The sequence below is a fragment of the Lytechinus pictus genome, chromosome 2 (assembly GCF_037042905.1).
Source record: "Lytechinus pictus isolate F3 Inbred chromosome 2, Lp3.0, whole genome shotgun sequence".
Lineage (NCBI taxonomy): Eukaryota > Metazoa > Echinodermata > Echinoidea > Temnopleuroida > Toxopneustidae > Lytechinus > Lytechinus pictus.
Genome location: NC_087246.1, coordinates 4,681,396 through 4,825,574, shown reverse-complemented (window position 1 = coordinate 4,825,574; position 144,179 = coordinate 4,681,396). Strand labels below are relative to the sequence as shown.

Sequence of the window (144,179 nt, the reverse complement as noted above, 5' to 3'; positions counted from 1 at the left end):
GGATCCTGCATGATCTCCCGTTTAACCAAAAGATTGCACAAACGGAGAGCATGTAAATATATAAAACACATTACTACTGGCAGGCCTAATACTGTAGTAATTTCGATATAGGCCTACATAATTTTCAAGAAAAAAATAAACAATTTGCAGTGCACTGCAGAAGGTTTCCAAAATAACGTTATATTTACTACAATAGGCCTACGCTGTTCTACGTTTGTTTACAGTATTGACTCTGTCAATCTACATAGAAGTACAAGGTCAAAGTGACGTATACAATAATGGCATGGTAAATTTGACCCCTAGGCCTATATACTTCCTGATTGATAATCATCATGGACATTAAAGAATTGTTCGGCCTACTCTGTGTGCAGAGTCAAAGCTGAAACTGGCTGAAATATGATATTGACCTCTTCGCAAATATTATTATGCTGAAAATTATTAAATTTTGTCAAACAAAAAGTGTTGATCCTTGTTGGTGGATTTGAGGGATACTCGGAAGAGAAAAGGAGAGACAGAAAGACAGCTAATTCGACAGAGAGAGCAGACTGAGAGAGAGTGGGGATGTCTGGCCGCTTCTACTATCGCAGAATAAAATACTAGTGCTATGATTACTTCATTAATTCCCTGGTGATACTTACTGTCTGCATGTCCTGCGACCTAATACATGTAATAGCCAACATCTTCCGAAAGGTACATGCAGCCCCCAAACAGTGTTTGGTAAATCTCTCCAGTCCTCCTCTCTCCCCTCCCAATCCACTGTTTTCTTCACTCCTGACTCACCCGTTAGCCTACATATTAATAATATTTTTTGTTATAATATTATCTTCTTTTTCTAACTCATCTTCATCACCATTACCCTTTTCATCTTAACTTTTTCTTCTTTCTCGTCATTTCTTATTAATATTCTTCTTTCCTTTAAATGGAAACAAGAGTTTAAAAAAGGTGACAGACAGCTGAGTTGAAACTGAAAACCTAAATCTAAATAATGAAATCATAGACTGAAGCAACTATATACAAATTGAACGTATTTTTAAAAAGATATAAAAGATATAAACAGTCCACACCCATTTTCGCAATAGCCAAATTAGTATTGTAAAGTATATATCTCAGAGTTTAGTTCAGGTTGGTTATCATAATACATACCAGCTGTATAAATGAACAACATTTCTATCTTTACTCTTCCTGATTACTCTTAACTGTTGGGCAATTAAGTTATATCCCAAAATATTGTGTCAAGTGCGATTATTGTAATCTGTGTCAATTTGCGAAGGGGTTTCATTTATATGGTATTTCTATAAAATTCTAGGAATTATAGATAAAGAATACTCATATATACTGGCAAAATAATAAAGATGCATGAACATCAAACGAACATTCATAAATTTCATTAATGCTCTTTGTTATTTTTTTATGAGCCATCCAGAAGAATACGCCCACTGATTGACACATCAAGGGGGAAAACATAATAAATGATGGAAAAATTTCTGAAAAGTCTCGTGCGAGCCAAGCAAGCGAGTCTTTATGTCATTTATTCATTTTTTATCTTTTCCTTTTCGATTATCTTTTTCCCATTTCCCCCCTTTCCGTTGTTTTATTTCTCTTTCCCTTTCTTACTTTCCCGTATATGTTTGGTTTTTATTTTCCTGGCGAAATCCTCCCGGGGCAGGCTGCTTCCCTACCCCTCCCCCCCCCCCCCGCTTCCGCGGCCCCTGTAATCATCATCAATTTATTCTCCCCTTAAACTACCAACACCATCACAATCAACACCAGCACCATCATTATCATCATCAATAAAAGATGCACGAAGTGTCAGATGGAGAAAAGAAAAATCACGCGTGGGCAGTAGTGCGCATATTAGAGGACACAGTAAGCTTCACGTGGGCCGATCCATTTGCCATCTCCAGAGTAACACAACCGCCATTTATCCCTGTGATTGTGAATTGCCTACATCTTGCTTTCACGTATAAAAAGAGGACATCATGTACATCAGACGGGCTCTGCTTTCTAACAGGTCGTCGTCAGCATGGTAATTCACTCTTATTTTTATGTCGAGCATAACATATCAACTATATATAGCGTCAAGTAATTGTGCTTTTGGTTGTTCAACTTATCTGTTAATATTGTGGTTGGACTGGGGATGTTTCGTAACTCGCCATTAATGCAAGTAATTAATAATGTGGACAGTTTTGACGTACATTTTTTTTTTTTTTTTACTATGCAGGATACCTAAAAATAATTCCATTTTCAATCATTGGATGAGGATCAATCAATAAAGCATTTATAAATTGTGTTCATCTGGATAAACATCGCAATGAAATTAGAATAAAAATTTATATGTCAATTTTGTCGGGATAACTGAAAATCGTTGCTTACTAATAGGCCATTCTATAACGTCTGTACTATTTCAGTCTTTGAAATCCTTCATATTTTTGTCTACATGGTGAAGAACCTGATGATGGGTTTTAATGTGCGTTTCCCTGAGTTGTGCATTCTTTTCATACTGTTCATAATTTTCATGTAAATTGAAGAAAATAAAAAAACAAAGTTCCTTCCTTCTTAGCAGTTCTGACGAATGCAATCATGATTTCATTTTAACATGTCTTTAATTTGCGACATAATGATATGTACATTCTGAAAGAAATTCAAATGGATGAAAATGCAATGATATCCAACATAATTATGCATGAAGTTTTTTTTCTTAATACTTTTCTAAAGTAATAAGAATAAGTATTGTTAAAAGACAAGTCTAACCCCAAAAAATATGGATTTGAATAAATTGGTAAGTCATGCAAAATGTATGCAAATGAGACAGTGATATCACACGCTCACTATTTCATAAGTATTTTTTTATATGAAATATTTAATATTTAATTTTCTTGAAGATTTCTCACTAGGGAAACATCTTCATTGAAATGTGATGTCATCGTTTCCCTCATTTGCATACCGACATGATTTGAAAAGCGATTGTTTTTTATGCCATTATTTCACGTATAGGCCTCTTTTTCCTTTACTATTGTAATACCATTCTTGTAATCAGGATATAATTCAGTATGACCGAACCAGTACTCTTATTCGAATCATAAGTACTCTAATCTAGTCAATCATTTCTCTAGATTCTACTTTAGAATTGCTTCCCGTTCGATTTTTTTTGGGGGGTAAGAGGTTTTCTGTTTCTAGTTATCATCAATATGATCAATATATAGAGGAGGCGCGATAGCTCAGTCGGTATAATAGAGCGGGTGTTTCTGATTCCGGTGACCCGGGTTCGATTCCCACTTGGTGCGCTATAGTGCCCTTCGGTAAGGCATTAGGCTTCATTACAAGGTCTTTCGTAGAGGACCTTAAACCGTCGATCATCTAGTTGCTTACTTACAGGCATTCATGCTTTCTTAGCAATCAGGTAAAAAAAATCACTACCAGATCACAATCATTAATCAAAGAGAGGGAGAGAGAGAGAGAGAGAAAACAACCTTTAGAATGAAACATTCTCAGTGCTTATCATGTGATTAAGTGCGTTTTGCAAATGATTGAGAGCTATAGCAATTTTCTATTTGCTGTTTCATTCTAGATTTGTGATAACATACTCAATCTATACAAGGAAGAATGAAGAGATGACAATAAAGAACGGAACAATGTTGCAGGAGCAAGATGGCTGAATATGTTGATCGACATTAATTATGAATACATCATGGTCACCACCACCCCCATATAAAGCGTAGGAAGTGTGCTGGTAAGTAATATATTCAAACTCTAAACCAAGCATAATTTATAATTTATCAAACAAGATTGCTTAGAGAAGATGTTTTAGAAAAAGCAGGGGCCTGGGAACATTTTTTAAAGAGATGGTGAGAGTTTGTTTATAACCAAATCCCCAAAAAAGTTTCCCTAAAATTTTTAGGAGATTTGGGACAAATCTACATTTTTCACACTCACTTAATTTCCGTGGATGTTGCCTATGGGGAATAACATAATGCAGCAGCACTTCAAGAGGGTGCTTCTGCACCCCTGGTCCCCAGGCTTGGCTATGAGGAAAATCGTCGAGCCGAGCGAAGGGGTTATGAAACAAACTTGAAATTGATGTTCAAATTGAAAATGAGATTTAATACACATGAATTTAATGATTTTTACTACAAAGTAATATGTGGAAGAAAAACTCAAATGTAACAATCTCTAACGCCCCTGAGTCCGGATAAAGAACAGCTGTAGAGCTGTTTTCAGTTCATAATATTTCATAATTCGAAGAATGTAAAACTGTATTATGGTAGACCTGTCCAATAAATAATAATTAAAAAGATGCATTTACTGATATATAACACGACTTCACATGAACACCGATTTATACCTTGTTAACTTTTAGGTGTTGTATAAGGTTTGTATAATGTTTATTTGCTCCTTTTTGGTATCAGCACGATGCCAGCACTAATAAGGCGATCTGCCTTTCAAGCTCATTTCCCGTTCATGAATTATTTTTATTTTTGTGTCTTTATATCACTATGTTTGTAAATGTATTTTGAATCTATGAATGAAATAAATGCATACAAAACTGTTCAGATTTGGTGAATAGTGATGATGGGCTGTAAAGACAATTAGATTAATACCAATGGCCCCCTGAAAACTGAAAGCAATACCCAACATGCATAAAGTGGCTGGACATCGACCAGAACGTCGGTATAGTCAGGTGTGCATCAGCGCAATATAAAATAGGAGACTTGAACTCAAGAGTAGCTGACATTGTCGTGTAGAAGGGGGCTTGGGGCGTTTGCTCCCCCCCCCAAAAAAAAAAGAAGTCACGACCAAGGAAAAAAAGGAAACGGAAAAAAGGAAGCCAGAAGGGTGAAATATAATAGTATTTTCTGATAATTATGTCAAAATCTATCACAAAATTTGATATTTGTAATAAAAATGTCAACATTTTTGCTCGCTCGCTTCGCTTTCTCGCAACATTTTAGAGATTTTTTCCCCAATACGCCATATATATATATATATATATATATGGGTTGGCTCTTTTCCCCACTGGCAGCTGACTAATTATCAAATAGTTGGTTAGGATGGCTATAAAGTTAAATCATTAGACAGACTCGGAAACTTATCCTGCAGAACCCTCATGAATTTTCTTTTATAAATGTGCACATTAATTTCCGTCATTGTCTTCTACAATACAGTGTTTATGGAATCGTATGCATGTATTTATGTATTTTAAAATCATGTTCTCATGCAAAGATTGAATCTAAATGATTATTGGATTGAATTGAAATGAAATATTTCCAAACTAGACTGTATTGAGTAGGCGCAAGATAGCATCAAGAAATGTAAAGCAGTAATCTCATTCTACTTGTAAATTTGTTATGTATTTATTTTTATTTCATTATTTTATACACCCACTATTTTCGGTGTTTCCCCCTATCCTTCCAAATTTCCGTATTAAAAAATCCCTATTGTTCCCCAGCGCTGATATCCATATCCTCGGGGTATAGAGAGTGAACAGAATGAGGGTATTAAACCCCGCATTAGCAACATACTTCAAAGAAAATAATGGATAGATCATCTTCACAGAATATCTGAGAAAAAAATAGCATGATGACCTAATTGAATGATTAATGAACTTTTATATACAGCTCAAAGCTTGAGATAAAAGGCATTTTTCTAATATTCTTCTTATCTACGGAAGATATGAACATGATGATCTCACATTTATTTTACTACTATTTACTACTATTTTACTACCATTTTACTACTACAACTACTACTACTACTACTACGGGCGTTTCTAAGCGCACTGTTGTTATTTTTTATGGTTAATACTTGATAAAATGACATGAGCATTCAAAAAGGCCTCATTGGTTACAATATGTACATTCTCCCCCCCCCCTCCTCTCTCTCAAAATAAATAAAACAAGCATATTGGCTGGTTGATACACGTATTGTTTTACCAATGAAAATGCATATAGCGTTCTTAACTTGAATGATTAAGTATCATAAGATAATTACTCTCAATATCTTAAAAAGGAAAAAAAAAAAGAAGAACATGAACAAGAAAACAAGAAACACAACATTAAAAGCAATTTTTTTTTAATTTCTACATTTTATCATTTATTTTTAATTTATTTTACTTGCATATTGCTATATAATGTACATTTTCACTTCAAAGAATCTATAGAAAAATCTAATCTATCAAATTTGAAGAATAAACAATTTAATAATGCGAAGTAAGGATTTTTTAATTATTCATAATAAAAACTGTGTGATTGTTATTTCATCAAGAGGATTCAAAGAGGATTCAAAGGAGATTCTTAGAAATTCTCGTTATACTTCATTCATTTCTAAAAATCATACAGAAAATGGTAGGCGCCGAGAAACAATACAAATGGTACACGATTCAAGAGTACTTTAAGGAATATAGTGGTTCAAGTACATTTCGACGTAAACACTTGATCAGAAGAGACTCAGAAATGTTTTATTCTTCATTGATTAATTTCTCAAATACCTTCTTAAGATTTCTTAAATATCATTTGAAGAAGATGAAATCAAATTATATTTCGAACCCATTCTGTCGTATCTGCGTCATCTGATCGTAACAGGCCCAACCAGTGTTCGCCCGAATAATCATGAAAATATTTACAAGAAAAAACTGCAAACAATTATTATGTGCCATGTGAAAATTATCATAATTGTATTGTCTTTTTCTTGTAAAACAAATAAATGTGAAAAAAAAGAATGCATACTCGTTTAGTCATGTCAGTGAAATATATTGGATTTTTCTTACAATCTTGAAAACTAATTCAAGTAATCTCCTATTGCTATGCTTCTTTTGTTTTGTTTTGTTAATGAATATTCCTTCATTGATTCATCTTTTTTCTATTCATTAATTCATATTGTTAAACATATCTATTATTTATCATTGTTTTAATTGTTTATTGACCGATCAATTTATTCGATACATTCATTATTTTCTTTTAAGAATAAGGTAGATTTTACAATACAAACTACACTGTAGTAAAACAAAATCTGACTTATGATTTTCATTAAAGATCGAGCATGCGATCTTGAACAAATAGGATTAATGCCGAAAATTTGATGATTCTGTAAATTATTTAAGATTTTTTTACAATTTTTCTACAATATTACAGAAGTGGTCTGTTTTTTTTTAAGAAGGGGGAACCAGTTTTATTACAGTAAAATTGTAAGGTTACATACACCAAATATCATTTTTCTGTAATTTTACACAAATGCATGTAAGATTACACAGTGCAATATAAGATAACAGGTGTTCTCGAGTCTCTGCTGCAGGAATTTTGGGGGTTTTTTTAAGTAGAAATTTTCTAACAGTGTATTCATGATAATTTTATTATTTAGTATTATCTGTGAAGTTAAATAATGAAATCAATAACAGTAACATATAACATTATAGTAAATGAGTGTGGTATAAGTAACTTTGGTTTTGTGATAGCATTGTGCAGTTCATGCTGTGTACATAACCTAATTTGAACAAATTTGTTCTCATCGTCGAAAAAGTATTGTGTCAAGTTACGTAATCAAAGCAATCACGCCATGGAATAATTATGAGGAGCATTTGTATTTTCTCCCTCCCCAGTACCCCATCTCAATTAACTTCCGGTACGATGTTTCATTAAATAAGAACCTTGGTTTACATATTGATTATTTTGTATGTCATCCAGGGTCCTTTGTTGAGAATATTCAAACTATATACTGGTATGATAACTTCTTCTTCTCCCTTTTCTTCTGCTTTTTCTTCTTTTTAATCTTCTTCTCCTTCTCCCTCTTCTTCTCCTTCTTCTTCTTCTCCTCCTCCTCCTTCTTCTTCTTCTCTTCCTTCTTCTTTTTACTTTTTTGTTCGCCCTTTATCCCTTTTCGTCGTCTTCTTCACATAATATTTTATTGTTACTTCATAATTGATGTCATTATTGATATGAATATAGTCATTATCTTTTTTTTAAATTATAAATGCATGTTGTGATGTGTTACAATGACGTCCCCTGTCCACGGGAACCGAAATGCAAACGGATTTGCAGGGTACATGATCATGCTACGCATGTTCGTAATTACTTTCAAAGAGATTTTCATTAATTCTTGAGAAATAAAGAATTGAACATTTATTTATTATTATTATTATTTATTATTATTATTATTATCATTATTATTAGTAGTAGTAGTAGCATTAATTTTATATTTATCACTAATATTATTATTAGTAGTATCATTATTGTTTTTACTATTGTTATTGTCATCAGTACTATCATTTCAACTTGTTCTTGCTTCCTTCTTAGCTGCACAGGGGAGGCGGAACGTATTTTCGTTTGGGGGAGGGGCAAAGCCAAAAAGGGCACTTATATGTCAAAACCGGCATTTGGATGCAAACGGATATTTTCACCATGAGATTATCATCTAAGTGAAGGAGTTGTGTATTTTGTAGTAATCAAGTTTGATTAAACCATTTTGAAGTGATTTCGGATTGATAAGATATATATTTAGGCTCATCCGCGAGCGAGCGGTTTGGAAAAAAAATCAAATCTGAGGTTGTAAAACTCGCTTTTGGTGAATTAGGGCGTTAATTTCTGTTAAAAGGGCATGCTTGCGAGATGTTGCAAGAGCGAACGAGAGCTCAAACCTTTGGACATTTGATGTAATAAGACATGAAAATTAAACATTCCGAGGACTTTTTTAATCATGAAAAAGATATGTAGCTGCTAAAGAATTAAAGCAAGCGCGAAGCGCGAGCTGAAAATTTCAATATACTAACCAGAAAAGTAACCTGTAAGGACTGCATTTAGTGACTCATGAATAGGATACATATCGCACCAAATGGACCAGTTCGTAGTTACTTCAGGGACAATTTTTGCTCAACTGACCTTTCATTTCTTTCATTGTGATAGACAGATTTCAAAGCAAGATATTACGTAAGCATGCCTTGCATAGCAGGATGAAGAAATTGAATAGACCATAGGTGACTAGAACAGCACACCAATGGACACTATTTGTTGCTTTTCTACTTTGAATGCATATTATAGCATGTTGTACAATGTACTGGCAAACTGTGAAATACCAGTCGTTCGTGATGCATTGTTGTTTTTGTGGATGTAAATGAAAAACACAATTAAAAATATACATGAATAATCAAGACATCAAAGTTGGTGCTTATCTCATTAAATTTTAAACTACCATGTCACTTTAGTACGAATGACCTTCCTCTGATCATGAGCAGAGTGGAACTACAAACTGGCTTATTTTGTGATATTTCAACCTAAAATATATCATTTTGAAAAAAGGGCAATTTCCATAATAAGTGCCTTATTAAACAATTGATTGATGAGAGCGCGAAGCGCGAGCCCAAAATTTTGAGATTCTCTAACCTAAAATGTATTGTCTTACTTTAAAAAGAGTATTTCATTTTGAAAAAGGGCACATTTCACTTTGAAAGAGGGGCATTTTCCATTTTGAAAAAAGGCACTTTTTTCCTACGCTGAATTCTTTTTTGGGGCAACTGCCCCCCGCCCCCCCGGTTCCGTCGCCCCTGTAGCTACATGTAATAGTTAGTCCTCTGTCTTTGTCAGATATTAATTTGTGAAATTATCTGTTTCTTTGTCATTTTAATGCTCCAGTGACAGACCTTACCCGCTAAGTCCCATTATGTAGCATTTGGTGTATGTTAGCTATTGTTATACCAGTAGTTTACATGTATTTCAACGCTGTGCAATATTCATCAGGAAGAGTCATTTCTGTAATGTTGGTATGATCGATAAAATATGGACATCAACAGTTCATAACAGGCAGAAAAAATTATTTTTCAGAACACAGACTGCCACATCAATAGACAATTGTTTATAATTACAAGTAATTTTCGATGTTTTCGTGACCCTATACCGTTATTGCGTGGCCCTTAAATAAATAATTTTAGTATCATTTATCTTGAGATGGGAGAGTATGCTTTTGAGAAATCTAACAAACGGAAGATTTCATTTTAAAATTGTGAATAAATAGATTTTACAACTATGAAAGAGAGGGGTGGGGTGATCTAAAAAGTTATTTTCATGTTCAGTCTTTTACGAGCAGATCTTCTTTTTTTTTCTTAAATTCACCTGCTTCGTGAAATACTGTCAGAAGAGATTGTAAGGGGCACCTTTATGTTGGATGACGAAATACTATGTTAGCTTGTGTTTTTGTAGTTTTTTTGTCTGTTATTTGCCGGAACCCCCCCCCCCCCCCTCATCCCCCGGGGCGTGCTTCACCTATCAGCATGATAAGTATATTATTCCCTAGGGCAGTGGGCATAGAAGCAGGGCAATATGAAAGGGTTTGTGTTGTGTTTTCGCTTCCTTAGGTTTGATCACACTCTTGGGGATCATTGAATCATTGGTCTGTCACAATGAGGGGGTCAATCAAAATGAGAATTGTTAAAGGGGAATCCAATCCAAATCAAAACTTGAAAAATCAGATAAGTTGATAGGTGAAAGTTTGAACAATATTGGACAAACAACAAGAAAGTTATGAATTTTTAAAAGTTGTAACTATTGGTAATCACTATACCCATGGAGACTTCAAATTGACCACATATAGGATGTCATAGTGATGTAAGGCAAGGACTACTGTTCCATGTACTCCAATACATATTTTGGCTCAAATGTCATTTTTCCCAAAGGTTTTATTTCAAATTATATTTTTCTTTCATGAGGACATGAAACAGTATACTGCCTGGGTTATATTTACATTACTTGCCCAGGGGAATGGGTACTAAGGAGAAAATCACAAATCCCTGATAATTAAGTACATGGCCTATGGGAAAGTTGTCCTTGCCCCTTGTCATAATTTACTTACCCAGTTGCAAATTTGAAATCTACATAATATTAGTGATCTCAATTTAAAGCAGCTATAATTTTCTTATTGCTTGTCCGATTTCTTTCAAACTTTCACCATTCTGTTAAATTTATTTTTCTCCTTCCCATCACAACATTTTATGGCCAAGGCTGGATTCCCCTTTAAGAATAAAACGTTCAACAGAAGAAAAATAAAGCTACAAAAATATCGGTCTCTCAGTCGTAGTAAAACTCCACTGTTTTGGGGGTAGCAATTCGATGTTCGATGTTGAAAAATATTTTTCAAATTATACTAAACTCAGAGTTACAAACGGCAATGTTTATTGAAAATTCAAATTTTAAAGACTGTCGTTAAATCTTCATTGTAAGTTTGAATATGCATAAATAAGTTACCCTTTAAAGTTAGTCATAGGTTAGGGTAAGATCATAAAAAATAACCTAAATAACCTAAAAAGGATGCTCTTCTAAATTTAGTCATCTAGAAAATGCACTGTACAAAAATAGATGAATACCAGTATTAAATCTTGATACAGGAATTTGTCGATATACTAACTTTAAATCTTTTACGATTAAGTGATATTACGCAGCTATCATGGCTTTATTAATGTTTTTATTTTGATACTTTGTGGTGTTTGCTAATGGGAAATATATTGCAACTGAAACCTCAATTATTAAACCCGTAGGAATTTGATATTTTCTAATATTTTACAGTATTATAAGAGCCTGTGGCTTTGGGTAATTTATACGTCTCTTTTTAGAAAAGTGTAACAATGTGAACAAATTAAGAAAAAAAATCCGAAAACGACTAATGTCAAATGTCAAAAGGGCATATTTTTCTTTGAATTAGGAATTTTTAAGGTGTCAAGTTTTTGTTGACTCACGCGGTATATGTATATATATATATATATATATATATATATACATATCTGGTGTTTGTACAACACCAATTAGTATTGAAACAGCATCGATTTGATTCCAAACTGGTGTTGTTTCAATACTTCTCTGGTGTGGACATATATAGATTCTGGGCTGGTGTTAAATCAACACCAGAGTTTTTGCAGTGTATGTTTGTATATATATATATATATATATATATATATATATAAACATATACTTTCCGTATGTGATCACATTTTATTTCTGACACAATCTGATTTTTAAAAAAATGTTGAACATTGTTTGCATTAGGCTGCAAAAAAATATTTTAAAACCGTAATCAATACATTGAGGGTTGTGGGTGCGTGGGTGTGTGTGTGTGTGTGTGTGTGTGTATGTATAAATTCTGTCCCACTATATTAAAAAAAATATATATATATTCATTCATTTGCACCTCTGATTGACAAGATAATTCTCTTATGCGCTTGGGGCTAACACTTATTTGTAGCGGTTAAATTCAAAGATTGTTACTTCAGGATTAGAGTTGTTTTGATATGTTATCCTAAAAGAAATTCGTAATATATTTTTTAAAGAAAAGGGGAGAATAAAAAGCAAAGGCTTATCACATCCTGTGCAAAACGCCCTTTTTTATTATGAATAACTGGGCGTATCACACTAATCTACTATATACCTTGAAATCGAGCCAACCTTTTACCTAAATCTTTCACTTACTTTGACTTTCAAAACTGGAAATAGAATTCAATTCTCCATTAATCATGAAACCACTAGTGAACTCACCCAAAGTTGGAAAAGAAATAATTCAATATTAATATTCCAAGAGACAAGTTTATTCCAAACATGGATATTATGCAGCTTATAGATGACCAACTAAAATCCATCAGTTCAGTTTCATTTCATAATGACAGTAGATTATTTACTCATCAATCTTGCCTTTTCTTCTCCGTTCACAATTTTGTTGTTGTTATTCATTTACCTTTTTCTCCCTTTTTTGATGTCCAGCGTGAAAGAGGGTACGAAAGAAATTACCTATATAAATAGTTATAAGTATCGTGTTATCTCAGGTATATCTTATAAAGCTGACATGAGTCAATCGGTGTTTGTATCTAGTTTGTCAAAGTCTGTAAGTACAGTATGTCATTTTTCATTTCATTTAAATTTCAGTAAAATTCAATTTCATTCCACTAAATTACCTTGATATCATCAATAGGACTCGGATTTTAAAGATCCATTCATACTTACTACTCGTCACAAAATTTTCTTAATAGGCAAAACACTTCAGATGAATTTCAACGTCATAACTAAGGATTCCTATCTGACTCTAGTATAATCTAAGAATTTTAATATTCATTCGAGATGTTCTAAGGAGCAATTTCAATTTCCCCTTTTTCTTTCATTACTTTGCGTTTTAAACCTAACCACAAATTTGCTTGATTAAATTTATGTTTCAATTGATTATGTTTTATCATTTCGAAATTATCAAAGGAGAAACAATTATAAAAGAAAGTTCTGTATCCTACGTTCATCTTTGCAATAGACTTGAATATCATTCTTAAGAATCTATAGTTAACCAATACACTCTCTTCATTGACATAATATCTTCGTACAGAGAAAATGTTAGTTTTATTACTAGAAGAAAAGACCAATAACTTACATGACTGAGGTGCATTTATTGGGATCCTACGCTTTGAAAAACCTATAACGAAAATAATAATCAATTCACAATATACTTTCTCTTATTAACCCCGAGTTGCGACTTCAGTTGTTATTAGCTCTTCTTTCAGTGGGCCCTGTTTAACATAATATTCTTCATTCTATTCGAAACACCAGACGGGAAAGCAGGGGATCATATCTGGTATTCTACGACCTATCGTTCACGATTCCAGTGTTTTAAATCTTAGACCGACATATCTGTGACCTGAGAGTTCAAATCCAGCCACGATAAGTATTTGACGAAGCATAATTTCGGATTTGCCCTCCTCTAACCCATGAGATTAGTGGCAGATTAGTAGACACGCGGAGCAGGAGGTAATGTTACATAATCGAGTACCTCTCCTGTCGGTGGACATTAACAAAATAATATCTTTAATGTCAAATCGTTAGATCATTAATTTGATCAATCCTCTTCATTTCAGGTACGCTATAGAACTCCCGTTTGGTGATCAGAAAGAAGCTTTCGCTAATATATCGAAGACTACTGTATCGTCTTAAACAAATAGTTAATGACAGATGAACAGCCATGCCATCCTGGGCACCACAGATCGTGATCGGTAAGTTATTTCATATCATGCATTTTTCTGAGTACGACAACCATTTGTAGAGCGTTCAGTATCCAAAGAGACGAAGGCCTTTTGAAAAGATATGATGCAAAGTATGTTTATTTTTTCATTTCAATCAACTTTCAGCTTCTTGTTTTCCCCCTGTCCACTGACTACTCAGGGACCGCGGAACGGTTTTCAAAGTGGGGGGCTGAGCCAAAAGTGGGGGGGGGGGGGGGACTGACCATGCATAAAATCACAATCATATGGTCATTTTTACGTTTTTGTACACGGTTTTGGAAAAAAAGTGGAGGGGGCTGAAGCCCCCCAACCCCCCCCCCCCCCCGCTTCCGCGGCCCCTGTGTACTACTACTACTACTACTACTACTACTACTACTACTACTACTACTACTACTACTACTGCTACTACTACTACTACTACTACTACTACTACTACTACTACCACTACTACTACTACTACTACTACTACTACTACTACTACCACTACTACTACTTCTACTACTACTACTACTACTACTACTACTACTACTACTACTACTACTGCTACTACTGCCGCTGCTGCTGCTGCTACTACTACTTATACTACTACTTCTACTACTAAAACTTCTATCATTAATATAACTGGTAGTCTACTACAACCACTTCTCCTAAACTACTTAGACTACTACTACTACTACTACTACACTTAAACTTCCTTGTACCATTAATTCTACTAGACACCTACTACATTTCTTTAAAGGTCAAGTCCACCTCAGAAAAATTTTGATTTGTATCAATAGAGAAAAATCAGACAAGCACAATGCTGAAAATTTCATCAAAATCGGATGTAAAATAAGAAAGTTATGACATTTCAAAGTTTCGCTTATTTTTAACAAAATAGTTATATGAACGAGCCAGTTACATCCAAATGAGAGAGTCGATGATGTCACTCACTCACTATTTCTTTTGTTTTTTATTGTTTTAATTATACAATATTTCAATTTTTACGAATTTGATGATTAGGACCTCCTTGCCTGAAGCACAAAATGTTAAAATAATGGAATTCCACGTGTTCAGGGAGGAATGAAACTTTATTTCACATGACAATGACGAGAAAATCAAAATATTTCATATTTCATATAATAAAATACAAAAGAAATAGTGAGTGAGTGATGTCATCAGTTCCCTCATTTGCATACCGACCGAGATGTGCATATAACTGTCATAACTTTCTTATTTTACATCCGATTTTGATGAAATTTTCAGTGTTATGCTTGTTGAATTTTTCTCTTTTTATTAAAATCAAGTTTTTGTTGGGGTGGACTTGTCCTTTAAATACTTCTTCTACTACTACCACCACCACCACCAATACTTCTCCTACGTCTACTCTCACTATTATATACTACTACCATGATCACTATTTCGACACTACTGTAGTACTATTTCTACCACTACAACGATTTCTGCTGCAGCAGTAGAAATGGTGGTATAGTACAAGTACAAGCAACAGTAGTAGCAACAGCAGCTGTTGCCGCTACTGTTGCTACTACCAATAATAGTAACAAAGATGCTGCTTGCATTTAGTACAGTTTCTTTTTTCATCACATTACAGGCTTATCTTTATGATATAATAATTCTCTATTAAAAAAAATATATATATACAATTTCTTGTAAGATTTACGACCGTAATAATGATTAAAATATTAAGATTTATATAGTATTATTTTCATTTAATACTGATTTTATTATCATCATCATTACTATTATTATTACATTTATTTCTATTTAGTCATTATCATTATAATTATCAATTTTTTTTTACTATTTTAATAGCATTATCATTATTATCCTTAGCATTATTATTATTGTTGATGTTTTTATTAAATGAAAATTATCATTATTGATTATGATGATTTATCGTCGTCATCATTATTCATTTGGGCTCTACACCATCATGTCTGAAAGAAATAACGAAAAGGTAATTAAAACAAGCCAGCTCTAACATTTAATATTGCACTATAATACATTCACATCTTCGTTAGATTTCAATTCAATTTCATTCTACCTATTTATTTCAACATGGCAATACCTATTCAATAGAAGCTATTTTGTGTTTTTTATAGGTCCGTTCATAAAAAAATCACGAAAAATGAGACATATATACAATCCTGTAAAACATGAGGACATAAAACATAGTTAAGTTATAACGATAAGTATAAAATGCACAAACTCCACAAATCAATAGTTAAAAGGGGCAAGGCAACATGATTTAATGCACATTCAAATTGCAAACAAGTAGCAATAAAAGAGTGCTAAATATCTGATCTTTAAGAAAAAACGTACGGGTAAGGAAAGAGACAGTATCAATTGAAAGCGCAATTAAAAAATATATAAGGTATATCTGAAAATGAAGATTAACACAAGATATAATATATGTATAAGATATGGAAGTGTAAAGGAATTAAAAGATCGAAAGCCCAGATTCTGAAAAAGATACATACGGTTTGATAATAAGTAAAATTTGTTTAGAAATAGGAAAAGAAGGATATAACAATAAATCATTTACTAATGTTTTAGTATGTGCTTAACGTTTTGAATATTTTTATCTTTATCGGATATGGTGGTATAGACTGGTGTACTATAATATTCAGATACTTCATGCTGATATTGATAATATTAGTAGTTGTAGAATAAAATTTATAAAATATATATATAGTCGCTCGTAGTAAAGACTAGCGCGTACGTAGATAGTAGAAGTACAAATAGAAGTAGTAATTAAAGTAGTAGTAGTAAAATTTATAAAGTATATATATAGTCGATCGTAATAAAGACTAGCGCGTACGTAGATAGTAGAAGTAAAAGTAGAAGTAGACTTGGTAATTAAAGTAGTAGTAGTAGTAGTAGTAGTAATAGTAGTAGTAGTAGAAGTAGTAGTAATAGTAGCAGCAGCAGCAGCAGCAGCAGCAGTAGTAGTAGTAGTAGTAGTAGTAGTAGTAGTAGTAGTAGTAGTAGTAGTAGTAGTAGTAAACTAGTAGTAGTGAAAATTATGCGTGAAATATTCCATCATGATACTTGTCATATTATCCAAGGGAGAACCAGCTTTTTAATGTTAATGTTGAGGTAGGTCGAATACTGGGCAATTCCATAAAATGATCAACCTTTTTGTACATCCGGCCCCTCATTTTTCTCAAGTCTTACTTCACTTCATAACCTGACCAAGACATGGTCCTTTAAAAATCATTACAGACTGTCAAAAGAACAAGAAATCAGACACAGAAATTTCATGAAGGTCCCACAAATAGGGGTTCAGACGTACATATTTTATGGAATTTCCCTACTGTAACTTTCACTGAGAAGCTCTTTTCCGAGGAGCAACGAATAGAAGTTTCAGACGCCTTGTTTGCCAAATACTTGATGGTAATGGCGGTTTTTGTGCGATGTAAATAATGTGAAGTGGTGATGCCGTGCATGAACCACCTATTGTATAGTTTTCCTTTCCGAATGAGATATTACTTCGTGACCTCGTGACTGCCATTTCTATCTCTCAATTTCTCTCCCTCTCTATATATCACTCTTGATATCATTTTCTCTCCTTATATCTCACTCCCTGTATATCGCGCTCCCCTCCCTCTCTCTATCTTTTTCCCCTTCCCACCCCTGTATGGCCACTATTATGAGAAATGTTTTCTTCGCCTCAATAATCAAATGCTAAGTTTCATATTATTGTAAAGGTACCAGTTTTACAACTACTGACTCGGTGTCATTGTTGCTATCATTATGTATACCCATGCAATCTAGGCTTAATAAGGACTTAAAAATCAGAAATACATTTATTATGGTTAAAAGCGCTGTGACGTTTATTAAAATGCTGCATATTTTGTAGTTGAAAATTTGATGGTAATCAAGAGGAATGCAAATGTTTTTTGTAAATCCTTCCGCGATTCAACACGTTTAGTCTGTTCGGGATTTGTGTGTGTTTGGGTGCGTGGGTGAGGGCTCTTTTTTTAAAGATTGCGTTCCTGCGAGGAGGCGTTCTCGGCCAACGCTCCATTCTTATTTTGTTTTTCTCTTAGTGTTATGCAAATGCACGACTCATCTGGTCATATTATATCATGGGATATCACAGCCAGTCTCTTCATCCATGGGATTCCTGTATTAGGTTGCATCTCTCGGGAAAATGAGGAAGCCATTCCTTAATAAAATATGTGTAATGTTTCAAAGTGACTTTATACATGACTTGTGAGAGAGAGATTTTCCTTTACCAGCTATTCTTTTATACGTAACCTGTTTTCGAATCTTCCGCTTTTGATAGTACCCCGACCCCCTCTCTTGCTCTATCTTGTTCTTTTTCTGATTTCAGTTTCCCTTTCTTTTACTACTTACTCAATGTCATCCCCCCCCCCACCTAGCTCTCTCACACACGCACACCCACCCACACACACACACATAATATAATGATTGTATACTGGATAGTAATAATTAATAAGCAATTGTCATATACTGCATGCAAGTTCCTTTCAAAGGCGGCTATCGTTGAAAAAAAAAATGACTCTCTATCCGATATGTCCTCTTGCGTGAAGTTCAATATTTCCAGGTCGTAAATTATACACAGCGGAATAAATAAGTGTGTTGTTGGTAATCTTATCTACAACGCCGTTGAAATTTTAATTTCTGAATGAGCAGTATGGAGATTGATGACAGGCCATCAGAGTTTGGCTTATACATATTATATATATAATAAAATTGATTTAAACTTAAGTTTTCTGTCATTGTATATTTCAAAGACGGGCTTCTTTTTCGTTCTATTTTAGTATGTTTATCGCTTTTTATAGGAAGATGGCTATTAGTTTACTCAATTCCTTAAGAATATTGGTGATATTATTCTTTGAGTAACTGTGAAACAAATTCGTGAAGAGGCATTAAGCTAATACATTTTTAAAATGAAATAGCATGCATTGTTCAGTAAATTCGTAAGTCAGATTAAAAGTAAAAAGATTTCAACCGATTTGACAGTTCGATGCGAAACAAGAAATAAAGACAAATCAGCAACCATACTTTAAATATGATCAGCAATCATTTTTAACAAAAATTTCCAAAGTCGCTTTAGTGAAAAACAACAGTAATGCTGGTATGAATAATAATAAGTCCTAGCAACCATTATATATATATATATATATATATATATATATATCATGATAAGGATTATGATGACGGTAGTGATAATGATGATATTCAGCATAGATAACGTCATCATCATCTTTAATAGGCCCGTTTCTATATTAACTTTATCGTTGTGATCAGTAGATAAAACGTTTTCACTACAATAATCATAATACTCATCTTTCTTTTTGAAGTGGCATTATGTTTAGGTCAGATTTTTAAAGCTGAAGGGGAGCGAATGTCTTGTATGGATGCTCGTCTGGAATGCCAAAGTGATGAATTCTGTAAGCTAGGGCTCATGGCTATCAATGTACACTGTGGGAACGTGGGTGAGTGTTGTTTATCTTTACGGAAAAAAATATTGTCTAGTAATAAAAAAATTATAATTTGCCATCCAAAATGTGAGAGATTAACTCATATCAATGATTATACTATGTAGTATGCCAATTTTGCATTTAATTAAACAAATAAAATTCAAGATACTGAACTTGATAATGTCAACATTTCAAAAATAATAATCTTCACCGGTAACTCAACTACCATGACGACCTTTGAATCTTGTTTAATAATCAAAAGTATATTGTGACTAGATCCCCACTCGCATAGGGCACTCGTATATTATGGGAAGGGATACATGAAACTGGATAATTGTCAAATGAATATATCAGTGGCCCGTATTCTGAACTCGGGTTTAAATTAAACTCAGGTTTAAAGTTGTGGTTTAATAAGGATAGCCAATTGTGGCACAACTCTTTATTTGTACGTGTTCAGTTTATCAACTCATTTGACTCTTATATCATGGAATGATTACTGAACTTTTTTCCATTACTTTTCTTCATCCTGGAAGCAAGGAGAAACAATCTAGTAAACATATGAAAATTTATGATATAAACATATAAATTTAATATCTTTACTTACTTTACTTTACTTTAAGTCCACGATGCTGTAGGCTTGAGTTGAGTGCATGTTCATCGATCGTAGTATCTCCTCTGGTGGTAGTACAGTATCCATGGTATTAAAACAAAATATATATACCGGTACTTAACACGAGAAAGGACTGTCAGAAGTTTGTACATGTATGCTAAAAACCGTGGGAAAACAAAGACAATACTGCCTACACTGGCTTATAGAGCAAATCATAATTCTTTGACCAGTGCCTATCTAGACGAATTTTGAAGGAGTTGACTGAAGAGGCTGAAACAACACTGTCAGGAAGACTATTCCACATATCTATGACTCTGTTACTGAAAAAGTACTTTCTAATATCAAGCATATCAGCATGTGTAGGGAAGAGTTAGACGGTAATTGGTTAAGCTGAACTTCATAATAGGCCAGTATTGTCATTATAACACCACCCCATCTTTTTTGTCAACAGACGGTGGAAGATGTGAAGCAACTGCATTGGGTCTTCCAACATGTCTGATGATGTTACAAGATTCCAGAATACATGGAATCTTTGGAGGTTGTTTCTGTGATCCTACCAGTCCACAGTATGCAGCATGTCGTTATCATCAACGTCTGATCAACTCTAATCCGTGTATGAATGCTACAGGTAACATGAATTCTTTGATGACTATCAATGTCTTATTTCTTAATAGCGAGTTTTTCCCAATCGCGACGGGGACGGATTCTACAACAGAAAAAAACCTATTGAAAATTCCCTTCAAATCACAATGAACAGCTTACACAGGTTTGTCGAAAGTTGGTGTACCAGGAACGGCTGTCCGTCGTAAGATTCGGATCTGACGAAAAATTGCAAATATATTGCCCAGAGTCCAGGGCGAAACTGCTGTTTTGATTCACAATTTTCGACAAAAGTTGCTTTGTCATGAAGGGTTTTTGGCAATAGATTTTCTATGTTGTACAATCCGTCCTCGTCCTAATTTAAAAAAATCACTTGTGGCGTTATTTTGGGGTCAGTACTGCAAAATCGCAATATGAACTGATGAATATTTCCAAAATGAAATACCTTATCTCAAAGTCACACCAACCAGACCGACCAAATCCATTACGTTATTTCCAATGACATATACCATCGGACGGTTTGGAGTCGGTTCTGGTGGTGTAACCGTGGCATTACACAGTAACATTATTATAGTGACATAAAAAAGAAATCGTAGCTCTACACAATAATTGATAGAAAATATAGATGCATATTCATCACTTGATTTGATCAATTTTATGTCTATGTCTACAAACAACTTATCATAAGTCTAATTTGTATATACACTGCAGTTTTTTTAAATCTAATCTAGGGATATACGCATGTAAATCACATTTTCTCGAATACCGATAATTAGCATTTAAGAACTCTATAGACCTCTTCTAGCCGAGATGTGCTAAGTAAATAAATGTTCCGTATTTCTGTAGTTTTTCTCATACAATATTTCTAGTTTGTATTGTGTTATTTTACTAGGTTCATTCCACCCTCCACCAACCAATTCAGCTGAACCAACATCAGCGACATTACCCCCATCAGCCAACTGCTTCAAGACTCTCAAGGCATGCAAGGAAGATACTGTTTGCCATCAGAACCTAGAGCACTTCTACGATGCATGTCCCACTCGCAGACACGGCACATGCAGACTTTCGTCACAAGCTGGACGTGTTGAATGTACGGCAGCACACGGCGTCTTGGATTCCAAACTCTTGTACTGCACATGCGAAGAGAACAAGACCAAATGTAAACGTCAAAGAAAACGGATTCAGGAGAATCCATGCGTTAGTATGTATTTACAAAATATCAGTTTATAGGGGGTTGAATTAATCTCGCTTCCCTTCATACATGTCTGCCAATTGCCATTCAAATGCTTTCGGCAAGGTATCCCCAAAGTTACGATATGAATCTTAAAGTTTTCCCGGAGTTTTCCCCGATGAGCAATCATACATCCATACTTCCGTTAATCGTTTTAATATACATTGGGATGACACAGACTGCCCTGTATAGTCTTTCGGCAATCACTTTCGCGCATCCAGTCAACGTCATCATCAACGGCATGGTGTGTAAAATGATTAATAATCGGTCATCATGGGCTCTGGTATCATACAGACTAACTCCCATGCCGTAAAATGCAAATAAAATTGTCAAGACCATGAATCTTACAGTATGATAAAATGACAATACTATAAAAATTCGGCATTACATATAAGCTTGAACATAACTTTTGTACGTCACTTATAGTTATGCCGTTTAATTCATATTGGTCATATTAGTTTCAGAGCCGATGTCTGCAGATGTCACAGATCCTACTCCTCATGAACTTACTGTAGGTGAGTGTTAGTAGTTTTGCTATATCCCCTGTGTCATTCCCAGTGGCGTACCTAGGATTTTTCACAGGGGGGGGGGGCAAAATCGGCCGCCAAAAAATTTGACAAGCAAAAAAAAAAAAAAAAAAAAAGGTCTTCAATAAAAAAATTAAGGTTTTCGTACCAGAAAAAAATTTGACAAGCAAAAAAAAAAAAAAAAAAAGGTCTTCAAGCTCGTCAGGGGGGGGGGCAATAAAGGTCTTCAAGCTCGTCAGGGGGGCAAAAAAGGTCTTTTAAGCTCGTCAGGGGGGCAGGTATATGTCTTTTGTATGGGTTGTGGCTCGTCAGGGGGGGCAGAGTGCCCCCCCTGCTCCCCCCCCGTAGGTACGCTAGTGGTCATTCCCTTTACCAGTTTCATAAACTATTTTGATCTGGATTATATGAAACAAAACATGCCATAATATGCAACAGCAACTTTACATGGAAATTTGTTTGGTTGGGACCCATGCCAAAATGTAGTATAACTTGTTATTCAATTTGCCTTTAAAATTACAAAACAAGTTTGTTACTCAAGAATAAACTGATAAATCAGACATCATTTTACAAGTTTTACTTAATGGGCATACACTCAAATGACACTCAAATGTCATGCATGCTAGAACGTATATAACTCCCAATGGTAACATGGCTGTTTCTTATACGTGTTTTTTTTCTAATTAGTTGAGACTGTAAAAGGTGGAGAAGAGGAGGAGTTGGAGCAATCAGATGACGAATGTCCTGTAGATGAAACTAATCTTGTAATTGGACCAAGTGGGGGCTATAATAATGGAGGTAATTATAAAGAATGATAAGTTACTTTTATCTTTTGTAAAAGTATCAATTTCATTTTCTTTCAGAATTTAGTTATTTAAGAATATGTCATATTCCCCGCCTTTTTTTCCAATTTGATCGTTCTTTCATCTCACACCCTAATACATATAAAGAATAAATACAAATCTTCATGATGGATTTTATTTTTGTATTCCCAGTAATTTCAGGTGATTTAATTTTTGTCGAATAACATGAATATCTGGACAATAACTATTGAGAATTTCAACCAATCTTTCCAATTTATCAAGTATGTTGGCCGAAAGACTAACATTGATTTATAGGCCAATTTGATTTCTTTAATAAATACTTACTTAAAGAGCAATTATTTTTATCGTTCAATTGGGCAGGTTTTAGTTTTTTGAAATAATAGCTGCCGAATTTGCATGGAATGTTGGTTATTTGTTACGTGGCACAGAGGATTTGATTAAGGTTTTGCCGATGATGTCTTTCAATCTTTCCACAAATAAAGAGAGTACGTGCAAAGAGGCACTGACTGAGTGTACAAGGAATGAAATGTGCCGTCAAGACTTCAGTGAGCTCATCACACAGTGTAACCCGCAGGAAATCGAAGAGTACTGCGACCGTTCAGCCTGCAGAAGCATAGTCCGCAAGTTCTTCACGGACACTTCGCCCATCTACACACACGGCTTGGTGTTCTGTCATTGCCAGGAAGGTGACTTACCATGTGCGACCATCCAGAAGGGGTCCAATCCTACCTGCGCTCGATCTGGTATAGAGAACCTTGATTGCCTTGACGTGGTTGAACAGTGCAACGAGGATTCTTACTGCCGGTAATGTTCTCACCACAGATGATAAGAATTTGGAAATGTCTGTAAAACTCTACTGTTGAGGGGTGAATCAGAATCATAATTTTACTTAGATCATATTATGATCCATATAATCATAATTATCAGATAATCATATTGAGGAAGATATTGCCAACATACATGACATACTTTTTATTCGTATGGAATCAACCAGTTGCCAATCTGTTTTCGATAATCTACATAATTCAAGATATGAATATTCATCTGAATACATTGGATTATCCTTTCTTTCCATAAATTAATCCACTTCTTCACCATGGCCCATATTTCTGAAGTCAGGTTTAACTTAGACCAAGGTCTAATTCTGTGCTAAAATTATGGGAAGCCAAAGTGTCATAATTTTTATCAAGTTGCAAATTCCTTATGTTTGCTGTGCTCTTTCCTGATTCATTGATGATGAAGACAATAATATTTATTTATACTTCCTATACAATTATGAATGATTTCAGAGCCAAATGAGCTGAAATATTATATCTCTTCTGTTAGTGATTTATGTAACAATTGGCTTTCCATACTTAAACCTCAACTTTATACCTGAGTTTGAGTTAAACCTGACTTCAGAATACGGGCCCATGGGTATAACTTTTATACCTCTTGGACAATTAATCAACAAAGATTTTCATTTGATTGCTTCAATTCCCTCCTGGTACTGTAGGTCAGCTTATAGGAACTACCTTGAATTGTGTAAGCCTTCAGATGATGAGAGTGGTTGTACCTACAGCTACGGAGCATGTCGTTCTGCCAGAGTAGCCATAATTGGTACCATCATGGGATCAAGTTGTTCCTGTGATAGTAACAACACGGACTGCCGGTACCATATGAGGATGTTCTTTGATAATGCATGTTACGGTGAGGATTTGTTAAAAATTAATGACCGTTTTAATTTGTAATATAGGAACAATAAATTAATAGTTGAGGTTGTAAGTTTAAAACTCGTCTCTGCAGACTGTCACATTTCATCAATTCATAAAAACCGAAGGATGCACGCAGCTGAGGGAGGGGTAGAAGGCTCCACTCCTCGCAGCTGGGGAGGGGTAGAGGGCGCCACTCCTTTTTCCTATATCAAATTACGAAAAACGCCTCGGTATAAACTCAGTTGCTTCACTCCCTCACTCATATACATGTATATCGTGTCAAGCACTATGTATCCCCCCAGACAAAAATTCGGCGTAAAGCAATTGGCCACTGAAAACTTCGAAAAAAAAATAAATATAAAAAAATAAATAATTGTTGTGTTCATTTAGGCAAACTTATCGATTCATTTAATATTAATTCATGTTTGTTTTTCAACGCCATAGGCCTTATCCAAGATTAAAAGAGTGTATCGGTTTCTAGAAAATACTTAGAAAATAACTATGACGTAAAGAGGCACATTCAACAATGGATCTTGTGATTTTTTTCTAGACCTTGCCGCTAAAGGTTTCTACTCTTCGGTCGCACCCACGGAACCTCCTGAACTGTCTGCAACAGGTAATTAAGTCATTTACATTAATTTCTGTACATGCATGCTTTGAAGTTTGGTGTGTTGCCACGCATCCGATCCTGAACTGATCTACTCCCTGCATACTTGATAAGGACCGAAAAGACATTTTCAGCCTGGTCAGTCTAAAGTTACAGATGGTGTTTGGGGTCAAACTACCTTGAATGACATCGCATTGGTTGCATAACCGATTATTTTCTAACTAGTCCAAAATATGGTATGGAGCTAGAGTGTTGTCAATCACTCCGATCATCATGCTGAGTTAGCCACCATTTTTCTCACATTATTCGTTCAAATACAATGCACTTAAGTGTCACTGCAGTCAGACATACAAGAGTGAACTATGACGTCAAGTCTATTGTATTTTATGAATCGTCACAATCTCACCAAGCAAATTGCACTTACACTGATTTATTCTGTTATAGCTTCAAAATTACTTTTCTCTATTCCATAGCCAACGATATAATTTCAAAGCTAGTGAACTTTTGTCTTTCTTAAAGTATGTGCCAGGTTTATGAAAGGACAAATTTAAAAAAAAGTTTTTAGGGTGTCGTTTAAAAAAACCCACAGGCGTTTACCTCGAGAAACGCATTATATTACTAGTATAACAATTAATAATGTATACAAATTGTGGAGGCGTCGTGGTCAAGTGGTTATGACTCTCGTCTTTCAATCGGAGAAACGTGGGTTCGAATCCAAGCCATGGCATTTTTTCCTTCAGCAAGAAATTTAACCACATTGTGCTGCACTCAACCCAGGTGAGTTGAATGGGTACTCGGCAGAATACTTCCTCGAATATACACCGAGCGGCTTTAGCAGCTGTAGCTCTAACTGTGGTAATATTGCACCATTGAATAGGCAACAAGATAATCGGCGCCTCATAAATGCTACATCATAATCGCACGCACTGTCTGCACTTTTACCAGGAAAGATTGATTTTTTTCTGGCATAATGTAATTCCTTTAGCACACATCCCGAGACATCTTCACCTCGTTCACCATTATGTTGTATAAAGCATGGATATATCTCAAATCAATGGTACACCTTTACAATGAAACTGCACCAGAAGACTTGAATGACTGCTATGTATATTAGAATCTGGTTTGTCTCACAATACAAGCAGCAAATCCGTCTACGAATCGATCGGTTGTACTGACGAAACGACAACGCTCATGTCAGAATCGGAACGGTGAGGGAGCAACCAATGATAGAGTGCGTCAATCTAGCCTACACCTGTCCCCCGAATCAAAGAGTTTTCTCCGACATCTCTACACTCAACACGATCCATTACCGGCCTCGTTGCGTCTACCGCTTCCTCAACCACTGCATCAGCGTGTATCTGAACAGGTGGATGGTCTTCAGCATCAGCCAGGATATCACCCTGTACGCCACTTCTTCCATCATGCAATTCGTGAATGGGAACGTCGGGTCAGGCTTCGAACCATGCGACAACCGAAGCGCCAGTCCATACCATGAGCAGTGACGCAATCACAAGATAAGGGAACACAAGAACACCTCTTATAACTTCCTGCACCTGCAATACATTGGACAGACGATTTTAATGATTCTATGAGGTTTATGCAGTATCATGTTCATTGCAGATGTTAAATCAGCATCATACCTTTATTTCATTTTCGAACAGTCATGTATAATGAGTGTGACTGTAATAATTACATTCAGGATTATTGGACCACGTTGATTTTGTGCCTTCATTATATTTTCTTCCGCCGTGGATAAAAGACCAAAAAGGGCATTATTTCACAACCTTCGTTGTGTAGAGTACTTGACATGCTTGACTTGTTGCATCTTTTCTTCTGAATAACTATTATAATATGATATAAGGATGTTTAAGGCATTATGTAAGAAACTGTATGGATCTAACAAAGGATCCTTCTTGACTCTTACGTTTAATTCATGAAAATATTCTTGATCGACTCGAGAAAAAGAAGAATTTAGGAACCAGAGTCTTATCGTCCGAGTGATTTAACTCACATAGCCCTCAACCTTTCAAATTGTGGATGCTTCTTTCAAGAAATAATTCAATATCTTTTAATATGAAAGCAGATAAAAACAGAGTTCCGATACATTTAAATGGAGTTTCAATGACGATAATGAATGTGTTGCTGACATATCCTTATCGTTTTGTTATGTAAGATATAAGATATACCTACAGATCATTCAATAAATGAAACAAAGATATCGTATAAATTACGGATTTCGTTCCATGTAATTATTTAAAAGGTAGCAAAACTAATCGTTATGAAATTATTTCCTGCATAGATTTTGACTTGATATAAAACTGTGTTAACAAGTAAAATAACATAGAAGCAACTATCAACTGAATAAAACAAATAAATAAGAAAGCTCCTTCAAGCGTCGTTCTTTTTTTTCACTGAAAATGACACTTCGAGCATGCTGACCGTTGATATCATACACATAATTTAAATCATTAAGTTACATATCTGTCTTTTTTATAATATTTACTTTAGTACAAGAACATTGATCTAAATCCTTCCAGTATACAACAATTTGAGAGAGTGGTCATTTTCCTTAGTAAAAATGCACACACAAACACACTCACGCACTTTTGATTTGACTGTCGGGGACTTATTTGTCATTCATCGCAGAAACGAAGACGTGCGTGTGTGGTCTCATAAACTCAAAATTTTGAATTAATTCCATTATTTTACAGGGCTCATTTTCTGATAAACGTGAGCATAGTGCGCTAACCGGGGATGCTTCCTACCGCCCTACACACCCAACTTGAGTTCATTTGGCCAAACATGAACTTTTTACTAATCATGCCATTACTATAATTATATATGAAACGGTTTGAAATGAAAAAAAAAATGATTATCTGGACTGGGGACGTCCCCAATTGATTGAAATATGTAAGATACTGTCCCCAGAAGTATTTCATTCCACACACATACACACACATAGACACCCTAAAACTCCCACAACCTCATAAGATTATAAATACACATATCCGCCAGGGTCCTCTGAACGATTTTGGAAAAGGGAGTGCTAGAAAAAAGATCATGTACCAAAATGAAAGTGATTTTGGTAAAAATTTTCAACTTTAAACATACGAGAAAGGGGAGTGATTTCTATGGTGTATAACATATACGCTGCACCACTTAGACAAATCTTGGAGGGTACTATCTTCAGCACATCCGCTTTCCAGAGCCATGATATCCGCCTCTCTATCTCTCCTTCTCTGTCGTCTTCGTCCTACCCTGGTCCTCACGCCCCTCTCCCCCCTTTCTCTCTCTCTCTCTCTCTCTCTCTCTCTCTCTCTCTCTCTATCTATCTATCTATCTATCTATCTTTTTTATCTCTATCTATCTATCTATATATATATATATATATATATATCTATTACTCTGTATCTTTTCCCTCTTGCTCATGAATAAGACGATCTGAACACAGAAATATAACACTCCAAATCATTAAGAGATGATTATTTGTAATGTCTCGGCTCTGTTATTCTTCTGTTTCCCGCAAAATGAAATCGTATGGGGTGGTTAAATTCAAATCGGGCAGAACGGGTTAACAATGTCTTCATCAATCAATTTTTTTACAAATCACCTTATTATATTGAAGATAGTAGTAATGATGACAATGCTGATAATGGTGATGGTGGTGATGATGATGATGATGATGATGGTGGTGGTGGTGGTGACGGTGATGGTGGCGATGATGATGATGATGATGATGATGGTGGTGATGATGATGGTGGTGGTGGTGGTGGTGGTGGTGATGGCGATGATGATGATGAATTGATGTTGAAACGAGTATGACGTTGATATGATGATGCTGATGATGGTTATAATGATATGATGATGATCATAATGATGATGTGATGATGATGAATTACGATGATGATGGTGATGGTGATGATTGTGAAGGTGATGGTGTTGATAATGATGATATGAAGATGATTCTGATGATGATTGGTATGACGAATAACGACGGTGATGATGATGATGATTTTGATAATAGTAATGATAGTATCAATATTAATAACACATTCTGCAAATATCAGTCATTTAGCATCTTTCTCTCATATACGCCTGTATTCGCCAGATCAAAGTATATTAGATCAAAATAAAACTTGACAGATTATTTTGAGCAAAATAATAAGTCACATACACAAGAATTAACATTGACTCTGCTTTGACTAGAGTAGATATACACGGTTCTTGTGAATATGCAATGTGTGAGGGTTATTGACTTGACATGTATGGGGTGTGTGTGGGTGTGTGCGATGTGGGGCTTGGCGTATGATGGATTAAACTGTGGGCGATTGCATGAGTATAGTCCTAAGCGATTATCTGTTTTACATCGAAAACGAAGTCTTTCCCCTCTTTCCCAATGTAGCGTTGGTTGTATCGACTGCAAATACACACCCACACATACACACATCCTCATCTATACCCACATGCACATACGCCTTCATATGCACACAAGGTTTCAACCAGTCAGTCATTTTTGCGCCATGTTGTAGTTTTGTAGAGAAATTGGAAACGGTGAGATGCAATGTCGATTCTTCCGACTATCCCTATACCGATATAAATGTTCAAAACTGCAACGGTATTGTTCGGAATTCGAGAAAAGCTTTCTACTTCAAGTCGTTAAGGGTATACGAATCAGAAGCCCTAATTGCCACACCTCGAGTCCTATTAAAATCTGAACATGTTCCTAACCCATAATGAAACATGAATAGAGTAGTCTTTTAATATATAGGCCCACTTGAAAAATCACTCACTTATTGACTAGTCAATACATTCATATCGCAATAAATACATGTATGCTACCAAGTTCCAATGCAGGTACTTTTCCTCTGAAAAGCGTTATAGTTTCTCTACACATTTCAAAAGGTATAACTTAAGTCTAACTATTTATAACATATACGGTCAATGACAGACCACAAGCGGTTGGTCAGCTCGCTCCTATTTTATAAGCGATTGTTTAATCATATAGTTATAATTTGTCACCGGCTCAACCGCGTCACGTAAATAATTGTTCAGTGTTTGATAGATGTACATGATTAATCAGAGTGAATTTACGCATGTTTGACTTATTTGTCAAATGATTATGTTGTTTGTTTATATTTATAAGTGTTTATGATTATTCAGGACGACAAATGGGATACCTGACTGATTTGAAAATAAATAGATTTAAAGGTTTGAAAATATGTAGATTAATCAAAACAAATTAATTGATGGGTACCACATCGAGTTTCATTTTGAAGTTTGTTTACATTAAACTTGTTTTCTTCTGTTCTATTTCCAAATATAACAGTATGCATTGTAAACAGCAGTCAGAACGGAGTGCCATACAGAGTCAAGCCAGGATCTTACGCATTGGTATTCACTTTTTTTCAACTACTGACCAACGGGAATATTAAATTAATTCTTTACACTCATTTCAAGTCATGATGATATATGAAATAAAGTTTTCTTTAACAAATATCTTTTTAAAATCAAATATAATGATATTACCCCAAAAATATGATATCGCTATATGTATTTGGTGATGATATTGATCATGGTGATAAGGGTTGGTATTATGTATCACAACTATCATTGGCCCCGGGAATAATTATATTATACGACATTATTCCGGACTTCGCATGTTTATGTATACAGGCAGTGAAAAAAACTGAAGGCGTTTTCCACTTAACAAGAAAGTTTTGCACTGATCATAGCAATAATGCGGTATAGGTTATATGCATTTCTTTGACACTGCCCGAATCTTTGATTTTTTTAAATTAGGTTTATTCGATTAAACAGATATATTTGAAGTCGTAAAATGAAATCAGTTGCGTGCATCGTTCGTTGAATTCGTAGATTTATGTCTCGATGAGTATTCTGCACCAATACCTATATTGTTATCGGATTTAAATGGCAAAACAAATTAAGGAGCAGGCCAGTTAAAGTTTTAGCAAGATCTCGTAAAAAAGACTATGACATTGTGGCTTCTTTCATCGCCACTTCATTTATCTTTAAAAAAAAAAAGTTTTTGTCCTTTATCCACAGGTCTCGTTTGATGGTAGATGCTACTCTCTGTGTGTTTGTGTTTATAATGGAAACATGGAAAATTGTGTTTCACAGCCCTGCCCAGAAGACGCCCATTGTTTAGTCAACAACATAGAATTTAGTAAGACCCTACCAATTATTATCGGAAAGTCCGTTTTACATGTACTGAACTGTTCCCCTAATCATAATGATTACAATAAAATAGATTTGTATACTATGCAAATAAATAAATTAATTAATTAATAAATAGGCATACGTAAACGAATAAAGAAAAACAGCGAAATAATTTGGTAAATAAATGCATGAATGAATAAATGTATTGATAGATCAATTAATGAATAAAAGATTCAGTGAAATTCGAAAAAGATTATCTCGTCCAATGGGAAGTTAATTTGGGGGATTTAACAAGCCCAAACTGCTAGATCGGTTTAATGCTATACAGTAAAACTGAGACAAGGGTCCCGTAACACAAAGGTTAGTGATTAATCGTATTCTTATTTTCACAATTAATTGTACAATGTAGTCGATGCAATCAATCGTTTAAATAATGTTCTACGATCACTGCTTTTGTGTCGCGGGCCCAGGGCCCCGTTTCATAAAGGACTCACAACTGTTGTAACTTTGCCACAATGGCAACTACCATGGCAACATGCCTCAGCAGCCAATCATAATCAAGGTTACCAAGGGGAGTTGTCATGGATGGAATAAGTTACAACATTTGTAACTCTTCATAAAACGGGCCCCTGTTCGGAAAAGATATTATTATTGGTTGGTTTGGAATCTGTTTTATTAGTCTGAATGTGTTATAATAGTAAGTTATAAAAATAAGATAGTAATATTGTTTATCGTTTTTTTCTTCTTCACAGAAAACAATGAATTATTCTCTCATCCGTCGTATGGACATTGCATATGTTTGACTGGAAAAGTTCTTTGTACAAGCAGACACGGGACAGGCTCATCAGGAAAACAGACACAACACGGTAAAAAGGTCTCACAAACTTAAAACTTGGCAATTATTGATCATACATTTGACATTTTACGATTGATTGAACATCTAAGCTCTTATGGGCCCACTGCTATATGTGTCATATAATTATATACTTACATTTCTATGGCGTTATCATGTTTCATGTGAAAATCAGAACCAAAGATAAAATGAAGATAAAATTATATTTCTGCTCTTTAAATATTGTTTCTATAAACACTCGTGCAAAAATAACGAAACGATTTTGTAATTGAATTTTGGAATGGAAAATACAACGCGAATTATACAGTATAACTAAATCCATCCGTTTTGTAATTTTGTTTATACGGAAAATAAATACTATACTACTATACTATAGGTATTTTTTTATTTCAAAATATGTTTTAAACTTGATTAAGTTATAGGGACATTTTTAATTTTTGATTTAATGTATTCCATTATATATAGGGTCCATTAAAATAATTTGATTGGCAAAAACGACTGGGGATTAGGGTCGTTGATAATCGTTCTTTTGCCTGGTTATTTTTTTTACAAGTAATCTGTTGTTTTCAAGACTAAAAGCATATTTTTATTTTAAGATTATTCATGAATTGATAAATTTGAAAGCGCTGCAGTTCTTGATCTTTTGAAATGTGATTTTGGCGAAACAGTTCAAGAACAGTTCAATACCAGTCGGGAATCTCGTCAAACAGACACTTGCTCTTTGTTTAGTTGTACACTATTTCCAGATATACCATGTGGGCAATGGCTCATCCATCTATGTCAAATGATAACCCCCACCAAATGTGAATTACTCCCATACAACCACTGGCACACCCCTACTTCCAAACCACGGGGCCATGCCTCGATTCACACCCCTTGTACCTGTAATTATGTAATAGGGGGTTTGCATCCAAACACCCTCATCTTAATTATACCCCAACATATTCCTACACTGACATGTGCTAATATTGTTATTTCTCTTTCTCATTCACCTTCTGTTTCGACCCCATCTAGTATCTCCAAGCATCAGCATAGCTTACGACAGTGTATCTTTGGATCATCTCAACTCTCAGCTAGATGAATCTATTGGAGATAGTTCTATTATCAGTGATTTACAAACCATCTTAGATCATCAGGAACCGGTAAATATAACCACCTCCAAGTATTTTTTGAAAGTTGATTGGACTTCCAAAATAATGAAAATGCTCTGATAAATTTTACAAGCAATTACTTTTGACGCTCAGTTTACTGTTACCATGGATTCCAGGTAATTAATTCGCACAAATTTTGCGTTGATGCTCTTTGCTAATACAATGTATCAAGAATCAATTACAAAATAAACTTGTAACTGCATTTATATCAAAGCTCGTAGCCTGTTTCTGTATTAAATACATGTACATATCTTATATTTTGATCATGCTATTTGTAATTTCATTGCAGGTACCATGCCAGTTGCAACTATTGGAACATACGGATAATACTATTCTCATATCAGTGTATTACACAGATAATATGGTATGTTAAAGTCCATGATTGCAAAGCCTTTCTTTCTGAATTCTTTGCTCAAGTTGTATGCCTGCTAATATTGAAAATGCTAAGTTAAAGCTCCATATATCCTAGCATGAAATTACATTACACCGATAAATGACACTAATATTTAAACACTGAAAAGATTGAGCTAACAGCATGTTTTTGAATATGTACCAACCTTCAGGTGTGGATCCTGGTGGTACATGGGGCAGCCCCCCCCCCCCACCCCCTCCTTGATCCAAATAATGATGTGATATACAATGACCCGTTGTATCGCAATGCCCCTTTACAAGTGAGGATGAAAATAGGTATCTTTTGAAGTGAGGACCACATTTTGTTATTTGTAAAAAAAAATATATATTCTATACTTCCCCCATACTGAAATTCTGGGTCCACTCCAGATATCCGAGTCCAAAAAATACATGTTTTATTTCGATTTTGAATGATGTATTTCTTTCCATCCTAAAAGACCAAAAAATAGTAGCGGGGACATTTGATATTGTGTCCCCCTACCATTTGGGTGGGGGGCGCGTCCCCCTGTCCCCCTGGGATTTCCGCCCATGATAACAGTAGTGAATAACCTACATTAATAAATCTAATTCTTTGAAGAAAAAAACATCCAGCAGATCTATCGTGGGGGCGGTATTACATTGTTCATCACCCTAATCATTTATTTTCCTTACAGAACTCCTGCTTCAATCAGCTATATAGATTATCAAATATGATCAACTCAAAGCACCCTGCAATCACCCTGAATCCTGTACTCAGTAGTCTGAAGATCGCTACAGTGGAGCGAGGAACTTATGATACAGACCAAAAGGGACAAGCGTCACCCACACGTCTCATTTCTAATTCACTCTTGTCGTATGTTGTCGTTGTAAGTCTTGGCGCGATCTTTTCACTGTCTTGTCGGACTGCTTGATGTGTCGTATACCGTCGCTTTCGATGTTTTATGTAAGAGAGAAGACACTACAGAAGAGCGCCATATTATTCCAAGACATAATTCTTTATTTCTTCTAAATCAGTTTTGATCGATATCTCAACAAGATCATGGAGACTGTGAAAATATGTGAGGATGCATGTAAATGAAAAACAATTTGTTTTCATTAATCTAATCTAACGGAAACGAGCAAAGTCAATAGCCTACCTCATTGGATGTGAAGATGCTGAAAGACCTTTCATCTCGTAATTTCATCGGTGAATCATGATTGTGATAAGACCGATTGTGAGTACTGAATAATCATGAAAATATAAACTGATATGCTGGTTGAAATAACGTGCGGAAATGTCGACTCCGAAGCAAATCTTGGTAGTGTTTCACAAAAGGACATGTTTTATCCGACATCTTGTGTGCTTTTCATCGTCCGAGTAACAGCTAGTGAGACTCCTGCGTTTATCGACCAATCAAACTCACGGAGGTTGTTAGATCTGGCCACTGTATAATGTCAGGCATGACGGGGAAATGCTCTCGCTTGACGGCGTAGGGTTTTAACACAGTGGCGTAATGAGCCCCAAAAAATTTGAGGGGGCCACACATGGCGTATCGGACAAAATCTATAAAAAAAAAAAGTTGCTCGCAAGCGAAGCGGATGAGCAAAAACTTCGACATTTTTATCACAAATATCAAATTTTGAGATAGATTTTGACATGATATTCAGAAAATGCTATCATAATTTACCCCTCTCTCTTTACTTTCCTTTTTTTTCTTGGTTGTGAAAATTTTATTTTGTAAGGGGGCGGGAAGTGCCCCCATCTGTACGCCACTATTTTCACAAATCAGTTCGTATAAAGAAACACACACTGATCTCTAAACAGTAAGACAAGACTTAACGAATGACCCATGACAATTAGAAAGCCTAAAAGACATCTCGGTAAATTGGCTGACGTTTGATATGATATTGCTTATCTACCATTCTCCTGAATAAAAATGGTGCTTGATAATGTTGGTATCGGGAATCTCGACAAAATTGCAGCTCAAGTTCGCGCTCTAGCATTCCTAAAATGTCCCTTTTCATGGGTGTTTCAAGAAAGGTCTTGTTGGAATTTTTATCTGAATATCCCTTTATCAAATCAGTTTATGAGAGAAAATGAGAATGCTTCGCACAATCAATAAGTGACTCAATCAATTTTTGTTCGTTCCGTGACCCATTACGCCACTGTTGACCGTTGCTATGACATGATAATCAACGGTTACCATAACGACAGTTATACATAGAACCAGATCTGAAAATTTGTCAGAAGACAAACCAAACGCTTCCCCGACAGGTTGTCAGTCGAAAAGCGTTAATAAATATGTCCCCGTTCATTGGTTGTCTTAAGTGTGGATATTGTTGTTTGTATAATTTCACCTATGAGGATGATTTATCAAACAGCAAACTTTGATAGGATCCACATCGCTACTGCAGCCTACACTTGGTTACGCCTCGGGCGTTTCGGAACTACTTCAAAGGCACAATGTGTAATTGATCTAAAAACTTACATTTTATGTGAATTTTTTTTTAAACACGTCAATTGACATTGCTTGAAATACAGTATTACTTTGATAAAACATTGTTTTTTCCAAAATATATAATCACTGATGCAAGAGAGTGAGAATATTTGTTAAACTCAGGAACAAAATAATGCTGAAGATAAAGTGCTAGAAAAGAAAAATACAAGAAAGATAAAGCCTGAATATTGATGCCTTCATATTGTCTTACTTTGACAGAATATGACAAAACGTATATTTTTTGTAATCTAATTTACTCAGCTAAGTTCAAATTTCAAGTGTCGTTGTCTCATTACTAGTGCAGATTTATAGGAAATGCCAAAGAATTAAAAAGAACATGACTGTTTTAAAATTCATATAATACTCTAAGCTTGCTGGATGTCTATACATGTATAATGTATTTGTAATCGACTGTATTTTAAATTGTCATTTTGTGTAAGTGCGACATTTCTCGTAAGAAATTATAACGTTTTCATGATTATGTTATGTGTCAGAAACATAAATTAAAGGTTCATTAAGAAACTTAAGTGTGAGAAATTATATTTCACATCTGGACTGAGGTGTCGTCGTCTTATTCTTATTCTTCTGTTTCTTCTTCTTCTTCTTCTTCCTCCATCCCTTCCTCGTCATCTTCCTCATCTCCTCCTCCTTCTTCTTCAGTGTGTTGTCGAAATGACTTTACGATTTGATGTTGTGAACACTGATCGTATATAGCTCTTATGCAAAGTGATTTACAGATCTGTTATCGAGCTTTCATGAAAATTATTCTCATGCAGTAAGATTAGCCACACATTTTTATTTAATCATATTATATTATAATAAAATCATATTTCTTAATCAGAATGTAATTACGATCCACATTAATTTTCATTTATTTGTAATTGTATGATGTGTATGGATGTCACGGTAGTTCTTCACTCGAAGATAGTTGTCTAGATATGCAACCCGAAGTCCCAAGTCAAAGACTTCTTTGTGTACAGAAAGTCCCTCTCATAAAACGGCAAGTTTTATCATTTTGTGCCAGTCTTGTGTCGAGACTCACTTGTTGATAAAAAAATTCAATCAGGGTCTGTGCCTGCAGACTAGTGTGTGCGTTTAGAAAGAGGTGTAGAGGGAGAGGTTTTTTGGGGTGCGTTAGGAGACAGGAGATGGAAATTATGGTAAGGCAAAATACCAGGCGTCATGTGCAGTTTGGTATATTCCAACTTCCGATCATTTGGTCTTTTGTTTCTTTGTTTTGTTTTTCTGTCCAGTTGCAAAAGTTGAGAATCGGTAATCATTACCACTTTATTTACACTCGCTTGGTGCATGTCTTCCACGGAAATAGAATCCCGTAGTCTCATCCCAGCAATCCTAGTTCGTCTACAACAGTTCGCCAACTATTGCCAACTATTAACCGCGATTCGTCAAAAAAGTCAAGTTCCCAGTCGTCCAATATCCACTGGAACACTACTTAGTCTATTATACATGTATTATTATGAAATAATTTTTTTTAATTTAAAAAGTGCAAAATAATAAGTAGACGAAGTCAGACAAACTGTGCATAAGACTAAATGGCACTTAGATCAAGTGAGTATTGGAAAAGGTGATAATCAGACCAAATGGTAGTTAGACTATTTAAATCAGAGGTTGATCCAGCTATTATATCATATGGAGGGAGGGGGTAGAAGATATTTTCATGCACATTTCCCCTGATCGGCCGCTCAAAGAACCAAAAGATGGGGGTGGCTAGGGACCACCCTTAAGAGTACAGTTTAGCTTTAATCTTATTCTTAATATCAAGAAATTAATGTTAAAGGGTCCGGTTATCATGAGAGCTTGCTATACACCCGCGTCGCTGAAAGTCCCGTAAGTCACAGAGCGAAAACTCATAGCGCGAAGCACCATGTGAAATTTTGATTTAATGTCATGCCAAGGACTGTATGCAGGGAGAAGATAATTGTCCCTCTGACCAGTGTTGGAGTGCAAAGCGCAAGCTAAGATTTTCGTTATACCATGCATAGGGGGATCCAGGGGGGCCGAGGGCCCCCCCCCCCCTATTGGCGGAGCAAAAAATTGGGGGAAAAAAGGGGGAAAGAAAGAAAAAAGAAAAAGAAGGGGAAAGAAAGAAGGAAAAAGAAGAGGAAAATAAAAGGAGGAAGACGAGCGAATAAAATAAGGTCAGGGAAAGACTTGGAAAACAATAAATTTCTAAAGATATTTCATGTCCGACTATATTTTGAAATTTTCGCTCGCGCTTCGCGCTCGCATTGTCTGTTCGATGAGATACATAACTTTCTCAAAGGCTATGTAGCTTAAGATATCAAGTTTTGAAGTCAATATACAAAACGTATTTCAGCTCGGACATGGAGCTTTCATTATTTTGTTTGATTTACGAATTTATTTTATGTCTGTTTTAAGGTGTGAATATCAATATTTTGCAGCTTGCGCTGTGCGCTCCCATTATCTAATTTGCCTAGTAGGCCTACCTTTTGTCTTTGTGTTTTCCATAAAATTCTCAAAATATCCCTTTTCATGTGTCTGATTGTAAAAAATGAAGGCCTCTGAGCTAGCGACGTGCGCTCGCATTTAACAAACTATTAAAATCCCGCATTTATGACAGCTTATAAAAAAAATTCGGCTCGCGATTTGCGCTCGCATTATTTGTTACAAATATATCAACCCATGAATCCTATTCAAGATTACAAAGTGCTTAAAATATCCAGTTTTCAGGCCTCTATGTCAACAAATTTCAAGCACTCATTATAGGCTTATTAGATTGATAAATATGATAACAATTTTAGGAATTCCTAATAACTAAATTGTCCCCCTTTCGAAAAGGGATATCGACAAGTTTCATATCGCGCTTAGGAAGACGAGTAGGAAGATCATCCTTTTCATATGATGTCAAAATTTCCTTGGGCCTAGAATGTCCCGATCCTAGGTCAAAATGATAATAAAATATCAGCTCGCGCTTCGCGATCGCATCATTTATTAAGTGATATCCACATCCACCTCATAATTTCCCTACACAGTGCTTTAAATAGTGTTTAAATTGACCCTCTTCATATGGAATATCAAATATTTTCAGCTCGCGCTATATATACGCGCTCGCATTATTGGTTTTCATGATAAAAAATGAAATGTATTCAGATTCTGTCTAACTCTTAAACACGCGCACGCATGCTTATGGAAATACGCAGCTTGATCTTTATTCAAAATGTGCTAAACTTATCCAGTATTAGATCAAAATATAAAACATTTTCTGCATTGTTAAAGTAGGAAGATACCAAATTATACCCATCTTTTTTCATGATTTACAAAACATGAATAGAATGTGCCCCGTTTTTAGGTTTGAAATCAAATTTTTTCCTCTCGCGCTTCGCGCTCGCATCAATTGTTTGGTTATATACCTATACCATTCATGATTACAAAAAGTACATAGAACGTCATTTTTTAAGTCGGAATGTCAAATATTTTCAGCTCGCGCTTCGCGCTCGCATTATTTATTTGTTGAAATATGTATCATCTTAATGGCTAACTGTAAAACGTCCTTAACAGGTTCCTTTTCGACAAGGCCAGAACTCATACTAAAATTTTCTGCTCACGCTTTGCACTTGCAGTAATTAGTTAGTTACATACGCATTTTCTTCAGGTTCACAAACATTGCCCAGAATGTTCATTTTTAAGGACAAAATACATAAAATTTCATTTTTTTTAGCTCGCACTTCGCGCTCACACTATTTAAATAGGGTTTATGAGATTATTACACATTTATGTTGTTTATAAGAATGAAGCTAAGAAACGACTGTTAGGACATGGGCGTTTTGCCCCCCCCCCCTAAAAAAATCCACGACCAAGAAAAAAATGAGAAAAGTAAAGGGATAAGAATAAAATATAACATTATTTTTTCAAATATTATGTCAAAATTTACCACGAACTTGGATTTTGAAATAAAAATGTCAAAATGTTTGCTCGCTCGCAACTTAATTTTACGCGATACGCCATATCGAGCCCCCTAAAAATTGTTGACTCATTACGCCACTGGGACAACCCCTTCAAAGAAACAAACAAAAATAAACTTTGAGTGGCCGATCGGGAAAATATGGGTGAAAAAATTCGGCCCCCCCCTATCGGCGGAAGCTGGATCCGCCCCTGCCATGGACCTATTACAAACTGACCTCAGCAATGATAATACATTTCAAAGGCTCTTCAAGAGATCGCTGACAATGATATATATCTTACTAATTTTAATAATTTCAATAATGCAAGCGAGAAGTGCGAGCTAAAAAAAAATGATATTCGGACTTGACATTTTACGGGACATGCAGAGACTCATATCACTCATTCCATTTTATTTTCTTTTTTCTTACTCTAAATATTTTTTTAGAGGGGGGGGGGGGCATGGTTCTCTAATAGTAATATTCAGTATCGATTCATTGCAAACGTTGGAGATTTATCTAAAAATTCTAAAAACTTTATCAAAATTGCACCACCGTGGCTAGGCTCATTATTAGTTCTAATGTTTTTACCGCGAGATGGCGGCAACATTCTGGCTCGCACGTTCCTCCTCGGCCTCGGCCTCCTGTGCAGCAAGTCGCAGAGTGGTAGCAGGGGCCCGGGGGGGGGGAGTGCTTATGTCGGATAGGTCGACTTTAGATGTAGGGGTATCTAAACAAATAATCAAATCTCCGTTATGATATAGGCCTACAAATGTATTTTTCTCGAATGATTAAACACCATCAAATGGGGCCTACATAAACAATTTGCCCATTTGCTCCTTTATTATTTCGCATCCACGCATATGACGTAATTGATAAACATTATAAAATAGCTGTATTATTTCAAGCATCGCGATTGGTCAATACGCGTCACATGACATCCAACTTTTTTTGTGCACTGCAGCACGGTAGTGCAAAAGGTGTGCAACGAAAATTGACATTGCACGCTCGAGCAAACCAGTGCGGTAGAAGTCCAACAAAACTGTACTGTAACTTTTTAAAAAATTGTTTCTGTGTTGCTATTTTATAAAACAAATAATGCACTTGCTCTGTCGTGCGTAAAAGTAAATGCAGAGAAAGCTCGGTTTCTTCAGATGGAGCACACTGGGCACTCGCCGCAAGCGGCTCGTGCACAGTGCGACTCCTATCTAAAGAAACCTCGCGTGCTCTGCATTTCCACTAACGCACTCGGCTGCATGCATTATTTGTATACTATAGGCCGGCTATAGCCGACGACTGGCAAAATGGCGATGCATGTGGCTGGAAGTGTGACAATGATCACTTGGAATTGTAGTGTGATTTAGCTCCTATTTCTCAAAGTTTTCTAAAATCTACGAATGTTTTCTCGAGGAGTAGATATTAATCTACGGAATTATGCAGTCAGTTTTGGTTTATGGGCGCCAAATTGCCCGTGCTGTGATGGGATATGTACCGTATGATGCGAGTAGGAGCATCGAGTACAGGAGGGATCCGAGACGAATGCGCCTGGTTACCGCATCATGCGGTTTCTCGAAGGATGATGCCGCTGCAGATGTGAACAGCCGTGTCTTCAAACAGGGAATGTTTGGAGATGATGCATGTTTCGTAGCCAAGTACAAAGGATTCGATGTCCTTGGTAAGTTGTGTGGGCCAAGATGAAAATCAGTTTGTTTAAAAAAAAAAACGGCTTAAACTTAAACTTAGTTAATGGATGGTCTGGCCCTGGGATGAAAATCGGCGCTAGTGTAGTTTCGCACCTGCACCTCCCCGTTTAATGGTTTTCAAACATGTATGGCAGGGGGTCCTAAAGCTGCGCGGGTCCTAAAGCTACGCACCACTCATCGCGCATACAGTTTTTATGGCAAATGCGCACTCTGTGTGTGGAACTGTGACTGCAGAGTGACGAACGATTCCTATTCAAATTTTTCTACAGTGGCTGCAGTAAATCTCTAAATGCAGAGAAACCAACAACTGTTTGGAATTTTGGAGTTATATTCGCTTAAATTTCATTTTTTCCTATACTAATATGAATATATTTTAGAAATTGAGGCACAGGAAATACTATTTTTTTGCATGATAAATCGAGTGCGTAGCTTTAGGACCCCTTCTACATCGGGTGGCGAAATCAAGAGGTGTTCGGAAAACATGGCGGGATTTTCGTATTAGTGAGTTTTGCGATATTTTCTTCTTGGTTAATGATCTTTAGAATGTTTGCCACAGATTAGTGAAAGATATTTGTTGAAATATTAAAATTGGGATAGTTTTTACTGTTTGAAAACAAAGTGCGTAGCTTTAGGTCCCCCCATCATACAATCTCACCCTAAATAATTCACAACCTAAAATACTTGCATCTGAGCCTCCAAAGTCCAGTAGAAGTTGAATATTTGCCGTTTTGACACTTTTTTACAAAGTTTTACACCTATTTCGGAATCACTCGGTCTCTTGATCAAGCTCAGCGCTGCACATAAGCAGTCGGTACGCGTACAGTACGTACCACCTAGTGAAGTGCAAGAAGTTCTTCTTATGTTGGTTTGAGTGGCGATTAGTCATATTTGACTATTGTCGCCGAAGAGCGAGTTTTTCTATGGTATCTTCAAAAAGATTTTTTTCCCCTCTTTCAGCTTGCACCAAGTATTACGGTAGTGGTTGTGTAGAGTGGTTGATGTTTGTTGTGTGAAGGTATGTGTGTGGGGTGTGCGTGTGTGTGATTTTTTGAATGAGATAAGAAATGTGAAAAATGTGAATACACATAGATTTAGCGATGAAATAAGAAATAATAATGTAGAGCCTTGTTTTGAACTCTAGGTCAGAGAACTTTCCTTCAGTTTACAATTGTATGCTATGTTGATTGTATGCTATGTTGATTTCATGCTAGTAGATTACATTTTTCAATTTTTCACATGCCTACCATCTCCATCCATACCACCTGGGATGTACATTTCATCCTTTTGTTTGCATGCGCATACACTCACTACATGCAGGGAGGTGATCATATTACGTGTATGTCATTACTCTCAGTCTCGCACACTAACTGCACCTGATATCCATTTAGGTTTACCCTTCGTATAACTTTGATGATTTCTGATTGGTTCCTTAAAGTTATACTCATCCATGCTTATGTTCATCTATGATTGGTTGATTATATACAAATGAATATTTATGTTTGTGCAGTCGGATGGAAAAACAATAAAAAGTGGCAGAGAGAGCCAAGGCCCTGGGAACAATTTTTTTTCACCGGGGTGCTGAGATTTATATACATGTATATCAAAGGCGGATCCAGGATTTGTGAAGGGGGGGGGGGGAGGTGGCGGAGACCAGCTTCCCTACCCGTTGAGAAACGTGGGCATGAATCAGTACTTGAGCGTAAAGAGGTCACAAAAAGCCGCTCAAGAGCTGATGAGCGGGTGGGGGGGGGGGGGGGGGGGTGGTAAGCATAAAAAAATAATTTTTAACCGTCAGTTCGTAATGTTTTCTGCAAAAGTGACCAATTAGAAATTCTGTCAGTGGGGGAGGGCAGGGTGGGACCTAGAGTTCAAAACAAGGGTCTACATTATTATTTCTTATTTCATCGCTAAATCTACGTGTATTCACATTTTTCACATTTCTTATTTCATTCAAACAAGCACACACACGCACACCCCACACACACCTTCACACAACAAACATTAACCAACTCTGCACAACCACTACGGTAATACTTGGTGCAAGCTGAAAGAGGGGAAAAAAATCTTTTTGAAAACTCGCTCTTCTTGCACTTCACTAGGTGGTACGTACTGTACGCGTACCGACTGCTTATGTGCAGTGATTCCGAAATAGGTGTAAAACTTTGTAAAAAAAATTGTCAAAACAGCAAATATTCAACTTCTACTGGACTTTGGAGGCTCAGATGCAAGTATTTTAGGTTGTGAATTATTTAGGGTGAGATTGTACATGTTTGAAAACCATTAAACGGGGAGGTGCAAAACTACACTAGCGCCTGAAAATCTTAATAGGCCTCGATCTAGACTGCTAAGGTAGAGAGTAAAATTTACAGAGCATAATGAAAGTGCTGAAAATTTCATCAAAATCAGATAACAAATAACAGAAGTTATTGACACATTGAATTTTAAAGTTTATCAATATTCTGTGAAACAGTTATGCACATCGTCATGAATATCCATTAGGTGGGCTGATGATGTCACATCCCCCCTTTCCTTTTTTTTTTATTACCCCCTGAAATAATATTAATAAATGTTTCATTTTTTCATGTGTAAATGATGTGTACGTGTCTCCATTATGATGAAATAAGTTAAGGCAATAAATTTATAACTAATGCACTTAATCAGTTAATTGTCAATCCAATTGTTTTATTTCTTGGTAGAAAATTTTTTAATAGACCTCTAAACCTAATTTCATATAATGAAATACAGAAGAACAAGTGGGGATACATGTATGACATCATTAGCCCACCTACATGTAATTCTGAATATTCATAAAGTCATGCCTAAAACTGTTATACCGGAATATTGCAAATCTTTAAAATTCAATAATTTCGGTTTTTTTTTTTTAATCCGATTTTGATTAAATTTCAGCATTTTGCTTTGTGAATTTTACTCTATTTTGTATTTATTGAGATATAAATATCTCCAGCTGGCAGCCTGGACCATCTCTTTAATTGAGGCAGGGCTCGACATAAGCGGTGGCCCGGGGCCACCAGAAATTGACCTCGGGCAACCATTATTGAAAAATGATAAGTTTTGGTGGCCCAAATTGGGCAACCAATAATTTTTAAAGTAGCACAATTTTTCTCCTGATTTTGCATGCATTTTTATCAACTTTCTACAGTTCAAATTGCAAGCCAGATCGTCTTCGGACATTTTCTTCAATCTACACACAAATACACTCACACACAAAGTTTGCATAGTCATGACAATACATTAGCTATATCAGGCCGGTTGCGCTGGCGCCGGCATATGCATGTACGGCATGAAGCCATTGCAACTAGCAGCCTACGGACGTAGCTGCGATACGAAATGCTGCTGCTAAGAAATCTTCCATGTGCAGAACTTTGTAAATCTAAGTCAAAGTCACTTAACACCATTGAAATGCCCTACTACAGTCCATATTGCTAAAATCTGGTGTACCCTTATTATTTGGAAGCATTAGAAAGAGGAATTATGACCTCTCTTTTGACTAAAAAAGACCAAATTTCAAATGAATTAATACACATAAAAACCCATCTAGGTGAGTACAGTACAGTCCCACATACTGCATTTGTATGTGTGTTGATACTTAGTTTCTTTCGAAGCTGTGTCTTTTCTAGCCAAAATTGAATATAATTTCTTTCTTTATTGTTTATAAATGACTTCTTAAACCATTCTTGAGAAACTAAATACTTTGGGAAGGCATTTCATTGATATGAAATGTGGATTTTTCTGACATTTTAGCAAATATAGGGCAGGACTTTTCTCACACTTTTTTCCAGATATATTTTTTGCCGTTCCCTTATAGTCATTTTTTTTACAGTGTCTTCCCACTGACTTTGCCTGATTAAAGAATATGACAAAAAATGATTAATAATACAAACTGAAGGATATAAAAATAGAAATGTTTTGACAGACCCTACTCTATACAGTAGTTTTATTATTTTTCTTCAAAGTCCTACTATAAAATCAAATAAAAGAACTCTGCATGTACAGTATGCAGGCCTGCTCTTTTTTTCTGATAGATCTATGTGTAATATATCTGCATGATTGATTTTTTTTTTCAAAGTTCAAAGTTCATCTTTATTCATCCATATCGGAAACTTATTTTGTTCACAACTTCGATATTATTACATGAAAATTATTTACAGTGAATGTGAATACCGGTACACATTTACATGTAATACATGAACAAATAAAGTACATAAAGCCTCCATTTGATAGTAGATGACAATACTTGAAATTCAGTAGAAATGCGAGTACTAGTAGTATACATGTAGAAATAACTAACTTTCCGTAGTGTATTTTGCAATTCACAAACAAGCACCAATAATCAATAAATCCCCCTGCACACTCATCTGATCTCCCATTTCATCTTATTGTTCATGTTCTCCTCAAGGCCTCCACACGAGGGCAGCCTTTATTCACCTGAAGGTGACTTTCATAGCGCTCAGTATTCTGAACTCCCCTCAGGGGTACACACACCATTGACCTTACTACTATTGCGTAGTGAGTAAAAATGTGTCAGGAGGAAGGGCTGTGACCAGTGTAGTTAAAGTGTGTAATGTATTATAAAGGCAAATCATCTGTTTTGTTTTAATGTCAAGTGCTTCACCATTTCATGTACCGGGTACATACATGTATATCTTTTTTTAATTAGTCTTACTGGCTTACCCAAGGCATTGTTTTATCTGTGAGGCGTGTAAGCCTACATGTACATGTATCTAGGGAATTATTTAGTTCCAAATGGTTTGTTAAAGGGGAAATTCACACTGAGAAGTTTGTTGTAAGAATTGCAGATAAAATTTTAAAAATACTGGTGAAGGTTTGAGGAAAATCCATTAAACTAAAGATGAAAGTTACTAGAATTTTTTTGATTTGTGACATCAATGAGCAGCTTCCCCATATGTTATGTAATAGAAAATGCCTAAATTTCAAGTTTTGTAATGGTTCGTGGTGACTTTATTTTTGTTTTCTTTTTAGAGATGGGTGTGAAACGATTGTCTATTGATATACTGAAGGTACAGTAAAAAACATTTTTAATGTTCTGAAAAAATGACATTTCAATTTGATTTTTTACCATATGATGTAGGAAAGCTGCTCGCATATGATGCCATAAATCAAATGATTAAAATTATGATAACTTTTTATTTTTAGATGGATTTATCTCGAACCTTCAGCAATGTTTTTTATTATTTTTCTGCTGTTTTTACGATAAATATTTGTCAGGGTGAACTTCCCCTTTAATCCAATGAATTCCAGTAGTTATTAGTTCAGGGTGCTCTCTGTTTACTAATGCAATGATGAAAGACATTGCATAATTATTTTTAGTATAAATCCCAATGTATAGCCACATTCAGTGATTTCACTCTAATTAAATGTAAACGTAGGTCTACATAAAAATATACTGTCTAACAGTAACATTGATTATCATATTTTTAAAGCAATGCCTAAACATGTAATAATGGCAAGGTGCACTGCACATTAAAATAGGAAAGTGAAAGCAAAAATAAATTAATGATTCTAATGCTCGTTTGGCGTGTGCACGCGCACACACACACAAATCAGTCAGAGGAATCAGCACAGTTTGATGTGAAAAACAACAGTGTTGATATTGTGACATTGTCCCAGCTTCCACATATTTACATCCATGCTGTTGGACTACATGTAAATTTAAGATCGCCATGTTTTGTGGTTGTTGTTTAATGCACATATTTTGCATTTAATGTATCAAAGAGATTTCATGTACAAAATTGTTGATTGCAGTCTATGAATACAAGATACACAACTAAACTTTCCAACACTTTCATGATTTCACATGTTACAATGAGAATGAAGGTGGCACTGTTGATGATAATATAGACACCGTTCTCACTACCTTCCTAAAACTAGTTTAGAAACTATTTTAGTAGAAACTAGTTTTATGTGTAGTGAGAACGGTCTAAGCGATCTTCCACACCGGTTCAGAAAACCACCTCGCGATGTAGTTTTCAAGATCGCTTTGCCTCGTTAAACTGGTTTTAGCGTAAGTGAGGACACAACCGTTCTTCGGGAAGCGATCTTGGCACGTTTTGAGCGCACTACTCCACACGGTTTCGAATTTTGCGTGAATCGCGTCACCCCACTGAGAGCGTTTCTATAGCAACAAGATCGCTTTGTGTGAAGTGATTTTGAAATCCACTTTTGTGTGATCAAGTGGGAACGCTAGCAAAGTGATCTTTCAAACTGGTTTCCTGAATCGGTTTCCAGTATACTAGTTTTAGAAAGCGTAATGAGAACAACACCCTTGGCTAGAGATGTTATGGGGAATCCAGCCTTAGTAATAAAATTATTTGTGTGAAACAAGAAAAATTAGAAAAACAGACTAATGGAAGTTGAAAGAAATTGAACCAGGAATAAGAAAGTTACATGTATGTGTAAAGTGTTATTTATGATGAGGGTGGTGGTGAATTAGGAGTTAAATCTTTATAATGAGGAGATAATGATAATAAAATAATAATATAGGATTTGTATAGTGCTCACACATATCCACCTTGCTAGGTGCTCAAGGCGCTCCTATATTACCTCTGTTAACCTAGTGTAACGATTCCGGTGCGCACAGCTTTTTGAAGAATTACTTCCTGCCGATACCCATTTACATACCTCACCTGGGTTGAGTGCAGCACAATGTGGGTAAATTTCTTGCTGAAGGAAAACATGCCATGGCTTGGAATCAAACCCACGTCCTTCAGATTGAAAGACGAGAGTCTTAACCACTAATGATGATTATTGTCACTGGGGATCAATGACACAATAGTTCAGAAATATTTTATTTTGGTTATTGACATGATGATCAATTCACGATGAAAAATTTTCATTAAAATAGTCATAATGATGTTGGTGCAAACATGTTGTACACATACATGTAAATGTAGTTTTATTACATTGTATTAGATGTGTATTGATCTCAAACAATTTTTATTTTATTTAATGATCGCAAAGATTTTAGAACTCAATAGTGACTTATGTTCATTCTCTCTATGTGAAGGTGTTGCTGATGGTGTTGGGGGATGGAGAGACTATGGCATTGATCCATCTCAGTTTCCTTGCCAACTGATGAAGATGTGCAAACGGATTGTCAAGGAGGGTCATTTTGATCCTCATGCTCCCGTCGCTATCATCGCCACAAGCTACCAAGAGCTCTTAGAGCACAAGGCACCTCTTATGGGTAGGTACTATATTACTTCCTCCACCCAGGAGTAGATCTAGAGTAGATCCAGAAGATGTCCCCTCCCCATCGCTTTGTATAAAGGGATTTGAAAATCGTGATCGCAACTCAACATTTTGTTTCAAATAATGAATTATACTTGTACAGAGAATTGTGAGTTGACTCGAGATGAACTTTCTCTACAAGATGTAAGAGAGCATGGAGGTACATGTAGATGCGTAGATGCTTAGAGTGGTTTATTTCCAATTTGTAAATGCCAATTCGTCCAATTGCCAATTCATCTACTATCATTTAGTCTACAATTAGTTCGTCCACTCACCACATGGTCTACTTTCTAGTCTAATGCCATTCCGTCTAATACCGGTAACCAGTTGGTCCAATAGCCATTTAGTCCATACACCATTTGGTTTAATTGGACTAAGTGTTAAATTGTGCAAAATGAATGAAAATGAAATGGATATTAGACCAATGGACGAGTTGGCAGTAGACAAATTGGCAATTTACCCTTAGAGTCACCCTCTAAAACCTGCCATTTTGAAACATTGTCAATTGGAAGATGGGTTGTGACTTGCGAAGAAAAGAATTCTTTTCAAACGCTCTTTGAACCAATTTTAATAGTATCTTTAGAATTTTCTCTTAATAGCATTTTGAAATCAAGTTTATTTCACTTTAATTTCTTCCTGCTCCTACTATGATGGTGTCTTCTCAGCAACATCACAAAATGTTTCAGCCAACCAGGAAGTGGCTACATGTGACACACTTCAGCATGATATTGGTAGATTCATACTCTTCAACATGATGATATCGTGGTGGGTAGGAGAGGGGGCTGGGAGAGGGATGTCCCCAGGTGCATTGTGGGGAAACATGGTCACTGAGTCATGATACTTGAAAGAGGGAGGAAATGCTCTTCAATATTTATGGTTCTTGGTGAAAGAGTGGTATGATACAAGATGTTCAAGAAAGCTTTCCTAGACTGAAAGATAAATGAAAGCACTTGAGGACCTCCCATCTACAGGACATGATGTATTGTGTGCCATTTTAGAAATTTTTCGAGTGAATGATCATGTAAAAGAAGTCAGCTCCATAATATTTACATTTCATTGAGAGGTTGACCCTTGTGGGCCATCAATGGTTTATTGACTATTATGAGATAGAGTTAATCAGACAGTAGATTTAAGAAATACTGGGGAAAGAAGTTTCTTGGTAAACTTTCATTTAGTTTATTCATTAGACTCCATCATCATTAGTTTTATAGCATTCCATTAAAATCACATGTAACCTTCAATAAAGTTTTGCTGGTAGTGTGAATCATACCAAACATACCACACTAAAGGCTGAGCATGCGTATCTACATGTACAAAATATTTTGACATCACAATGTACATGTCTACAGTTATGAGACTTTCTTCTGTGGAATTTTGCCTCCTTGTCTTGTCTTCCTTTTTAGCTCATCCGGCCGGAAGGTCCATCAAACTTCTACTCAGAATTTTGAAATTTTGAGTTGAAAATTATGGTAATTTATGCAAAATTAATTAATGCGTGTTTTAAAAAATTCACATACAATGCTTCTTTATTTGTTGACCGAGTTTGATTCTTTTTCTTCTATCTGGTAGAACTTTATGAGGTTCACCAAACTTCTACACAGAATTGTGAAATTTTGAGTAGAAAATTATTTATGCTAATTTATGCGAAATTTATTCATAAATCACAGAAAATGCGTCTTCTTTATTTGTTGACTGATTTGTTGATTTTTTTTTTCTTCCTTCTGGTAGAGCTGCATGAGGTTCACCAATCTTTTACACAGAATTTTGAAATTTTGACTAGAAAATTATTTATGCTAATTTTGCAAAATTTATTCATAATCACGCAAAATGCTTCTTCTTTTATTATTTGTTGACAAATTTTGATATTTTTTTCATCCATCTGGTAGAGCTACATCAGGGTCACCAAATTTCCACACAGAATTTCGAAATTTTGACTAGAAAATTATTTTGTTTGCTTGATGCTCTAGGTGGGGATACAAAATTTCTACACAGAATTTTGAAACTCATTAAATATATGCTAATTTAAAAATATTTTTCAAAACTCACAAAAAATGCTTATTTATTTGTTGACTGATTTTTATTTGTTTTTGGTTCCATCTGAGAGCTACATGAGGTTCATCAATGAATAGAAAAGAATTTAGAAATTTTTACTTGAAAATTATTCATGCTAATTTATGAAATATGAAAATTAATCATAAATCACAAAAAGTGCTTCTTTATCATTTCTTCGTCAATTTCAATTCTGTTTCCTCAATTAATGGCACCAATATAATTCACTATGTACAGTGTCAACTGGGCTGAAATTAAAAATTGTGTTAAATTTCGTTACAAGATGCCGGATGAGCTCCACATCATTGATGTGCTACATGTAGTTAAGTCAGTGTTAAGTGTTGTTTTTTTATGACTGAACTTTGAAAGTTCAGGTTGACTGGTGCACACTGCACAAGTCTGTCATCTTTAACGAGGGTTGTGTACAAGGGTGTGGAAATAACAAGCAGATTAGCTGGGGATATTTGCAGTTCCTTTTTCAATTAATACTTTTACCTGTGCTTGAGTGTCATCAATAACAAGACTGTCATTTCTTCCAGTACATTGAACTAGTGACAATGGCGGATGGCCTCATAATTTGTAACATGGTTTACATTAATGCTTTATTCAGCATGTTGAGAAAGGGTTCAATATTTTATGCAAGCTTTTATCACAGCGTATTATTGATGCTTGTCCCTAAAAAGAGGTTTAATGAGCCCACTGTTTTAAATTTAATGAGTCCACTGTTTTAAATTTAATGAGCTCACTGTTTTGAATCTACTGAGTCACTGTTAGTGTTGATAAAATTGCTATCATTTAACTTTTGCGCCCTGTTGCAATAGCATGCATTAATTGTTCGATGCTTTCTAATATTCAAAACCACCTTTTGAATTTGCGTCATTGGTTTTATAATCTGTTCAGAGAAGTCAAGTGCCTACAACGGCATCTCCATTAGATTCAATCATTCAGTACAATTGAGAATTGTCTTATTTTTACAAAGCCTGAAATAAAGTCTGTATTTTCAACCAGGATTTGCGTACAAAGTGTTGTGATTGATCCAATCAACCATATAGAAATCCATCATTGTCATTTAATGTCATACAGGAAATTTGCACGATCCTTAATTACACAAAGAGGAAGCACACTAAATTGTCATGACAACAATATAGTATACATCATACATCTAGAATTTGTTAAAAAAACATGCTATGTCGTTGCTGGCTTTCCATAGTTTTGGTTGATCGGATCAATTTATTACAAAATTGTAATACAGTGCCCTGGGTCCTATAATGCAAAGTTTTATTGATTAATTGTATGCTTGATTTTCACGATTAACTGTACATTGTAGTCAATGCAATCAATTGTTTAAAAAAATGTTCTACCATAATTGCTAAGGCTTAGCTTTGTGTTTTGGGCCCCTGAATATCATACATGTAGTTAGGTTTACAATCTTTAACTTTTGTCAATTTACAACAGGTACAGAATAGAATGTAATTTTAAAAAGAATATATGGCTGTTTTGATGTATGATGCACTGTACCCACTGGTAATGTAAACAATGAATGTGGCAAGAGTGCAATGATTGCATTATGATTTATGAATATTAATAGAGCACAACAAAAAATGTCATACTATTTTGGAGCCAAGGTACAGCCCTAAAAAAATAAATATGAAATTCACCATAATGGTTGATTTTCATGTGGTACCTCAGGGTTGGTGCATCACAGTTCTCGGCTGACTATATAATTTTGCAACAGTTCTTGCTTATTTCAGAAATAACTCCAGAGATGAGAGATGATATTTAGCAATAGTCATTGATCTATTGATTTGAATGAAATAAACTTGGTAGCTTCTTTGTTATTTGATCGTTGTCTATTGGAATGTGATTTCTTCTTTAATCAATAAAGATCTATCTTTAGCATTGGCAATGAGCAAAGTTCTAAATTTTATCTTGGATATTTGTTTGTTGGTCAACGCAGCTAACTTGTCCATCCAAATTGAATTCTACTTTTTACAAACTTTATTAATTAAAGAAAATTAATATATCAACCAGTATTAAGCAAACTTCAGGAAAGGGGTCCATTTAAATCACTTGTTTTTCTAATTTTCTGTTTCTGTAACTTTATGGGATCTGTATTTGTGTTTATGCATTTAGTTTTTCTTTCCTTTGTACATTGTGATAAGCTACTCAAATTTATATTTGATGAAATGAAAAACAACAATACATGAAATCACCAGTTGCTATTCATGTAGTAACCAAGCTTTCAGGTTGACAAGAATGTACCATTATTTCAAAAGCATTCACCTAAAGGGATTCAGATTAATGAAAGGATGTCGCAGTATCTGTTTGTAATTGTGGGCTGTGATGTCTAAATTTTTCATTGTTTAATGTTTCATATGTAAATTTGCATGTACATGTAGTACCACATGCACTAATTATTGTTGGAGAAGTTAATGATTTTAACCGTGATTTTATTATTTTTTTGTATTAATTACCAACCAGGGAGTAGTACAGCCTGCATTGTCATATTTGACAGTGACAACAAGACGGTAGCTTCTGCAAACCTTGGTGACTCCGGGTTTCTAATCATCAGAGCTGGTAGGGTGGTACATCGGTCAGAGGAACAGCAGCATTATTTCAACACGCCGTTTCAACTATCGATAGCACCCCCTGGCTTACGAACAATATTAAGTGATAGGTAAGAAGTATGTTGCTTTTTATAACTCATTTTATTTGTTATGATTATTGTTGTTTATTTTGACTTTTTCATATTTGATAAGAATTACATATTTGCAATGTTGAGAGATATAACAATTTAGACATGAATAAAGAGTGATTCTCAGAATGCCAAACAGAATGTCCAAAATGCTGACAGGAAAGGAGAAAGCAAACTTGTTCCCTAACCTTGATCTCCTTAAACTTATTCTGCAGTTACACATATATATGAAAGAATCAAATAACAGGAGATTGTTGTTAATTAGAGAAGAAAAAAAAAGCTTTGATATTTGCTTACCCACACACTTTTGGAGCGGTGGTGGGGGGTGAGTGGGATGGGGATGGCGGTGACGTCACAGTTTTGCCACCACTTAATAATTATTGTAGACAGTGTTTGTAATATCTTGATTTTGCCTTTTTTCTACATTGTATTTCACAGTCCACATTCAGCATCGAGTTCACTCTTTACTGTTAGAGAGGGCGACATCATCTTAGTAGCAACAGACGGTCTCTTTGACAACATGTCAGAGCATATGATCCTTGGCGAACTTTCAAAACTAAAGGTTAGTCATTTTTTTCCAGGAGATGATACATGCATATATATATATATTTTTTTTTTTTGGGGGGGGCATGTATAGATTGGATATCATACTACATATTAAACTCAATCATACCCTTGTAGTATTTCATTTGAAATCGATGTACTTTGTGATATTTACCTTCAACAAGACTCCTTTTGGGGTTTTGAAATTATTTTTCCACTCCCTTCAGTCTTGATCCAGCCCTATGTTTTTTGCTGTGCAATTGCTTATAAATCAAGTGTTAATAGCCCTTTTGTTAGAGACACAAAAATTGACACCCAATATATACAGACATAATTGTTGCAAAGTCTTTTCTCAGCTCATATTCTGTTAAACTATGGATCTAGTAGGGTTCATGGTTCAACATAATCCCACAAATTGTAGTATGTGATAGCCAAATCAATTTGCAGCTGAAAGCATACATTAAAAAGAAGGACATGTGAAAGAGTGTAGTGTGATCAGCCTGAGATTTCAAATTATCCACCTATGTTTGATCCTGCAAATCTTGGGATCTTGATTTGTTTGAAATGATATCTTGGGATGTTTGAAATGGAAAAGTAGCAAGCAGGCTAGTTTATGAGGCTCAACCAAAGATAACAAACCTAAGTTGATTATGAATCATTGGCGAAGTTGCTCTCTATTGGTGAATTATCCCACTTATTCCAAAACAAAAGGCTAAGATGCATCCAAGATTTGGCTCAGATATGATATCCATACTAGGTAGCCTCAAAACACATTCAACTGCTAGAAGGTCTGTCTTGTGTAGTGATAGATATATGGGTTTCTTGAATCTCATGATTAATTTGAAATAAGGGTGATCAAGCTAGTATATTAAGATTTAGTAAAGTTTGGGCTGGTAGAAAACTGGCAAATGGCAATTAAAGTAAACTGTTTCTGGGTAGGCCTATACATGTTGTGGAATAAGACAAGGAAGAGAATTGACAATATCAGAACCTACAATATTGATGGGGTTTTTTCACCGTATTTGCAAATTGTACATAGATACAAACTGGCCCAACATAAAGTAAATAGGCATACAGTACACATGCATTTGTAGTATTACCAGGTGGAAGTATGGACCTACTCATGCTCCAATAATATCATGTAGGAAGTTGTTTTTCAAATGAATGAATTCAGGATCCTTACAACCTTCCCTTTACCTTTGCTCAAAGAATGAATGAATTCAGGATCCTTACAACCTTCCCTTTTACCTTTGCTCAAAGAATGAATGAATTCAGGATCCTTACAACCTTCCCTTTACCTTTGCTCAAAGAATGAATGAATTCAGGATCCTTACAACCTTCCCTTTTACCTTTGCTCAAAGAATGAATGAATTCAGGATCCTTACAACCTTCCCTTTTACCTTTGCTCAAAGAATGAATGAATTCAGGATCCTTACAACCTTCCCTTTTACCTTTGCTCAAAGAATGAATGAATTCAGGATCCTTACAACCTTCCCTTTTACCTTTGCTCAAAGAATGAATGAATTCAGGATCCTTACAACCTTCCCTTTTACCTTTGCTCAAAGAATGAATGAATTCAGGATCCTTACAACCTTCCCTTTACCTTTGCTCAAAGAATGAATGAATTCAGGATCCTTACAACCTTCCCTTTACCTTTGCTCAAAGAATGAATGAATTCAGGATCCTTACAACCTTCCCTTTACCTTTGCTCAAAGAATGAATGAATTCAGGATCCTTACAACCTTCCCTTTTACCTTTGCTCAAAGAATGAATGAATTCAGGATCCTTACAACCTTCCCTTTTACCTTTGCTCAAAGAATGAATGAATTCATGATCCTTACAACCTTCCCTTTTACCTTTGCTCAAGGAATGAATGAATTCAGGATCCTTACAACCTTCCCTTTTACCTTTGCTCAAAGAATGAATGAATTCTGGACTTTGTTCTTTGCATAAATTTGCTGTTAACCATCAAATACAAAATATGGTATATCAGCACTTGTTGAATTAATGCAGCTACATGTATGTATCAGTATTATGCACAGGTAGATTCCTGGTTGTAACAGACTAGCTATACAGTATCCTGATTAATAATACTTCTCTTTGCGCTCAATACATGATGTCTGAATGGCAATCTGGATTCATATGTACATGTAATAGGACATCATCATCTGACTGATATCAATATAAAGTAAACACTTACCAGCCATGTGCCTGACTAACCCAGTAGCATGCCCTATTGGCTGCTTCATCATATCAAGTTCTGTTTAATATTTACTCTTCTACTTCAAAGCAAACATGACCAGGGTTCATGAGTTTGATATGTTCTGAGTGAGATAAGATGAGTTTTTTTTTCTCTCAAGTGAACTTCCACATTGTCTATTCCATCTTTGTGCTAATACAGAAAGGAACTGAATGATTCTGTGTCTCGCCGCTGGAGATTAAAAGCTCAGGAATGTTGTCAGCATTAGTGCTTCGATGTTGAAATAAGATAATGTGCTGTTTGTGCATTATGAAAGAATTAGCAGAGTCATGAATTTTGTAGGATTTAGCAATAGAATAGAGAGTAGAGTATTTTTCATACCATGCTTTGTTGTTGAAGTCTGAAATCTCCACTACTGGTACAAGTGAAAAATATCTTCTTAAATTATTTGTGCGTGTGTGTAATCTTTCTCTTGAAAGCATGTTGTTGACCTTTTTTCTCTTGTTCAGTTGGTGTCTGTCGTCATTTCTCATAATGCTGACTGGTTTTGTCTACATTAATAATTAAGTAGAGAATTTGTCTTTCTTTAATAACTGTGGAGTAAGTGCCAGGAACAATTTAAATACTATAATGGAACATAGCAAGAACATGTATCTATCTGTACACATTGTAGGGCCTTGGTACATTATATCTTTACATTGCTCCTATCCTGTTCTCTCTGCCTCCCCTTCTCTTTTTAAATATCTTTTCCATTACACTAGCGTACTTAGTTTTATGTGTACATGTAGTCTTTCCCATTCCCTCTCTCTATCCGTCTCCACTTTTCTTTCTTCACTGCCTACCCCCCCCCTCTCTCTTTTGCTCCAGCTCCCTCTACTTTCAAGATCTCTCCCACGCTCACCATTTCTCATCAAGAATCTACACTACAAGTAGATGCATTGGCAATCAAAGTAGAGGTTCAATTACAGCAAGACTCAAGGAGGGGTTGTATAAATAATCGAGCAATCCACATCTGATTTGTCTGTACTTCTGAAAGTCAACCCCCATTAATATCAACCCAGAAGCTTGTCTTTCGACTGGCTCTTCAAATTCAACCAATTTCATTGAGTACCTACATGTAGGTTTACCACACATAAGCAATGTTTCTTTGAAGGACAAGGTAATGAAGGTATCCATTGAAAGAATTCCCATCAGGTTTAATTACTACAATTGCACATTTCAAGCGATGGTGGTACTTGTCCAATTTCAAGTGATATTTGTCCCTGAAAGTAAACCTTGGTTTCATTTGAAAGATGGGACAATGGGACAATGGAAATTGTGACTGAATCTCTTTCTTGGCTTTCGTAAAGATCAATCGTTTCTTAAAGATCAATGGCTTACATGTACCTGATTGATGAAAACAAAATTTAGATTATTTATCACTATGCTGAAATGGAAGTAGTAAACAACTGTGAAAGAGGAAATGAGTATTACCTACAGTACATACATTATGAAGGCCAAAGTGTTTCTCTTTCCTTAAAGGGGTTTACTTCATATGGATAAACAATAGGAAATTACCATGGGCTATTGGAGTTTTAAAGGCAAATTATAAATCACGCTTAGAGTAACATGTGTAGAATAAGTTTGTGAAAATGTTTTGAGTAAGATTTGCCCTTATTCTTTCTAGGGTAGACTTGTGGTTCTGTGACATCCGATGTTTATCCATAATCATAAAATTCACTCTCAAGTAGTCTGGACGGACATTCTTTGAAAATAATGTTCATGAATAAAAAAAATGAGATGGAGTGCAAGATGAAGTTCTCCTCAAAGTAGCATCCAAACATTGCTGCTTATTCTGATCCTTGATCTCTCATGATTTGAAATAAACCACATCCAATCTGCATCTGATCCACACCTACAAATTCATGAAAGAGGCAGATTACTAGATCGATGCTATCAAATTTTATGAGACCGCTCACTACATACAGTAGAAATGATTTCCTCACCATGCTTTTATTTTCAAGAAATATTTCCTAGGTGCAGATTACCCAGGTAACAAACAGTTCACATTCTGATGATATCTCTCTCTCCCTCTCTCCATCTCACTGCCATTGCCTGTATTTTCTAATTAAGTTTCTTGATGAGATTTCTTGAGACTGAAGGTGTTGTTTCCAATATGCTATCCCTGATGAAATTCAATGACATAGATCGAAGGGGCTTCCACATTGCCCTGTAATCAAATTATGATCACACTTGAAGGGCAGACAAATGAGTGATACCTTCTCCTCTCCTTCTTTTAGACTTGTAACTAAAAATTCACTATACAAGTAGGCCTGCATAGTAATGAGTGCTCATTTTCTTTCTTTCTTGAGACACATGAAGCTGACAACCAATGGTCAAAGATTTAATTATGGGAATAGTTTAGTGCAAATAAAAACACAATTGGCAATAATCCAACATTGTACGAAGAAGCCATGAATAAAAAGTGAGACGTTATCATTTGAATACCTCAAATTTTGGTCTTTACCAACTAGGCCTACAAAAAGGACATAAATCATGAAGATATTGAAGGCCCACACTGTACATCCAGATACTTTTTGCTCTATTCAAATCAAATAGGCCTACCTCCTTAAAATGTTTCTGGAGTTATTTTTATTCTGATACAAATTATCTTTCAGTGTGAACAGGTTGAAGGTGAACGCTGGATGGAGAAGATGAGTTGATGTGCTTCAGCGTTAGAGACAATAGTGTGATAGCTGGAGTGTGGCATTGATATTATGAGATGCGAAAATGTGACTACATTATTTCTCCTTGAGATCAGGAAGTGAATGTAATCAAATCAATCCAGTTAAATTAAAAAAAAACTAATATTAGTATTTTTGCTTGTACACATGTACATGTATGTTTGTGCTGTATTGTGCATGTACTGTGTAGTATGCATGAAAAGTAAAGTGATTATGGCATTGACAATGATAGTATTTGATGATGATAATACAATGGAGGTGTAAAGTACAGTTATTCATTTGTTGATATTGACCATGGATGTTTTAAGTCAATGATATGACACAATATTTTTATGTAATCTTCTTGAAAAGCATATTAATAAGCCTACATGTAGTAATGATTGCAGGGGGGTTACATTGAGCTTCATACAGTACACCCCTAGATATCTGTCATGACTCATTTGATGCTTGATACACTTGAGTTCCAGTGATGTTCTTGACCCGTTGATTTCCTATTGATAGCTGTAACATGATTAGTAACAGCTAGAAGAAATGAGCTAGATTCACATGAATCCATAGCTTTCCTGTTTGACTTTTTAAAAGTTCAAGTTGCAAATTGAGGAATCTCCCAGATTGCCATTGCTCTAAAGGTGATGCTGACACACTTTTGTATTAACTTCCTTTAATTTAGTGTAGAACACAAAAGTATGCTGCATGATAAAGATATAAAACAGAAGCTGTGTTCGTATGAATTCTTTCTGTTTCATTCAACTGATCAATTTCCTTTTTTTATCTCTAACCATAAAGGAGGAGATGTTCAGGCAGAAGCAAGGTTCACATACAATATAGTCCAGACTATAGGTTTTGAAAAGTTCAAAAAGTCTCTCTCCCCTATTTCTGTCACTACTTATTTGATGCTTGATGATACACTTGTAATATGTTCTTGACCCATGGATTTCCTATTCATTCATCACACAAGATAGTCATAGATTCACACAACAACTGAGAAGGCTAGTAGATACAAGTTGAATTCTGACTTTGTGTTAACTGCCAAAACTAATTTGAAGAATCTGCTAGTAAGCAATAAGATCAATTAATCTTCATAAAATAGCATACATGTCCCTGGAAACAATAGTTAAATTAAAAAAAAAAATTTGTGTGTGTGTCTTTTAGATGAGAGATTATCTGTTCAAACCTGCTGAAACTATTTCCTGGTCTGTGATGATATGATTCCCAGTCTTTTCATAAATCAAAATGGCTCTATTAAAGAGGGATAATAATTACATATAATTGCATCATACCAAGCTATAGCCATAGCTTGTAAAATGCAGTATCTCCTGACATACATGTACATGTAGTAAGCTTGCATTGTAAACCTCATTATGAGCGAAATATTTATGGAGGACTACTGTATGTTAAGTGATAAAAAGGTAAAATATTGCCTAATGCCTTGTACATCTATCCCGTGATAATGCGCTCAACTTTGCAAATAAGATCTTTCTAGAAATCAAATGGTTCGAGTTAAAAAGATGTTTCGTCATCGACTTTGATAGGAAATTATTTCCAGGGTAAATAAGTTAGCATCATATCATCAGTGATTTTACGAACCGGCTCATACCTCGGCTGCTCTCCAAAACATGATTTTGAGATAATAGTGTTCAAAGTTTGGAGGTTTTTCAGACACTCTTAACAGGCTTTTAAAGAAACCCGATCAATCATTTAAATACCAATTTCAAGCATATATTCTTTTATAATATATACAAAATTTTGGTCGCAATTCAAATTTATTTTTTCAATATTTGAAATGAAGCACAGGTATACATGTACATTCCAGAAACTGTTTATTTTTACCTAAAACAGGGGGTTAAGGTTAATTTGTAAAATCATGCGCATTGTTCTTTAGCGACACGAACCACATACGCGCAACATCTAGGTTGGGTTTTTTTTTTTTACCTCTGTGCACCATTCCAGAGACAATACATTTATACACCAAGATGGATTAGGCTGCTTTGTAAAATCAAAGTAGGGGTTTAATTGAGATAGGCTCTTATTCTTTAAATAATATGAATTTTGATCTGATATTTGGTAATTTAATAGTGAATCACAGGCTTCCAGAATATGCAAAAAAAGATTGTTTTGAAAATTTGACCATAAATCAAGTTTGAGCCGGTTCGAAAAATCACTGATGAAATAGTCTCAAAAGTCAAAATAGATATTTGCGAAGTCTGCATAATTTTTTGTTTTAGATGTATGTTTCATTATACACGATACACTTCCCATATTCCCATTCCTAAATTCGACCAAGAAGATTTATTTTAGACTTCAAAAGTCTACAATGCGTACGATTGAATGTACATGTATGTACAATGCATGTTTATTTTACCACTTAATATTTGCCCAGTAAGTTCAAGGTGTACTGCAATATTTACACTGATGATTACCGGTAGATTTGATGTCCATAGAACTTTAACATAGTTGTACTTTGAAGGTGAAATTCACCAATACTTGATTGACTTCATTGACAGCATTTTGTAGTGAAAAAATATGTTCACATGTTCCTCATATTGTAATTAGTGATTTTTAAGTCATATTATTTGTAGTTTCAGGTGCTGGGAAGCTTTTAACAAAATGTTAGAGATTTTATTCATTAAGATTGAGGAGTACAGATTGACTCCATCATGGTTTTGTCATTTATATTAATTTGGGTTATTTAAGAGTAATTCACTCTTTTTTCTGTTTTAGCTCCATGATTAGGTTTTAATAATTTAATTTATATTTGGATATATTGATCATACAATTAAAACAGATGCAGTGGATTATTGCAGCATATGCAAATAACCAAATCACAGTTTTGAGGTAAATTGAAGGTCATGTTTATGGCTAGACTTATGATTTCTGAAATAACCTAGTCATTCTGAATGAATTATTAAAAAAATTGGAAAACAGCTGATGTCATTGTAGTAATTTTCAAATTATGAAACCACAACTGATGTGTTTTGTCAATTTATGGTGCACCATGGATAAGAAGTAGGCTTTTGGATATCCAGATCAAGCCATATATGGATTATGTTGTTGATGGCATAATTGTCTTGTTTTCTGGATATTGTTGGCTGTAATTGTTGCTTTATGAAGAGAATCTCAGTAAGCATTAGACCAAGTAAAAAAAGAAAGTAGTTGATTGTCCGGGTTTTTCGAGAGCAGTGATGAAGGAGGTCCTTACTATTTGCTATCTTACTATTTTTTTTAAAACAAGGAGTCATTTTCTCGGCCCATTTTCTGACATCAGTGATGAGGGAGGTCCTTACTATTTACTATTTTTTTGTTGCTATTTTTAATTCAAATGATTGTCAGGCCATGTCAGGCTCGATTTAAGTGATCGATGCATGCACAATATTAATAATAAATTAGTAGAAACATATATATATGCATGTATATATATGGAGAGCTAACGTTATAAATCTCGCAAGAAAATTATTCATTTCACAAATTCAACATATCTCGCCAGCACAGTCAATCACATCACTGCAGCACAGTCATGCACACCCAACACAGTCAATCACCGCAACACACATCTAAGTACAGGCCCGGGTACAGGCGCTGTCACTCACCAAAAACCCCTGCTGCTGCTCCATATTTCCAAAGCACGCGACGGATTTGTTCAGATTCAGGAAGCGGGTTCCCCGAAAATGCAATAAAAATAAAGAAATCTGTGATTTTTTCCGAGTTTGCAAACTTTATTTTCTCGCTAATTTATGATTGTATCTTCAAATTGCCAATAAAAAACCAAATCAGAATTTTTTCTTAATTGCAGTTACGGCGATATCGGACTTTGTAATTATTTTAGGAAGGTGCGAGAGAGATCCGAGAGCACATGAGAGAAAATCGCTCGCCAATTTGTGTATTTTTTTAGCTTTTCAGCAACTAAAAAAATAGTAAATATCAAGAAAATTGATGCGGCAATCAAAAAGGGAAGCGGGCACGGATGAGAAACATCACTTTTTGATATATTTTTTGCAAATTTTTGAAAATAGTAAATAGTAAAAAATTTCATGCGGCGGCCAAAATAGATGTGCGCGAGGACGATCAACTACTTTCTTTTTTTACTTGGCCTTATAAAACATAAAGCAGTGTAAAGTAGATAAAGGCCTACATGTACAGTATGCTAATTGGCATTTATTCTACAGCTGTAACTCAACATTTTAGTGCATCTTTTGTTATAAAGGGAAGTTGTACCGAGCTGACCTTTTGCTTTTTTAATAGTTGGAGTTAAAGTGACTTTATTAAAATCATGTCATCTTCTGAATGTATTTGATTTTTCTGCTTATTTCTGTGCATTAAAAGGACCCCACCCCCACTTACACTAACAAAAATCTCGCAGAAAGACAGCTTGTCACATGTAGGGCCTAAGCCTCAGAATTACTCTAATTTTGAAATGTATTTCAGTTTATAAGGGAAAAAGGTTCTTAGTCAAAGAAGCATGCTTGTGGGCAATCCTTGTCTCATTTTTAATACATACTAGAGTCAAGATGATAATGTATTTTGCATGAAGCAGGTGAATGGGGATAAAACTTGTCATTGATACAAAGAACAGAACAAACTCTTGATGGATCTTCACCAAAATATTACAATAATGTACTCTGTTTTGCTCATACATGTATGTTGGCTTTAATGACATCAAGTCCAAATTAAGTTTGGTTTGCCCTTTAAGTACGTTCATGAATTGCAGAATAGCTGGTGGGAGATGCCTAGAGCAATGCATGTTTTTTCTGTGTCTGTATGTAGATTGATTGCTTTTAGCTAGTGGGCAGTGAGTATGGGGAACATGGGGCCACTTTAAATAATGTTATTTATCAACCTGTGTCTCAATCCATTTAGAAGGTAGTTTCCAGACTTGTTTTTTAAGCCAATGTCTGCAACATTATACATGTATAAAGCCAGTGACCATGGCATATAAAGCCACCTGAAAGGCTGAAATCACCCTGCCTATCGCATAATCAATTGGATCATGCGATAAGAATTTAGGATGCAAAACTGTATGGCTTTATGGTTGTAATACAGTATGCAAGTTGCCAATGGAATTTGTATGCTAATTTCTACTTAGGAGCTTCAAAGTGTGCATAATTGTATTCTGTTGGCAAAGGTTCATGTGGATGTAAATTATATGCTGCATTATTTTCGTCTCTCTCAGTGGCAGATTAATCAAAGTGTTTTATCAATTCAAAATGCATTTTATTAAAAGCATTTTTTACAAGCTTTCTTGACTTTTGCACTTTATATCAAGAGGTGTTTGAAGCATTTTTTTCCCTTCATTTTTGAGATACATGCAATTGTGCATACATACATGTAGACTGGGATAGATTGAGAGAAAGGTTGTTTGTCAGACTCTATGCTTTCTAGATGGCTTGGGTTTATAGCACTCCTATCACTCAGTACGTTACCATCTACTGCAGATAACACCACAGCATAGATTTGAAGACCCCTTGCTTAAATGCAGGATTCTAATTTGCATGATACACTTGAACATACTCATACATGTACCATGAGAATATACAATGAGAATGTACCATGCGAATAGTACAACATAGCCTATAGTATAATTACAAATAGCGAATAGGCATGAGTGTTAAGGTACAGGATTTTGCATATTAAAGGTGAAAGAAAGATGCTCTATTCAACGAGGTGTTAGCTGAGTTGAATAGAGTCTCTTTTTTCACCAAATGCGAAAAGTCGTACCATTGCACGAATAAGAATATTTGCTATTTGTGTTGTACAATGCATTGGAAGTGAGTGAAAATATGAACAAAAATCAAGTATATCCCTGCATTAGTCTATGAAACAGGAGGAAAAATTGTTGAAAGCAAAAAGCATCTCCCGCAAGCGTGCATGATATCTAGGGCAGCGTTGCGCATTTAGCTAGCAGGCCATACGCGAATTGCACATTAATTTATTTACTGAGCGCAATGAATAAGCCAGTTCGTAGTTCCTTTCTGCGTTTGAGTAACTACGAACTGGTGACAGTCTATTGAATCGTATTGTGACGTCACCTCATACAGCCGTGCAATGGTGCACTTTTGATGGGACAGACTGATGCCTCGCATTTGCTTGCATACAAGAGAGGCGTTGTACAACACAATCTGTTCCACCTTTTTGTACATGAGAACACAACATTATTGTTCGGACCTAACAAACAATATTGTGTAATTTACATGGTAAAGATCTAAAAAACACCAAAGGAGATACATGTACATGTACATGTTGGTGCAATGTACTAGTAGATTGCCCAGTAATGAGAATATGAAAATATACGTATACATGTACGTTACACGTTGTATATACATGTACATATACAATATACATGTACATTGAAGATGGTCCTTGCTTTATCCATGGCATGCCCTGTGAACCTCTCGGACCGCACATGCCATGGACTGCTCTGTGATAGCACATACATGTACATGTATATGAAGCAATTTGATTACATAATCATTGCCACTTTAAATGTTAAGGGTAATTTGTGCATGTACATATATTGCATTGTGCTGATAATTCATTCCATTCTATTGTGCATAACAGATTATGAATGCAAAGATTTAAACGTTGTTTGAGCTGTATTTGTTCTCGCATTGCACGTAGTTCATCATGCGCAGTGTGTCCACATGGTAAACTGAGCTGTAAAGTATCCTAGAATTGCTAGGCATATGCTCATAAATGTCGGGTGACTTTCACCAGTGTCTCATACATGTAGATGATTAATAGCCTGTTCACACAAGTGAAAGCAAATCAGAAAAATATTTGGGTTAGTTTTAATTGCATGAATTACATGTAGTGGATCAGGAGCTGTTTGCCAGTTTGTAACTGTCATGTACTACTATTAGGATTCAAAATCTTTCTTTAAATTGTCTCTATCAGGCTTGCAGGTACTTCAATCTGAAGCAAATGAGTAAATTACCTTCACTTATGCAATTTACATGAAAATTGGGGTCTGTGAAAAGGAAATTAAGGTGGAGGACAAATACTCTGATATATAAACAGTCCATCAATACTATTGGGCCTACATGTACATCCCCCACCCCCCCCCCTTCTCAACAAAAAGAGGTTTATTCAAAAATAGAATAAGATAGAAATATAAACAGTTCAAGAATGCTGGTTTAGTCACACTAATGCAATCGAGGAAAAGAAATTTCTCCTCTAGTTTCTAGTTTAATGTAAATAATTCAAATGAAAGACTGATACCCCTTTCATAAACCCAATAAAACCCAATTATGCGGCTAATAGCAGCATAATTTGGTCGTAAAATCAGAGGAGGACAAGAGTTATCCGCATTATTCTGATGCTGCTATTATCCGCATAATAGCGGCATCGGGACAAGATTTTGAGTTTATGAACGTATTTCCAAATAATGTGGATAATTGCCATGGTGCGGTCACAAGGTCACCCTTTTCCAACACAACCGCATCGGAGGGGGCGTGTCCAGTTGTCATGACGATTATCCGCCTTTTTCAGGACGGGCGCTCGTAAAAATAATGCGGATAATTTTCGGAGTTTGTGAACGCAATTTTTATTGAATTATCCGCATTACTCTTAGGCGGCTAATTGGAGGATAGGTTTTATTGGGTTTGTGAAAGGGGTATAAGGTTATTAAAAGCTTGTGTGAAAGCTACCTTTTAGGAGAAGCTGCTTGCTTAATGTAGCTCGTTTTAACCATTAGTATTGTCAGTAGAAATACCTATCAAGCTCAGACTAATGGACTGCATACATGGCAAAGCACTTCAAATGGCTCCATCTTTCACTCTGACACCGTTCTCACTACGTTCCTTAAACTAGTTTAATGCGTAGTGAGAACGGTCGAAGCGGTCTTGGAAGTGATCTTCCAAGCTTTACGTGAAGTGATTTTGAAAACCACGTTTGTGTGATCACGTGGGAATGCTAGCAAAGCGATCTTCCACACTGGTTTCCTGAAACGGTTTCCAGTAAACTGGTTTTAGAAAGCGTATTGACAACGGCCTCTCTGATTGCTCTAGGTACGCGTAGGGAATCTTTTCAAAAATGTAGTACACTTTCTGTTCAATCAGTATTAATCGAGGCTCTATTATGAATAGGGATTTTAATAGTTTTTTATGCCACCAAACATCCATTGGCGTTTGTTTTAAAGAGATTTGGTTGCTACTTCAATTTCAATTCAATTCATCATTTGCTAAGATATTACAAAATTTGATATAAAGACTTGATAGGGCTAGAGACTTGTGTAGGAGATCTACATGTAGTCCCCCTTCATGGATGGGTCTAGTATGTGCAGGATGTGGTATGTCTTCACTCATGCAGTCAGTCAATTGTGCTGCCTGTGCAGCTATCTGCTATGTCAGGTCTGTCTGTTAATTGATCACTTTCCATGATCAATGCCTGTGCTAATTTGTCTACATACTGTGTATATCATATACATGACTGTTTATAGTATATTGTTTGAAAAGTAGCTAATAAATAGAAGTTTTATGCACAGACATAGCAACTCACATGACTCCTGTGTTTATTTTCTTTTAAAGTTACCAATCTATCAGTGAGCTATTGTACATGTAGGCCGACAGACCAAGGAGATAGAGGTGATATCTCCTTGGACAGACACTATTTAAATTAATGCTTGTGTTATATCCTACATAGTCCTGCAATACATACATTGTGCAGCCCATCAAATTATCTTTTTTATTTGGGAGCCTTCCAAGTTATCAGCAAAGTATTGTACAACTTTATAATGATCCTGTGTAGACTCTTAAAGGCAAAACCTGGACACTGGCACCTGAACCACATGTATATTTCCTCTAAATATGAGTTGACTGCAATCTGTAGTCAGCTAGATAAGATTGTTAATGCTTGGAATAAAATGTGCTTTCTTTTAATTGCAACCACACACACGCTTTGTAGTAGTCGTATTGAGCTGTCAACAAACCAAAGCAAATAACTAGCATTTGTCCAAACTCTAATATACATTAGTACTAGCGTTTCTGTTAAGCCTTTTTAAGAACTTCACTTTGAATTTCATTTTAAATGTAGAGGGGGGGGGGGGGGGGGGGTTCACAAAGAGTTAGGTCTACTGCAGGCATACTTCATTGCCAACACCCACATGAATGTGATCTGACCAATGTGGTGAAAGCTCATACTACACAGTACACACAATGGGAAATTTAAGTTTGAAATTTAAGTTTAATGAGAATTCAACCTTTGTGATATACCCCCTGGTTTGGGGGATGATTGTCAAATGAATCCAGAAGTTCCTATTCCCTAATTTCCCTTCAGGAATATAATCTCCTTGGTGTGATAATAATATGGTTTATCATCAAGAGAATCTGAATGAAAGATAGTGCTTGAGCTCCCTGAACGAACGCTGTCGCTGTAGGCATGTATAGAACTATTCTCCTCTCATGTCTCAGAAGACTACTCATCAATTTGTCTGATATTTGCCCATCAATCACAACACTTTTTAATTGTCCTTATGAGGATTCTTCATTTTGCTTTGGGCCTTCATTGGTTTTTGTTTTAAAAATGTTTACCATGTGTTGCTTTCGAATGCCTGGATTTATCTGTTTCATTCAGCTAATCATTGACTTTTAAATGTCTCATTAATGTCAGATAAGGGAGACAGAGATGTAACTGCAAGACAAGACTAGTCTTCTGCTGATTATAATTTGAAAAATAGGTTTTCTTGGAGATTCACTCTTTTCCGTTTATATAGCAGGGCAGCTTTCACCTGAACCTTTCGTTCTGCATATTAGTTATTACGCTCCTTTCACTGCATTTTCATGCCTATTTCAACAGGGAAGAGCACAGTGTATGTTGCATGTAAAATACATGAGGCCGACGTAAAGTGCTCTATATGTTTTGAGCTTTGGCTCATGTCTGAACAAGGCTTCATCGTCTGGGCTATCCTTCATCTGTAGTCAATATTGAAATGGAAAACTAGTCCATAGCTCTAATTTACGCCCACAATGGCTGCAGTTCATAGCCTGACATTTATCTTGGAGCTGGTTTAATATAACTGATATTACATTTCTAAATGTTATGAAAATGTGAGAGATTGCTAGCTTGATAACAGTTTCTGTTGTCAGAAAGCTGTCTGTGCTAATTTAAAGAATTTTAAATTTTCAGATGGGAAAGCAAGTGGTGTGTAAGGGGAAATGAAGGGCAAGTCTTGCTTTCAAAGGGTACCGTAGTCAATAAGGGTAAAATCAAAATAAATTGAAGCCCTTATAAATAATCTGGTATTAAAGTATAGTCCTATTATTAACATGAAGAATTGGTTTTACAAGTTTAGAGGAGAAAGGAGATATGTGTTCTTATTTTGGAAAAAGTGCTATGTGGGATCCTGCATCAGATGTTGGTAAGGGCACAAACTAGCTTTTAAGCTGATGTAATGAAAAAAAAACGAACAATATTACTATTTAATACCCCCTTCACTCATTCTCTGAAAGTATGGCATTAAATACCCATGCATCCTTTCAATATAACTTCCAAATTTAAGAGTAATTTATCCAAAGTAATAGAGCTAAAAGGATGCATATGAACCCCTGAAATTAGCTGCTGTAAGAAACTATTCCTGATACGTCGTTGACCCTCCAAGAATGTTAGCTACTTGATTGGTTAAGGCCATCGCTTCCCCTGTTCCTGCGTTGAGGTGTAGCATGTATTTTGAAGAGGGCAAGAGAGAGAATTTGCGTGGGACGAGACAAACAGACAGCAAATATCGAGGTGCTATTGCTAATGAGATAAACAAGGATATGCCAAGATGGCGATTCAATGTAAAGCTAATTGATCTGTGTTTTTGTTGCTCAAGCTTTCCCATTCGCAGTAGAAGTATGTGTAAGTCGACATCTGTAGTGATACTTCTTGTATTAAAGCTGTCTGTAACATTGACACAACTCCAGGAATTAAATGGGAAGTCTTACCCTGAAATGAAGTTGGTTTTAATAGAAACACAAAAATTGTTTAGAAATGGAAATTCTTGTTTTTAACTATTAAAAATATTGATATCAATAAAAAGATAAAATGATTAAACCTCTTACATAGCTATATAGTTCCAGGTCAAAAGAATCTATCAGCACCATTACAGAAGATTTACATCCCTTGCACCAGTGAGCATTGCATTTGAATTGAGGTGATATACTTTGAAATAATCCTATGATACTATGTAAAAGCATTGTTTGTCCAAGGACCTTTCTTCATTTGTTATTCAGCTTTACACCACAGATCTCCACAGGGTTATAAATAACCACTGAAGTATTGTGTAAATTCCTGACTTCCAATGGTCATTTCAGTGTGATTTATAGACAAGATATTTACAGATGGAAAGGGGTCCCATAAAACTAAATTTGAAATGGAATGGGAAGGAATTCAAGGATTCCTGATGTTTGGGGTAAAAAACATGAAATGTGAGAAAGTGGGAAACAGAAGAATTGTTTTAATAGACATAACACAGTTACCCCACCCTCTGATTGTTCCCAAACTATATGTATATGATTCACTGTTTCTAGTAGTTGTAAATTGTGAAAATGAGTGACATTTTATTGTTGTAATTAGGCTGAGATTTTTTATATATTCAATCATGAGAACCTGGTGAGAAATGCAGACTTCTTTCTGTGATTGGTTTCATGTTTTTTGTAACAAATGATATCCTACATGTAGTTCTGGTTCAAGGGGAAATTAAAGTGGATGATAAGGAATTTATGCTTCTTGTGTTTTTATATTGTGATGTTCTGTAAACCTTTTATTAATCTAATAAATTTTACAGACAGTGCCATAATCTGTGGATTATAGGGTAAATTGCAGAGTTCACTAGGTAAAGGAATAAATACAAGTCTCAACTGTGACCTAGGTTTATTGTTGACTTCAAGAGTTGTCTGTCCTCCTTCATACTTTGTATCCCAAGATAAGCCCTGGATGAAATAGTCAATCATATTCAATGGCATATCTAGGTTGAAGCTAGAGATGGAGGGGGCAATGGCCCTGGTTGACTCTTTCAGAAATGATTTTAATTAATATTACAAGCAACCAAAGAAGCTATAACCTGTCAGAATGGTTATTAATTGCGATTTTCCTATTGTCTGATGGTGGAAGGGGCAAAAGTTACTTTTTTTTCTTATACCATTGCTTATATTTGAGTAAGTAGAGGTTGTGATTACTGGCTTTATCATTTATTACTGTACATGTAGGAAGATGAAAGAGAAGGGTTGGGGAAATTTAAGTATGGTGGTTTTATGTCAAAGAATAGAAACACATTATTTAGTATTTAGTAATTTAGAGCTATAATTTTATAACAAAAGATGGCCTACTCGCTAGATGTGATTGTAAAATTTTGTTTTCTTTTTAGTTTTATTGGTTGCCCTAAATCCATACTTGGTTAAAGGGATGCTCCGGCCTGAGAATATTTATATCTGAATAAAAAGAGTAAAATTCACAGAGCAAAATGCTGAAAAATCCTTTGAAATCGGATAACAAAGAAGTTATTGAATTTTAAACTTAAGCAATATTTTGTGAAAACAGTTATATGCAAATCGTCATGAATATTCATTAGATGGTCTGATGATGTCATATCCACACATTTTCTTTTCTTTTGTTATTACATGAAATCATAATTGCATCATGTTTTCATACATGTGTAAATGATGTGTCTCCATTATGATGAAATAAATTGCAGCAATAAATAACTAATGCACATAATCAGTTGTCAATACAATTGTTTTAGTTCTTGGTAGAAAATTTTTGAATAAACCCTATTTCATATAATAAAATACAAAAGAACAAGTGGGGATATGACATCCTCAGCCCATCTAATGAATATTCATGAAGACATGCCTAGAACTGATTCACCGGAATAATGCAAATCTTTAAAATCCTATAATTCGTTAATTGTTATCCAATTTTGATCAAATTTTCAGCATTTTGCTCTGTGAATTTCATTCTAAAATAAAAATATATTCAGCCTGGAGCATCCCTTTAAAACCTACATGTAGGCTAGAGTGGTGTGATTTATTTATTTCCATACTTTTTAGCAATGAGCAGGTGTAGTCTATCACACTGATCTTTCAGACTTTGTGAATAAAATATAATGTCCTGTAGGCCTGACACGGGGGTTTATGCCAAGAAACTTGAGTCACAAAGTCAACATCGTGTATGTCCTGCAACCTGTATTACTCACACCTTTTAATGCAGCCTTTGGTTTGCCAATCATCAATACTTTAAAGGAATGGTGTTAGTTTGTAAGAGAGATGAAGAATCATTTGAGCTTTGAAAATCCTTTCTTTTGTAGAAAGAAAATTATAGAAATGAGTTCACTAAGTACTAAGGATTTTCCTTCACTTGCCCTCAAATTTATTTGAAATGCAGAAAAAAAATAGGCCAGCTAAACTTTCATTCTGATGATTTGTGTCAAGTCCCAGACATTCATTGCAAATGAATCTCAGCAGAATTGAGTCAATGGTGATTTCCTTACAACAAACATAAAAAGATCCTTGTGAAAGCACTTTGATATGAGACCTGTGTTTCTTGCCTAATTCAATCTGAGTGCCAGAGCTGAAATGTAACTTTAACCAAACCTCCCACGTGTGGTTGCTCCTGGAATATTGCCAGGGTAGAGGTTACCAAAAAGTGTACCAATGAATCTTGTTTGAGAGCAAAGAAGAGGTAACACTTCCCCTGTTGAATTTCATTTAGAATTTCATATACAATGTAGTCAAGTTTATGGTCCTCTGGAGGTAGCATTAATACCAGAGGATGTTCTGCAAGGTGTAAATCTTACAAAAGTCATGCTTAAATGCCAACTTATTTCTTGTAGTCTCATTGATAATTATTGTAAGCAATAACACCCGTCCCATCAGCATGTTCTTACCAATGCAGTGATGCATTGTATACCAATCCCAAGTGGGATTTTAAGTGTAAGTTTTAGGCATACTTGAATTTTTGTGAAACACCCCTAAGACTTGCGCTTCAGATTTACCGTAAAAATATCTATTGATTGTAAAAATGTAACACTGATGAATGAGAAAGAGAATGTCATTATACTACTACTTCACACACACACACCCACACACATCAGAAACATTGAAGATGATATGGAATGGACAGGAACATCAATGCAAGTGAAATGCAGTAATAAAAAAAAATCCATCTCATAATGTTTTTCTTTCTATTTCTCCCTTTTTTTTACAGGACAACACATTTTCCAGTGTACAGAAAACAGTCAATGATATTGCAGCTAAAGCAAGACGCTTAGCGTATGACCCAACCTACATGTCACCATTTGCTATGCATGCAAGGGAGAATGGAATGGAGTTTACAGGTATGAACAAATATTGCCTTTCATATTTTTAGTATAAAAAAATGCAAACTCCCCCAAGTTCAAACTTGGTATAAATGGTGTAGTTGTTAACTTATGTTATCAAACTTAGACATATATATATTGCCAAGCTTGATGTTGGTCTCATTGTGTTTCTGTGTACATGCACTCTGCATTGGGAAAATTATATTATTTCAGACATACCAATTCAACGATACCCTTACCTCACATTGCAATGTCTAACATGTATTACCTATTTCCCAAAGTTCAATTTGTTATATGTAAATCTGATGCAGATATCATCTGAACTGAAGTTTACCTCACACCCCCTTTTCCTTCTTTGCACTTTCAATAAAAAAATCCTCATCTTATTTATCTCAATTTTTCAATGCACAGAAACATTCACAATGTTAGTTTACCCAACTCTCCACCTGAATTAAAAGGTATTTTCTACACAAGAATTGTGTAGAAAACACCTTTTGATTCAACAATTATTGAGATGAGCTTTATAGCTAGGAAATGTTTTGCTAACTTTGTAGATTACTCCTATTTTTGCTCATTCTTTATTTGATTCACAGGTGGTAAGCCAGATGATATCACCGTCCTGATGTCAACGGTTGGCTATGACAGCGATGACGACACATAGCACTCACTCACCTCCGTCTTGAGAGAGAGAGGCGGTTTCCCTTGTAGACTCTATAACAGACTGTTTGGTATTTTGGTACCTCAGATTGCAGTCCTGAAACAGTTTATCTTGTGAATAGATTATATATATGGAGACTTGTTAGCTAGGCCAGAAACAAGAGGATGGAATATGGTTTTGGGATCAAAGGATGGATGAGGGAGCAACCGAGAGGAAGTTATTGTGATCCTTGGAAGTAAAAGTTCAGATGTACTCTCCGATTCATGGTCTATATATAAAAGTCAACAGTTTGAGATGGGTGTATAATCTGTTCGTTGTGCAGCTTGTTTACAGGCGATGTTGAGGGAAAAGCTTCTGTATCTTTGGCAAAAACATGGTTTGCCCTCCCCTCTATCAATAAGAGGTCAGTTTCCTCAAGACTGCTATGCTAAAGAGGTGGATATTCATGTTGCTTCTACATATTAAAGCTTATCTATCCATCTATACTGATGGTCGAACATCAATGGTGCAAGGAGATGCTGAGGAAAGAACTAACAATTCATGGTGTTTGTTGTTGTAGGTTACCTTCAACATAGAGGAAGAGGTATCTGGTCAGGAATGAGGCAATCTTTGTCTCACCCAACCATTTCTCAGTCAATGCCCATGACATCCATATCCTTTAAAGGATCTCCCAGATAAGAAATCCAGTGATCCCAATGTCTTTCTACCCCCAACCAGGATCAGCTGTGTCCTTTTAAGAGGTTTATCCTGGTTGGGTTTTTAAAGTGGAAAACAGACGGGATCATCAGGGTATGCAGTCTGGTGAAATAAGAGTTAAAACAATATTATCATGTAGGCAGTGTCCATTAATGAATTCATTAATAATAATCATAAATTTTATATATAAAGACCAAATGTTATTCATAAAATGATTGTATGGTCATATTGGTGAAACAGTTTATTACAGTGTTGTCAAGCCTATACGTCTATAACTCTCTCAATAATTTGCAAGGCATGCTAGTCATGTTTCTATTTTATTTTATGAATTATTGTTTTTTTTTATTGAAGAGATACATGTACATGCTAATTTATGGTATTTATTATATTCATCATTTTAGAGAAGCAGCAATATCTGAATCATTTTTTTTTCTGTTCAATAATTTTTTTTTGGTTCTGAGAATATTGTAATCTGAATCCAGGTGAAGCAATTCAACAAAATAATTTTCTGTTACAGAAAACCTTCATACTCGATCAATCATTATCACTTCATGGAATAGTTGAAATGTATACTATGTTCATGGACAATAGTATGATGGAGATGACTTTGTTTAATTCAATTCAAGGTTCATTCTTAATCACAATACAAGAAGCTCAGTCTTATTTAGTGAAAATATTAGAAACGAGTGTGGATTCACATTATTGCAATTCATATCCAAAGACATGCTAAACTTTATAAACAGCTTTCTGAACGCCCTTTAAGATCAGTTACTTCACCAAGCAGAAGTGCTATCAAACAGTTTATTCAGTGAAGTGTCTCTTATTCTTTCTCCTTTTAGCACACTGTGCTTGCTACATGTATACAGCATGTTTTAACATGCTCTTTTTCACTCTTCCATTTAGTATTAATTCATGTGAATGATGTGAAATGTTATGTTCTCTTGCACAAGTTATAGCATCAGTTGTTAACCACAAAAAGAGGGACAAAAACACACTAGTTTGTTTTCACTGTAAATTGTCAACTGAATTGTGTTTTTTTTTCAATTGATGTGCTGATTTTAAGTGAACATATTGTGTACCATATTGCAATATATATATATTGAATCTTGTGTGTGATTTGTATTGTATAATGGTCTCTTTCACAGTCGGATAGCCTTTCTCTTCAGACTTCTTGAAGTAAATTATTGAATTCTGTTCACAATCTGGATAATCTTTAAGTTTTGACTGAAGGAGTTTCATACTGTGCATATGTTAAGAGGGTTTCAGATTTGAGTTGGGAGTTTGGATATCAAACTACTTGTAGCTGATGGAACACCAACTTTGCAAGGGAAGTTAAACTTGATCAATTAAAACAACTTTTAAAACTGTAAGTTACGAGCGATGATTATCCTTTCTAGGATCAACATCAACTGAATCAACATCAATGAACATTTGGTGTAATACTACAAGAAAGGACTGCCAATTTTATCGTAAAGTTGTTTGTAACTTACGAGCAGCTTATGAAATACCCACCAGAAGTAATTGACATTTATAATACAGATATGTATGTGGAGGAATTTTTATTTAAATTAATTGAAATTGCACCATCTACCATCCAAATATTGTGAATTCTTCTTTTCTTCATACATCACTATTTTTACAGACCCTGAATTTCAATGTTTTTCAAAAGCTACATTCTATGCCAGATCTCGTAACAAAATGTCACTTGTGGGCATCTTGATACAAACAAAAATCTTCTAAATTGATTCATACTATGTATACATTTATTTCAACCCACGACAAGCTTCATTCAACCTTCATAAAATAAGAGCAGCGTTGTTATATATTCCACTTTAATAGTGAAGTTGTCTTGGCATCAAGGCCAAATTGCTTTAAAATGGGAAAGGCAAATGACAGTACTTTTTTTAGATTAGAGCAGTCATTATCACATAAAATCGTTGCTTAGTATATTTAGAAATATATATGACTTTGACAAGACAATAAAGATCATGTGACATCCAGCAATTTTCTGGTTTATACAAGATTGACTGTAAAACATAGTGCTTCTGAACTGGATAATTTTCTTCTTTTTTGTTGTAAAAAAAATGTCTCTTTATGATGTATCATTCATTTGCTTGGCCAGCTTCATGATACATACTACACTTAGTGGTTTCTTTTGCTGTCTGTATGATGAATTGGCATGAAATCTTCAGAATTCTGCAAGAGATTCTTTGGATAACAAAGTATTAACTATGTTGCTTTATCATACATTGTACATGTACAAATGGAGTCTGCATCATTTATGGAAATCAGTAAAACACTTCCAAGTGTGGTTTTCTCTGTATTTTTTAATAAGTTATTAAACATTGGAATTTGATTTTTTTTTGTGTTTAATCAAGAACATATCAAAATTGATATAATACGAGTAAAAAGACAGAAATCCTAGGCTTTGCATTGTCAACATATCAATGATTTCATTTGATTATAATATTTGTTTTATTTTTTATTTTCAGTCCTTTTATGCTGTCTGCTATTTGTATAAAGTCAGAAAAGGGTCATTGTTTTATATATTTAATATTATGTATTGCAATATTTATTTGGTGCTGGGTGAACATGATGTGAACTATTATAATCCAGTCAGAAATTGTTGCAGAAATATCCTCAGTTTTATCTTATAACTACATATGATGTCTTTTATGTTAAAGTTTGTCTTTAAAAAAAAAATTGTTTCCTGTTCCATAAAATTTGTTGGTAGCAGGAGCTAGAATTCTATGAGAGTGTCATTTTATCTTAACATGTGACATGATTTCAGTAGCTTTTAACACTAGCTTGTAACCAGTCATTCATAACAAATTGTATCAAAGGTGAAAGGTTGTTTATTTATGATGAAATCAATGATATACAAGTCTTTGTTATGGGCCTCATTTAGCTGGAAAGAATTGTATTCAAAGCGAATCTTTCTCTTGGTAAGAGATACATGTACTTTATAATTGTGAAACATTCAGACTAGACTTGTTTAGTGGCTGGTGCACAAGATTCATGTCTTTAGAACCAGCACACTTTCAATTTACACCCGTCCGCAGGTTTCACAACGATGCATTTATTTTAATACCCCTTTCACAAACCCAATTATGCGGATAATATCCGCACAATTTGGTTGTAAAATCGGAGCAGGACCAGAGTTATCCGCATTATTTCGATGCTGCAATTATCCGCATAATAGCAGCATCGGGACCAGATTTTGGCTTTGTGAATGCATTTCCAAAGTAATTCGGATAATTGCCATGTTAGCAAGATTGACTTTATTATACCCTATTATTGGAAAATATTTCTTGCTTTAAAGTGATATTCAATTACTATTATGCTAGAATTAATACATCCTCCATTCCTCCTCAATTTCAATGAATTTTCCATTTTTTTAATGTTACATATAGTATGTAAAGCTCTAAAGATAATTCACTGTAATGAATTTTTCAGCCGTCCAATCAGAAATGATCTTTCATCAGGACACAGCTGGAAGCTTGTTTGTGATTGGTTGGACAGAAAAACTATCTCTCTGCTCTAATTCTGTCCTGTACAGTACCCTGACACGTACATGTTTATTATACGGAGAGATGGATCAGTTTTTGTGTGTTTTTACTTTGAAAGTGGGCATGGAAGGAGACCTCTCATAAATACATGTTTTAATAAAGAATGAAATCTTGTCAGTGTATATTATATTGACAGATATGATAGAATGTATATTGTTTTATTTGCCAATAAAATAAAAGAGATTTTTCACATTATATTTGATTTATAATGGTCTTCATCGATTGTACATGTATTGTTTAGAGGGGAAGTTCACCCTGACAAAATGTTTGTTGTAAAGATAGCTGAAAAAATAAGGAAAAAAATATTGAAGGTTTGAGAAAAATCCATCAAAGTTATTAGAATTTTAATTATTTGATTAGTGACGGCCTATGTGAGCAGCTTTCCTACATATCATTAGGGTATTAAAATAATCAATGAAATGTCACTTTTTCAGAAAATTGAAAATGGTTTGTACTGTACCTTCAGTATATCAATAGATAAATCATTTCACACCCGTTCCTAAAAAGAAAACAAGAATTTGTCATTAGGAACCATTAAAAAATTGAAATTTATGCAGTTTATTTTATATAATATACATGTATAAGGCAGCTGCTCGTTTATGACGTCACAAATCCAAAACAATGTTCTAATAAGTTTGTTAACCTTTTATTGATTTTCATCAAACCTTCACCAGTATTTTTTGTTAATTTTTTTGCTATTTTTACAACAAACTTTTTTTCAGGTTGAACTTCCCCTCTAAGGTACAGTAAATAGAAAATTAGTATAAACTAGTTTCCATCAGGTTGAAAGTAAATATAAAAGTAACTTTGCTTGAGCAGAATCTTTTGGAGACAATGGGTGATTCAAGTACGGTGTTCGGTGTTGAGAGCATAAAGATGCCCCTGAACCGAGCTCCAACACCGAGCTGGGCTCAGAAGAACGATACCGATCGCGTTCTCGATAGCCTATTAAGTCATGACTCTGCACTGCTGATCTTCTAAACTTTGCGCGAGAACTTCTTGACAACGAAAGTGAAATCGGGGAGAAATTGCATTAAATTCTCATCGTACAGAATGCCAACGCTTTAATCAACTCAAATTCGAAAGAGTAAATATTATTGTTCTTCAAAATATATAAAGCTCAAGTGATTTGTACTCATCTTAAATGTAAAAGCTAATTTACGGGGATGTTTCATCGTGTTCGTGAGCTTGAGATTGCCAGCACCAACACCGAACTTGAAATCACAATTTTCCCGATCCCTGGGGGTTGGTGTTGGTGAATGGGAAAATTACACGTAGATCGTCAACACCAGCCTCAATTCTGGGTTCAGCAGACAACATTCAACACCAGCCTGATTGCAAGTACAGTGTTGTGGCTGGTGTTGTCACAACACCAATACCAGATTTCAACATCGTACTTGAAAGCACACACTAAAAATCTTTTTGATTTAGAAGAAATTGAACTTCTATGTGATATCAATATGTATTTCATGTCTAAAATTGCTTTGACTGGGGCCAGGATCAGCTGTTGAATATCACAGATTGAAGAGTGTTTCTCTTTTTAATTATGCATATTCCTCATCTAACCACACAGGGATGTGATTGATAGGTCATGTTTGAGAGGGTATGGATGCATTCTAGAGGATGATGATGTTGGCTTTTCATAGCTGGGACTCCTTTATAAGACGGAGGAAGGGGGTGGGGGTGGTGGCAGATCTGTTTATACCACTTAAAAGAAAAAAACTATTTACAATGATTTGAACTGGGACATGAAATCTCACTGAGTGCAAGTTTACCCTGATATTGAGTTGGATTTTATAAAAGATTACAAACTGGGGGAAATATATTGATGAAGGTCTTGGTTAAATAATAAAATTGTTTATATTTTTCACTTTTATATTGGGATGTCACATGCTAGCAGCTCCCCATGTATTATGGTATATACTACATGACATTTACATTAAATACAATATTTTCAGAAAATTGAAAATAATTTTTAATACCCGAGTGTGCATTCCCTATATCCTCAGAAACATTATATCTCACGTGATTCAGTAAGACACATTTTCATCATCACAAACCATTGAAAATAAGATATGGGAAATATATGACCTATGGTACAGCTTTTCACATGTGATGTAACAAAAAACTTTTTGAATTCATAACTTTTATTATAATTCTTTGATGAATTGTCATCAAACCTTCATTGAAATGTCTCTTTTATTTTGATGGTTTCTTTTTTTTATTTAAAATGAATTTGATTTCAGGCTGGACTTCCCCCTCAATTCAACTATGAATTATATGGAAAATAAAGACTGGATATAGTCAGGCTCCATCAAATTCCCCTGTGTTAAAGGTCAGGGACATCATACAAGGGAATGTTCATACTTTTATATCATTTTTATTTACATGTGACTACTCATGTATTCATATCTTTTAGAAGTTCTGGAAACAAAATAGAACTGATTATTTCATCAATTGTAGAATTACTCCAAACAAGCTTCATCTCTGATAAAATTAGGAAAATTGTGAGACTTGAAAGATCACACACAATTCAGAATTTAAATATATATATATATTTTTAATGAATTTTACTTTCAAGTTTTCTCACGAATCTAAGTCATATGATGTTTGAAGGTTTGCATGGTGGTGTGAAAAAATATGTGATATCCAAGTCATATAAAGAGTCCATCAGTAATATTTCATCATGGGTTTAAAGAAGAGATTTAATAATCATCACAATGTCACACATTTCATCATAAAATATCAAACACTTGATAACAGTAAAGTGAATATATATAAATAATCTTTCTAATAGATCAAAAGAAGATTCATGAAATATAGACATGTAACAGTGGAATCTATTATAAAAAAAAAATTTGACTGAATTATATAGAGGCACAATAACTCAGCAGAGATGTGGCATCACAACCAAGTGGCCTAGTTAGGAGGACAAAGGCCTTAGAAGCAAGTGAATGCTGAACAATGGCAAACTGGTATAATAAAATCTTTTTAAGTTTTGATATCTTTCACTTTTGTACAAGAAAAGCTACCTTGATGGCTAGAGTGCTTGATTAACCAAGAATAACTTATCAGTACAAAGGTGTATTAAAGACAGAAGAATTCTAAGAAAATATCAATAGACTTAATTCTTTATTAAACCCTTAAAATCAATTCAACATATGTAGTAGGTCGCTTGGATAGGTTCTAAATATGATGGTCCTTTGTTACTTCAGCAGTACAAAACTAACCATGAACCAGACCACGTTTGACTTTCATTTCATGCAGGTCAAAAATAAATAAAATTGTACATTTATCTCTTTATCTCATTTATCTCTTAACTGTGAAATCAACAAGGCAGATTTGACTGAATAAGTAGAGGTCATATGATGGAATCATACGATTTATTCAAATGAATTCAAATATTTTCAAAAAAAAAATAAGTTTGATCGGTTGTAAACATAATCCTGACACAACATTGATGAATTGAAGGCATTGAATAAGTAGCATCTACTAAGATATCTGCCCAGAGGAGGAACAATAAAGAGTCTTGCAGATGAAGCTGTCAAAAGAGAGACAGTGGTCATACAACACGGCTGGCTTCGAAGGAATGGGAAGAGAGTAAGATCACATACAGCTCTTTTAGCAGAGTTGAATTTGCATTAACCAAAGAAGAAATCCAAGAGAAATGGTCTTCAGTGAAGTCAACTGCAGGCACATTAAAACTGCATGCAGTTGTACGTGACCAGAAGTTCCTAACTCATGAGCTCTCTTGCTATTGTGAAGATTGTTGTCCAAACTCTGTGCTCCCGACACAGCAGTGCCGATGTGTGATATGGATGGACATCACAGAACATCTGACAATCCACAAAAGATGGCTCATCCAATGTCAGAGAGGCCGATGACAATTGAACCACATGAGAATCCTACCACTGACAAACCTCCGAAGGGTCAACCCAAGTATTCATCCGGAGGAATGGGCTGCCACAGTGTATGATGACTGGTATGTCGGTCAAGATATCGAAACAGATGACAAAGAGATAAACATAACTGTCATGAATGCTGCAAGTGGCAAAGTGAAGGAAAATACATTCATGTCGCCGACCTCACCTGATAAAACATGGGTTGATCGTGATCAAGTTCTTTGCCACACTGAAGATCCAAGAGTCTCTCAACAAGAATCTTTAAAGCAGGCATTTTGTCTGACAAAAACCCATTGCATTCAAAGCTAAATGCTTTAAATAGCAAGCTGAATGCAAATACGAGTACTTAGAGCTCTCACATACCAGTTATCAGGTACTTTGACTTTAATTTATTCTCATGTTTATCATAACTTTCAGCCATTTATGATGTGGTTACCATATTTATCCCTGCCATATTGTTTGAAACTTTATATTTATCATAATGAGCCATGCAGCCTATAATGTATTTATTAATTTTATCATAACTCTGAACCATATACATGTGTAATATATGTTATCCTTGCCATACCGGTATATGTTTGAAACTTTATAAGCAATATATTATTTCACATGAAACATACATAGATTATCAGCATTCCGTGATTCATTTACCACATGTCTTCACTTGGGCTTATACACATAGCTGGTCCAAAATCGGACACAAAAGCCCCCTTAGATAGTCTCATATCTTTCACAAAATGATATTGCTTTCGATATTGACTAGAATCTCAATTCATAATCAAATCCTTTTAGGTTTGATCTTTCAGAATCAAGAAAGAAGTGAACATTCTTCATGTTCTTGATATTTTCCAACTAAATCAAGACAATTCCAAGAAAATATAGAAAACAGATGGCCATTTCATGGATGTAACATAGTCAAACAGTTGTAAAAATTAGAAAACGTTCATGCTTTAAAGATCATTTAAACAACATCTAAACGTTTTGACTCAGTCCTAAGTGTGGCCTTTCATTCTTTTGGGGTCACAATGATTTTGAGAAAACTTCATTTGTTCACAATTCTGAATGTCGAATTGGTCATCTTCAGTGGCTTTGACCCTATAAACGCATAATATCATTATAATAGAATGATAAAATCTGTTTGTCTAAACTATAATAAACTTTACTTTTGTAGAACATTCACGGCTACTACAACATTATTATCTGACCTCAATAAAGTTCATGGCTACATTCTCTTAGAACTGTGAATTAAATGAGGGCTACATGTACATGATATTTCAAGTTTGCATTTGATTATCACAGCAGGAATGGCATACTAGGTATGTCTCTAAAAGTTGTAATACCCAACCGTTACCACAAGGCAATTCTGCTTTCTGAAATGCATTACACTCAATATTTTTTCAATATTATGTGAAAATGTAAGACTATGTTATTATATGTTGATATATCCTACAGCATAAAGTTGTTTGTAAGGTAAGCATGACTTTATATCAGACTAGAACATTAGACTGGCTGGATTAGATCGTCACAATTTTCCTGGATTCTTTTTTATAAGTAGGAGTAAATTTTTCTAACTAAAATCAAATTTTGACAAATAATGAACTTTACATTCAAATGCTTGTTTGCAACCAGAAATTCAAGATCATGTTTTAATCTAAAATGACTATAAAGAATCTGATTTGACAGAATATGTTCTAGTACTTCATAAAGCCATTATCACTTTTCTTCCATACCTTGGAATGCATTTCCCCATGAATGTGAGCACACACATGGTACAAGGATTTACAGCAGAGCTTGAACTATCATCCACTATCCTTATCCTTTGCTAGCATCTATAACAGGCCTCCCTGGCTAAGTGATGGCGATGACATTACAGGCCTGTTACCTAGCGTGTAATGCCAGACCATTCTCTTAGATGGGAATAAACTGCCCTTAGAGATGGAGTGAAATATAAAAATATATCCTTCCACCAATAGTGCACCAGCCATTTCCTATCTAGGGTGAGAAGAATGGAACATCTCTCATCTACGCTGGGGTGAAATATAAAAACCTATAGTAGCCTTTATCACTATCCACTGCCCCATAAGATTTGAATTTTGAAGATGAATATCATATCCCATTTTGATGACTGTCACAGACAATCAATAACTATCCTTAATGTCTCTCAAGGATGGGCAGACTAAGGAATCTGAATCACTGTCACAGCCCACTGAGGGCATAACAAGCCTGGCACTTCTCTAGGATGTAGTAGAATATGTAGCTCATATCAGTCTTCATCACTATCCTCTGCCAGTACTGTTACAGCCCCTCCCTGATGGGGCTGAGATGGAGGGGGTCTACTCCTCTGGGTACTGCTCTGTGATTGCTGGGACTGTGACGCACCAAAGAACATAGATTTAAACTGTAAAGCAAAACAAAGAATAAAGCAAACCACATTGAACAGTCTGTTTCCACATCATGTGAACGGAATGATCAACTTAGGTTCTTTTCTGCAATAATATTTCTTCTCACCCATGAGTTTTCATAAGAAGAAAAAAAATGTATGTAAGTACAAGGCTTTGTTTGATGGTTTATAATATATTTAAAGTTTGGATTAGAAAAATTCATCATTCTTGCTTAGATAATTCTGTTTTACATAGAGCTTCAACTCCCAAACCAACATTTCAAAGGGTTAATTCTAAAAGTAATGGATTTGTATAGACTGAGTAGCAATATACAGTAGGGATGCTGTAGGAAAAGGTCATAGAAGAAACCTGGCGAGAAATACACTGAAAATGAACTTTACCAGAAATTATGAAAACTATTCCAACATTTTTATTACTACATTCAATACAGACTAATCCAATCTTCTATTTGATCCCCAAATTGCACATGAGCATTACAATCTAAGAGCTGGGCTTCCACTGCTCTATATAGATCCAGTATAGATTTGTTTAACCCTTTCCACGCGAACTTTGCACCAATGCATACTTGGTGCCACGCAAACTTCGCATTACATGCTCAAACAAACAATCCATTGTTTCCCTCCCTGAAAATAATTCAGCACAGAGGGGTTCATGGCCCAGCACACAAAGAGTTAAAAAGCTGCAAGATATTTTCTAATCAAGTATCAAATCAGGGAGCATAATACTGTACAAACTCACTTTTTTGCTTGGAGGAGTGGCCGGGATGAAGTTGAATTCATCATCGTCATCATCATCAAGGTCTACATCACTATTTCTATCCCCTCCTCCTCCCTCATCTCTGATGAGTGAAGGTCCACCACCATCACCTAAACTTTCCCTGCTGTCATCATCCATGAAGTTAGCCAGTAAGGTCCTGTTAGGACTTTTATGCCCCTCCTCCTCCGCTGACTCTGGTGGATGGAGACGGTCATCATGGTGACTCTGATCGTTGACCGTCTTCTGAAACCTGTGACTAAGGGCGGAGTCAAAGGGGATGACAGGGCTGGATGTGAAAGCTGTGTCGTCATTGTCCTTGGAAGTGGATGGGGTAGGGTCTAGCCTGGATGAAACAGGAGGCCCTGTAGCAACTGTATAAACAAATGGATGGTTTAACATAAGAATATGTGTTTCCATTCAATTCATGCTTGAATTCCTCTTGATAACCACTTTTGCCAAATATTGCTGGCAGATTAATAAGCAAATATCATACAGTATGCAGGTTAATAATCTTAAAATATGTCTATCTAAATCTACATATCGGTTGATTTCACGGTGTTTGTTATGGTTTTGAGAACAGTCTCACCCATGTTGATGAAATAAACATATCATATCATGAAAATTAAATAATTATTTATTGCCACGTCTAGGACCTGTAACATAAATATATAAGGGCCAAGTCCATGCAAGGGACCAGTTGATTCAAATAAAAAAGAGAAAATGAATCAAGAATAATGGCAACACTTTAATTTACAAATTGGATATGAAATAATAAAGATATGGCATTTTAAAGGTTTTTCTTGAACATTTTATGCACATCATAGAACTTATGTAAATGAGAGAGCCACTGAGGTCAAACATTCACAATTTATTTCATTATACATGTATGAAATATGAAAAATTAATTTCTAACCCTAATCAGGCTGGACTTTTTTGGCTATGCTATACTGGTGGGGGATTTCTGTAGCAGCTTATACAACATCATTAACATGTAGCCATGTCTACATATTTCACAAATGACACACAGCCTTTAACACGGAACGTTTGTATGAAAGAGGAAAAACTATATACCAACCATTTTCATTTGTTTGGTTGACTGTCCTTTCATTCCTATTTAATAAGTCAGCCATTAGATCATCAGGAAAGTCGTCTTCATATTCATCTCTTTTACAAAAAAAAAAAGACAGTGATCAGTGAACTAGGTTTAACTTCCTATAACAGAATTCTAAGATTGGCTACTGTTAGTAATCATCAACTCTACTTTTTACTACACCATCATCATCATCATCATCATCATCATCATCATCATCATCATCACCATCACCACCACCACCATCATCACCATCACCATCATCATCATCACCATCACCATCATCATCACCATCACCATCACCATCATCACCATCACCATCATCATCATCATGGCAATCATCATCACCCACATCCATTATTATTATCATTTAGAAGTTAAAACCAAATTTTCCTGTTCCATTGTTCTCTTTGGCACTTATTCCCACAACTATAATGTGTATGTTGTATTCCTGTTGGTTGTTGCTTTTTCATACCACTTTCAATCATATTTTTTTTTTTTTTTAAACTGTAGAAAATAGATTGAACTTTAAATTGATGTCTGAAAGTTACAGCAATAGGATATAACTCTTAAAAAGCTTCCACCATATTATACAAGAGGACGCTGATGCACTTATCTCACCTTGTTGTGTGCCCATTAGGCATTCTCCTATCGTCTCCATTATTGTTTGATTGATTCTTCCTAGAACCTGGGCCAGCAGTAGAACTAAAATAAAATACGGACACCATAAGAAAAAAAAAACTTGCCAAGAATAACAATATCTGACAGACATGTAATCTATAATGGTCATTTGCAAGACTCAAACAAACATTTAAAAAAATGCAGAAGACTTTTCAAGCAAAAGGTGAAATTCTAGACAACATTTGTATATGCAAGCTACATCCTTTAAGTCCAAAGGGCTGTTGTTCCTCTGCATGTCCATGCAAATTGACATATGACAAATGAATTGAATTGAAGTTATTTTTTTATTGAATCCAATCCCACCCTTTGAAAACTAATCACTCATCACCTATGTGTATTCAATTCTCGCTACCCCAAATAGGAACAAAAATCTCATAATGCGCGAGACAAGATAATTTTCACTCCGTTGGGTCGTCATCACCACTTCCGGTTCAGAGTCATGTTCGCGCGAGGTCCGCGATACTGAGTTTTCCACCACGCTGAAATCGATGCCAATCAGCGTAATATGTACTGATTATAATACTTTTTATTTCATTTGGTCAGTTTTGATTCCATTTGAATTATAAATAAAAATAAAAAATATATTTCACGTGAAAATAATTTTTATTCATGTTTTTATTTGGTTATAAAAAAGTAAACAAAAAATGAATATCTTAAAATTTTGCATTTAGCGACCGGCCTGACATCACGATCGTATTCGACAAGACGCTAAATATATACAGCATTCATTCCGTTCAATTTTTCGTCGACCACAAAATGGATAAAAAAATCAGTTTCGGAACTTAAAAAATCTTAACTGACAGAGAAATACCGTGCAATGGAAAGCGTCGGGCAGAATAAGTGACTTTAGCAGAAAAGGCCGTTAAACTGTATCGTGAAAGAGAGGGTTGTGATCACGAACTTTCCGAGCGAAAGCGACGTTGTGTTGTTGTGCATGACGGCAGTGTTGATCTGAATGGCAAAACAGTGCATTGGACTTCCGAACAGGAAGTTGTAATACCGAAAAGCTATCCCATAATGCAATGCGCGTTACAGGGATTTTCCCGGATCTCGGCGAAATCGCTATTTGGGGTAGCGAGAATTCTAATGACTTCTACCACTCACACATGTATCAAGTATATTCATTTTGCAATAATTTCATAAAGTCTACCATTGCTCAGTTTATTATACCATCCAGTAAAACTAAAATTTGTGATACTTTTTAACCAGTCATAGTTATATGCTCTATACTCATTAAATGCACCTGTGGTATACATTTTTTTAAAATGACATACCTTTTCCTAGGATTATTCTTCTTTTTGTGTCTCTGCTGAGGATTGACTGGAGCAGCTTGACTTGCTCTGGCCTGCTGGGAGGCACCGGTCACTTGACTACTGGACACTTCAGTCAAGGTAGCCAGAACAAATGTAGCCTCTAATGTCTGCTCAGACTCTACACTGAATACAATGGGTCTGGTCATGACAAGTATAGAGAGAGGAAAGTAGAAAGAAATAACTCTTAGAACTGGATGTTTGCTAGTTCATAGGGCCAAGTTATAGAACTTTTTTAGACCACTGACAGGTGAAATAGGAAAAAATGCATAACAAATTAAGTGTCACCAAAGACTGTGTATATATATACCACCCAATTTAGGACTTATTTTCTTATCCAGATCAATATATCATTATTTTTACATGATACATACACATATTCAAAACCTTTACTCAATGGAGTAGAATTATGGAAATAAAGAGGATTTCTCAACTTTCTTGTTTAAATTTACCAGACCATAGCTCTCGCTCATAACTTTATCATCCTGTTGTATGGGGGGGGGGGGTAACCATTTTGTTCTGTCTGTTTGCGACTCTCTGTCTTAGAACTACAGCTGGGTAATGAAGAACCCATTCCCATCTTCTGTCTTGATCTGGTTTCTTTTAAACCAATTTAGGAAACCAGTTTAAAAGATTGCTTGGCTAGCATTTTCATCACTATCTCTTGAACTGGTTTCCAGGTCTACTTCATGTAAAGTTGTATTGTTGCTATGAGGTTACATGTTTCAAGCAAATATTTAAATTGCAGCACAGGCTCAATCATCAGTATTCTACACAGCGTCTTTACTGAGTAGCATGACAAACATGCACACCCTATTGTACTTCTGTATGAAGATCGCTAAGGGAAGACCTGGGCCCCGTCTTACAAAGAGTTACGATTGATCCGATCAATCGCAACTATGGACGGCCAGCAACGTCAACATCTATTATGCATGTTTGTTCAAAATATTTTCTTGCTATGATGTGTATTCATGCATTCACCATTTTCTTCAAAATTCACTGCACTTCTCTTTGCATACAAAGGACATTGTGCAAATTTTTCTTAGAAAAATTTATGACACTGATGGATTTCCATAGAGTTACGATTGATCGGATCAATCATAATTCTTTGTAAGACGGGGCCTGGGTGTTTCTTTCCTTCGTTTTAACCAGTTTAACAAGGCAAAGCGGTCTTGAATACTGCATTGCAAGGTGGATTTCCAAACTGGTTGAAATCACTTCCAAGACCGCTTCAAGCTTTCCCACTACACGTTAAACTTGTTTCCACTAAAACTTGTTTAAGGAAGTAAATGATAACATGATACGAGTCGCAAATAGACCAACAAAATGGCACACCCACGCAATGGGATTGTAACATTTACAAGCCAATAATTTTTTTTGAAATTAGAAATCTTGCTTGGTAATCTTATTTCCATAGTCCTACCTGATTGATATCATATAGATTTTTTTTAATTTAGTTATTAACCCTTACCAGGCTGGGCTTGTTTCAAAGTTTCATCTAAATTGTTCAAAACAAGCTGTTCGCAATGGTTAAATTAACAATTTCAAATGCTTAAGAGAAACTCAAGCCTAAATCACACTACACAAAATGTTTGGAGATAAAGGCTATCTCAAGTTCATGAAACTCAATGATTTATTGATAAGTAGGCAAAGTAGACCAAAACTTAACCAGGAAGAGCATTTTCCAGAAAAGAAAATGATACTTTAACTTACTTTCCTGGTGTTTCAAAGTGAACAGACAGTGGAAGGCCAGCAGCATCAGAGAATGACAGGATTGCCTGAAGGTATGAGGAAAAATAATTTATTACACATATCATATTCAAAACGAATATTATAGGATCTGTACCTAGGTTACAAAACAGGTTATTACCTCACTGATAATAACAAAATAGGCTATGACATCAGAATATAACATCAAAGGAGGTAGGACATTTCTGGAAGAAAGCAAAAACATCCATGGCAACACAATATTGTACAGCTTCCAAGAATGGTATGTGATCTGATTGATTTGGTTCCGAAACAATTCAACAAGTACTTCGATTTTAGAGTAGCTCATTAGTACATGTAAGTGTATTGGGAAACATCCATCTGTTGTAGAAAACAAACTATGTATCTTTGCTTGTGCTTCTAAGGGCCAAAATAATTAACCTTCCGCTTGGTTCACTATCTGGGTACCCGCATTCGGTGTGATCATTGGCTCTGCTTTTATATTTTTCATTATTTGGCCCTGGATACACAACATGCTAACATGCATTATGACTAGACAGCAACAGGACTACAAGACATGAAAATAGTTTTCAGAAGCTTTCAGTACTAACAAGTTATTAATCTCAGATAGTTGTGAGTCCATAGTATGACAAAGTAACAGTAAAGTGCTTCAAATTTAAGGATTTTACTGAAATAAAGTAGTCCTCTGGAAAGATAATGAAGAGATGTACTTCCAGCAGGTGAGCTGAAGTGAAGGTATGATGACATCAAATGAGTGCTGATTCAAGAAAATTATTCACTCACCCTGAGGTCTTTGAGAGAGAATGTGACTTCTGTATCTACTCCAATGAGATACTCTGTAAACTCCTCAGGTACAAGACGCAGTTCAGAATGTACCACTTTGGTTGGATCTGTGAAGATACAGACGAAACAGGAGAAATTACTGCACTTAATTGTCCAGTAAGAAGCTTATTTGTGTTAATACAGTGAATTAACAGTGGTGACTTTTATGCAATGATTAACAACTGGGCAAGGTTTTACAAAGAGTTGCAAGAAATTCAAATCCAACTTAAATTGCAATCTATCTCAAATTCCTATTTCTGCACAAAAGAAGAAAATAAATATCAAATTTGCCAGGTGACAGGCCTAAATCAATAATAATACATGTTGCTCCACATGCTTATCTGTGATGGCAATATTTAGGGTGCTCATATTTTATTTATCTAAGTAGATTTAATGAATTTACATAGCTTAAGGTAAAGTTGGTAAACTTACTTAGAGGGGTACTCCAGGCTGAAAATAATTATATCTAAATAAAAAGAGTAAAATTCACCAAACAAAATGCTGAAAATTTCATCAAAATATGATAACAAATAACAAATTTATAAAATTTGAGGAAACAGCTATATGCAAGCCTTCATGAATATACATTAGGTGGCTGATGATGAAAGGTTCTCATTTTCCTTTTTTTCTATGTTATTATATGAAATCATAATTATTTGATATTATACAGGTGCTGTCTTTATAGCTACAGTGGATGGCAGTGGTCGGGCCCAACCAGCACAGAAGATTTCTGACCACCACTCATCATGAAAAGCATTGCTTCCGTCCACCACTAATTTCAAATGAAATCATTCGAAACTAATTCCTTGCAGAGAGGAATTGCACTTGTGTTCATTTCCATCCTCAATCTTGTTTTATTTACACTAAACATTCTTATATTTGATAAATATTAATTTATTTTCAAAGATTTGCTAATGTCAGATTGCTATTACATTAATGTTCCTTCACTTTTGGCTTAAGACCACTAACTCAGCCTGAAAGAAACTTTGTAAAGCTATGAAATAGCAACCACCACTAAAATGGGTCTAGCTAAGACACTGTACAGGTGCGTATGATACATCTCCCTTGTAACTAAATAAGTTGCAACAATGAATATCTTATGCATTAAATCAGTTGCCAATCCAATTTTTTTTCATTCTTGGTGTCCAGACAAAAATTGAATAAATGTAATTTCCTATGATAAAATACATCATCAGCTTGCCCATTGGCAATTCACGAGGTCAATCATAGAACTGTTTTACCGAAATAAATAATACAAAGCTAGTATGCAATGACTTTATTACATGTCCGATTTTTGATGAAATTTTAATGGAATTGTCTGTGTGAATTTATTTATCGGTTTAAATCATATTATTTTCGGACTCGAGTACCCTTTTAATGTAGATCTATAACGACATGGTAACAATTTAATCTTGATTCTCTGCAACTACTCAACATTAGCTTAAATATAATTACCTGGTTCATCATCAACATAGTTCTTGTAACCAAGCTGTGTAGGGGTGACAAACATAGTGACTTCTTCTTGAGATGACTGGAAGCTTCCTACTGCCTCTGCTAGTAATCTAAAGATAATACATTAAACATGTTGTAAATGGGAAATACAACATGAGGAAGACAATCACTTTAAATACAGCCACAGCAATCACTTAGATGATCCTGAATATCGAAATCCTTGCATTTAATAGAGCTTACATAAACAGTAATCACACCACAACAATACATTCTGATATACCGCATTTTAAAGTCATAATTAAGAGGAGGGGAAGAGGGTGAGGAGGAGGGGAAAAGGAGGAGGAGGAGGGTGATGATGATGATGATAATGATGAAGAAAATGGTAGAGTAATAGCCCTTTTATCACCGATCAAGACCTCATATTAAAAGTGTTTTGACAGATCCAAATTCCTAGTTGTAAAATACTAACTTTGCTGGAGCAGTAATCCTGTTTGGACAGAGGTCTTTGGAGAAGACTGCTTGAAGGGTCTCTGTTTCTTGGTAGACTAAGTTGTAGGTCTTCACAATACCTGTCAAGAACAATTTTTACAGCACCTTGGTAAGTTCCATCTAATCATAAGCTGAGAATAGGTTACAGGGTCTATGAAATCATCTTTGAAAGATATAAGAGATTGTTCTTACCATGTCTGCAGTGAAGCTGAAAGACAAGTCGGCAATCCTCGGCATCAAGATTAATGTTACATCTGTCTACATTCTTCTCTAGATTAGACAATGATTTGAAGACTGCTAAACAGGACTGACAAAGAAGAAATATTTGAAGTTAGATGCAAATTTGTACAATCCATCAACAGACTGAAAAGAAGTTTCAATGAGAAGATATCCCTGAAAATTAGGTGATTACCTTTTTATATTAAAATTAAACAAAAAATAGAGGTAATTTCATCAATGGATGTAAACGATATTGAAAACAACATAATAACAATAGAAATAATCACAACGTTCATAAGTGCATGTATCAACTCTCAAGAGTGTTGAAGACACTTTTGGATAGGGAAAGCATTATAAATTCTTACCGGTAGTTCCCATTTTGAAAAACTATTTTTACCTTCATTGTGACTCTCCATCTGGTAGTCTCTTCAGCATCCTGGGAGGCTTGAGATGGGGTATCTATCCTATCGTCATAGCGAAGAAAGAAACTTGGACTGAACAAGAAGCAGGAATAAGCTGACCGAGAAGAGTTAACTGCTCGTAATGCCAACTGAAACAAGAGAGATAAAGAAAACAAATTTCATATCATAGATTGTACTTGAGGTAAAGGCTGTGTCAGCTCTCATGGGAAATTTGACAATTTTTTCAGTTGTTCTTCAGTAAAGCAAGTAGAATAAAGTTTTATGACTTTTAAACATTTTTCTAATCTAGTTTGTTTTCATCTGCAGCAATAGCTACTTGCAGAAAGTTTTTAACCCTAATACTCCCGGGGTATTTCAAAGCTTGTTATTACCAGGGAGGGGCCATTATGGTCCCCCCCCCCCCCAGATCTCAGCCATGGGTTGCCCGGTTGCCTCAAAATTTTGCACAAGGGTCAAGAATTCTGTAATCTACAAAGTTATATAGCTAAATATACGAAAGTCCTTTTATTCATTTTTTATTAATTGATTTATGCGAGAAATCATAGATTTTGGTATTTCTCACTAAATAAAGCCTCAGGGATAGCAATGTTTAGTACAAATGTCTTTCATAACTCCCTCATTAATTCCTGAAAGAAAAAGATAGCTTGTGGTAATTATTAATGTATTTTCTTGTTTTTCAATTCTCTTATGTATTTCTTTGTTTTCCGTTAAGCGTTTTTTCAGATGCGTTTGTGTGTGAACTGAGGCGTATGCAGGATTTTTTAAGAAGGGGGTTTTCAAACTGAAAGAAGTGTTGACAACCCCCAAAAAATTAAAATAAAGGTCTTCACCACAAATTTTAGGTCGTTTTGTACCTCAAAAAAATTGACATGCAAAAAACAAAATAAGTCTTCAACAATTTTTCAGGGGGGGGGGGAGGTTTTGGGTATTAAAAACATTTAAGGAGGGGGATGAACACCTGTAACCACCCCCTGCGTATGCCACTATTATGAGGGGGTGCATGAGAGTGTGTGTGTGTGTGGTAATTATTTACACTATTTTAAACAATGATGATACTTACTAGAATAGTATACATAAATTGGAAAAGCTCCTGATTTTGTCCATAGGGTTTTATACAGTCATATGGAGAAATAGTAAATTTTCAGTGACATGTGTTCGGTAAACGTAATCTGACACCTGCACGGTAGATTCGATCGCCATAAATTTGGTATCGAAAGGTGCGGGAAGGATCAGAGAAAAAAGTCATGAAATTTTGTTTTGAAATATTTAGGCGTTAGGAAGTACCGACAAAAATTTGACAGGGGGGTGGGGTCATACTGGCCCCCCCCCTCCCACGGTAGTATTAGGGTTAAGTGATATTGGACTCCTAAAATAAGCAAAAATAACAACACGGCAAGAATATCAGCTTACATATAGCTATTTGGAGAATCTTTAATTATTCTTAGCTGTGAATACCAGATAGTATATACTTACACCTGTCTCCAATGGTTCCATATACAGATCTTCCCCAACTTTGGAAAGACAATGAATGGCTCGTCCAAAGACTGTTCAAAGGAAAATACAGAGTGGTCATTAGTCAAACTCTATATAGGGGTATAAAAATTCACCATAAAATCTTGGGAACATTTTATTAACATATGTGATCTGACAATAGTCAGATCTGACAACTTTTCTTGATTTTGATCAGCTGACAAGCACTGTTACCATGGTAACGTTCAAATTAAAACATGAGATATTGGATAAAACGTCCGGCATCTACACATTTTCTGGTAGCCGAGTTGATTGTCTATCAATGTGATATGTTTCCATGGCTCATCCGGGATTAGAACACAGTCCCAGGACAGCATAAACATACTTTCATAGGCTTGCTATTGGCAGTGCCTATTTTTAGTTATGAGTCTACAGTGCATGTACAGTACATGCATTTCATGCACATTTTATGGAGAATTTAAGCCTTATTTTTCACTTTTTAGGACATTTCCATTCCAGGTGAGTTTTGAGCAAAGTAGATAATAATGCTAGTAACAAATATTTTAAGTTAAAGTATACACACAAAGAAAATTCACGAAAGTGATGATTATAGACAAATTATATATGAATGGAAAGGTCTTGTCTTTTTATACACAAATATGTCACTAAAAAGTCTTATCGATGTCGTGGAAATGCAAGAAATGAAATTATTAGAGACCATTCTAAGCCCCCCAGCCGCCCCCCAGACCGACAGTTCACGCAGTGAAAACAGTCGAGAATAATGACGTCACACAATAATCGAGCTCATCATCCCTCTGTGCATAATACACTGAATCACCTTACTGACCTCTTCAATATCTTCCGAATTTACCATTTTCTTCATGTAATGTGACATCCGAATTCTGTTTTCGACAACTTCAGACTATAAGGGAACCAGAACTGTGTTATTTTGCCCGTTTTTTATTGAATTGTGAACTGGAAAGATCGATTTTGTCCACTCGACAGTCTTCGTTGTGTTGCTCTACTAACTATTGAAAAACTCCAAGCTGCACGGTCCCATTCACTTGCTCCCGATGCATGTTGCAGGCTACGCTGTTTGATCCAGTCAAAAGTCAAGGTAAGCATGTTTGGAAACTGTACTTGTTCTGACGATGCATTCAGGTCAGATGACAGATACAGATCTGATATAAGTTTAGAATCATGCATTTTGGCATAACTACTATTAAAATTAAAAAGTTTTTATTTTAGAAATAATGTTTTTGTACAATTCCACCCAAGGCAAGGGTTCATTACATGCCGCCACGCACAGAAAAATCAAGCCATAGAAGTCGTGTGTTGTGGACCCAAGAAGTGAGATCCCAGACGCCTCCAGGCTAAGCACGCGCGACCCACTAGTTAGAAATCCACTGCCAAACGCGGTTCGTGGTGCGGGGTTAGTATACTTAATACGTGTGAGTGGCACAATTCCAGCAGATTTTTTCTTCAGATTTCTAAAACTGGTCAGGACTCAGGCAGGCAATTAAATTATTTAGGAGCACTGAGTGGTATGGACCATGGCTGAAAATCTGCTGTTTCAGAGGAATGTTTAAGTTTTTATTATACACAGAATTATATCACCATGATGCCGATGTCATGAAGCCAGACAAATTTTCAGCAGTGATTACCCTGATTCCTGGCCAAAATCACTCACACGTATTGCGAGGTTAGTATTAGTATACTACTAGTACGTATTGCGAGGTTAGTATTAGTATACTAACCACGAACCGCGTTTGGCAGTGGATTTCTAACTAGTGGGTCGCGCGTGCTGGGATCTCACTTCTTGGGTCCACGACTTCTATTGCTTGAATTTTCTGTGCGCGGCGGCATGTAATGAACCCTTGGGTGGGCCAAAATTAGAGTCTGGTGTTTCTTTCTGATTAGAGTGTTGCTGCATATATGTATGCGTAATGCCTTCAACAATGAAGATAAATGCAATCTTTGTAATGACACAGAGACTCAGAGAGCACCGTACCTCAAGTGATGTTCGTGTAGTCTCCACTTCACTACTGGAGTACTGCTACAGCCTACACTACGCTACACACTTACCCGGGTAGGTGTGGCGTACATGTACGGTAGTGTAGCGGTAGTGAAGTGGAGTGGGGCCTACACAAACATCACTTGAGGTAGAGCACCAGTGTTCTGAGTGGAACTTTTCAGGTGTCTAAACCTACTATCATTTGTTGTTGACCGGGAATTACATGCCACCGCACGTCATCAATCATCACGATAATTAAATTCATACTTTGATTTGATTATTTAAACTATTTCTTTTTTTCTCTCTTCTACACACAGATCTGCACAATTGCTAACTCTGGTGACTTCTGGTCTCTGCTTGCTACCTCAATCTGGGAGATTCCATCATGTCCTTTTACTATGATTTGGATATAGCCATTTTTTTCTTCACTCTTTCCAGGACCTACGGTTTGCAAGTTGTGGAATGATAATGATACAAAAGAAAAAATTTCTTTATCAATCTTGGAAACAATTTTGAGCACAGTTTTGGAGAGAACTAAGAAATTTTACTCGGACAGGAATACAGCTTGTCAAAAATAATAACACACAATTTAAAACGAAAGAACAATTTTAATGTTACTAGGGCATTTTGCGAGAAATGTTATACTCAATCACACGTCCCAAATCAAGGGAAAGTCCTTTGATTAAACATGTAGTTGAATTGCGATTGCAACTCGACCTTATTACGCTTGAATTTGAATTTAAGACTTACGCTTGATTTGCAATTGAACATAAGTTTCTTGCAGTGCCCCATAATTATGTTTTGTTATCAGATATTTAACGTGCTGATTTTTCTCGAAAGGTATAATATATTTGTCCTTTTAAACGGTATTTGAATATGGGTACGCCTTTTATTTGTTTTCCACAATATTTATTGCATGTATGAACAGAAGTGAAATATTTATTGTGAAGCACTGTGAATGTTGTGTGATGGTTCATCATTTTTGTTATAAGACTGAAAGCCTGGTGGATGTGAGGAAGTGGCCTGGATGAAAGAAAAGTGAACATGTGTCCAATTACTGATTTGCATATTCTAAGACAATTTTGTTTCTGGATAAATTTTGCTATGCATTCCCTACATTAAGAGTAAAGGAGAAGTCCACGCAATCAAAAATTCATTTGAATTTAAAGAAAAATAACAAGATATTGCAGGAAATTTCATAAAAACTTTGATTCAAATTTATATAATTACTATTTTAACAGTTCCGTAAATATAACCTATTGTGATCAGATGAAGAGTTTCCTATCGTCAAATCTGCAAAGAATAAAAAACAAAATGCCACAAAAAATAGAAACGAATGTGATGTGAGTGACAACTCTAATTTGCATATCATTGTTTTGTGTATATGACTGTTTTGAGTAAAAACAACAAGGGAAATTACTCTATTCAAATAATTTTTAGTTGATGTGGACTTGACTTTTAACTCTACCCCTCCCATCCCAAATAAGAGTAGAAATAATCTAATCAAGAACTTGAAAATCAAAAGCAGCAATTAAGAAGCAAGATTTGATAAATACAGGTCTGAATAGAATTTCACAAGAAAATAAAAAGAGAAAAAAAAGATGGGTAGGGACGGGGAAGGAATTAAAAAAAAATACCCAGAAAAAAAAAATCCGAGTCTCGAACCAGGGTCCTCGCACATGACAAAACAATGGCCAACGCATTTGGCCACAGACCATCGCCCTATCAGGAAAGCATTTTTAAGATATATGAAAGAAAGTCCGCTCGCCGCTGTTTCCTAATAATGCTTCGGCAATTCAACTGCAATTTCAGTCATTTCGCGATGGATATTGCCGTGTTTTTTTTGTGATTCCTGACTTTGCTACTTAATGAAATTTCATAATTTTTGTTCAGTCATAAAGAAGAATGTCTATGCTTTATATTGACTATAACATTAATGTGACGCAAGTGTGATTTCTACGTGAAAATATGCTTTGTTTATTCACCTATATTTCTTGAAAAAAAAAAAAAAATTCTAAGCTAAATATCGGTCACCAAAATACGTTAAATGTGCACTTTTTTTCACTGTTCAGTAAATTCAAACTTTTATCTATATAACAAGACCAATCTTAAGAGGAATAAACAATTCTAAGAGCAAAAAACGCTGATTGGAAAGATCGTCTCCAATGGGCTGCTGTCAGCTCAGCTGCTCACTGCTCATTGTGTGACGTCACTCAGCTGGAGCTCGCAAGAGGACCGGTGGAAGGCAGAAATATGGCATGAAAATAAATCATTTTTGAGAGCTGATTTCTGCAATCTCTGATCACTATTTTGAAAAGTGAAGTTATATATCTGATTAGTAATACTTCCCCTTTACAATGATGACCACATAAAGTCATTATAAAATACTTTTGATTCTTTGGATGTATACTTTAAGGGTTTTTTAGTAGAAAATTATGTTTATTTTTTTGCGGGAGTGCCTACAAAACAGCTGATTAGAGATTTTTGTAATTTTTCCCACTTTCCCATAGTTTAAAAAAACACACGTTTGGTGATAAGATAAGAAATTGTTTTACATAAGAATGAGGAAACCTTGGAATAGTCTAAGTAATTCATTAGTTTATGCACCCAGTGTCCACAGCTTCGAGAATGGACTGGATAAGTATATGTGAACCAGTGAAATTCAAGTTTGACGCTGACCCACCAGGATATGATCCAGCAAAAAGAGGAGAAAGAATTTGGAGCTGAATAGAGAGGCTTAAGTCTGCATTCAGAAACATCCATAGGTAGGTAAGATAGCCATTTTCAAGTGACCCAAATATTTCACATGCGAGGATGGGTGTGATCAGAAGCTTTAATATATCGTTAAAAAACGAAAACTTAATTAAAAATTCAATTCTAAAATCTAATTTGATACTTCCATCATTGATAGTATTCTTTTAGCTATTGTATAATTTTTGTATATATTTTGGACATCGCTCTCAAGCTCTTAGAGCTTATGATGATCCTTTCATGTACGTATATTATCATTGTGATTATACTAACAACAAATGATTGTAATGTTGACAATGATATGAATAAAAATCAAATCAATCAAATCAAAAAGACTTTATGATTTATCTTGGCAAAACTTTTACATCTTTAGTTTTTATACGTATTAATGGTGGAAGTTTAATGAATTATACTAGGAAAATATTGTGTTTGATATGATTGAATTTATGAAAAGTGTTTGATAATGTGCTAATGCGATCCACAAGTACCATGCTACTAGGGCACTAATGCAGTTTTGCACCAGTAGGCTTTGGTCAAATTTCACTAGCAGTAATTGTTTGCAGGGTTGGCAATTTTTCAATTAAAAAAAAAAATACTTTGTGAATTGACTTAGTTCTGTGGAAGATTTCTTAGCCGCAACATTTCATAGTGCAGCTCTGAGTCTGTATAGGCTGCTAGCGCATAGCTGCAACGGCCAGGCAGGCAGCTGGATATAGCTACTGTATGCTATAGCGGTACGTACTGTAATGACTATGCAAAATTTATGATTGTATTTGTGTGTAGATCAAAGGAAAAGTCGCATGACGAACTGGCTCGCACTTTGAACTGTAGAAATTGATAAATGCGTGCAAAATCGGGAGAAAAATTGCGCTACTTAGAAAATTATTGGTTGCCCGATTTGGGCCTCCAAAACTTAGCACTTTTCAATAATGGTTGCCCGGGGTGAATTTCTGGTGGCCCCAGGCCACTGCTGCTAATGTCAAGCCTTGCAATGTGAGTCTTACATTTTGATACCATGACGCACCCTCCATCACAGAAAGTGACACACCATTACATGACATCGACGTACACCGACGTGCATATGCATGAGATGTTGTGACCTCAGTGGGCATAACGGCAGTTTTGGCTGGTCCCCCGTGGATATGGCATTCGAGAGCTAAACTGGCACTACTTATTTAGGCCTAACATGAAATTGAATAAAATAGAATTGAGAATAGTGTTTCACTTGCAAGGAGCAATGCGTGTTTGCACCCTCCCTCATCACAAACACAACACAACACTTGATGTTGTGCGACCGAGCTGTCAAGCTTCAAATCAAAATCGGCAGCTCATCGCGAATAATCCGCTGCTGTGCCATCATTTTCTTCATCCCAATGACCCAATCCCTCGTTGGAAATATAAAAAACATGACGATCCTATAGCCTATGACACAATTCAAGACGAGCTTGGAGAAGAGTGATGGTCCATTGACACATCAAATGATGCAACGGTGTAAATTGACGTATGATACACATATGGGTCAGTCTTGTGAGAGACATTTTGCGTCCACGACGGAACTGTGAGTCACGATTCTGGGAAACATGACGCAACCTTGACCACCATTCCCGGGGGTCAAGAGGTGCGTCATGCAAATGACCAGTGCATTACCAGGAGTATGGTACTAGTGGATCATACTATTGTAGAACTGTAGTGTGAAAAGGGTTTCAAGAATAGGTAATGTTATTTATAGATGTGTTCTTTATTTTTCTTGATCATCCTCTCTCCTCTGTTAGTCATCAAATTCCATATTTTCTTCCATCACCTTCTTTACATGTACATTCCTTTAAACATACAAGATCCACTCTTCCATCCCTCTCTTTTGTTCATGCTCATGTTCACACATACCGGTACTTGACTCTTGCTAAGTCTCTGATTGGTTCTCTCCGTCTGACATAAGTTCATTAATATTCAATAGCAGCTATTCATGCCATGTATACTCATGTATTTCTTTTATTTGCTACAGTAACCTTTGCTATTTGAATATTCATTATTTATCTGTGTTATATATAACTCAAGCATGTAAATATATGCCAAATAAACCCCTGAGGTTCAAAGTTGTTCAGCCTAGGGCAGTTCATCACAGGCAATCATCAAGTAAGTTAGAACCACGCCCTTTGCCTACCGCTCTGGCCACTCTACACTTTTGAACACTTTTCATGAATTCAATCATATCAACATGATCAAACACACAAGATCTAATGAAATCCATTGAACTTTCACCATAAATACACAAATAGCAATATGTCTAGATCTAATTTGTTTTTTTGTTTACTATATCAGCTTTGAATATCGCACCCCTCTTAGCATGTGAAATATTTTGGTCATTTGAAAATTACCTAACGCGAACATGCGTTTTCTGTGGGAAAAGTTCAGAAAACAACAAAATTCACCAGTGATGAGCTAGTTTTTAAATATCTCTTTATTTTGAGAATATAAAGACTTTGAAAATGTGTTTTTGACAATTTTTTAACATTTTCTATTCATTCCCGGCCCTGGGCCCGGAACACCATGGGAAGGATGTTGGAAAGTTTAACAGTCGGATCCAGGGTGACCAGACGTCCTGTGTTTCCCAGGATCATCCCGTATTTTGCTTTGTCCCGGTGTCTCGACAAACCCTTCCTGGGATGCCTATTTGTCCTGTTTTTTTAGAATATTGAACAAAACATAATTAATACATAGAAAAGTGAAGAATTTTCATCAAATAACAGGCAAATATAAACAGATGACGAAGCAGAGACAACAATAAAATCGATTACCATACTTTTGCAAGTTCTCCGGTGATTTTCTTGCTAGTTGCTACCCAATATTTTCTTCGATCTTCACCTAAACACACACACACACACATGCAGGCCTGCACATATGCAAAGTCAACATGTACTAGCTTCTGTATGCATGCACAAGGCCTGCACTGGCCTCCTGCCTACATGTATATGTGGCAGGCTACTATACAGTGCGTCCCATAAAAAACAAAACCGAGATTTAGCGATGATTTATCATAGCTTAATCACAAATACTATAGACAAATGACCTACCATTGTAAAGCTTAGAATCTCCTCTTTCATCTGAAATTACTTAGATTATTTCAAATTCACGCATGAGTGAGCAAAAACAATTTGAAGAGGGGATACCAAAAAGTCATTTGGCGGGCTGTATCTGGGTTTCAAAAAGAAATCCCTATTCAAAAAGTTCAATATCTGCTCTTTAATTTGAAACCTCAATTACAGAAAATGGTCAAGAAATAATAAATTTCTGGTTATTTGAAATAAGGCTTGAATTTCAATAATTTCATAAAATGAAGAGGTTTTACAGGCTAGCGTTCAAACTCACTCGACACTCCGTTTTGTTGACGATCAGCCATGCATTAAGTCTTTTGTTAACCGTGCGATAGCTTGTGGGAAACCGGTGAAACACGTTTATTTAATGAAATTATGGAAATACAAGCATTGTTTCGAGGGAACATAACTTTTTTACTTCTTGATCATTTTCTGTGATTAAGGTATCAAATAATAGATATTGAACTTTATAGGCATGTGATTTTCTTTTTGAAATTCAGACACCCCCCGCCAAATTAGTTTTTGGTATCCTTTCTTCAAATTGTTTTTGCTCCCTTATGCGTGAATGAGGAATAATCTAAGTAATATCAGATGAAAGAAGAAATTCTAAGCTTTACATTGGTAGGTCATTTGTCTATTGTATTTATGATTAGGTTATGATAAATCGTCGCTAAATCTCGGTTTCTTTTTTTCTGGGACGCACTGTATAGCTAGGCTTGGGATCGATCGGAGCAGATTCTCAATGGTGCAAACAATCTCACATGATGAACAGTTTTCCACCAAAATAATCACAAATCGGTGGGAAATCTTCATAATTATATTATGGATTCTCAGATTACCGGTACTGATTTGGTGATGTAATTGGAGAAGCAAGTTATTGAGTTTTCATCACTAGATCTAGTTGTTTCAGCTTTTGTTTTGAGTCTTGTTGTGATCTTGTATTGGGATGAGAGATGCCCTGATGTTTCATCTAATTTTTTAGTTTGACGTTTCACTTTGAGATTTTATTCATTTCTAAAACATTTGCTTTCTAAGAATTTAAAAATATATCTAAAAAAAAACAAATATCATTAAAAATTTTTTCTTTCTTTCTTTCTTTCGTTCATTTTTCTTTCTATTCTAATTCTATCCTTCTTTGGTCATCCTTCTATCCTTCCTGCTTGCCTTTTTTTTGTTCCATTTATCTTTATTTCCAATCTTTCCTGATCCTTTCTCTCTGTCTGTTTATTTATCTTTTTGTTCTTCTTTCTCTTACTTTCCTTTTTTTTATTCCCTTCATTCTTTCTTTCCTTAAAATTTTCTTTCCTTCCTTCTCCCTTCATCTTTTCATTCTTTCTCCTTCCATTATTTTCTTTTTTTTTTCATTCTCTCCTCCATTCTTTCTTCTGTCTCTTTCATCATTTCTTTAATTCTTTTATTTTATTTTTTTCCTTCTAATTCCCTTTCCCCCTTCCTTCCTTCTTCGCGGTTTTTCGTTCTTTGTTTCTTTCAAAGAAAGAAGGAAACATTTTTCTTTACTTAATTCTTTCTTTCTTCCTCCTTGTTTCTTACTTTTTTTTTTTTTCCTTTTCCTTTCTCTCCTTTATTTTTTCTTTCACACATTCATTCATCTTCCCTTCTTTTATTGTAACTTTCTTTTCTGTCTTCTATTTTTTTTCCTTCATTATCTTTACTTCGTTTTCCCCTTAATTGGGCGTTGTGGTGTGCGCCTGTAATCCAAGCTACTAGCTATGACTATGTGGGGAAGTTACAAATTGATGCAGAGGTTAGAGTCCTGGTCACGTCTTTCGGATGTTGAAGTTAAAGGTCGGTCCCAGACGTAAATAATCATATCTGATTGATACACGTCTGACAAAACTCAAATACACACACACTTAATTTTTAATATCTTTCCTCTCAATTCATCTCTTTTCTTTCTCTCCTTCATTCTTTTGTTCATTTTGTTTTACAAGTCTAGCACTGTGTAGCCTTTTTTGTTGATTTTTTTTACTAAGACCTGGCTGCTTGATGGACTTGGTCCATTTGCTCGTGCATCATGCTTTGTTGATTATTCCGAATTTTGTAAAATCTGGTCACCCTGGTTAGATCCAACGTTATTCATTTGAGGCTTAATAAGCACAAATATAATAATAACAAGCACATTTATGCATCAGACATAATTTCATATGCTTTGCCATGTTTGCTTTATTTTATATTTATTTTAAGTTAACTTTACTAACGACACGTTAGTCGTTAGTTATTTTTGTCTGATGCGTAAATGTGCGCGTTCGGTATAGGAGGCCTACAATCATATCACTCACTCACTAGAGTTATATATGACATTTACGAACAATTAAGTTTAGATCTACTTAAATGGTCTTAATGCTAATGAAATTTGACCGAATTCGGCCGGTGCGAAAGTGCATTAGCGCCACTGTAGAATTAAACAAAAAACATGACAAGAAATCGTACGACACGGACCGCACAAAAAAAAAGACTCGCTTGTTCACTCCAGTCTCATCTTTCCCACAGCACAGTCAACACTCTATTTTATAAATCGATCCATCAATGTCAATCTATCAAAATCTCATGAACTAATATAGGTCTAGTAATAAACGACACAGTACCTTTGACATTGTTTCCTGGGATAATGCACTTCATTTTGTCTGGATTTATTGTTTTTCACATTCAGCGCCTTGATAGGTCTCGCGTTAAGAATAAGAAGAGGCATTTGATTGGTCGATAATTCTCCTTTAAAGAGTATTTGTCCAATCAAGAAAGGCTTTCTTGATCTTCTAACCTTGCAGCTAGCTGAGTTGAGACTGGGCGTCAACATTGGTCATTTTTTCCGGTCATATCTCCCGTTCCTGCTGAAAACATGGTAATTACCGTCTCTAGATCTCTTTAGAAATATTTTGTATCACTCATTTATTTCATTTTTTTAAAATTGAACTCATTGAAAAGTAACGATATATGTTCCTTATATATTGCAAAATCTTGTCCATAATCATGATAATCCGATCATGCTGATGATACAGTCCCACTGCATCTGTCTTCTGTCATGTTCATTGGAATTTGTGTGATTTCATTTTTCAACTTCATTTTCAAGTTTGTTTCGCATGTGTTAATGAATAATGTTGGTGCTTGCTGCATGGTGCTGAAAGCCTGAGAAGAGACTGCTGAACTGAGCTCCAACACTGAGCTTTAATTTAAAGGTGAAGTCCACCCCCAGAAAATGTTGATTTGAATAAATAAAATAGAGAAAAATCAAACGGGCGTCGATCTAGTCTAAGTAAAAGACTAATGCTGAAAATGTCATCAAAATCGGATGTAAAATAAAAAAAGTTATGGCATTTTGAAGTTTCGCTTATTTTTCACAAAACAGTGATATGCACAACTTAGTGACATGCAAATGAGACCATGATGCAAATGAGCCAGTTGATCATGTTGATGATCACCCAAGGCCAAGGGTTCATTACAATATGTACATGCCGCCGCGCACAGAAAATTCAAGCCATAGAAGTCGTGTGTTGTGGACCCAAGAAGTGAGATCCCAGCACGCGCGACAGAAATCCACTGCCAAACGCGGTTCGTGGTGCGAGGTTAGTATACTAATACTAACCTCGCAATACGTGTGAGTGGTTGATGATGTCCCTCACTATTTCTTTTGTTTTTTATTGTTTGAATTATATATTTCATTTTAATTACATATAAAAAAAATTGACAATGAATAATAAGGACCACCTTGACTGAAACATATAGTATTAAACAATGCTAATTCCACATGTTCAGGGAGGAATTAATTGTTGTTTCCCTTGACAATGAAGAGAAAATTAAAATATTTCATGTAATGAAATACAAAAGAAATAGACAATAGTGAGTGGATGACGTCATCAGTCTCCTCATTTGCATACCGACTAGGATGTGCATACATGTATAACTGTTTTGTGAAATTAAGCAAAACTTTAAAATGTCATAACTTTCTTACTTTACATCCGATTTTTTTAAATGAAATTTTCAGTGTTATGCTTGTTAGATTCTTCTCTTTATTCAAATCAACTTTTTGTTGTGGTGGACTTGTCCTTTAATTGACAGCTGCTAGCGGCTTTTTTCGTTTGTTTTTTGCTCCTATTAAATTTGTTGTGGGTTGTTTCCACACCTAAATTAAAATTTGATCTCCTCAGTATATTGTATGGCTTTTTTTAACGCAATTAATGTTAAAAATGCTCAGATGGCTGAGATGATCAACAAAAACATGATCAAAATCAAAAGCTCGCCTACTGATCATCTACAACTAAGTCACAAGGACTCTAGGATTATATATTTCCCAGTATGGTAACACTAACATTAAACATCTCTTGAGAATCAACACAGCTCAGAGTAAGCCAACAACAAGGCGGCCATGCGTCTTGTACTCGCCCCACAAAAAGGTGGTTTTGTTCCGCATTTATCAATTTTCCTTCAGTTTAACATTCCATATCTAGGTTGAACGGAGAGATATTGTCATGAAATTGGTATCATTCTAAAGCTATACTCTATCACGTCTGAAAAAATGATCGCAATAGCTCGTAAATTCGTGATGCCGCGATTGATAGAACAAAAAATGGCGAGGGAGGTTAAGGGGGGAGAGGTACACACAAAGTCAATGGGAAAGTCAGGTTTCATATTTCAAACATGAATAACTTTCGTATACAAGGGGTTAGAGAATTAATTTTGGTGTCATTTTATAGCTTTTTAAAGCTAATTATTTCAATTAATTTTAATTAGCAATAATCGATTAAAAAGACCTAAACTTCTAAATAAAAACACAGCACTCTTCAAAGAAGTTTGTTTACCACCACATAAGGGCAAATAAGAGATGCTACCAGCAATCTTTATACCCAAGAACAATCCCCCAATGGAATAAACTCCCTGATACTGTAACTAAGGGAGGCTACACCAATCCCCGAATTCAAAGAACTCTTTGAAAGAATCCAAATGAATTAAGTACACATCCGACTTCATGCATTGTTGCCAAAAATGTACATCAAACCAACTAGATCCAGAACTGAACTCCATTTTATAAGCCATTGTATTGAATTTGACAGTCATGGACCCGAGTTCGTGTGATGCTATTATTGTAGATATAGGGTGAAATGTAACTTTGTAAGCTAAATCATATTCACTTGCACAGTGCAACCACCCTGTCTGTGGTGAATCTAGATCTACATGATGATGTCGATCTATGCATCATACAACAATCACAACACACATTAAAACAGTTCTTTAAAATATCATTTTTGTAACCAAAAAACATACTTAGTTCCATACATACAGTCATGACTTCTTTTTTTTGTTATTAACTTGGGGATCATCTTTTTTATTCACCAGACCACTCAAAAACTTTGGAGCATATTTTTGTGTGGGTCCTCTCTTGGCGTAAAGTTGGTCTGAATTTGATTTTGGACCAAACAATGTCTCTTATTAAATAGAAAAACATACATTAATTCAGTTTACTTTAAAGCCAAGTTACATGTATGTGATGAATAGCTGTAATGAAAACTGACAGTGTAAAAAAAAAAAGAAGAATTTTCCCCCAAGAACAAGAGAAAATTAGCTAAAATTGCTAACCTTATTTCACCACACAGGGGGAGTCCTAACAGAGAACAAGGTTATATCTTACCCTTGTACTTTGAAAGAGTGCTAATACTCGGTATGCCAGTCGTGCCTAGTTTCAATCCCATTCAATTATTGCGAGAGTCGGAGTGTGTATATTTCCTCATTGTCACGTGGGAAGTGACTTTTTTAAATTATTTACCTACTTCTGCTTGACACCAAATAAGGAATACGGAAAACTGATTATTAGAGTTATAAAAAGATTTAATCATATCTCTTCAATCTTTCTGATGTTCTCTTTTGATTGTTTTACAATAATTTGTACATGAAAATATACACAGATATAACAAAATACAACTTAACTTAACGGTAATCGTTGACTCTAGCCCCCATCATCTCATCTGGCCTGACATGCCCCACTCGGCCCTGGTGGTCGGTCCAGTTCCTGGCCTCTGCAGCTTGCGATGTCTCTTCCACTCGGCCTCGACCTCCGCAGACTGTTGCCCCTCGATGAGTAGCCCCCAGATCAGAGATGTGGCTTCAACGAATTAGTGGACGAGATCGAGCCCCCAATGATGACATGAATTATGACAAATCATGTCGGTGGAGAACCGGTGGCAGCTGGGGTCGTTATCTCGTCACCGACGTAGTCCCTCAGTTTTAACTTGGACTGCCTATAATATCATCTGTAGTCTATTCTAGCTTAGGTGGTTCTCCCTGAATTACTGAAACTAACCTCCTAATATACCCTACCGTTAATAGGAATAACTGTAAAGTTTCTATAACGTAATTCAAAGAATTTCAATAGCAGATGAGTGCATAAAGCAACACATTCTTAATAACAAAAGACTTCCTGTGCATCTGTACATCTACATTCTTCAATGCTAAAGCACAGTATTAACTATTTATGACACCTGTATGAAGATGCTTAGCTAGTATGAAATATTTTTAACACTTGAACAAAATATGGCATCCACCTGATACTCTAGGGGGGGGGGGTATCAAACGTTTCCAACGCTTGCTTTTGAAACATTCAAAACATATGTACATATACAATTGTCTATAGGCCTACCATAACCTGGACCAAGTAAATATTTTAAACACATGTTTGAGCTCTAACTGAAACACATTTATAATTAAATTTCTTTCCTGACACTCATCGAACAAGATAAGAAGCAATGAATTTGACATTATACTCGCCAACTTCAAATGGAATCATCACTTTGAAAATTTCATTTTCTTGTTGGCTTTTCCCCATAACCTTAATTCTGACCTAGTTCTCTTGTTTTTACCTTGTTTTGGGCTGTACGGTGTTTGCCTTCCTAGGTGAAAGAGATAAAAAAGGTGGATGGAGATGGATGAGGAGGAGGAGAGAGTGAGTAAGAGAGATGGAGAGAGAGAGGGGGGTGTATAAAAAGGGTAAACTCAGAAACATTGGGTAATGAGACAGCTGGAGAGATGAAATTTATGATATGGGGTGGGTTGTTATCAGTGAAGATGTAACATGAACACATACAATGTATGGCTAAAGCCCAGCGCACACTATGCAATCCGATGTGACACAATTTTTTAATAAACCGCAGTTTGCATTAAATATGAAAGTTCCAAGAAGTAAATTTATTTCATTTGAAGTTTAGCGTGATGTTAGGAATAATGAAATCATGATTTTGCTTTGCGGCAAGCCGTGTGGTCGGAGTAAAGTCGAAATTGACTTCAAGTCGCAGCCGATGATGACATCAGTATGATTTGGAATTTAATTTGTTTTTATTCCTACAGGGAGGCTAGAACTAGACTAAATTGCGATTTCAGTAGTCCTACAACTATTCTGAATTCTAAGCGCTAATATTTTTTTGGTTGGAATGTTCATATCAAATGTTGCTACAATTTCTTTGAAATTCGGATTGCAATGAATCACATAGTGTGCGCCAGGCTTAAAGATGATGAACATGTGCTACACAAAATCTCAATAATGGAAGCCCTTGTACACATAGTGTCCAATGTAATTTGTCTCCAATGTTATTCTAAGTGCTAGTTTCCACTTTGCTTTTTTATATTCATATGAAAGAAAGTTGGATTGTATTTTTCAATATAAATACAAAGACTTACCTTTTTAATGTTACTGAATAAGAGATTAACAATCATGCGATTAGCTTAATTTGATGGTTTTCAGAATATCAGCAATTATGCAATGTCATTCACATCTGGCAATGACAGAGGCATAATTTTTTACTGTGCAATTGAGAATCCATCTAGTTTGTTTTGTTTTCAAGATGTTTAGTAATTTTATTCCATTTTCAGTTGGTGCTAGTCCTAGGAGATCTCCATGTTCCCCATCGTCAGAGTGGCCTGCCAGCCAAGTTTAAGAAGCTTCTTGTCCCAGGAAAGATCCAGCACATCCTATGCACAGGAAACCTTTGTACCAAGGAGTCTTATGATTACCTCAAAACCTTGGCCAGTGATGTCCATATTGTCAAAGGAGACTTTGATGAGGTATAGGATTTTGTTTTATCATTTAAAAGGAGAAGCAGGACATATAGGCCCAAATTCACAAAGGTGGTTTTGAAAACCATCGGTTAACCCATGGTTTATGCAGATTTCATGTATAAATTACGCTTAATTTACTGCGTAACATACTGAAATGTTTTTTTCACAATGTGCACCAAATTGAGGCTTGTTGCCATGGTTAAGTAAGCTATTTTATTCATGAGTCCACTGTTCTGCACAGTGGAGTGGACTCTTTAATTCAAAACTGTGATAAAGAGAAAAAGTTTGCTTTACTTTTCATTGTCGCAGAGTCAACACTATAGGACAAGAATCATGATTGGTCATAGATAGAAAACAAAGCATAACTCTCAAAAATATGAGTCACACTCTTCTTCAGTGCCCATAGTGAGAAGCATGTCTATTCGTGACATACTATTACCAATTTGTGATTCATGTGGTAGAACATCGTAAATCAGAAGGCCTTTGTACCTGACCAGCCCTCAATCTCCATATATACTAGCTCTTTGATACCATACATGTACCTAATAAAGAAGCAACCGATCAGCTCTATTATTCCCCATCCGTTACGATAAATTAACAATTTTATAGGCCTTATACTTAAGGTATAACAGAAACTCAGTAAATGATTTGTCCATATATGTACATGTCAAGGTTTAATAGTGACAGTCCCAATTTGGTATGAAAGAGATAGCTAAGTGCTTCAACCACGGTGAACCTATTTCTGTCAAAAATCAGTGTGTACTGATTTCTGACTGATTGACTGACTGACTGATTGCCTCTTTTTTTCCCATCTGTCCCTCTCAGGGATAACAGGATTGATAGGTATGTCTATAGATCATAGATGATATGATTATGAAAAGATAGAGCATTGGACAATTATTCATTTATGATATGTGAATGTTTTAATTTTCAGACGGTATCATATCCTGAGCAGAAGGTGGTAACTGTTGGTCAATTCCGAGTTGGTATCAGTCATGGTCATCAGGTTGTACCTTGGGGTGATGTGGAGAGCCTCTCAATGCTACAGCGTCAACTTGATGTAGACATCCTTATTTCAGGGCACACACATAAATTTGAGGCGTATGAGCATGAAGGGAAATTCTACATCAATCCTGGCTCGGCTACAGGGGCCTACAGTGCTCTAGACTCGTAAGTATATAAATTTAAAATATTTCATCAGTAGTCAAACCCCAAGTATTCATTTATGTACAGGTGTAGCTGCCTAAGTCAAATCTCTTTGGACCACTCAGATTGTAGTTTATTGTACCATCTCGCCCAATTCATATTGGGCGAGATATGTAGATAAAGACAAGAAGAAAAAAAATGTTTTGGATGTTCTGGTCTGAAGAGTGACAATTTTAGGCTAATATTTAGATTTTTGGAATCAATTTGTACAGACTTAATGGTTTTTAATTTTATTGTATTTATTTATCTTTTCTCATTCCTATTTTGATTTTAGGCCATTTTGAAAATCTGTTTAGCTTCTAAACTGTATTGAAGTCAGAAATTGCTACTTTCGTATTTTTTTTGTCATTCCAAACAAGCAGCAGACTTATTTTTTCTAAATGGCTCTCACTTGAGTGAAAATCTGACATTACAATGGTTAGTACTGGTTGGGTATAATAAATAGCAGCCAAAGCGATGTTTCTCTTGAAATGTTTCGAAGGAGTACATTTTCGCTAATTACAGCCCACCCACCCCCCCCCCCCAAAAAAAAGAATAAATAGATAATAATGATAATAATAATAACTAGTTTTTAACTACATAATATAAAATTAATAAATAATCAAAGAAAAAAGGGGCTGGAAGTTTACAACAAGGAATTTATTCTATTTTTTGTTTAATGGCAGCCTCAATACTATGCATCGATCAGTTAAAAGTAGGTTACTTTGAATGAAGATGTGTAATAGGAAGGGGAGATAGAGGTGTGATGTACTTGGCCCTTTTATTCTTCCCATTTGTATTGGTAAATCTCATAATGTGTATACCAGATTGAGTCCTTCAACCTTTCCTCATTGTCTTTCAGGAACACTGTCCCTTCATTTGTGCTGATGGACATCCAATCATCAACGGTTGTCACATACGTCTACCAGCTAGTAGGGGATGATGTCAAAGTGGAGAGGATAGAGTACAAAAAGAACTGAAATATCTTGCTAAAAATGAAAGATGCATTCCAAAGATATAGCGATGTTCCTTATTTACCCCTTACCATCTCGGATGAAAAGCGAGCAATTACTTCCCAGTTTCAGACGGATGTCAATTTCCAGATAAATCATCAGAGTTATATGTGACTGGATCAGACAAGGCCAGGTTCTTGTACACACAAAAAAAAAAATTCACTTCAAAATAATGAATAAAATATAAACTTTTTCTTATATATTTTTCATGATCCATTTTAAAGGTATTTCATTCTTGCCGACATCTGTTCAGTAACTGCAACTTGATTAACAGATTTCATAATGTATCACACAAATTTACCTGGGTTTGATAGATTGGGTCTTGGAATTGACCGAAGAAGTTGTCCTACCATCAGTTCATTCATTATTCACTCTCACTGTTGTCAGAAGCAGATTATTTGCATAATATAGGTGAAATTGAGTTGGCACTTCTGTTCACCTACGTAGGGCCAAGATTTGCTTCATTATTATTGCATATTTTATCAAATGACAAACAGTTTAATTGATTTTATAGATAAGACCAACTGGTGCAACATACAAAGATCATGAAGTGATTGAAACCATCAGTAATTGTTAATTATCATACTAGTAGCCTCAAAAAGAGGAAAGACAGGTTTATTTTATGTTTATCTTGAGATGGTATTTTATTTAGATGGTTATCAGATGGCAAGAGCTTGTCACATTGCCTTGATTTTATGTTAAAGTCAGTACACTCTTAGAGGTTTAAACCTGTTCTTGAACTTACCTTTATGACACTAGGCCAAAAATATGAAATATTTCAATCACAACCAACCCCCTATTTTTTCACATATGATATGCATCGTATTTGTGTTGATTTTCAAGTAGAATATAGATTCTCAACCAGTAAGGCTCAGTTGTGGAGAATTAATAATAAAGCCTAATGTTACTTCATATCATGGAATGAGAATTTCAGTTTGAACATTATTTATATATGTTTTAGTTAAAGATTAATGATTTTATATTACTCATCAGCTGCGAAAGCTTTGAGAGATTTAAGAAATATATATTTCTATGTATTGTATATACATTATATCAAGTCTATAGCTAATGTTAATCTGTGTCTCCTTGGAAATAGAGAAGATATTCATTGCCGACTTCATTATATTATATATTGTGAATTTTGACACACGGCTCAAAATTTTGTAATTTGTGACAAAGGGAAAAAATAGTATTGATTGATTCACATATTATATAATGAAGGTTCGATGCTAGCATGTGAAAAAAAAAAAGAACAATGTACTTGTCTTCTTTGGAAGTGTTATTATAGAATACTATAGAGTACTATAGAATTCTAGGGGTGTTTCACAAAGATTTGAATCTGACTAAGAATTGCACTTTGATTCCTAGTTGCATGAGATATATTCCTACATTGATCAGGGTCTTGTTTCACAAAGAATGGTTAAAATAACATGCACAATTTCTATATCAAGTTTACCAATCACATTGGATGATCTCAGTAGCTTTCAACTGTTATTGCATATTTGTCATTCTAACAAGTTTTTATGAAACAGGCCCCAGATCACTATTATGGGACACACTCTGCCAATTGTTTGAGATTATGCATTGAATATTGTGTATGCACTTGAGTGAGACTCGTCTGTTTGCTGCCCTGGCAAAATGAAGGGTACAGAAGTTTTATCTTTTTATTGGTAAAAAAAAATCATCCAATGGTAGTATTTGTCGATTGTTACCAAAATTTCTGAAGCAGTGCTGCTTTCCAATGATGTTGTAAATGTATAGAGATAATAAATAATAGAATTATGGATTAGGAGAGATTGGATCATTATAAATTATTTGAAATAAATTGTTATTGTTCATGAACCAGTGCTTCTATTTGCAATATGTAACATCCATTGAATAGCTGAGTTCTGAACTACTCAAACAGTACCTGGACCCTTACCAAGAATACTTCATATTGATCATGTAATCTTATTTACCCAGTAGAATTTGGCAACTTGACTCATTACGACATTCAAACCACAAAAATATTGCTGAGGAACAAAGATATTTCCTTCAAAATATTCTCATTCATCATAATACTAAACTTCACAATATTGTTTTATGAAATGGTTTATGTATCAGGACTAGTCTCTAGCACCAGTGGGGTCTGTTAGAAGAGCCCACTATGCAGCAGATCTCATAGGATGGCGCATTCGCCCCTGTTTAAGCCCTTTGATGGAAAGAATTTTCTCTGACTTTTTATCCCATACCTTGTGTGCAGAGAAATTAAGTTTACAAGCAATATTTATTGTTTCATATGGAAAGAGTGTTGTTGCCAATGTTATACTAGTCACATATTGACCAGTGATATTTACTTAGAATATTTTGTTTAATTCATACTCTCCCAGAGCTGAAGATGTTCAGATAGTACAATCCATATCTTATTTACAAGTTGATACATGCAACCTGTTTGTTGGGTGCAAACCAGTATTTTACCACTTACGTTGAGGGGAATTGGGCAAATAGTAATCATTTTAGTGAGAGTTATGAAAATTTGTTCATAATTAGAAGTAATAAAGTGTACATATATTACATGTCGAGTGTTTATTGTATTTTGTGGCGAACATTTGACATAAATTTGTCATGGGCAATTTCATTTTTATTTTCATGGTCAATTTTTGTTCATGTTAGAATCTTTTCTCAATGTCCTGTTCATTTTGGTCAATATTTCAAATCCTGAGTCTGAGAGATTCCGTATTGAGTTCCCTTTCCTCTAGTTGCATCACATGTATCTCTTCTTGTCACCTCTTATTTCTCTCCATCTACCTGTATGCCAATCCCTACAATCTCCAGTTATATCCATCCATGTTGATCTTTTGTAAAACATCTCTTTCTTGCTTCCCACCCCATCTTTCTCTTTCTTATGTACTGGCTTAAATCCCGGGGGATGGGAGAAATAACCCCCACTTTTCGGAGAGCTAGGGATTGCATGTACAATCATCCCCTCCCCTCATTTTTCAAGAAAGAAACAATTTTCTTATATCATCAAATATTAATACTACCATCAATGCATGGATTCATCTTCATATGCAATCAAAGTGCTTAAATTGGCCTAATGTTGCTTTCTAATAAAAAAAATATATATTGCAACTTTTTTGTGGATGCAGTACTACAGTAAAATTGCAATGTTTTGTGTAAGGCCCTATCTGCAAATGAGCATTAATTCTAAAAGAACAAAACATACAGGTAAATTCACTGACCTGTTCAGATATGCCAGGAAAAAGAGTGCATCTGTAAAATAGCAACATTTGTGACTTTTAAACAAAAAAGTAATTTATTAATGGGGTGTCCCCTCCCCCCTCTCTCTCACACACTTCCCCCCAGTCATTATATTTCCTCTTGAATATTTTACCTTCAAAGGTACACTTTCAAAGAACTACAAGCACTGAAAATGCTGAACAAAGCCACTTCAGAAAATATCTAATCTGCATTTAATTTTCCTGGAACAAAATGTGGTGTATCATATACAACCTCATATCTATTCAAAATAGATTCTCTCTATACAATTATTCTTTGGAAAATTGAAAAAAAAAAAGATGAATACTGTTTTAAACGTCTGTATCAATATTTACAACAAGAAGGGAAAATACACTGGTTCTGAGTGCAGAGTATAGATCTTTGCCCTACATGTCTGTGTACAATATGCATCTATCATTATTTCAATTATAATTATATGCCTATAATAGCAAACCATGCAATGAAAATACAATTGAATGAGTTTACCCTTAATTGTATCTAAATGTGTAAATCATAGAAGGTAAGGGTATATCAAAGTTCCTTGTAGACATATATACTGTTGCTGATACAAAAACATTCTATTTGATTTGTTTCAAGTCCTGCTAAAATATGCTACAATAAGAAGGTAATTTTGAGGGTTGGGAGGACCTTCATAAGACTGGGATGATGATGCAGTGGAGTGACAGGGGTATCACATATGACAATTATAGGTAGTCAAACACTGTATATGAGCCCACTTTCAATAATTATTATTTATCACTACCATTATCATTTTAATATCAATATATGTATGTGAGAGGGCCTTCAGAATAACTGTTTGGATGCATACAAACAATAAAAAAAATAAAAAAAAAATACCTTGTAGAATTGCATTTTAAAATGTCTACATGGACTCAATAATTGTAAAAAAAAAAAAAAAAACAGGACATCCTACATGTATGGACACTCAAATAGGATAGCAAATTAGCAATAAATTAAGAACAGAATAAGGCCATGAAAAAATGTCTATGAACATACAGTACATGTTCACCTTCTATATAAAAAAAAATCAAACATGCATTTTACACAGAACATGGACCTATCCACGGAGGATTATCTATTGTTACTGGGGGTGCTGTGACAATACTCAGAAGCCCCAGTAACAATAGAATAATCCTCCGTGGATAGGTCGATGACACAGAACTACATTTATACTGTAGGCACTTTAATCTATTTCAAAATGTCCAAGGCACATAATTATCCTATATTTCACAGCAACACAAAATAGAAAAATAAGAATATATTTCACATTCGATTTCTGACATGGTTTTTTAAAATTTGAATTTTTCTGAGTATGGCATGATCAAAATGTCCAAGGCACATAAAATTCATGGCAATATGATATGGAAAAATAAGAATACATTTTACAATTGATTTCTAACATGGTTCATAATGTAGGAATTTTTCAAAGTATGGATTCATCTTAGAGACATAGACACTACAATCAGTTCTGGGGTGGTTTATTAGGTTAAGAAAAAGAGTTGACCTGAATAGGGCTGACCCGCCTGAACGGCTTGCAACGTTTACTCATGTAATCACGTCACGGCGCTCTATCATGGTCTAAGTACTTTAGTAAAAACGCGTCCTCTAATATATAAAGAGTAGGGTCTACACTTTGTTATTTTGCATGCCGGTAAATCACACAAAAGTCACAGTTTTGCACATAACATGACAGGAGTCTTTACACACTTTACCTATCAGTTTTTTTAAGATTTTTAAATTTTTTAAGGGCTTGTTAGACTAATCAAGACGTCACACGCTAAAATGATCACAAAGATCACAATGTATGTGTGAAACAAAACATGCAAGACTGAAAGTCTCACCCTTTAAATAAACTCTCCTGTATTCATTTCAATTTTGCAAAGTGGTAACCTATGAAGCAGTTAAATCTCCGATCGTAACCTGCCATTTGTGTTTCGGTTAATTTTTGCACTTACATAAAACGAGAGAAGTTCCAGCAGTATTCAATGGAATCCTTGTGATTTTCAGGGTCTATTCGCAAAAAAACCTGTGCCTGCTGGTTGGCCATATACAGTGCGAGGGTGTTAGTCTGTTCTCATAACAAATGACAAAAAAAGGTCCCCAGTCGCCTTATACACTGCACGCATCTGAAAAATGAAATAAAACTATAAGTCACACTTAAATCTTTGCAAAACACCCCAAGGGTATTTTGGAGGCTGGAAAGACTGAAGGACCTAAAGAAAAAAAAACAAGAAAAAAAAAACAAGAGGGTTAATGAACCACGAGTCTCACCTGATATCGTGATCAATAAAATATGCAATATGATCTTTTGAACCCTAGTAGACCTTTCACCTTATCATCCTCATTAACACACATGTGGTATTACCCAAGGATCATATGTACCAAGTGTGATCAAAATTAATGAAATAAAGAAATAAGCCCAACCAAAAACTCAAGGATGGACACGACCTCATATTATTTGACCTTTTAACCCAGATGACCTTCTCTCACAGTCATGGGAGTAAATCCATGATGTCATACTATTCAAGTGGGGGGAGATGAAACAATAGTTCATCCCCATTCCCCTGAACAATAGGTTCATCACTTGAATTTATGCCAGTGTTCATGATTGAAACTGTGGAACAGACTAGGTTCTTCTGTGAGTGTGACTTACATGACCCTGGGAAGTGGATTTTCCCAGGGGGTGCTGCGTATATTATTATCCAAAGGCAGCACTCCCTAGAATTCTGATAGGTGTGGCAAATTGGAGAAATGTAAGGAAAATGACCAACATTTTTTGTTGAAACCTTTTTTTTTCTTTATTATTATTATTTTTTTTTTTTGGGGGGGGGGGCTTCTCAAACTGACATTCATTATGAAGAGAAAATTTTCTTTTTCTTAATTCAGCACCCCCTGCAAAAAAAAAATTCCCAGGGCCCTGCTGATTTAGGCCTGATTTAGTTCCTTTACACTTCTATTCCACACTGTCCTTGCATTTCATGGGAGAGTTCTCATATGGTTGGTACTGTGAAACAGACTTGTTTTTCTTACAAGTCTGACCTAGTCCTGATTAAGTACTATTACCGGTCTATTCCACACTGTCCTTGCGTTTTCTTGGGAGAGTTCTCTTGAGGTCCGTGCTGTAGAACAAACTTAGCTTCTCCATTGAATCACTCAAGTTTTCCTTGGAGCCTTTCTCTGTAAATATCAAACAATCAGATATGTTTGATCAGTGTAAGTTTAATTGAAATTAAATAAGCATTCATGTATATATGTATACTATATATAAACAAAAACTATTAACACCAGGAAATAAAAACTGAATAATAAAAAGAGGTCAGTTGAATATTTTTCTTTAGTCACATGTCTAATTTTTGCAGTGTATAAAGTGTTTTCAATGTTGATGGAGATGAAGAGTCACTCTTGATAATGTACATAACTTCTATTATGAGTACAGTTTTGATCTTAATATAAAGTCGGTCTACAGCATCAAAAAGCCACTTTAATATGTACACAAAAACCTTTCTGTCACATTGGAAAGTATACTTTATATTAAACATTCGATCTTTTAAATTCAGAATGCTTTCAGAACTTACTTTTATTAATACTCAAGGGGGGGCTTACTTTTATTGTCGACTATACAATGGTGCTTTTGTCTAAACAAGTGGAACGCCTCTTGCAGTCTCGCCTGCATTATGCAATTTGATATAGCAGCAGTGCTTCCTTTGAAAATCAGCTAATGAATAATTATTCACAGAAGAAAACACTAATATGATAATAAAATATTATGTCCATTGACCCAAAATGACCTTTGACCATGATCATGTGACCTAAGACATGTGCAAAACAATCATTCATACTTGATTACCCTTATGTCGATGTTTCATGAGCAAGTACCATAAAGTTATGATGCCAATTCAACACATACTCCCAGCATGGCCAGAGTTCATTGACCTTTAAATGACCTTTGATCTTGGCCATGTTCCTGAAACAGACACAGGGTATTCAAGGATACATTGCTGCTCTTATGTCCAAGTTTCATGAACTAAATCCATAGACTTTTAAAGTTATGATGACAATTCCACAAATACCACCAACATTACCAAAGTTTGCTGACCCTAAATGACCTTTGACCTTGATCATGTGACCTGAATCTAGCACAAGATGTTCAATGATTCTCGATTGCTCTTATGTCCAAATTTCATGAACAAGATCCATAAAATTTCAAAGTTATGATGACAATTCCTCAAATACCCCCAATATGGCCAAAGTTCATTGACCCTAAGTGACCTTTGACCTTGGCCATGTGACCTGAAACTCACGCATGATATTTAGGAATACATGGTCGCTCTTATGTCCAAGTTTCATGAACTAGATTCATAAACTTTTAAAGTTATGATGACAATTCCTCAAATAACCCCAACATGGCCAAAGATGGTTGACCCTAAGTGACCTTTGACCTTAAACATGTGACATGAAACTCAGGCAGGATATTAAGTGATACACTATTACCCTTATGTCTAAGTTTTATGAACTAGGTCCATATACTTTTGAAGTTATGACAACATTTCAAGAACTTAACCTTGGTTAAGATTTCAATGTTGACGACGCCACCGTCGCTGTCGGAAAAGCGGCGCCTTTAGTCTCGCTCTGCTATGCAGGCGAGACAAAAAAAAACAATGAAAAATAAGTAATCATTTCAGAAAAATGAACTCTTACCTTTTGAACTTTGACCTCTGTAGTAACCGGTGTTGACCTTCCTTGCCTCCTCAACCTCTTCCTGAGCACGAGGTCTCCTCTGAAAATACTTGGGCCTGACAGGTAACTTTGGTGGGGATCGCCAAACACTGGTATCAGTTTCATACTGTTTCTTTCTGGACCTCATCAAGTATCTATAGTACCGATCGCACTCTTCCCTACTATGAAAACCTACCAAAAAAACAAAGACTCATCATACAACATCAGATAGGTATCTTCATAAAAGTATCTGCACATTTCAGAACACTTTAGTGCATTAGGAAATCATACATGCACTCTCGGTCATCCAATTATAATGGTGTACAGATACGCAATAAGAAACACATTCTTTTATTGACAGCAGTTATTTAATCCGATGCTTTTTATTACTAAAGTAATGTTGCTGATAAATTGTGTAAAAAAACAAACAAACATAAAAATACATAAGAAAAAAAAAAAAAAAAATGTTTTCATTACCAGCATCTTTTGCAAGTTAAATTGTTAGGAATGCTGCAAAGAATATTTACACCAAGAATTAGCATTCTAAGAACTTTATTTAGTGAATGAATGTCATCTGAAATAAGGCTCTCAGCTTACCTATCTCTACCTGGTGATCTAGAGACTGCTTATATCTCCTCTGTTGAAGCTGTTTGAGATTGCCTACGCTGTACACGCTTGCAGTGTGCCAAAGATACTCTCTCTGTCCGGGATCAAGGCCAGGGTGGTGAAGTTTCTCACTGTCATCAAACGCTGAGGGAAGACTAAGAGGGCGCCGTAGAGGTTTCCGATAGACCGAGTAAGGGCGATGGTATTCGTAGAAGCCTGGAGCATCCTTAGAGATTTGGCTGGTGATGCGGTAAGAGTAGGCTTGATCTAAAGATGAGGATTCAGATGAGACTTCTGATATGTCCTCTCCTGAATTCCCTGTATGAATAGAGAGAGACAAATCATTTCATGTTGTTAGTCATCATAATCAAATACATCATATTCATAAACAGGAGTTAATTTCATTTAATGATGGCACTTCATCCATTAGTTCTTTCTTGTATACACCTGTAGTATCATACATCCTCTTCCTTTTTTGTAACAAACCCTACACCTACATGTAAACCCCTAAGGGGTAGGAGGAAGAGGTCTTAGGAGGAGGAGGAGTAAGGAGAGGAAGAGTAGGAGGGGGAGGAGTAGGAGATGGAGTAGGAGTAGTAGTAGTAATAGTAGTGGTAATGGTGGATATGTTTAGTAGAGCATGTATGCAATGAACTTTATTAAAGCCCGATACATTTTGCAGAATGTTGAAATACATGTACATACACTACAAGGCAGGATTCCAGACTCAGGTCTTATTAAAAGAAAGCAGGAAAAATAAAAATTAAGCATTCATAATTATTGCACAAACTTTAATAGCCTACCTCACACTATGCTGCATCCTAATTAACTGCTTATAGCAAGGCTATCAAATCCCTGGTACTTTTATGTTCTGATCAGTTAAGATTCTTTCAACTACATATATGACCTAATCATGTACAATAAATCTAACTCCATCTTCAGTCTTTAAACAGATATCAGTGGGGATATAATTTGCTAATCCCTCCATTAAAGGTTTTTTTTATAGTCTAATAAAATGCAAGTGAACAAAGGAAAGTCTCATCCTCTTAAAATACAATAGCACAACTGGTCAACACCCTATTATTGTTCTCCCTCAAAATTCCCAATACAGTGTTAGTCATTGCTATTCATGCTACTACTAACAGTACCAGCTTTCTTTCCTTCATCCTTTTGTAGCTGGATATCCCTGAATATAAAAAGATAAAGCAAATGGCCTTTAATAGAGTTGTTTGATAGCCCGTACATGGTGATTACCATCTCCTTTCACAAGAATATCTTTACAGTTTTTTTTCTTTATGCAGACAAAGTACAAAAAAAATACATAAAAGAATGGAAAGGCCTATCACATCTTTCCAAGCAAGCTGCATGGGCGAGTTGCATGCAAGACTTCATCATCATGCAACAAAATTCTGCATGCAGACAAGATTTTGGCAAGTTTTGCATGCATCTAATCTGCTGGAAGCGTGCTTCTTATGATCTACTTGCATGTATTCCAAGCTGCTTGTCAGGCAATTGGGAGCTATTGAACCATATTAGTAACTGGCTACATGTACATACTGCCTCTCAACTGCATGTTATCTCCATGCAAGTTGCCAGTTAGGTGAAAAACTAGGTGATAAGAATGAGGTTGTAAGACAACGTCATTTTTTGGCTGCAGCCAACTCCAACTAAATAGCAGAAACACAGAAAATAACCCTAAACATACATGCGATTAGCTCACTCCATGCCTGCAGAAGTCGCCAGGTACATGAATGGCAGTATCAACACCGTTCCTTGCCATTTGTTCACCAGTAATATACACACAGAATGCCTGCAGATAACACATATTTCCAGGACATTTCCAGGACATAGCCAGAGATCCATGTTCAATCTGTGTATCTGAAGCAAGTTAATTACCTGTGATTTGCAGATGCTAAGGAACTTCTACTGGTGTTCTGAATAGACCTCTGCGGACAAGCACACACAACTCACCTGTAACAAGTTTGGCTGTGGGTAAATCAACTTGTGTGCGTACATGCCGCAACTACATTCTGGGAAGTGTAAAGTAAGGGTGATCTCCAGGGACCTGCAGGTAGGAAACTTTGTTCCCCGAAAGTCACTGAAAGATATGACAGGGCCTTAAGGGAGAGACAAGGGTAAAGAGAGAGGGACAGAGAGAAAGAGACAAACATATAGACAGACAGAAAGACAAACAGATCATCTACCTTGTTGATGTCTTGATTTAGAAGGTTTGGAAGGTTTCCTCTGTCTTTGAAGACGTGGTGGCGCCGTCTGAGTTCGGAAATGATTTGGCTGAAAATAACAATGGAAAAAATGACATAAGTAGATTAAACATTTGTATTTTATTTCAAAACACTATATTTTAGCAATCACTTTAACTGCAAATCAACAATCTTGTTTGGAGTTACACACTATACCTTGAAACAAAATCTTATTGGAAATATAAATACAATCTATTGAAACTTGTTTCCTCATACATGTATACAAGGGAGTGTGAAGAATTCAGTGTTCATGATTTACCCCCCCCCCTCCCCCTAAAAAAATGGATGTTCATGTAAAGATTTCAAATCATTTTTTTATATATATCTGATAAAGTTGAAAGGCATTTCATGAAGTATTGGAGTGACTAATATTATTATAGTTCCAAAATCATCCATGTCATTGGGAGGTAATGAAGCCAATGCCTACATCAGCCAATTAATTCCAACAAACTTAGAATAAAATTGCAATAACTCTCATCCCTGTTTAACAATTGTTTAAATAGTCTTTTATATAACTATGGACTTACTGTTGATTTGGGTCTTCTCCTTAGCTTGTAGTCAGTAGATGATACAGACTCTGCTGTGATAGAAGCATTACTGGTGTCTGTATCACTCATTATCTGAAGGTCACATTGACTGCTGGTACTCTGATGGGTGACAGCTTGGGGCAGGTCTTGCGATGCTGGGCTACAATAGAAAGGTCAGATAGTTACTTTGTACAATGTACTTCGTTTTACAATCAGCACATATCTATCATGCATTTTATAGAATTTGGAAGGTGCCTTGCAAATCAAGGAACACACCTACACTTTATATCTAATGATTGTGCAAAATATGTTTCTTGACATTTGAATATCAGGGCTCCGTAACACAAAGGTTTGCAATCAATCGCTTCATACCAATGACCAATCAAGATCGTTGTTGTATGCTCTGTTTTACCGGTAACCAATTGGTGTGGTTCTTTCATACTTGCAATTCATCGCAAACTTTTCAAGTTGACTTATCTTTCAAATCGGACCGGTATAAACACATTAAAGAATCCAATCAATTTGGGGGCTCTTTTAAAGTTTATACTATTGCTATAGACATGGATTTTGTATTTTCATTGGTAAACATGGGGTATTTGTACATTGGCTGGTCATAGACAATACACATTATATTGATTCCTCTTGTGCCATCCCTTCTGAGTATAATGTTTACATAAAACACAAAAGGTTGTATTTATACTGGCTTCTAATATTGGTGCTAGGAAATGGGAGACCTGTTTACAGTCTGCTGTACTTGTCTCAGCAGTAAACAGATATGAACCCCTTCCTATGTACGGTACTCATAAAAATGAAAAAAAGAATATTCAAACATAGCAAACTATACTATGAAAGATGATGCTTGAATTAAATCGTACTATATAGGGCCTTTGCAAAACTTTTTTTAAAATCTGAATTAGAGTGATGTCACAGCAGAATTACAATCAACTGCTGCTTATTAAGGCCATTTTGGATCTGGAACCTTCCTATCTTAAAATAATTTTAATTCCATCTGAATTTAGTCATGTAGTGTGTGGCTTCTAACAATTACTTTCTTTCTAAGCATTAATTAAATTGATTTAATCTACATACAGCTTTAAAAGCAATATTAGCTGCACAATATAGTCAACACCAATGTACAGTGCATGTATGTTGACAAAACCATTCCTAAACAAACATCTGATACACCTCTAATAACATCACAAAAATGAAAAATGTCAACACATGTAGATTACTTGCCTAATCAAATCAGATCAAGTATTAACTATGTATGATTTCAAGTTTACACCTACTCAATGTTGGACCTTGATATCAAATAGATATTCATATTTTTTTCTTTTGTCAGAATATGCTGAATTTATGAGAAAAAAATGGTTTGAATAATATGATTTCATACCTTTCCCTCTCTGGTCCAGATTGTTCACTCTCTTCATCTGGCATACTGAGTTACTGCTTCTACAGTTTTACTGTGAACCATAAACTGCTGGTAGCAAAGATCACTATTGTAAGAGAAAATGTATTATTCCTTCATGATGATCATCTGAAATGTTAAAAAAATAAATTATAAAATTATCAATTTAGTAAAAAAAAAGTTAGATAATTTCCACCCAAGGCATACAGCCATAGATACATGTATTTTCATTATTTCTGAGTCACTCAAAAACAAGATATCCAGCAAATAATTATAATGAAGTAACAGTGAAAAAAGTCAAATTATTGTTGGGTAAAGAGCCTGCATTTGTGTATCACAATAGGCCCTTTACATGTAGCTCAAAATTTCCATGATTACCCATCCCTCTGGTTCATGGAATACATCATTGTTCATTTTCCTGATCATCAGTGTCAGTATCACCGGAGCTGACATCATGAAATTTTCATCTTGGTTTCCCACAGGTTTCCTGACCCTTGGACCATCATCTTGATTTCCAGCTGGTTCAGTTGAACCAATTTCATTTTTAGATGATTCGTCATTCACACCAGGATTTACAATTAGTGCTGAATTTCATCCTTAGGTCTGTTAGGAGTAGGACGCTTTCTTAAATTTTGCCTTGTTTTTTGTACATGGCATCAGTAGGCTCCTACTAAGATTAAGAATAAGAGCAATGAGACATCCTCTTCCCTTCCCACCAAGGGAAGATGAGTGGATTGGCGTTGATTAGAGACTGGGAGACATGTGCCCTTTATGTTAGCTTTGGGAAAGGGAACTTCCAAACACCAAGGTCCAATCTGCATGGGGCCCGTTGCATAAAACTTTTTTTGCCATAAAAAGCTTGGGCAAATTTTTTGCCAGAGTTTTTTATGGCAAAAGTTTAACTTTTATGCAACGGTGCCCTGGAATAGCGCTAGCTAAGAGTAAGAGTAAGACTAAGTAAGGCCTAGTTAGGCCTAGACCAAAAGCTTCGGTCTCTGTTATGTTGGTTGTTCCGCTGAACTACGTTGGCTCCACTCACCAAATACATATGAGGAGAAATTAAAAAAATAAAAAAATGTTGAAAAACTCCTCGAAACAGACGGCTAGCTGCCAGCTGTCTAAGTTAGGCCTAACGTTAGAGTCAAAGCCTGTTCGTCTGCAGCTCAACACTAAGATGATTTCTTTCTTTCTTTCTTACTTTCAGCCTTTCAGCCAGCCCAACGTTGTTTTCTTTCTGAATTCCGCCACTTCACCAGACACCATACCAGGCCAGGCATCGGAAAACACGACGGGTCGGCCCCAGGACTCTGGCTCAGTCAGTCAGTGGCTGGCTAAATTATGCTGTCGCTGAGCGAATCGCGCTATAATAATTCGGATTTATCAACAACAACCATGACAACAATTTATCAACTTAGTACCGTAACGATAAGTTGGCATGCCGATAAGTTAAGGTTCTGATTTGTTATGGAAATTTGAAAAACACAATTCCTACCTTTACAATTCTCAACCAGTTCCTTTTAACGTAACACGACTTCCACAACCTCTAGCTCTGATTGATTGATGAATTCACAATTAAGCGCAGCCTATGCATCATATCGCTATCGCGCGCGACGCTCGAGGGGGTACGGTATACGTACGTGCTCGTCGCCGATCGATTGTTGTACGTCACTAGGCGACGTATGGTGGGTGGGGGCGACGCAGCCTATCCTCACCGGGCACGGGCCCGAGCTACCCCCCCCCCCCCCCACCCACCCATAAGCGGCACTGAAAAAATGGAAGTAGAGGAGAAAAATAGATTAAGAAGAAAAGAGGAGGAACTTAGATTTATAATGAACTAAAAGCAGAGAGGATTGGAAAATAGAAAAATACCGTGTACGGTACAACATTTCGCTTCGTGTCTCTCGATATGCCTTTTCGTGGAAATATCTGCTATGAGTAACATATGGGCTGAATATATCCCATACGTTTCAAGTCGATATGCACATTTTGCTCGTTATTCGAGCTCTCATTTGTTTTTTACTATTTGAATTATACAATATATTTCAATTTTTACAGATTCTGAACATGCATGGTCTTGAAAATTATACAACATGAATTTTTTAAAAGATATGATGTTATGACTCTAAATCATCTAACCACCCCCCCCCCCCATACTCACACGCAAGATATCCTATGACGCGGCGCCCCTGCTTTGAGAAGAAAATTGTCTGAAGCCATTCAGTGGTGACAATTTCATTGCACACATGGATAGGGCGTCAGTGCATGGGTCCATCATCCCGGGCACAAAATCAATTTCAATTATCTGTATTCGAGCGAGCAATCTAGTTGGTTAGGTTTGAAAGGATAATTTTGAACATAAAACGAAACATTCAAATCAGCTGTCAATGAATTAGGCATGGAAGGGAAGCATGACACACCCTCCGAAAAAATAATTTTGTTTCTGAGGGAACACCAGAACAATATTTCAGAAACTATAGCATATTGACCCTGGATTTCAGGAACGGTATATTGGTGAACGTTGTGTTGGTGTTGTCAGACCAGATTTCTGTACTTGAAAATCACCCATTAATATAGCGCAGTTATAGGGGCGGGGGGGGGGGGCAAACCCTTTCTGTATAGTTTGCACCTGACTTTTCATAAAGATCGATAAATCCGGGGGGGGGGTGGGGATACATCCCCCACTTTTCGGAGAGGTGGCCGGCAAGTACAATCATCCCCAGACACTTTTCAAGATAAAAAAATATAATCAAATTGTTAATACTACTGTTAATGTGTGGATTCATCTTTAAATACAGTCAAAGTGCCTGATTTTGCATGACCAAATGAGATTTCATTGAACAAAACTCGACTATTCAAATCCCTATTAGCTCTTTTTATATATTTCTTGGTCATATCCTTATAAAATTTACGTTATTGATATATACCCTTTATACCTGCAATTTCTCCCATAATTACACTCCCTTGAAACAGTGGCGTAGCTAGGATTTTTTTCCTTGGGGGGCACTGGGGGGGTCCTTGCTTTTTCAGGGGGGGGCACCATTTTTTCCGTTGTGTGTGTATGTGTCACAAGGGCGGATCCGACTTTCGCCAATAGGGGATGGGGCCCGAAATTATCTTCACCTATATTTCCCCCGATCAGTCACTTCTTAGTTTTATTCTTATAGAACAACATAAACATGAAATAATCTCATAAGCCTTATAAAAAGTGCGAGCGCGAAGCGCGAGCGATTTTTTTTTTATTTTTTACTTTCATGTATTTTGTCCTGAAAATGTAATATTCTGTGCAATGTTATGTGTGATCCTGAACAAGATTCGTATGTAACTAGATGGTTACTGCGAAGGCCAATCGCGAGCAGAAATTTTTATTAACTGTAGCATTATCGAAAAGGGACCTGTTAAGGACTGCTTACAGTTACCCACGAAGACGGTATATATTTCAATAATGCGAGCGCGAAGCGCGAGCAAATTTTTTTTGACATTCCGACCTAAAAAATTGTCATTCTAAGCACTTTTTGTATTAATAAATGGGATAGGTATGTAACTAAACAATTGATGCGAGCGCGAAGCGCGAGAGGAAGAAAATTGAGATTTTAGACCTAAAAGCGGGACACTCTATTCATATTTTGTAAATCATAAATATGATATAGTTAATTGGGTATCATTAATAATGCGATCGTGAAGCGTGAGCAGACAATTATTGATATTCTGATGTGAAACTGGATAATTTAAGTACATTTAATATAAAGAACATGCAGGCTATCGCGCATGTTTTAGATTTAGACCTAGAATCTGGACAGTCTGAATACATTTGTTTAATGGAACATTATGAAATACACGTAGACAATAGGAACTTGGCAAATCAAACAATTGGACCACGCAGCGTGAGCTTAAAAATGCTGATATGTAGACTATAAAAGGGACATTTTACAGCTAGAACACTTAAATTTGTTAATGAAAAAAAAATGATGAGAGCTCGATGTCCGAGCTAAAATATATTTTGTATTTTGACTTCAAAACTTGCTCCATATCAGCCTATTGAGCAAGATATGAATTTCATCGAACAGGCAATTCTGGCGCGAAGCGCAAGCAAAAGTTTTATATAGGAACATGAAAGATTTTTTTTTTTTTGCAAGTCTTCCCTTCACATTATTTCATTCACTCGTCTTCCTCCTCTTATTTTCCTCTTCTTTTTTTCTTCTGTCTTTCTTCTTCTTTTCCTTTTTTTTTCTTCTTTCTCCTTTTTTTTTTGCTCTGCCAATTTTTTTCAGGGGGGGCACTTGGGGGGGCACACCAAATCTCAGGGGGGGCACGTGCCCCCCCAGGCCCCCCCGTAGCTACGCCACTGCCTTGAAAGACAATTTGATAATCATTCTGTTTCTGTTTCTTCAAACTATGGAAAATTTGCTCGCTCGCATTTGGACACTAGCTGTAATCCATTAGTTTGCGTGACAACAAATCCATTACAATATAACCATCATTGTGATAGTCCTTAAAGTGAAAGATGGTAGAATTATGCTCACAGTTACCCTGTACATAATACAGCCCGTGATGTGATAATTACACACCACTTGAAAGAGGTTTTGGGGCAACATTCTTTCTTCCACCTACTAAAAAATTACTCGCTCTGCTCATTCGCCACGATATCCAATAATCACACCTCATGAAAGACGACTTTGGTCATCATATGTCTTCCAACTGCTTCGTTCGCTCGCATTTAGATATTAACTGTAGTTCAGTAGTGTATAACACAATAAATTCATTATTATAGCCATTGAAAAAAAATCATTAGAGGCCTTTAACTGAAAGATAAAAGGATTATGTGCACGGAACATCTCCGTATACATAAACTTATAGGTGTAAGGGTGTCCCCCAAATTTTTAATTTTCAGGTCATTCATCCCCCACTGCTTGGATCAGATTCACGCCAGTGATGACGATACATAAGCAAATCTAATAGTTACTGCCAACATTTCAAGTATGTTTTTTATTATCATTATCTATTGCAATTAAGGAGTGTACAAGTTCCGTCATGGACCTATGCTAGGTCAATGATTTCCTGGATGCTAAGGATCGAGAGCATGTTAAAGACTACTACACTGGATACTAACGATCGAGAGCATGGTATAAAGACTACTACAGTAGGTCAAAGAAAAGAACAAACGAAACCGAGAATTATCCTTGATTAATCATCACAACTATAACTGAGTGACGGATACCTCATTAATTTGTTACAGCTTCAAAAAGTCCTTTTCATTTGTTGCAAGTTTGATATGCATATACTTCACGAATGAGTGAGAAACTAATATCTTTATGTTTATACCATCCTTACTATGGGTATACACACGTTAGGAAATCATACAACATAAAATGTCTTAATATATTTTTTCCGTGCACTCCGCATAAACAAGGTGAAGAAGTGCACCCGCCTTTTGTACTATTTGCTCTCTAGATGGGGCAAATTTGTATAGTTTATAGCTTGGGGTCCAGAAATTTACATTCAATAGGATGCATTGTATACACTCGTGTGATGTAAAAAATGTAGTTATTTGTACCCATCAACATGTGAAAAAAACTTCTGAAAGCGAATAGTTACGTCATCACAAAGGGCTTCCAGTATAGCGTTATTATTATTATTATTATTTGTTTGGCGTCACCTGTGCCTGGGAGGCGAAAAGCGAACTGAATCACTATGACCCGCAGGTCTCTCCTCCCGATATAACAAAATTGAACCTTTTTCTTAGCGTGCAAACGATTATTTCAAGTGTCACTTTGCATATTCCTCATAGTAATCGAAGCCTATATTCCGGACCTATTATTATTTTGCTTTTTAAGCTCGCGTTTCGCGCTCGCATCAATTGCTAAGTTAGATTACCATCCTGTTCATGGTTACCAAAAGTGCTGAGAATGTCAAATTTTAGGTCAGAATATCGATTTTTTTTCCAGCTCACGCTTCGCGCTCGCACAATTGTTTAAATAGATAGGGCCTACCCATCCAGTTTATGGTTACAAAATATGCTTAGAATGTCCAGTTTGGGGCCGTAAATTAAAAAAAATGTCAGCTCGTACTTCGTGCTCACATAAATTGTTGAGATGGTTAAGGTGACGATGCTGTTCATGATTAGATAAAGTGCTTATAGAATGTCCAACTTTGGGTCGGAATATCAAAATTTTCAAACGATTATTTAAATATCCATCCTGTTCATGATTACCAATAGTGCTTAGAATGTCAAAATTTCAGGTCAGAATATCAAAATATTTCAGCTCGCGCTTCGCGCTCACATCAATTATTTAGATAGAAACCTATTCTGTTCACGGTTACAAAAATGTGTTTGGAATGTCCCGGTTTGGGTCGGAAATTAAAAAAAATTGTCAGCTCGCGCTTCGCGCTTGCATAAAATGTTGAGATATATATACCCATCCTATTTTTGATTACCAAATTAAAGTACGTATGGATTTTCCAAATTTGAGGTCACAGAATATCAAAAATTGTCAACTCGCGTTTCGAGCTCGCATCGATATTGTTTAGATATACCCATGATGTTCACGGTTGCAAAAGTTCTTAGAATGTCCGATCAGGAAACATATAAATGAAAATACCCCCCTCCTATTGACAAAAGCTGAAAACGCCCATGGTAAAGAAATAACAGCTCCTGCACACAAAATTTTAGTAGGGTCTACCACTCTGATGAGAAGTTAAACTAAATTGAAACCCGAAAGTTCTTAAAATTCTATGTTGGTCGCATAAATATTCTTTTCATGAAGTGGTATTACAACATATTCGTGGATATTTTTTTATAAACACATTAAAAAAGTGGCCTTCCATTGCCTTTTTTCACTTGATTATGAAATAAGATAATTCAACATGCATTTAAGGCACCTATGATTGTCTGGCGGGGGGGGGGGGAGGGCACGATTTTTACGAAAAGTTCACAGGGGCGCCCAAATTAGCAAAATCCTGGATTCGCGCCTGGTATACATTGAGCGATGAAAAAAAAATATTTTGGTATTTTTTAATAACAGATATTTTGAAATTTCATTGCAAACTACAAACGTTGTGTCTAATTGATTGCCGATCATTGATCTGCTTACAAGGGCACTGGAGGCGGCGGCGGGGCCGGGGGCATCGAGCAGGCAGAAATGTATGCACATAATATGCACTATATACTCGGTGACATGCAAAAGAGAGAGGTCAATGATGTCCTTCACTCACTATTTCTTTTTTTTAATGTTTGAATTATGAAATATTTCAATTTTTACAGATTTGACATTAAGGACCAATTAGACTGAACTATGATTTGTTAAAACAATGGTAATACCACATGTTCAGGGAGTTGGTTTCACAGGACAATTAAGGAGAAAATTTGAATATTTCATGTATGAAATACACAACAAAAAGTGAGTGGGTGACGTCATCAGTCCTTCATTTGCATGATTAGGATGTTCATATTTCTTAAAATTAAGTGAAAATTAAAAATGCCATAACTTTCTTTATTTTACATTTGATTTTAATATTTTCAGTATTTACATTGACGAGTGGATACCATGCGCGACCAAAAAAAAACACGTAAAAAGGATGTCTTTTTCAAGATAGGGCACGTTACGTACGTAACGTGATAAGGGTGTCAAAAACACAAAAATAATGAAAAAGGGGTATCTATTTCGCTAGGAAAGCTACGTGTTTAGGGTTAACTTTGCGGGGATGATAAAACAAAATTAAAATGTTTTATAAAGGATGTCCTTTTTGCCCCAACACTACGTGTTTAGAGTCCGATTTGCGCGAGGTGTGGAAGCTGGGGCCGTACTAAACCAAATGGTGTGTAAATTGTCAAGGTAAAACCGACGACCGACGGACCGTTTAACAATAAAATATCGCTCTACTTGTTTAGGGGTTCATTTCAGGGAATACTTGCCAAGAGTGTCGTTTTGTTTCCAATACTTGTTAAGGGTATGGTTTCAGACGCCAATACTTGTTAAGGGGTGCATTTTCAGAATATGGAAAATACGTGTTTAGGGTGCTTTTCGAGACCCCTTGGTCGCGCATGGTATCCACTCGTCAATGGAAGTGGCCCCCCCCGGGGGATTTTTATATCTTTATTCATCCTACTTTTTGTTGGGGTCGGCTTGTCCTTTCATTGTAGGAAATCTTAACTTTGTTAATATCTATAGATGTTAACATGGTGTATTTCATTATGATTTAATACAGCTTCCTAAGATATTACATGTTTGACACCCCCCCCCCAAAAAAAAGGCAAATAAATACACATAAAAATACAAAATGAAAAAAAAAAACATGACAATAAATAAGTACATATATAACATAATACTTCAAGTGTTTTTTCCCCACATACCGAGGGATTAAAACAAGAAAACCTGTCTAAAGCTTTGGCCAAAGTTCAAGAAGGTGAACTATACTAGAGTATCATCTAACATTCACTGAATCTTCTTTTTTATCCCTTGATTGTCCATGATCATTTTAGATTTGATGACTAGTACCCTTTATGCAATTTGAAGACATCTTACAAATACAGGTAACTCTGCCTTAGTAAAATCTCTTGGGACCAGAGAAATCTCAACTTACAAGTAAGCAAACTTTGACATAAAAGACGTATATGTTCTGAATAATCTAGTCTAAAAAGTGCTTCAACTTAGGCGATTATTTGACTTAAAATGGAAGGTTGACTTGGGCAGTTACCTTATAATTTTACTGCGACTGTGTATCAGAAAGCTAAAAGGAAAAATTATATCCAGAAATTTCAAAGGATGGGGAAAAGAATGGTGTTTAAAAATTACAACCAAACAAATCTGTTCATTACTCATGTCTCATTATGAGATACTGTAACCTAACAGATTTACTTGGTAGAAATATATCAAACGCCATTTTTCTTCAAAAATTGTCATCCCTTTTCATCTCTCAATGTGTAACTTTTCTTTTCTTGCTGTATATAACCACAGATTTCACTTGACCTTCATGATCCTTACTATTCACTGGAAGAAAGCCTACATGAGCATTATATGATAGGCACAACACTGACACATTCACAAATCAATTGAGTTGCTAATCACTTGCTTTATTTCATTTTCTTTCTTTTTTCCTTTTGAAACGAGACAGTTCATCAATGATTCTAAAAAAAAATCTCATGATTTCAGGTGAACAGCCAATGCAACATGGCAAGATCATACAAACTAAAATGCTGAAATGAAAAATATACAAGCTCTAATATACATAAGAAAGTACAAATATACACAAATATATATTAACATTATGTGAAATCACTGTAAAGGAAACATTACAATAATTGTTGGACATTGAGTTATTTATATTGTGTGTATTCAAGCAGAATAAAATGTATCCAAAATATTTTAAGAATAGTGTTAATATAATTAAACACATTACTAATACTAATACTAGTACTAATCACTTCAATATTAGCCTCCTGAAATGCCATTCAACAATATCAGACATAATACAGAAGTGTAGGCCCAAAAGGTAATTTACAAGTACAGTTCAAATACTCACAAAAAATAGTGTTCCATGACCACTTAACACAATATACTATAAGAAAAATGAAATAATAATTTCATATTACATAATCCCAATCTTGTATCTTTTCTTTGTTAAATAACCAACACTTTAAGGTTTCATTTCTGATATCTTAGATTAAACTTGCAACATTTACTTTTTTGCATAATTTTGCTTTTTAAAAATCAAATTCATATTATTACTAAGGCTGAATTGCCCTTTGACTTGTTGCACACCTTTGCCTCACTAAGTTTTGTACAAAGAAACATGGGAATATTATTTCACATGTATACTATCAGTCATGATCATAAACACAATAGGTAGAACAGCGAATCTGACCAAAAAAAAAAACTCTTATACTGTACATGTATTTTATATTTAGAACAGAAAATAAACAAACAGATATGCATTGAAAAAAAATAAAACATCACTTTGACATAATCAGTACTTTCAAGCATTTTAAACCCAATACCAACTTCGACATGTTTTGCAGCACATCTCCTTCTTTTTATTACTTTTTAATCTTTAATTTACTTATTCCATATTCCATCATCCTCTCTCTGTCTATAATTACCTTCCGTCTTTTCATAAAATATTACCTTGCAAGATATTTATGTTTTGATACAATTTAAACAGCTTCTGCATACTGTAATTACGTCTTTGATCATTTGCTTTGAAATGATATTGCAAATCAAATATCAAATTTGTAAATTGACCCATTCAGACTGTGTGGCAGGTCAATATATGTACAGATGAGGACAAATCTTTACATACACCCATTACATGGAATTTAGTGAAATTCGTTCGCTTGCCAAACATCGTAAAATTTACAATATATCCAGAAATAAAATACTACCATGACGAGTTTGGTATCAAATGGAAGAACGCTTTCACATGATTGGGATGCCGTTGGGGTTATAGTATATTTCAGGTGGAATTTTCTTTGAAGAAAAAAAAGTAATATTTGTGCCAAATGTATTCTATTGTTTGTTATATTTTCAAACATTGTTTCATAAAAATAAATAAATGTCAACTCTATCATTTATATTACATTTTCTATCATGATATGTCACCACTTAACAAAAAAGTGTTATCTGAAATGTTTGTGTTGAGAAGTAACCAGCACAAATATGAAATGTTTTTGTCAAGTTTGTATTTTTAGTTTGTCTAAAATATGAAGATTTTTTGGGGAAAAATGACACCTAAATATTTTTTAGCTCCTGATGACAAAGCAATGTGATGAAGGGGCATGACATATTCATTTGTTTGATATCAAATTTGTCATGATAGCACAGATTTTTTTTTAAGATCCAGTAAATTTTTTGATGTTTGGCAAGTGTCAACTTTTCTCTGAATTTCCTGGGTGTATGTAAACTTCTGGCCTCAACTGTATAATATGCATACCAAATACCAATAACAAATAAATAATGAGCGAATGGGAAGGATCTGTTAAAATCTTCCTTCCTATAAAATCTTGTTACTTGCGAGACTAACTTTCTCTCAAAATGTGACCACTGTATCCTTAAAGGGCAAGTCCACCCCAATAACAAGAGTGTCGCTAAGGCGAGCACATAATATGCCCGTCTGTAACGCGGAAAATGGAGCTATTGGTCAAGCAAGAATAGTGGAAGATGGCGACTTCACCTTTGACCTTCTGACCTCCAAATCAATAGAATTGCTAGGATCTATGCTAGTATCATACACACCAAATTATATGAGCCTAGGTTACATTAAACTAAAGCTTTCAACTAAAGTTATCGCGTTTACAAGGACTTTAGAAGGGCAAGATGAAAACATGTCAGTGTGACCTTGAAGTTTGACCTTTTGACTTCAAAATCAAGAGGATTCCTGGGATCCATGCTAGTATCATACACACCAAATTATATGAGCCTAGGTTAAGTTAAACTGAATTTATCATGTTTACAAGGACTGCAGAAGGGTAAGATGGAAATATGTCTCTGTGACCTTGACCTTTTGACCTCAAAATCAATAGGCTTCCTGGGATTCATGCTAGTATCATACACACCAAATTATATGAGCCTAGGTTAAGTTAAACTGCAGTTATCGCATTTACAAGGACTGCAGAAGGGCAAGGTGAAAATGTCAGTGACCTTGACCTCTGACCTCAAAATCATGAGGCTTCATGGAATCCATGCTAGTATCATACACACCAAATTATATGACCCTAGGTTAAGTTAAACTGAAGTTATCGCGTTTACAAGGAAAAGTTAACGGATGGTCGGACACCGAGCGTGATACCATAATACGTCCCGTTGAGACGGCATATAAAAAAGTTGGTTTCGAAGAAAAGAGAAAAATTAAACAAGCATAACACTGAAAGTTTCATAAAAGTCGAATGTAAAATAAGAAAGTCATGACATTTCTAATTTTCACAGAATATCACAGAACAATTATATTCACATCCTTGTCCGTATGCAAATGAGGAGACCAATGACATAATCCAATCACAATTCTCTCTTGCATTTCATTACATGTAAAATGAAATATTCTAATTTACTCATCATTGACATGTGAAATAAATTTGTATGAGTTTCACTCCCTGAGCAAGTGAAATTACAATTCTATCAAAATTCTATGGTTCAAACAAGATGGTCTTTATTGCTAAATCTATCAAAATTGAAATATTGTATAAGTCAAACAATGAAAAACAAAAGAAATAATGAGGGACATCATCGACTCTCTAAGTGCATATAACTGTTTGTGACAAATAAGCGAAACTTTAAAATGTCATAACTTTCTCACTTTCCATCCAATTTTGATGAAATTTTCAGCGTGATTCTTTGATTTTTCTTTATTGAATAAAATCTTCCTTTTTTGTTTTTATCTATGGTGGACTTGACCTTCAAGATAATTGCATTTAAGTGTCAAATATTCTTCCATATACATCTCTTCAAAGCCATTTCCTCCAAAAGTTTATCAGATTTCTGTGATCCCAAACAATTTGACTGTAATTAAAATGTACCTAAAAAGGAATACATGTAGGTGTTCTATGTACACTTTGCCTATTCTACCGTATGTACAGAGTTCACAAGTCTCATCCTGTAGTACTTTGTATGTAGAAATATAAATTCATTTACTCACACCTGATATGCCCTTTAAAGGTCAATCAATTACATGCATCTACCGTTTTTTAATTAATGGCATAAAAACAAAATCCCATATGGTTCAATTAAAGCCAGTCTAAAGCTTTGATAAAGGTAAATTACTTCAACTATATTGGAGTATCAGTATCACCTAACAGTCCATTCTAACAAAAGTGTAGTGATACATGCACATGTCATGAAATCTTTATTTTGTTTTTATAATCTTTGAGAATATTCAGCCCCTCTTTCTTGTTCATTTTCACATTTTCTTTAACAAAGGCACTCTTAGCATTTACTTTCAATCCTTATACTTTGTAAATCTAGCGATTGCAGACAACTACTGAGATCAAATAGCCTGTGAATTATCGCTTGAAAATGGCTTTATACAAAGTAGAAAAGGTGTGCAGTAACCTCATTTGAGTTGAAATTGTGTAAAAATAAATGTTAAAAGGAAACTGAGTAATACATGTTTCACATCATTCTTGTCATACACATTCATACCATGAAGATGTTTGAACTGAAATGGCAAGTTTAGAGAGACTGAGCAAAATTCTAGAAATCTGAAGAAGTTGCTGAAAGAATCTTTAATTCACTTCATGACCAAAGTCAACATACCCCGCCGTATAGCATTACAATGCACAATGTTTGTGATATGTATAGTTATATGAATTGAGTGAAATATCAAAGAATGGTAAAATCTCCAGTAGAATTTGTGACAAAAGAGCAAAGAGCTTGAGGATAGACAGCATGATTGTATGCTTGAGAATGAGTTGGGATGGCATGATGAATTGTAGTAGTAGTAGGAGTAGAGGATCCATCTCCATGATGATGGATAGAGTTAATCATATGGTCTCTAGTATTAGTAGGAATTGGGTGAAGACTAGGGTGTGGGATGACCATCATTTGGCTTGGGGCAGAAGGGGGAGATGGAGGAGGGGATCCTTTGATATTAGAAGGATGGGTTTTAGAAGTGGGGCGACCCTTACGAGGTGGAGCTGAACCATCATATATATGCTTCCGTTTATGGCACTTAAGAGATCCAATGTTGGAGAAAACCTTATCACATTGATCACAGGAATATGGCTTTTCACCTGTGTGTGTTCTTTTGTGGAGCTGAAAGCTTTTGAACCAAACAAACCCCTTCCCACACACCTGGCAGCTGTAGGGACGCACATCCAAGTGGAATTTCTCATGCTGCTTCAGATTCTTATAACTCTTGAAACCTTTCCCACACTTGTCACACAGGTAGCCCCTTTTGTCTGAATGAGTTCGTCTGTGATCCCGAAGCACGCTTTGGTTGGAGAAAGTTTTTTCACAAATTTCACATGCAAAGGGACGCTCCCCTGTGTGAGTGCCTCGCATATGGTTCTGTAGACTGCGGAGATATGAAAAAGACTTGCCACATATCTCACAAACATGGGGTTTAGACGCAGCATGGATGACCATATGAGCCTGGAGATTACCCATCTGTGCGAAGGCCCGGCCACATTCAGTACACACAAATGGCTTTTCCCCAGTATGTGTGCGTCGATGCGTCTTCATGTTACCCAACTGCTTAAAATCTTTATGGCAGATGTCACACACATAAGGCTTCTCATCAACATGAACTGTTTTTTTGTGAGTTAACAAAGTATGAATTGACTGAAATGTCTTATCACAAATATCACAAACAGTTGTAGGTCTTACAGAATGTGTAAGCTCATGACGTTTAAGACTAGGCTTTGATTTAAATTCTTTTTTGCATGTCTCACATTGAAATATTTCTTTTTTATGCATGGCCTTATGTTTTTTTAGCTCTTTCCTTTCTGTGAAAAATTCGGAGCATTGCTCACATTCAAACACTTTTGGTACCGTTAAGACTTTCCTTACAGTTCTCGGCCTCCTTGTTGAGGGAGGTTGAAAATCAACTAATAATTTTTTCTTTAGAGTTGATGTTGCTTTAGTTGGAGGTACTGGCAAAGGAGTCTTTCTTATCGTTTTCTTCCTACCCCTGGCCTGTTGTTTCCTTTTCGATTGAACTTGCTTTACAGGTTGTGTTTTTTTCTGAGATATGTCATGTGATACTACAGGGACTTTCTTTTCAGTCTGCTGACTCATTTTGGACAATGTTTTAACAATGGCTTCCACCCTTACTTTCTTTGTTACCCTGGGTTTTCTTGATCGACCTTTGCTTAGGGGTACCTGAAGCTCCTGCAAACTGGTAGCTTTTTCATCAGACTTGTTATCTGGCTGGCTTGCAAGAACTGCACATTTGTGTTCCTCTAGAGTATTCTGCCTCTGGAAACCCACACCACACATTTCACAAACAAAGATGCGCTGCTCAGGAACTACATGTGTTTGTTTGTGTGCTCGAAGGGCAGCAAGACTGCTACATTCTTGCCCACAGCTGATGCAAATGAACATAGCAGAAGTTATGTTCTCACAGTCATCACACAGAGAGAGCATCACTCTGTTAGCTCTCATTGGAAGTGCACAAGGTTGACCAAAGACCTTTCCACACCCTGCACATTTCACAGTACTGTTTGTATCTTTTTGTATATCTTGCTCTGGTTGGCTGGGTAATCGCTCTGATGTTAACGCTGCATCAATTAATGTCTCTGATATGACCGAAGAGTTTTGACCAATAACACCAGTTCCATCAGTCATTTCACTGCCACTCTGTTCCACGGAAGCAGTTCCTTCATTTTGTTTATCATTCCTTGACTCAACTTGATCTTTTGAGGCTTGCGGAAATTCTGCATCACAACTTTGAGCAATTACCAAATTATGTTTCCCCTCCATTTCTCCTACAACCTTTTGACTGGCATCGTTTACTGGACTCTCATTTTCTTTGATGACTACGGCTGCAGTTCTGGGTACAGTTTGGATCTCAGAAGATGCCTCTGAAAGACCGCCCTGATGAAAAGGAGGGTCAACCACTTGAGCTTCTGCTTCCATCACTAATGACTAGTCTGAAATGAAATAAAATGAAATAACATTATGACTTATCAACTTAACTCAAATAATTGGAGAAAAGGATGGAAGGAAAGGATGAAAGTAATGAAAAGGAAAGATGGAAGGAAAGCAAAAAGAAAAGGGGAAGGAATGCAATGAAAACAAATGGAAAAAAAAGGAATAAAAAAAAGAAAGGCAGGATGAAAGAAATGGTGAAAGAAAGGAAGGAAAGAATGGAGGCAAGAACAAATGTAGAAAGGAAGGAAAGAATGGAGGCAAGAACAAATGTAGAAAGGAAGGAAAGAAAGAAGGAACAAAAAGAAAAGGATTGGAAGAGAGAAAGAACTTGAATGGAAGCAAAGAAAAAAGAATAGCAAGAAAGTGATGTTTTAGAAATAACTACAATTTCAAGGTGAGACATTGTCAAATTTGAAAATTATAACCTGCTACAGCACACTAGCCGCTTGTACGCACACTCACATTTCTGCTCACTACAAGTCCACAAAGTTCACAACACAAAAACTACATGTACTCATGAAAGCTCAATAACTTGCTCCTCCGAACACATCACCAAAACAATAATTTAAGAATCCACATAATTGAACAATTTCAGGATTTTGCATTATTTTGGTGGAAAAAATATTTTTCATGCAAGATTGTTCACTCTGATTTGGAGATTGATTGGTGAGGAGCTGGAGCAGCAGGAAAAACAAACTGGCATACAATTTAATTAAATCGCGGAAAATTGTAAACATGATTTTGTTTTCTGTATTTTTGCTTGTGAAATATAGAAAACCTTGTATAATTTTATTTCACTGTGAGACTTTCAGTTTTATTTTAAGGGCGTCCACCAAATGATTTAGATCAGAGCGTCTTGCAAAATTTCCAGGGCGTCTTCCAGAGGAAACGGGCATCCAAAAGATGCCCAGACACCCTTCTGGCTAAATCCGTTTGCGCTGCACTAGCTGATCATCTCATCTTTACGCAAGAACTTCTTGACGACAAAAGTGAAATTGGGGGAAAATTACAGTAAAATCTCATCGTACTGAATGCAAAGGCTAAAATCACTTCGAGAATCCGAAAGAGTAAATATTATTGACCATTAAATTAAAATGTATAACTCTCGGTAATCCTGGGTTTTAAGGGCGTAAAATATCTGTATACATTACCGGCCTCTAACTTCAGCAAATCATCCCAGCATAGTATGGACGGCTAAAAGGGCAAATATTCAAATATGATTGAGCTGTCATCATCATTGTTGTATGTTATAGCTGGATCTTTTCTTGAAACTTTGGCATTAGGGCAATCAAGTTTATCTGACCGAGTTGAAGGTCACATGATCAAGGTCAAAGGTCATTTAGGGTGAAAATTTTAACAAAATAATTGTATTTTCCCCAAGAAATTTGAATGTAAGGGTAATTGAGTTTTACTTTTAATATCAACTTATTGCTGGTCACCTGAACAAGGTCAAAGGTCATCTTAATTCGAGGGGATTTGGCTTGAAAGGGGGAGGGGGGTTCTTCCAAGTACCCTACATTTTAGTGGAAAGGGGATCAAATTGGCCTTTATATATATTGCACCTACTGGGTTTGAGGGGTATAAATTATGTTTTGGCTTAAGGAGGGGGGGGGGGGTACTTCAAAGAACTCTACATTTCAGTGGAGAGGGATCAAATTGGCCTATATAATATTCCCTTATTGTACCTACTGGGTTTTAGGGGCATAAACTATTTTTTGGCTTGAGGGGGGGGGGGAACTTCCAAGAACCCTACATTTAATTGGAGAGGGGATGAAATTGGCCTATATATATTACCATATTGTACCTACTGGGTTTTAGAGGCATAAACTATTTTAGGGATTTGAAGGGGGGTACTTCCAAGAACCCAACATTTAATTGGAAAGGGGATGAAATTGGCCTATATATATTACCATATTGTACCTACTGGGTTTTAGGGGCATAAACTATTTTTAGGCTTGAGGGGGGGGGGTACTTCCAAGAACCCTACATTTAATTGGAGAGGGGATGAAATTGGCCTATATATATTACCGTATTGTACCTACTGGGTTT

General features: G+C 35.6%; 6 protein-coding genes and 1 long non-coding RNA gene across 13 annotated transcripts; 4 read left to right on the top strand and 3 right to left on the bottom strand.

Moving 5' to 3' along the window:
* Window positions 1-13,857: 13,857 nt before the first annotated feature.
* On the top strand, window positions 13,858-37,438 carry LOC129276349 (uncharacterized). Its single transcript, XM_054912735.2, has 15 exons — window positions 13,858-13,993; window positions 19,336-19,470; window positions 20,517-20,693; window positions 21,558-21,866; window positions 22,355-22,411; window positions 23,108-23,218; window positions 23,727-24,048; window positions 24,740-24,933; window positions 25,489-25,554; window positions 30,872-30,936; window positions 31,609-31,729; window positions 32,475-32,588; window positions 33,590-33,717; window positions 34,016-34,090; window positions 34,791-37,438. The coding sequence occupies exons 1-15, from the start codon at window positions 13,963-13,965 to the stop codon at window positions 35,025-35,027; spliced, it is 2,142 nt and encodes a 713-aa protein (XP_054768710.2). The 5' UTR covers window positions 13,858-13,962; the 3' UTR covers window positions 35,028-37,438.
* A 4,050-nt stretch (window positions 37,439-41,488) lies between these two features.
* LOC129254960 (protein phosphatase PTC7 homolog) lies at window positions 41,489-60,816 on the top strand. The gene is made up of 4 exons (XM_054893510.2): window positions 41,489-42,188; window positions 49,262-49,441; window positions 54,016-54,211; window positions 54,668-60,816. The coding sequence occupies exons 1-4, from the start codon at window positions 41,948-41,950 to the stop codon at window positions 54,864-54,866; spliced, it is 816 nt and encodes a 271-aa protein (XP_054749485.2). The 5' UTR covers window positions 41,489-41,947; the 3' UTR covers window positions 54,867-60,816.
* Window positions 60,817-73,865: 13,049 nt separating this feature from the next.
* On the top strand, window positions 73,866-79,097 carry LOC129254961 (uncharacterized). The gene is made up of 2 exons (XR_008583828.2): window positions 73,866-73,997; window positions 74,573-79,097. It is a non-coding gene; the product is annotated as an uncharacterized LOC129254961 (long non-coding RNA).
* Window positions 79,098-81,464: 2,367 nt separating this feature from the next.
* LOC129280586 (cell cycle checkpoint control protein RAD9A-like) lies at window positions 81,465-95,715 on the bottom strand. Its single transcript, XM_064107838.1, has 12 exons — window positions 95,649-95,715; window positions 94,151-94,303; window positions 93,727-93,841; window positions 93,515-93,614; window positions 93,049-93,155; window positions 91,555-91,661; window positions 90,757-90,821; window positions 89,008-89,184; window positions 87,674-87,757; window positions 87,038-87,126; window positions 85,945-86,333; window positions 81,465-85,202 (listed from the first exon to the last, which is right to left on the bottom strand). The coding sequence occupies exons 1-12, from the start codon at window positions 95,667-95,669 to the stop codon at window positions 85,068-85,070; spliced, it is 1,542 nt and encodes a 513-aa protein (XP_063963908.1). The 5' UTR covers window positions 95,670-95,715; the 3' UTR covers window positions 81,465-85,067.
* Window positions 95,716-105,914: 10,199 nt separating this feature from the next.
* On the top strand, window positions 105,915-116,311 carry LOC129254963 (vacuolar protein sorting-associated protein 29). The gene is made up of 4 exons (XM_054893512.2): window positions 105,915-106,362; window positions 111,375-111,566; window positions 112,495-112,730; window positions 113,608-116,311. The coding sequence occupies exons 1-4, from the start codon at window positions 106,360-106,362 to the stop codon at window positions 113,723-113,725; spliced, it is 549 nt and encodes a 182-aa protein (XP_054749487.1). The 5' UTR covers window positions 105,915-106,359; the 3' UTR covers window positions 113,726-116,311.
* Window positions 116,312-117,187: 876 nt separating this feature from the next.
* LOC129254965 (uncharacterized) lies at window positions 117,188-128,219 on the bottom strand. 7 transcript variants are annotated; one of them, XM_064107799.1, is made up of 9 exons: window positions 128,048-128,133; window positions 126,541-126,684; window positions 125,148-125,307; window positions 124,564-124,651; window positions 122,351-122,677; window positions 121,736-121,945; window positions 120,101-120,214; window positions 118,203-119,163; window positions 117,188-118,112 (listed from the first exon to the last, which is right to left on the bottom strand). In XM_064107799.1, exons 2-7 carry the CDS (start codon window positions 126,582-126,584, stop codon window positions 120,105-120,107), a joined length of 939 nt encoding a protein of 312 aa, XP_063963869.1. In that variant the 5' UTR covers window positions 126,585-126,684; window positions 128,048-128,133; the 3' UTR covers window positions 117,188-118,112; window positions 118,203-119,163; window positions 120,101-120,104. The 7 variants fall into 7 exon arrangements, with proteins under 7 accessions (XP_063963869.1, XP_063963887.1, XP_063963880.1 ...); XM_064107817.1 differs by having other exon boundaries at window positions 118,220-119,163; XM_064107810.1 differs by having other exon boundaries at window positions 118,249-119,163.
* A 7,382-nt stretch (window positions 128,220-135,601) lies between these two features.
* Window positions 135,602-142,663, bottom strand: LOC129254964 (zinc finger protein 493-like). Its single transcript, XM_064107774.1, has one exon. It carries the CDS (start codon window positions 142,113-142,115, stop codon window positions 139,860-139,862), a length of 2,256 nt encoding a protein of 751 aa, XP_063963844.1. The 5' UTR covers window positions 142,116-142,663; the 3' UTR covers window positions 135,602-139,859.
* Window positions 142,664-144,179: the final 1,516 nt, after the last annotated feature.

Coding starts and splice junctions, on each gene's coding strand:
- LOC129276349 (XM_054912735.2), top strand. CDS start 13,963: ATGCCATCCTGGGCACCACAGATCGTGATCG. Junction 31,730..32,474: donor AGTCAACAACATAGAATTTA/GTAAGACCCTAC, acceptor TCTTCTTCACAG/AAAACAATGAATTATTCTCT. Junction 32,589..33,589: donor AGGAAAACAGACACAACACG/GTAAAAAGGTCT, acceptor GACCCCATCTAG/TATCTCCAAGCATCAGCATA.
- LOC129254960 (XM_054893510.2), top strand. CDS start 41,948: ATGCAGTCAGTTTTGGTTTATGGGCGCCAAATTGCCCGTGCTGTGATG. Junction 49,442..54,015: donor GCACAAGGCACCTCTTATGG/GTAGGTACTATA, acceptor ATTACCAACCAG/GGAGTAGTACAGCCTGCATT. Junction 54,212..54,667: donor CGAACAATATTAAGTGATAG/GTAAGAAGTATG, acceptor TGTATTTCACAG/TCCACATTCAGCATCGAGTT.
- LOC129280586 (XM_064107838.1), bottom strand. CDS start 95,669: ATGGAACCATTGGAGACAGGT. Junction 94,304..95,648: donor TGGAACCATTGGAGACAGGT/GTAAGTATATAC, acceptor CTCTTGTTTCAG/TTGGCATTACGAGCAGTTAA. Junction 93,156..93,514: donor AGGATTACTGCTCCAGCAAA/GTTAGTATTTTA, acceptor TATTATCTTTAG/ATTACTAGCAGAGGCAGTAG.
- LOC129254963 (XM_054893512.2), top strand. Junction 111,567..112,494: donor TCAAAGGAGACTTTGATGAG/GTATAGGATTTT, acceptor TTTAATTTTCAG/ACGGTATCATATCCTGAGCA. Junction 112,731..113,607: donor GCCTACAGTGCTCTAGACTC/GTAAGTATATAA, acceptor ATTGTCTTTCAG/GAACACTGTCCCTTCATTTG.
- LOC129254965 (XM_064107783.1), bottom strand. CDS start 126,584: ATGCCAGATGAAGAGAGTGAACAATCTGGACCAGAGAGGGAAAG. Junction 125,308..126,540: donor TCTGGACCAGAGAGGGAAAG/GTATGAAATCAT, acceptor TTTCTATTGTAG/CCCAGCATCGCAAGACCTGC. Junction 120,215..121,735: donor CAGAGGTCAAAGTTCAAAAG/GTAAGAGTTCAT, acceptor TGATATTTACAG/AGAAAGGCTCCAAGGAAAAC.
- LOC129254964 (XM_064107774.1), bottom strand. CDS start 142,115: ATGGAAGCAGAAGCTCAAGTGGTTGACCCTCCTTTTCATCAGGGCGGT.